Below are 129,288 nucleotides of genomic sequence, written 5' to 3' on the forward strand. Positions count from 1 at the left end.
ATTCCAGCATCTAAGAAGATGTAAAAGTTTAAACCTAGCTGTCATTTATTTCTGTAAATATAAAGCTCTGTTAATGCTTTCAGGTGAGATAGGCCAGGACTGTCATAAGTCATTTAAGTTAATGTACTCTTTATACTCCAAATCTTAGCCCTTGGTGTCCTCCCACCCCCCACCCTCAATTTGGAGGAAGAAGCTAAACCAGCCTTTGTTGCTAAACTACACTTCTACTTTGTATATAGTACCCATGGTAAATGTGACCATATACTGTAAGACCAGCAATTCCTATAATAATGGTGAGGATGATGATCATGATGATGGAGGTGATGATGGCTAATATTTATTGAGAGCTTACAATGTTACAAGCATTAAGTACTTTATGTGTATTAACTTATTTGAATGGCACAAATCATTATTATTCCCATTTTATAGATGAGAGGATTGAGGCCCAAGGAGGTTAAAAAACTTACCCCAAATCAATTAAGTCATAAGTAGGCTTCAAACTCAGGCAATCTGGTTCCAGGGCCAAACTTCTTTACCTGGTACTTTCTATAATCCTACCTTCCCAATGCCTCAACAAAATTTGGGATAATATTCCAAATGAAGAATCTAAGAAAGGGGCTTCCACTGGAGGTTATTTCCACCCGATCTGCATTCTCATTCTGGAAGTGGCAACACATTATTTATAAATTTAGTAATACAATTGGTTTAAACTAACTTGGGAACATTTGGTACCTCTTTCATTACAGTTTTCTCCTTAATTTTATTTTATTAATTTATTTAAAAAATTTTAATTTTTATTTATTTATTTTTGGCTGCATTGGGTCTTCGTTGCTGTGCATGGGCTTTCGCTAGTTGCAGCGTGCGGGGGCTACTCGTCGTAGTGGTGCGCGGGCTTCTCATTGTAGTGGCTCCTCTTGTTGCAGAGCACGGGCTCTAGGCGCACGGGCTTCAGTAGTTGTGGATCGTGGGCTCTGGAGCGCAGGCTCAGTAGTTGTGGTGCTCGGGCATAGTTGCTCCGTGGCATGTGGGATCTTCCCGGACCAGGGCTCGAACCTGTGTCCCCTGTGTTGGCAGGCAGATTCTTAACCACTGCGCCACCAGGGAAGCCCTTCCCCTTAATTTTAATGTGTTGTGATTTTCATAAGAACTGTCTTGTGATATACAGTATTTTAAGCCTGGGTCAGAATTTACATACAAAAACCCAAATAAGAGAGAATAACTATTGGCTTTCAAATGGAAAATAAGATATTTGATGAAATTGAAACCATGATCTGTTTATAAGGACCTTCCTTAGCAGGTACCTCATATTTAACCAAAAGAGTAACCTGTCCAGGACAGAAAGTCCTTTGGCAAGGGAAGTGGGTTAGATGTGGCAACCACAGACTTTACATGTAGAGACGATTCTCATTCCTAATTCTTCACTGCTTAGGGCTCTAGCATTGGTATTGCAATTTGTGGAGCAAAACCCAGCATCTGAAAAATGACAGTAATATGGGAAGTGTCTACGCAGAAAATATCTACAACAAAATACGTTTTTTGACACATTTACTCATGAAGAGGGAAATTTGCTGAAAGTGATGGGCTTCTGAGGGACAATGCAGAATTCTTTGGTGGGCTGGAGACTCACTGAAGGCATTCTCTTTGTTCCAGAGCCGGCAACAGAAGAGGTGAGGGCCTAGCTCCTCCCCTGGCAGCCAGACTAGACTATTTGGAAGAGCAGTGAGATGTCAATATATTTAATAATTCTAGATAAACTTCTTATAATTATAGATAAATCGAAATAACCTGAACTATTAGGCAGAACCGAGAAAATGAGATCTTCTTACCCACTGTGGTCAGCTAAGTAGACGCAATAGCGTGACTAGTGGTGATGGTGATTATGATGAAATCTGCAGTGACTTACATTTAAGATGTTTCATAATTTGGACACAAATGCCATTATGCAAGCATGGGGAAGCGTGAGAGTTTGTACTTTGTTTTTCTATGTCTAAGGATCAGAGGGTTTCAGATGGTGTACTTAAAATAAATAAGCGCTAAGGGGATTTTTTTTTTTTGAGACTTGACTCGTTTATACAAAGGTGGAAAAGCTAAATAAATCTATGAGGAAAATGAAATATTTCCCCAAGATGCACAGATACAACACAGAAATCATCACAGATCACTGAGAATAATAGATATTTTCGAGAAGAAATTTGATTAGAGGTGTAATACATTACAGGTAGTTCTGAAACCAGTGGAGCAACTGGAAAGCCATGCAATTCTCAAATTAATAATAATTAGTTTTGTTTGTATCTCTTAGTCAAATAAACCTAGACTGAATGACTCAGAGAGACAGAAAAAAATTCTAGAAATTCTTGGGAATCATAATTTTAGAGGAAGAAGGAACCATTGAAATTATTTAGTTTTTAAATCTCCTAATGTATAGACAATGAAACTGAAGATAAGTGGTTTGTTTGTTGTTACAGGTCAGCCTTAGAGTCAGAAAACAGCAGAGCCAGGACTTTGATGGCTCCAGGCAGGTCTCCTATCTCTACTGTTTCCTGTGTTTGTTACACTTGATGTCCTAACTGAAGCACATTATGTCTTAAAGCAGCTGTCCCCAACCTTTTTGGCACCAGGGACCGGTTTCGTGGAAGACAGTTTTTCCACAGACCAGGGGGTGGGGTGGGGTGGGGGGATGGTACAGGCGGTAACACAAGCGATGGGGAGCGACAGATGAAGCTTCTCTTGCCTGCCCGCCGCTCACCTCCTACTGTGTGGCCTGGCTCCTAACAGGCCGCGGGCTGGTAGCGGTCCGTGGCCCGGGGGTTGGGGACCCCTGTCTCAAAGGGTGTTTGCACTGAGTCTTCGTTGCTGTGCGCAGGCTTTCTCTAGTTGGGGCGAGCGGGGGCTACTCTTCATTGCGGTGCGCGGGCTCTAGGTGCGCGGGCTTCAGTAGTTGCGGCACGTGGGCTTCAGTAGTTGGGGCACACGGGCCCTAGCGCACAGGCTCAGTAGTGGCACACGGGCTTAGTGGCACACGGGCTTAGTTGCTCTGCAGCATGTGGGATCTTCCCGGACCAGAGATAGAACCCATGTCCCACGCATTGGCAGGCGGATTCTTAACCACTGAGCCACCAGGGAAGTCCCAAGGGTGCTTTCTGAATTTCATTTTTTGGTCTCAGGCTAGGGTTAGCTTGTAAGTGCTTAAAGATGTCAGCCAGTTACCTGGGGCTTTTTTTATGTGAATGGTCCAATGCCCCTCATCAAAGTTTTCCCAAGATATTATATGAGGGCATAGAATAGGCAAGATAATTGCCTTGGGGACTAATTTCACGACACATACCATTTTTATGAAACAAAAGCAGCTTGGTGGATTATTCATTTCTTCTGAGTGGTTTATTCAAAATTAAAAATAAGTTGGGAAGGGAAATCTTCATTTTAGCAATCTTTAATTACCATAGCCAATTCGGGGGGCAGACCTATGTAGGCAGGGTGAGAACACCGGTAGACAGCCATTTAATTATATGCGAACTCTGCTTAGTGCTCTTACCATTTGGTCTAAGTTAGTAACTCTTGTTAAAATGTGGTTGCTGGGACTTCCCTGGTGGCGCAGTGGTTGGGAATCCGCCTGCCAATGCAGGGGGCAAGGGTTCGAGCCCTGGTCCGGGAGGATCCCGCATGCCGCGGAGCAATTGAGCCCGTGAGACACAGCTGCTGAGCCTGCGCTCTAGAGCCTGCGAGCCACAAGTAGAGAAAGCCCGCACACAGCAACGAAGACCCAACACAGCCAAAAATAAATAAAATAAATTAAAAAAAAAATGTGGTTGTGATTTTGGAAGCTTTTTCTTGCTCATTATTATTTCTAATACTAATATTTCTAATATCTTTAAAAATAATTTACCCTACTATTAATTTCATGGTCATAGTCATGATACTTCTGTGAGGCAGAGTGAAAAGCTATCATTATCCATATTTACCAGTGCGGGGACTTCCCTGGTGGTCCAGTGGTTAAGACTCCACACTCCCAATGCAGGGGGCCCGGGTTCGATCCCTGGTCAGGAAACTAGATCCCTCATGCCACAACTAAGACCCCACATGCTGCAACTAAACATCCTGCATGCCACAACTAAGACCCAGCACAGCCAAAATAATAACAATGAGAAATTTAAGGCACAGAAAAGTTAAGCAGATTTCTCAAGTTCACAGCTATTTGGTGGAAAAGTCAGGATTAAAAGTTTGGGATTAAAATATACACACTAATATATATATACAGTAGATAACCAGCAAGGACCTACTATATAGCACAGGGAACTATACCCAGTATCTTGTAATAACCTATAATGGAAAAGAATGTAAAAAAAAAGAGTATATATATTCATATATATATATATATGTGTAACTGAGTCATTTTGCTGTACACCTGAAATGAACACAACATTGTAAATCAACTATATTTCAATTAAAAAAAAAAAGTCAGGACTAAAGTTCAGGTCTTTTGACTTCCAGCCAAGTTTTTTCTTCTGGATGCTTTCTTTTGATTTTAACATTAAGAAAAGGATCTTACTTGGTACTTGTAACACCTCACTCTCTGTTTTGTGTATACGTATGACTGTTTCTGTTTTTGATTATAAGCATCATTTACTCGTTACAGCATGCCCTGCCCCACAGTTCTTGAATAGAGCAAGCTCAGTAAATGTTTGTTTTTAAGAATCAAGTACGTGAAAATCATTTTTATAGGATGAATGTTATCTGTGGCAGGACAGTGAGGCATCGTATATAATTAATTCAATTCTTTTCCCCTTCATCACAGTTTAAGAGCTTCAGGTCTAATTAGCAGATACCGGTCAGAAGGCCTGCATCAAATTTAAGCTATCATCACTGAGCTATTAGCTTAAAACATGGGCCTCATTTTCTTCATTAAAAACATGAAGATGTAGTACTTTCAATATGAGAAAAATAGTTCCCATTTTCAGAATCACATTACATTTCTTGGATGGTAATTAATATTTCTTCAGTCTTACCATATGCAAAGCACAGTTCTGAGTTCTTCATTTAGGTAAGCTTTTATAACCTCCTAACTCAGAGTTGGTGCTATTATTATGCTGTTTACCCATGAGGAAACTGAGGCTTAGCAAGGTTAGGTAACTTGCCCAAGATCTGGTAGCGAATAAACGGCAGAGACAGCCGAAAATCTAGGTCTGTGTGACTCCAAAATCGAAGTGATTAATACTACACTATATTTCACCTATACCTTTACAACTCTGACACAGCTAAATTTTCCAGATGGCTAATATCCTCCCCATGGTAGACATTAAATTTCATGTAGTTACCCCAAATAGAGAACTGTGTTCTGTCAAGTCCTACTAAAATAAAAGTTCAGTCTAAGGAAACTCCTTTTCATAGACATTCCTTGTTCTAGACCTGAGATTGTATCTTTATGCGACTTTAGGTTGCAGTATGTTCCCAACACCCACTTTTTAAGTTTTTTGCTCAGCCACCTGTATGCTTTCTCTACACTTCTCCAAAGTGGAGGAAAGGAAAGAAAAATTTTTCTGAGATTAATAGAGGGCTCCAGATTTGGGGGATAATATGTTTGAATCAGCAGCCCATTGAGCAGGTTTGGCCTCTAATTGATTACAACTCCCTCTGAATCACTACTCCAAGAAGAATGAAGGTGCTTTTTTTTTTTTTTTTTTTGTGCGGTACGTGGGCTTCTTACTGTTGTGGCCTCTCCCGTTGCGGAGCACAGGCTCCGGACGCGCAGGCTCAGCGGCCATGGCTCACGGGCCCAGCTGCTCCGCGGCATGTGGGATCTTCCCGGACCGGGGCACGAGCCCGCGTTCCCTGTATTGGCAGGCGGACTCTCAACCACTGCGCCAGCAGGGAAGTCCAAGGTCCTGGCTTTTTGATTCTTCCTTCTATCCCTCATTCAGCTTGGTTGTTAGGATTATGTTAACCAAGCAAAGAAAGTTGGGCAGGAAGGAATTGAACCAATTAGTTCACCCACCTCCTTTTCAGAGAGATAACTAAGTTCCAGGAGAGTGATGTACTGAAGCTCATGTATATAAATCTGTGCTGTCTCATCACCCAAGACTCTACAGTAGTTATCAAGTAAATGGCACACCTGACAGCTGATGAAAATTTCTGGACTGGGTTTAAGTGTGAGGAAGAAGAGGGCCTAGCAATTAAGAAAAACTCTGAAGGCACATATCTTGGATCCCAGTCCTGTCTCTATTTATTATTAGCTGTGCTCTCTTGGGCAAGTTACTTCTCTGTGACTCAGTTTCTTTGGTTGAGGGTGGTAACAGTACCACCCTCATGTGGTTGGTGTGGGGATTAAATGATTTATTACACTTCTAACGCAGCCATTAAAGCATGCGGCTGAACTCTCATTAACCATTAGTTATTTCCACCAAAAATTTCACACGCTTAACTCCTTGGATTTTGAGCTCTTCTGATACTCTCCTCCAGCGTTCCTCCTCGTCTGAAATCTTCTCCACAAAGTCGACGCTTGCATTTTCAAGGAACTCAAATGGCTTATTTTCACGGGGTTTCGACAAATAGATGTGACATACACATAACACACACACCACCTCACACCGAAGGTACGTGGAAACAGCACAATGGAAGAGTCTGGGGGAGCTGGCGACTCAGGGGTGACGAGTTGCTGAAAGAGCCTTCGTTCTGAGGAAGACGGCAGAGGCCGGGCAGTTAAGGACACACACACACACACACACACACACACACACACACACACACGCGCGCGCGCCGCAGGCACAGGTGAGAACTGCCTCCCTCCCTGGGGCGGGCGCCATCGCGGCGTCGAACTGGACCGGTCGCAGCCCGCCAGGCCCAGGTGGGCTTGAGGGTGACCGAAAGGCACACACAGCCGGAACTGAACTCAAGTTTGCGCTTTTCCACAGCAATCCTTTAGACAAAGGGACTTCTTATCTAGGTCACTTTTTTGGTTTGTTGCCCTCCTCCTCCCGGCCCCCAGCTTTGTTCCCAATTTCCCCCAGCGTTGGCTCGACGGCGCCCCGCACGTCGCCCGTTCGTCTGGCAGCCAACCCGTTCCCCTTTGTCGTCCACCGCTCCTTCTAGAGAGAGGTGGGCTGGCCGCCGACCTCGGGCAGGGAGGAGGAATAAGGGGATGAGGAGGCGGAGATCCCCCCCGCTGGCACCGAAGAGCGATCCCCGCGAGCCGCCCGCCCACTGTGGCCAGACAGCCCCTAGTCCCCCGGGCCGGGGCCTGGGATGGAGGCGGGGCGCTGCCTGCGCCTTCTGATTGGCTGCGGGCGTCGGGGCGCCGCTCCGCGATTGGGCCGCGGGGCTGTCTGGCGCGAGGGCGCGCGAGGTGGGGAGGGGGCGGTTGGAAGCTGCTGGAAGTCAGGGGGCGGGGCGGGCGCGGGCGGTCGGGGGCGGGGGCGGGGACGCGGGACGGGGGGACGCGGGGGCGCGGGGGCGCGGTGGGGGCGTGGGGGCGCGGAAGGAGGGCCGAGCGGGTCACCGCCCCCGGCCCCTCCCCGGCCCCGCCCCGCGCGCTCCGACCGCGGGCGGCCAGGGGGCAGGCGCGCCGGTCGCTTCCCCGTCCTCGGCGTCGCCCGGCTCAGTCGCGGGCAAGCGGCGCGGGCGGCCGGAGCGCCAGGCAGGCCATGGCCACCACCAGCACCACGGGCTCCACCCTGCTGCAGCCCCTCAGCAACGCCGTGCAGCTGCCCATCGACCAGGTACCCGAGGCGGCCCCGCTGGCACCGCGCCCTCGCCGCCCCCTCCGCGGCCGTGTGCCATCCGCGCGGAAGCCGGGACCCGGGACCCGGGGCGCGGGCTGGGGCGGGGGCGAAGGGAGGAGGCGACCCGCTTGTTATTGTCCGCTCGCTGCCTGGCGCCCGCTGTCCCCCCGCCCCCAGCTGCCCACCCAGCCCCCACCCCGCCCGGGCAGCACGCGGGGGCTCCGGGCACCGACGTGCGCGCGTGCATGCTTGGCCCTGCTCCCTGCCACAGCAGCGGCCGACCCGGGGCGTGCGTGCACCGCGTAGTCGGCGATCGGAGTCCCGAAGCCGCTTCCAGTGCGTGTGGGCACGGGTGTAGACAGTGCGTGGAAAGGCTGTGCTTTGGGGGAGCCGGGGTGTCTGTGCCCTGCGCGCGTGGCACCCGATACTCCACGGGGAAAGGATGGACGTGCCTAGGTGGACGGTGCGCTGGACACGACGTGTGTGGCGTGGAGGAGGCCAGCTCCGGGGTCGGCGACCGGCTCTTTGGGACAGTTTGCGTGGAAGTGCGGCGTACTCAAGAGAGAGAGGCAACAGTTTGGGGCAAGGCAGGCAGGGGTTAGGAAGAAAAGGCAAACTGAGTTAATGATCCCAGGGTGTCTAGCGGAGAAAGTGGCAACCTTGTAGATGGAAACACCTCTTCCCCCGCCCCCCCCCCCCCAAAAAGCATTTGACACAGTGTAGGGAAGAGTGACATCTAATTCCTCACTTTGAGTTTGCATGAAGGGCCTAAGGGTTACTGAGATATAAACAGGATTGTGTGGGAAAAGCAGCGCCATTTTTATTCAGAAAAGAAAGTTTGGGAGTATTTGTCAGAGTGACATTTAGGGTAGTTGGTGGGGCAGAGATAATTGCTTTAGCCCCAGGCTAGAGGTAGTTCACTGAAAATTTTGCTTAAAATTATTTCAAGTGGACTTGATCTAGAAGTGTTTGCACTTTCCAAGGGATCCGGGTTCACTGTCCGCCCGAATGTGTTGCTGTCATTGATGTCATCAGGGATTTCATTTATAATACTGGATTCCTCTGTGTCCAGACTCCGTTTCATAGCAGCAAGGTGGGAAATGACCCCTGTGTCTAACGTTATGACACTAAGTGCTTTGTGCTTCAGTGTTTTAAAAAGTTAAATAGAAGTATGTTCAATGAGTATAAAAAAATTCTACCTCTGTTCAGATCTGAATTCCTTACTTATAGTTCAGTAATAGCTGTTGGTTCTTAGTAAATACCTATCCCCCATACATCTTGAACTACAGTTATAATGTGAATCTTGCTAATAGATTCAAGTGCCACTAGTGAAATTAATCGCATACTATAAGAAAGTAGTCTTCTCTGTTTATTAGTAAACTGATCAGAACTTACGGTTTTTCGTCTTCTCAGCCCTGTGGAGAATTCTCACTTTTCTGAAGTGAAGCACAGTGTATGGCCTTTTAGTGTATTACAACCCTCCTTGACTTAAGTAGGTTGCTGCCAAGGTATCAGCAAATGCAGGGTAGGTATCTGTTTAAAAATTGTTTTGCCAATGAGAGCAAGAGAGATAGGCCTATAGCTTTTCACTTATCTTAGGGAACAGGATTATGCTCTCTTTCTCCCTCTTCCTCTCTGTTTCATTTTCTCTCTCCCTATCACGATGAAATATTTTCTCTACTGCGCTCATGGCTTCTAATTTATATAATGCCTGTGACTTTAAAAGTGATTTAATATAATAAACTCATTTAAAAATCTCAGCAATCCAGAGCAGGTTCTTTTTAGTGCTGACATAAGCAGGAGAATCACGGGAAGGGGACAGGACTTAAAATTTTGACTTTCCTCCTTTATTATCTACAGGTTTTGATTTGGTACCTTGGACACCTTTGTTCTCTTGAGACCATTCTGAATTTGCATAGCCACTTGTATTTTGGGTTGTTTTCTCTTAGCAAGTCTTAAGAATATTGGATTAATACCACACAAGCCTTAACTTTTTATGGTAATAATAAACTGTTTCTCTGAAGCACCGAAGAATTGACTTTTTTGCTGATAAAGCACTTGGAATAACTGAAAAATCATTTAGTAAAATTGGATGAAAAAGTAGTCACTGAGCCAGTATTTTGAAGTTGAGCAAAATAGAAATTAACTTTGGTTACATGTAAATAACTGGGTCCCAGTTGAGAGAAAGCCTAAGAACTAGTTGTAATCAAATAGAGTGATTCAACAGGAAAAAGACAAATCAGGAGATGAAAAGTGTGAAAATATAACTTTTTAGTGTGTTAATTTGGTATACACTAATTAACAGTGTTTTGAAAATTTAGGAAATTATAAAAGCAGTTATTTGATGTCAGAGGAAGAAAAGGACCTTAGAGCCAGAAAATAGTTAAACTTTTTTACTAGAGTGAGTGTGGAATTTACAAAATGATAGAAAGTACTGGTATGTATGGAATAGAAGAATGCAGGTTGCAGGGTCAGGTAGGAGAGAAAGGAGGAAATATGTTGCAGTAAAGACCAGGCAAGGAACAGGGACAAAAGATCTTGCCTGCCTTAGGCTCCTGGATTCTTTCATCTTTTCTGAGAATTCCAGAGTGACCTTGAGGTAACCATAGTATTTGTTCAGTAGGTCTTATATTTAAATAAAAATATAAAATCTGGTATTGAGTGAGGTTCGATGATGCCTTAAGATGGGAAATATTTAGCATCTGATGTTTCCCCTTTCTAGGCCTTGCATTCCAGGCGACTTTATTTCTAGGGTGGTTAGTTATCATTAAAGGAATATCTGTGGGGATTTGGACTGAGGGAGAGACAAGGGCCAAACGTGCTATCGAGAAGACATCAGATGTCATTGAACAGAACCGTATTCTTTATTAGTTGGCTATGTGGTGAATTTTTTAAAAACCCCAACATGAATACCAAACAAGGGAGAATAATTGTGTCCAGATCAACCTATTTTTTTAAGAGGTTTTTTGTTTTTGTTTTTTAACCTGAACATATATGTTCTATTGCATTTGACTTACCTCACTTCTGAGTTATCAGACTGAGGGGCTCTCTAGCCCTCTCCTTCCTCCCTCTCTTTACCCTTCCTTTCCTTTCCTGTCAAACCATTTTTCTTTCCTTATTTCCCTTGACGCTGTAATTACTATGAAATTGGAGTAAGATTCCCTGGTGACATGATGTCCAGGATGGCATACTTGGCCGACAGCCAGTGAGGGATGAGACTGACCTCATCGAACAGTCCTGTTTGGGGACAGGGTCCTTGTTTTAGAGATGACGTGCTGAACTTTTTGGGGTGGGGAGAGGGGGCAAGAGGGAGACTTGAGATACTCGGAAAGGTTTGGAGGAGGGAGGAAGAAGGACCAGCTGTTGTAACCAATCCTGCCAAGTCAGGTAATAATTATCACGGGTCACATCTTACAGTTTTCAAATCTTTTTCACATGCGTTATATTATTTTCCTGCGTCCTCACAACACCTTATGAAGTCAGATAAAATTCAAGTCCTGAAGTGTTTTAGCTTCAGGTACGTATGTACATATGGTATTAAGCATTTGAGTAAAAGGTCCATTTTAATTTCTATTCTGAACACGTGGCAAATCATTTTGACAGATCCGTGTTTTAGATGCAGGTTGCCAGTGTATTTTTGGAGGACAGGGTGGAGAGGAAGAGCTTTCCCAACACTGGAGTGCTGGTGGTGATGGCTGGAGTGGGGAAAGCGATGTGTGTACAGAGGAAGAATCCTCGTTTCCTGCTTTTTGGCCATTTCGTTGATTGGCGGATTGCTGTATATTCTCCCCCGCCCCATGCCATGTAGACAACCAATGAAGTGAAATAATATATTAGGGAAAAGAATAGTTTAGAACATTAACTGCTTTAATCCTCTTACAATTCTGTGTTGTGATGAACCCTGTTGTATAGATGAAGAAATAAATGACGTTCTCAGTTTTGAGCCTTTTGAAGATAATGACTTTTAGGAGCAGAAGGTGAATGGCAACCAAACAAGAAAATCAAAGGTGTGTTTTATTTTAAAGTGGCCATTTGAATGCTTTAGGTTTTGGACACAAGTATCTAACTCACTTGTCGCACCTGTCTACTTTTACAGCCGTAGTGAGCCTCGGCCTTCATACTGAGAGCCCTGCCGTACTGAGGCAATCTGCTGTGGAAGATTCCTTTTCATCAGGAAGGCATATGGGCCTGAGAATCTTGAATCTGTATTTTGGGCCCTGTCAGTTAACTAATTTTAGAAATGTCACTTTACATAAATGAGTTTCCCCCTGTGTAAAATGTGTGTTGCACTTAGTTTTAAAATTCCATGATTCTGTGTTTGTTTCATCAAGCTGCCTCAAATTCTTTTTGGACCGAGTTGGAGGGAATATAAATATGAACTCAGGGGAGGAAAAGGGGCTAATAAATTTCGAAGTTGAAACTGCCTCTGTGGTTAATCTGAGGCAGTGAGGCAAAGGACCGCGTGCCCTAAACTGTAGTCCATGTCGGTTTCCCTGTGTCTGTTTCCCTTCATCGGTAGGAAGTAGTCATGCCGTGGTGATGACTGGCTTGGAACCAGATTCTGCCAGCCTTGTGCTCGTTGGCAAATTACTGTATATTTCTTTAAGGCCCAGTTTCCTCACCTATAAAATAAAGATAATAAATAGTAGCTATTTGTAGATTATTGTGGAGATTAAAATACATAATCTATGTAAAGTACCTGGCTCCTAGTATACATCTGCTGCACGTTCCTTTCTTCTTTACAAATTATGAAATATTTGGAACTTGTCTTCTGTTTTTCTTTTGGGAAGTTAACATCTGTTCACATATATTCCATTTTAAATCTCTAGGACTTCCTTTTTAGGAAGGGAGATATCAGGCTCAGGTTCAGTCCTATTCCCCACACAGTGATTAAAGTAGGATTAAAATCTCATTTTGAATTTGGAGTCAAAAGTGGTTTTTCTGCTTCCTCACTGTTCAAGAGGTCTTTGTCCCCTGCTTTAAAAGTGCTTCCTGTGTTATTACTGCCTCGATAGGTACAAATAACCCTAGTCTCTGTTTACTGTGGCCCATCAGGGCTGACTTTCCAGGGAAATAATCAAAACAGCTCACACACAGCTTTTGCCTGCAGTCGATTTAACAGGTGGGAGTCTACGATGATAGAACTTGGCAAGACTTCTTTAAAATAAAACAACCTGTAAACAGGACCCCCAGCAGAGCGATCATTTAATGATTTTACAAATGATGTGGGTCCTGCTTTGGTAAACGTGTAGGGTTTGGAAAAGGGGAGGGATAGCTGATATGTGGAAAGATAGAATTCGGATTCAGGAGATCTGAATAGGCAGCAATGATGTGCCCCCCTCCTTTGCTTATCAGAAGCCTCACTGTTCTTCCAAGCCCGCATCCAGTGCACCTTGCAGATGAATCTTTTCCTGAATCCCATCCGATGTGACTGCTGTTGTATTTGAACCACAGTAGCATTTTGGATTTGGCACTGTGCTGGCATTTACACTCTGCTTAATGTTGTATGTATCTGGCAGGGTTCTGGTAGGAGACAGATTGAACTAGGTAACCAAGGAGACTTTAAGAACCATTTACTAAGATATGGGCAGGTTTAGGGAAATCGGCAAGGAATAGGGTGGTCTCCCAGGACCAGCTCCTCTAGGCCTGGAGGGGCCAGAGGAAGGAAGGGCAGAGCCCTAAGGGGGTCAGAGCCCCACGAGGGGAGCTGTAGGGGCTCCTGTCAGGAGCAGCTGTGGCCCCCAACGAGGGACCCATCCAGCCTGCGGTAGCCTTGAGGGAGGGGGTGAGGGGAGATGAATACCCCACTCCCTCCCATCCTCTCTTTCCTGCTGGTGCCTCCTTCAGAGGGCAAGTTGATACTTTGGGGGCGCAGAGGACAGTGGAGAGTGGGTCTGGAGGCCGTGGAAATCCTGTGCAGGACGTTGTGATTACTGACATGTCCTTTACAGTGTTATTCATCTCTCTACGTGATGAACACAAATAAAACACCTTTTGTCAGGCCCTTAAGGCACATCCTTATTCTGTCTCTTTCTTCTCAGTCACACGTTTTGAAAGAACAGTTGCATCTTGCTAATCTCTGCTCGCTCTTACACCATCATAATCAGGCTTCTGCCTGCAACACTGGTAGCCACATCTAGCGCAAAGTGCGTAATACTGATTAGTTACTTCTTGCTTAAACCTCTTCCCAGCTTCCCTGCTGCCCTTTGCAGTGCTTTTTCAAGTGTGGCTGTGAGACCACTTGTATCAAAAATCATGTGGGATTGTTGTTATATATTCCCAGGCTCTGCCCAGAGCTACCCAGCGAGGGCCAGGGAACCTGCATTTTTAAGCAGGCTCATTCTTACCCACCTTCTCCTACCATCAGAGGTAGAGAGCTACCTGGCCACATTATTTTTTTTTTTTTTTTTTTTTTTTGTTGGTACGCGGGCCTCTCACCGCTGCAGCCTCTCCCGTTGCGGAGCACAGGCTCCGGACGCGCAGGCTCAGCGGCCATGGCTCACGGGCCCAGCCGCTCCGCGGCATGTGGGATCTTCCCGGACCGGGGCACGAACCCTCGTCCCCTACATCGGCAGGCGAACTCCCAACCACTGCGCCACCAGGGAAGCCCTGGCCACATTATTTTTAAGTTTCTCCATATTACTAAAAGGTTATCAAAGTGTGATGCATTTTTTAAATGTTTGCGTTTAACCGATTAACTTGTAATCTCCAAAAGGTCATGCAGTGTAATTGTGCTGTTGACAATATAGTCACAATATACGGGAAGAATAAAATTCGTAAGTGCACACTAGGCGGTGTGGCCCCCAGTTTTCAGCTGAATGACGTCCATGTCCCTTTCCAGTCCTGTCACTGGATCTCTAGTGACTGCCTGTGTAACCTCATGTGTAGAAAATGTCAGAAGTCTAACTTTGGGGTCCTTCTGGGCTGAGAGGCCTGCCCTGAGAGAGGCCCTGCCCCACGCATTCTCAGGCCTGCTTTATCTCTGGGAACCCCTGGCCCACAGGAGAGGCCTAGAACCTCCCGAATATGGCTGCCGGCTCCTTTTCTGTTATTTGGGCCCTGCCCCTACTTTGGCCACCCCTCACACACCCACACTCTCTCCCCAGAGGAGCAGGAAATTGCCAGAAGCCCCCATGCATGTGGCAGTGGCTGGGCTGGAAGTGCAGTCCTGGTCTGCTGCCCGAAGGATCTGCAGAACCAGTTAAGTTCCCCCAATATGTTTCCTTATCTTTTAACTCCATGCCTTTGATCAAACTATTTCCTCTGCCTGGAACCCCCTCCACACTCCTTTGGGTCGGCAAACCCGTATTTTGCAATACTCTGCTAAAGCTTATGCCTCCCGGATGAAGCTTTTAAAGATCTGGCCCGTCCTTTCCAGTGGCGCGTCACTCCCCAGGGGGCCACTTGTGCGCCTCTAATGCAGGCACCAGCGGTAGGTAAGTACATGCTGCTGCCTGAGGCTGTGGGCATCCCCGGCGGAGCCCCTTCGAGGAGCTGTTCCTCGAACCTCTGCCGCGGTTCTGCAGTGAGGCTGGCGCTGCAGAAGCAGCTCGAAGAGAAGATAGACAGGTAGCCGTCCTGCTCAACCTCTGTCGTTCGCTCTGGGCTCCCCCAGCCTCTCCTGTGTCTTCCAAGCAAAAGCCCAGCATCGCCTCGGTCTGGCTTTTTCAGGAGAGGGGTAAGGGGCACACGTTGGGGGTCTTTGCCCCTTTCCACAGCTGCCTGTCAAGGGTGTGTATCGTCCTCGCTCTCGGAAGTGGTGGTCCGAGAGCCCCCGCTGATTGGCGGTGATTTGGCTGCCCTTGCCCTTGTCAGTCGGGGCCTCGGGGGAGCTGCCTCGGCTTTCCCTGCTCTGATGGCACCTGCAGCACTTCATTTCTTTTGCTTACTTCGCGCGCCTCCCTGCCAGGGTGTAGACTCCTCAGGCACAGGGCCTCTTACCAGGTTTGCCTCTCTCGCGCTCAGCACCGCCGGGCACGGAGGGCGTCCGGAGAGAGCGGCTCGCGTGGCGGGAGCACCGACCAGCTAAAGTTCCGCTCATCACTGATTAGCGGGGCGGTCCAGGCACTGACTGCGCTTTCCTAAGCGGCAGGTTCCTGGTGTGTATCCCGGGGCGGGTGAGGGCCCCTCCCGCAGGGCTGAGGTTGGCATCAGGGGTCCTGCCGGCAGAGGGCCGAGCACACAGAGCTCAGTCTGTGCTGGGTGTCGCAGCTGCCGAGCTGCTTTTCCAGGGCTTGTGGAGGACACGGTGTGTACATCCCTCGGGTGCATCAGGGTGTGCAGTGCCCGTTTGCCGTGATGCATTTTGCAGGCATTGGAGGGTCCGGCGTGTGGCGACAGTGTGCTGGCCGTGCGGGATACAGAGGAGAAGGTGGCTGCAGCTTAATGCAGTGGTTCTCACACTTTTCAAGGCAGCAGCTACCAGAGGAGTTGGCCGGGCGGCCAGGCGGAGGCTCCCGGCTGGGGTGGTACCCGTGCCCAGCTTCTGAGCAGCCCTGCACCAGGGGCTCTCAGGGATCCTTTTCCCGGGGACACTTCACTTTTCCAGCGTCTTTCGTTGACACCCACACCCTCCCTGGCTGGAAGGCTGGTCGTGGGGTCAGGACAGCAGTGGCGTCCCCTCCCTGGATGGGGTGCTGCCTTGTCTCTGCAGCTCCTTCGGCTCCCCAGCTGGCCGAGCTCCGCAGATCGGGGTCAGGTCACTGTGACTCGGTCCCTCCGTGTGGGCACTGCTGTGCTTCCTCCTAGCTGCACAGCCGCGGGAGTTACGGGGTGCCTCTGATGTGAGTGTTTACGTAAAGGGCTGCACAGTACATCTCCGTGGGTTAGAAGGAAGCTGTGTAAACCTTTCTGGCTGACTTTTATTTTCCTCAGGAGGGTTACTTAAAAGGAGATGTGCAAAGCATTGAAGAATTTTGGAGGAATGTGACTGGGGATTCAAAGGAAAATGAAGATAACTGTGAGAGGTACCAGTTATCCCCAGCTAGACGATTACACTGTCATTACACTGTTGGGTGATAAGAGGTGACTGGAAAGAGAAGCTCTATCAGCATTGTTATCAAGCTATTCAGAAAAAAAGCCTTCAGAGTGCAGAACTGTCTTTCTCCAGAAAGAACAAAGGGCTGTCCTTACAGCCCTGTGGGCGGGGCCCTGCAAGAGGGCTCCTTGCTGATCCACCCCCTTGTCCCCCAGCCGGCCATTCCGGGGAAGCCTGGCTTTTGGCCGGCAGCAGGTGTCATCAGGGGATCCTCCCCGGGCGGCCTGTGTCCTTGTGGAGTGAGGAAGCCAGGGGCAGCCCAGTTGCCAACTAGAGGGACCTCCCTCTTCCGTGAACGTCTGGGCCTCTGACCAGCTCGCCTTGCTCCTGTCTTGGCATCGGACGGAGATGCCACATACTTTCTGTCTTAAGCCATAATCCCATAGAAACTTTTTTAGTTTTTAGAGGTTTTCTGTGCCAAACTAGATATCTGTGGAAGGTCAGAGTTGTAGACAATATATACTTTTAGACATATTTAAGTTACTCAGTTACATGTTATTTTAAAATAAATAGCTCCCAGCTTATACAGACAAAAAATTCTGAATCCTTTTAGTTTCTTTTTTAAGGTAGATTATAGGTAAAACTAAGCCTATGAAAGACATTCAGGTGATACTTACCTTGTTAAAACTGGAGAGAGAGGCTCTGCCTTTTGCAAAACCACTAGTTTCAAAACCGCTCGTCCTTTGGGTGCACAACGAATAGTGGTTGAGTTGAATGTATCTAATTTAACAATATCAAATTTCAAAGATAAATGTAAAGACTTGCGGTGAAGTTCTCGAAGTTAACTGTGTAGAAGGAGACTTGCCTGCGACCAGGTGAAGTTCTCGAAGTGAACCGTGTAGAAGGAGACTTGCCTGCGACCAGGTGAAGTTCTCGAAGTGAACCGTGTAGAAGGAGGCTTGCCTGCGACCAGGTGAAGTTCTCGAAGTGAACCGTGTAGAAGGAGGCTTGCCTGCGACCAGGTGAAGTTCTCGAAGTGAACCGTGTAGAAGGAGACTTGCCTGCGACCAGGTGAAGTTCTCGAAGTGAACCGTGTAGAAGGAGACTTGCCTGCGACCAGGTGAAGTTCTCGAAGTGAACCGTGTAGAAGGAGACTTGCCTGCGACCAGGTGAAGTTCTCGAAGTGAACCGTGTAGAAGGAGACTTGCCTGCGACCAGGTGAAGTTCTCGAAGTGAACCGTGTAGAAGGAGACTTGCCTGCGACCAGGTGAAGTTCTCGAAGTGAACCGTGTAGAAGGAGACTTGCCTGCGACCAGGTGAAGTTCTCGAAGTGAACCGTGTAGAAGGAGACTTGCCTGCGACCAGGTGAAGTTCTCGAAGTGAACCGTGTAGAAGGAGACTTGCCTGCGACCAGGTGAAGTTCTCGAAGTGAACCGTGTAGAAGGAGACTTGCCTGCGACCAGGTGAAGTTCTCGAAGTGAACCGTGTAGAAGGAGACTTGCCTGCGACCAGGTGAAGTTCTCGAAGTGAACCGTGTAGAAGGAGACTTGCCTGCGACCAGGTGAAGTTCTCGAAGTGAACCGTGTAGAAGGAGACTTGCCTGCGACCAGGTGAAGTTCTCGAAGTGAACCGTGTAGAAGGAGACTTGCCTGCGACCAGGTGAAGTTCTCGAAGTGAACCGTGTAGAAGGAGACTTGCCTGCGACCAGGTGAAGTTCTCGAAGTGAACCGTGTAGAAGGAGACTTGCCTGCGACCAGGATTAAATTTTATGAATAAATCATGGGAGTTTCTGTTTACTGTAAGATGTTGTTACCTGATGAGGTCATGGGTTAGGTGAAGTAGTTAATGCCAACATAAATTCCAAATTCACATGGCTAGAGGTTGCCGGGCAGGGAACATGAATGGATATGAATGTAGATGCGGCCATTTTCTGAGATATGGACAGCATGACCACGTGAAAATCCCATGCCCAGGCTAAAAGCAAAGCCCCCCTCACATTTGCTGGTGGTTACCAAAGCTGATTTTTCAAGGGAAGCTGGAATTCTGGAGTTTTTGGTGAAAATTTGTGATTTTTAAAATTTTGGCTGAAGTTTTCTTAAGTCTTCTGTTTTTTGAGCCCAAAAAACATAGCTAGGCCAGATTTAGCTTATTGGCCATCAGGAAGTAGGTAGCAGTTTCTATTATAGTTGGTGGTGGTCATTCCAATCTGAAGAACACTGTGCTCTTCTGAGATGTCGGAGGACCCGATTATAACCATAGCAGGACAGTCAGGGCTGCAGAAGGCTTGGGAGCCATGTCATGGGATTGTTGAAGATGTAATTCTTGTATTTCATCACTTAGTAATTTCGTCCTTAAACTGGCCAGCAGGATTTCAGGTTAAATTTTGTCTGACTAGTTCTAGTCATTTGGAGAGGGTCACACCTTAGAAATAATCTTGAAAGTTAATATCCCATTAAAGTGGGAAGGTTGGACTTTCACACCGCTATCATTTTGTTCTTTTTGCAGATCCAGTATTTCAGTTATTAACTGGCCTAAGTGGTCAAGGCTATCTTATGGGTGTGATGTTAAAAAAAAAATGTCTAGCTAATAGAGAATGAAGTCTCTTGGAAAGGTCTTGATTGCCCAATAAGCCCCTACCAATGTTTCAGGTTTTTAACGTGTACATTGAGTTCTGGACAGCATATTTTATCTTGTGATAACTATTCAGGCTTTGGAGTTTAACTTTAATCTACAGTGCGTTTCACTGCAGGTGTTAGGGTGCCTTTTCTAATATGGGACTGGCACAGCTGTTCATGTGAGCTGCTTACCAAGGATAGAAGTGACGAAGATTTTTGGTGTCTGCATAGAGCCGAGGGGACAAGGTAGAAGTACCCTTTGGCTGGTATTTAGTATCTCTGGGGATGGCTAAGTGTCCTCAGTCTAAGATTGTCATCCTTCTATGCGGTCCCTGTAGCTTTCCTGTAGTATGAGACTAGTTACGTCTTCTCCTTTTGTTCTTGGAAAATATTTTAAAAGCCACATAGTAAAGGAAAATCTTGGTATATTCGGCATCACAGCATTGAGCTTCAGCCTTCCGTTAGATTTGAATGGAAATTCTGATCAACTAGTCAAAATCAAAGAACAGAATTTTGGGGTATTGTCGGTATCGTTGGGTATTTGCTACACTTCTCCATATGGATTGGAAGGATTCGTTTCTAAAGAGTTAGCGTTCTCTTTTAAAGTATAGGGAATATAAATTAACGGGGAGCTAAGTGTGCTGTTCCAAGTAGGCTTTTGGCACAGGTTCAGTTTCAGCACATAGGGGACTATGAAATGATTGATGCAATAGCTTTGCTAGGAACGTGGCATTTGGTAGGAAACGTGTGAGTCGATTTAGAAAAAAATCCTGCTCGGAATATTAAAGACAAAAGGATGTTGGGACCATTTCAGCAAAGACAAAATAGATTAGAATCGTGCCAGAGGGCTGGTCGTGGATCGTTTTCCTTCTTACATTGATTTTATTGAAAGCAGGAACCTCTGGAAAATAATGGAAATATTAAATTGCTTTTGCCCATTTTGTCCCTAACTCCAGATTTGGTAAACGCACCTTTCAGCTGTTGTAAAATGAAGGCGAATGTCAGTACAGACCAGCTCCCTGGCTGGGCTAGTACTGTGGGTAGCAAGGAGATTAGCTATCTTTATGTTGGACAGTAAACAGTGAGCAGCAGGGCAAGGTTCAGCCAGGGAAAAGCAAGTGTGTATTAGTATAAGTTATATATCAGGGAAGATGGACTGGATCAAAATTAAGAGCCTCTCTCGCGCTGGGACCCAAGGAAACGAGGTAGTAGCAGTGCTGAAGACAGACTTTGACAAATGGACATCATTCTGAGAATCGTAGAGTAGGAAAGTTTTAGTCTATAGTGAGTGTTGTTACTTTTATAACATTTTTATAAAAGGAAGTTGCTGGCTTATTGGTATAATTTTAGAGATTACGAATTACCATTTTGGCAGTAAAGATGGAAAAGGGTAAGTAGGTATTGTTGTTCATCGAGCACCTGGTGTAGGCCAGGGGTTTTCTAGGCCCTGGAGGGATGCAAAGATGAGTGAGAGCTGGTCTGGCTCCTGAGCTTCTAGTCTAGAGGGAAGAGAAAGACTGATACATTTGCACAGCATGTAAAGGTGTGTCAGGTGGACTTAGCTTGGATAAAGCTGCTGCAGGGCGTCCCAACAATAAGTCAGGGCCTTTTTTTTTTTTTTGCGGTACACGGGCCTCTCACTGTTGTGGCCTCTCCCGTTGCGGAGCACAGGCTCCGGATGCGCAGGCTCAGCGGCCATGGCTCACGGGCCCAGCCGCTCCGCGGCATGTGGGATCTTCCTGGACCGGGGCACGAACCCGTGTCCCCTGCATCGGCAGGCGGACTCTCAACCACTGCGCCACCAGGGAAGCCCAGTCAGGGCCTTTAAAGGTAATAGACTACTTGTTTTCTCACATAAGTTTTGATGTAAATGGTCCAGATTGGTGGATAGTTCCACTTCACCTGGTCCTACAGAGACCAGTGTTCCTTCCAACACATTGTTCTGCTGCCTGGGGCCTTATCGCCTGATTGCAGTTGAGGCTGGTTTGTTGAGGGCAGTGGTCCTTAAACGTGAGTTTGCATGAGAATCCCCTGTAACACTGGTTAAAACACAGGTTGCTGGGCCCTATGATCAGAGTTTCTGATTCAGTTAAGTCCGAGTTTGCAAGTGTGACAGGTTCCCAGGTGATGTTACTGCTGCTGGTCTGGCAGCCAGACCTTGAGAACTTAGAAGGTTCCAGTCCTCCAGCAGACAAGGGGGGAAAGAACCCTTGTGGCTGCAGGTGTGGGCCAGAAGTGGCACATACGCGTTACTTTGACCGTGCTTCCTTTTGCCAGAGCTCTGTCACGTGGCCACAGGTCACAGCAAGGATACGGGTGGGGTGAGGGCTAGTAAATGTGGCTCGTCTGTGGGAGGGCAGGGCAGGCTCCACCATGCCGGCATCATCTAGGGAGAAACAGCCGTAACTCGGGCTTGGATTGGTCAGGGCAAGGTAACGTCTGAGCCAGAATCTCGAAGGATAAATTTTCCTGGCATCCCAGAGCAGAAGTGCGACTTGTAGTTAAGGAAGCAGGGAACGCGGGAAGCAGGGCAGGCTCGCCCTTTGAATAAGTATTGATTGATGGCCAGGCTTTTTGTGAGTCCTTGAGCTGCAGAGACTAGAGGGGAAATGGGCAGGGTCTGATGCAGCTGATTAAAAAGCACACGGGTTTCGTGTGTTAAGGGTCTAGCAGTGAAGACCATGGGTTCAGGAATCAGCTTAGATTTGAGCTGTGCTTCTGTATGAGCGGCCTGGACCTTGCTTCATCTGCACTGCTGAGCCTCGTGGGTAGGAAGCACTCTGTAAATGTCAGCGATCATGGTCATCGCACCTTTGGTGTGAACTGCTTGTGTGAAACGAAACCCTCACGGGAGTCTCTGGTGAATGGCCTTCTGGCTTCTGCGTGAACACATCTGTGCTGGAGAGCTTGCTCTCTTCGCTAGGGCAGCCAAGGCCATTTCTGGGTAGCTGTCATGGTTAGAAGGTTTGTCATCTTGGTGCTTACGGACTTTCTGGAACAATCCGGAAGTGGTCTGAGTAAGCCCACTTCTTCATGGTCACCTTTTGGATTGTTGGAGACATTCCGTCTGTCTTCACATGGTTGGCTTATGAACAAGCGCACTTTAGTAAATCAGGTATCGCTACCCCTAAATCTTCTGCTTTGGAATGCAGAGGCTCGTGAGTGAACGTTTCTAGCTGTCCTGGGATGGGTAGCCCTGCACCTGAAAGTCTGGTTTCCAAGGGTTGCCCTCTTTAGAGCATTGCATACTTGTTTGAAGATTTATTGCTTTTTGCCTCTATTATTTGCTAGTATGTACTAAAAATAAAAATAAAATTGCTGATTTGGTAATAGGCATGTTCTTTGAGACAAAGATATTTGAGACACTGATAGAAATCACTAGGCATACCCCGAATACCACTTCTTTAGGCTCAGTGGACTCCTGGTACTCATGGTTTATTGTGTTCAGGCGTGAGAAAAAGAGCATCACTGAAGAACGTGGATGAAATGCTGGAAATGTGTTATCTAAGGTTGCCTTTAAATAGGGGCCCATCGAATCACAATTTTGGTCAAATGTCTGATGGCTGAGTGTTAAAATCAATAGTGAGTTAAAGCTGAATATTATCCAGACAAATCTCAAAACTTTCTTTGTCTTCGACTCCTGAAAATGGTTGATGGTGTCCTGTAATCATTTCTGCAAACAGTTGTTTCTTTGTAGATTCAAAATAATAGGAATTCTCTTCTTAAAACATTCTTTTTTTTTCTTAACGTCTTTATTGGAGTATAATTGCTTTACAATGGTGTGTTTACAATGGTGTTTGCTTTATAACAAAGTGAATCAGCTATACATATACATATATCCCCATATCTCCTCCCTCTTGTCTCCCTCCCACCCTCCCTATCCCACCCCTCTAGGTGGTCACAAAGGACCCAGCTGATCTCCCTGTGCTACGCAGCTGCTTCCCACTAGCTATCTATTTTACATTTGGTAGTGTATATATAAGTCCATGCCACTCTCTCACTTCGTCCCAGCTTACCCTGCCCCCTCCCTGTGTCCTCAAGTCCATTCTCTACGTCTGCGTCTTTATTCCTGTCCTGCCCCTAGGTTCTTCATGACCATTTTTTTTCTTAGATTCCATATATATGTGTTAGCATACAGTATTTGTTTTTCTCTTTAAAACATTCTTATGAAGACTATTGATCTCAGGTTTAATTAGTGAGAATAAAACATGTTTTGGGAACCCCAATTCTCTTTAACACTTTCTTTTTTTTCCATACTCCTTATATATTTTTATTACATATGTATGATTCATTATGGATATTATTGTTTGTGAGTTTAGCATTCTTTCTCCTTGTGAAATTGAGATGGCAGAGCTAATTATTCTGCTTTTAATTCATTTGCATAAGATGTATAGAATTCCCAAATAGAGCTTTTTCATTAAAAAAGGTCATTTTTTTCATGATGTAAAACTAAATAACTAAAAATCGAATATGGTTCTTAAAGGTTACTTTGTTTTATGTTAGTACACTAAACAATTTTATAAGTATAATAGAATTATAAAATAATATCTCTTATTGACTTCTAAAAATTTTATAAAAATTTTCCTCAGTGAATATAATGTTCTTCCTAAAGCTGTCGTATAAATGAACCCTTTCTCAACTCTCACGTTAACTCATTTGCTTTCCTGTTAATAGTTTCATACTCATCAGTTATAACAGCATTTTACTCTCATGATAACAAGCACATATTCATATTTTAACTGATAGAATATTAATATATAGGCACACAAGGTGATTTCACACCAATTTAAATGTAGAATTCTTATTTATATATTTGAAAGTTAATATTCATTTATGAACAATAGATATGAATGACATGCACTGTTTATATTACTGGTGTTATTTTGCTGATCAGAAATGACAGTAGGATTAAAGACCTAAATGTAAGACAGGAAACCATTAAAATCCTAGATGAAAACATAAGCAGAGCACTCTTTGACATAAATCGTCATAATCTTTTTTTGGATCTGTCTCTGAAGGCAAAGTAAACAAATGCAAAAATAAACAAATGGGACCTAATTAAACTTAAAAGCTTTTGCACAGCAAAGGAAACTATTGCCAAAACAAAAAGGTAACCTACTGAATGGGAGAAAATATTTGCAAGTGATATGACAAATAAGGGATTAGTATCCAGAATATATAAACAGCTCATATAGCTCAATATTAAAAAACCAAACAACCCAATTAAAAAATGAGCAGAAGACCTGAATAGACATTTTTCCGAAGACAACATACAGATGGCCAACAGGCACATGAAAAGATGCTCAAGATTGCTAATCACCAGAGAAATGCAAGTCAAAACCACAGTGTTATCACCTCACACCTGTCAGAATGACCATCATCAAAAAGACCACAAATAACAGATGTTAGTGAGGATGTGGAGGAAGGGGAACCCTCCTGCGCTGTTGGTGGGAATGTAAATTGGTGCAGCCACTATGGAAAACAGTATGGAGGTTCCTTAAAAAACTAAAAATAGAACTACCATATGACTCAGCACTTGCACTCCTGGGTATATATCTGAAGAAAACAGAAGCACTAATTCGAAAAGATATGTGCACCCCAACGTTCATAGCAGCACTTTTACAGCAATGACGATATGGAAGCAACCTAAGTGTCCATCAACAGATGAATGAATAAAGAAGAGGATATGTGTGTGTGTGTGTGTGTGTGTGTGTGTGTGTGTGTGTGTGTGTTTGTGTGTGTATACAGGAATGAAAATTTGCCATTTGCAACGATATGGATAGACCTGGAGGGCATTATGCTTGGTGGAATAAGTCTAACAGAGAAAGACAAATGCTGTATGTTATCACCTATATGTGGAATCTGAAAAATGAAAGGAATGAATATAAAGAAATTTACAGATCTAGGGAACAGACTAGTGGTTACCAGTCTGGAGAGGGAAGCGGGGGAGGGGCAAGATAGGGATAGGGGATTAAGAGGTACAAACTACTATGTATAAAATGAATAATCTACAAGGATATATTGTACGGCATAGGGAATATAGCCCATATTTTATAATAACTTTAAATGGGGTATAATCTATAAAAATATTGAATCACTATGTTGTATACCTGAAAGTAATGTAATATTGTAAGTCAACTGTACTTCAATTAAAAAAAAAAAGAAATTAGTCTATCTCAAGTGATAAAATTGAGATAAGTGTGAAATTCAAGGATGCTAGAAATGACCAGGAAAACGGCATTAGGCCTTTTTGTCCTTTTACAGGCCAAGATGCAGAGCAAAGCAAAATCGTGGATTTGGGCTGAATAACAGGATGAAACCAAACTTTAGTTCATCTATAACTTGAAAAGTTGGCGAAATTAGGGTTTTTGTTTTGTTTTGTTTTTTGCTCATTAGGAGCTGATTCTTCTCTTATAACATGTAGATGTGTTTGACGTTTGTGCATTTCCAATTTCGTGTGTTTTCACTAATGTATTTTGTATCCTAATAGGGAACTGAATATAGTTTGTGTGTTTTCTATCTGATTTTAAAAGTAATATATATTCATTGTATAAAATTTATAAAACACAGAAAGGTGTAAGATGAAAATTTAGAAATCACTCATTGTTCTTCAACTTTTGCTACCTTTCTTTTTAGTGTGTGTATATTTAAACAAAATTACCTGCATACTGAATGTAAGATTTTTGTAACCTTTTGTTTTTACGTAACACTTTGAGAGTCACTTCCAATTTTATTAAATCGATTTTCAAAACCAATATAGTGTTCCATCATTTGGATATATCATAGTTAATTATTCCTCTGTTGTGTACAATTTTTTGCTATCATGATATTGCAGTAAATTTCTTTATATATTTGTTTGGTGCATATAGCTGTTTATTTCCTTAGGAAAAGAAGTTTCCTGAGTCTGAAACAATATGCAGAATCACTGGTTTTGAAACAATTATTAGAACTTTTGCTTTTGCTTTTAATTTATTACAGTTTGTTTTCTCCTTTAATATTTTAAGTTGTTTTCACTTTTTATTTCTTCATACTTGCACCCTTTAGAAGTTACATTGCCTTGTCCTTCAGTACTTGAATGTTTTGTGAGTCAGAAAGTTACCGGAACTCCCCAGCTTGGGTGGTGTCAGCTCTGGTCCAGTGGCTGTGCTTTCCCCACTGCCTTTACCAAGTGCTGAAAGGATGGAGATTATGCCTTAGAGGCGTGGCCTCCTTTTACCCCTTGCCTCCGGGCGTCTTCTGCTCTGTTTCTGTGTCTGTTTACTAGGTCATTTCCCCCACTAGATGGATCTTCCTTCTCTCCATTGCTGGTGCCCTCCCTCTGCAGGCGTTTGTCAGATGTTTGCATTGCATACAAGTTTGTGATGATTATATTTCTAATTTTTAGAAAAGTGACATTACATTCATTTTAAGACTCCCAACCACCTGGAAGTCTACCAGCAGGATTTATGCTCAACCTGTTCAGAGCATTTGCTCACCAGTTCTCCTTGCAGGCTTGGTTCCCATTCCAATTGGTTTAGTGTTGAGAGAGTTAGACACACCGTGAAGAGGAACCACACCACTGGCGGGTCGGCTGGTACGTTAGGGATGCTGGAGACTGGTGTCTGCTGCCGGCACACCTTGCTGGTGCCATCTGCCTGCCTCGTGCTCAGAGGTCCGGAGCCCCTGCCAGCGAGGGTCATGGTTAATAGAGCAGACATTCGCATTTTTCCTTCCTCCTTTTAGAAGCCCTACTTCATGTTCCTGAGAATAACAGGGAAAACTCCATTCTTTCTTGATTTCTCTACTTGTAGGTAAAGAAGAAACAAAAAATTATCACATAGCTTTAATCTTGTAAAGGAAGTGATGGTAGGCATTTAGTGCAAATCATGTGTCTTAGCCCTGCTCAGACCGCTGTGGGGAATCGTCTTCCCACTTGGAATGGACCCCCAGGTCCCGCCATGATTCGGCCCTGCTGACCTCTCTAATCTCATGTCCCACCATTTTTTTCTCCTCTACTTTGTCTCCACTGGCCTTCTCACAATTGCTTGAATACTGTGAGCACGTTCCCACCCGGGGCCTTTGCCCTGGTGTCCCTGCTGCCCAGATGTCTGTCCAGCTCAGTCCCTCACTTGCGGTAGCTCACTGCTCAAGGCCTTCTAAAGGAGGCCTTCTCTGATCTCCCCATCCCCAAAATAGAACCTCCTATCATTTTGCTCTTCGTCAGTCTTTTTTAAAATATCGACCTTACATTCTTTGTACCTTTTGACATTATCCATTTATTTGTTTATTGTCTGTTTCTCTCACACTAAAGTGTAATCTCCATGAGAGCAGGGACTTTGTTTTTTTTTTTCTTTCTTCCACTGTCTAGTCCCTGGAGCAGTGCCTGGCGCATAGTAGGTGCTCAACACGGTTGTGTCTATTATGTTAGGGAACTATCAATCTGATGATTATATGTGCTTTTTCGATTTTAATTTCTTAATGCTAACTGAATACAATTTACAGCAGCAAATGATAGAACAAATGACCTGTTTTAGCATTAACTGCTCTTTCCTTTTTGGAATTTCAGCTTAAGCTTAATGCAATACCAGTCTGGGAACTTATTTTTCTCTTGCTGTGAGGCAGCGGTTTCAAATGGCGGTATTGCCGCTTTTTAGGAAGGAAGCTTAACCTTTCTAGGCTGTAGAAGCCTCCATTCCCTCATATATAAAATAGAGTTAATGATCATGCTGACGTTTTCAGGTTCTAGTAATTAATAACCCTTTCTTGCCAAATTTAGCCCTGGCTGAGAGAGAGATAGATACACGAGTCAGACGTGGATCAAATTGTCGGCCTTACTGATGAAAGCTGAATTGGAGGGTGTGACTTAGGGGTCCTGCCACGTGGAGTTCCCAGTACTTTACTCCTGAGTTACTTGAACTCCTCCGACACAGGCAGAGCTGGGCGCCTGCAGGTTCCCCCGAAGGAGCAACTTCCCCAATTAACTTCCCACACAGTGAAGCAGGCTGAGGCTGGCAGGTGTAAAGGAAGCCCCAAAGGTTTAGTGAAGTCTTTCCTCCTCTGACGGGGAGGCGGGAGCATTGCACCAGAAGAAACAGGAGGCCCGGGGAGTGGAGGGTGCCCCAGTCAGGTAGTACCTATTGTGGGGAGGACTTCTGTCAGATATTTTCTCTGTAAAGAGTTTGGAACATAGCGAATGCTAATACCTATTAGCCATTACTATTATAACATTATAGCAGTTATCGTACTGGACTACAATAGGTGTTTGGTTTTTTTAAAAATATTTATTCACTAGGGTAGACTGGAAGCTCTTGGGGGAAGGAGCTCTTCATTATCTCTTGAATCTCCAATGCTAGACTAGCTAGTGTTGGCTTGTAGCAGTCAGTGAATGGATATTTGTTTGAGAAGAAGAATGGCTTACTGGAAGGAACGTGGGTTTTGGAGTCAGAAGAAGGGAATCTGCTTTAAATTCTTTTTAGACCAAGGAGGAGATAAGAAAGAGTGAATACCAAGAAAGGAAAGTGGACTAATATATATATATTTAAGATTTTTAACAATAGTAGTTGAAACAATTTCTGCTTCATCAAAGAAAGTAGCTAAACAAAAGAGCACACACCCAAAATGTTTCAGTTTATCTAGGTTTCACTAGGTTTCTTTTCTTCACATTCATAGGTGGTGGTAAAGAAGTTAGGCTCCTGCAGAGTGACGGATAGTTTACACATGTTAGGATGTGTTTCTAGTTAAAAAGTAAGGACAGGGACTTCCCTGGTGGCGTAGTGGTTAAGAATCCTCCTGCCAATGCAGGGGACACGGGTGTGAGCCCTGGTCTGGGAGGATCCCACATGCCGCAGAGCAACTAAGCCCGTGAGCCGCAACTGCTGAGCCCGTGAGCCACAACTACTGAGCCCGTGAGCCACAACTACTGAGCCCGTGAGCCACAGCTACTGAGCCCGTGCCCTAGAGCCCGTGCTCCGCAACAAGAGAATCCACTGCAATGAGAAGCGCACGCACCACAACGAAGAGTAGCCCCCGCTCACCGCAACTAGAAAAAGCCTGCGCAGCAACGAAGACCCAACGCAGCCAAAAATAAATTAATAAATAAATTTATTTTTAAAAAAAGTAAGGACAAAGTAGGAGAAATAATTATTGAAATACACAGTGAGGTCTTTTTTGATATATCCCAATATGAACAGTAAGTGAATGTTTTATGGGAAGGTGTGCATATGTTCACAGAGTTTAAGAAGAGGGCAGATGTCACTAGTAGACAGTCGTTAGCCCTTTCCTGTCTGCCTCCCCGCTCAGGTGTCCTTGAATCCAAGCTCCTTGTCGTCCTTAGCGATGCTTTAGCTTTAGCTGTTTCTGTGCCCTGACAGCATTGTCACATACTCTTCCGACGGCGCGTGGTGGCACGGTGAAGTCTGTAACGATGTTGGTGCTCCTTTTTCACTGTGGCGAATATTACCTGCATTAGCTCTGACAGAGACAGCCTTTCTCTTTCTTTACCCTGGGGCTTCCTTGGGCTTCTGCAGTCATGATTTCACTTGCAGATTAAAATGTCAAATGGCACATTCTCAAGACTAGGTTTGGTCTTCAACATCCGGGCAAGCGCGCCTCCCCATGGCTGCAGGGGGAATGGGTGCCACCCCTGCCTCCTCGGGATGTCCCTGGAGCACACCACCTGCGCGGGTCCTGGACACGCCAGGCGCTTTCAGCCCCGTAGTCAGAATTAGCGCTTGTGTATTGGAAAATAGTAGTTTTCGGAGCTCCTGTTTTTAAAATGGGGAGGAGAGCGACTATTTTCCAGGTCATTGGGAGTGTTATTTAGTTAATGGAGGATGTAAGATGCCTCGCACGTTCTAACTGCTCAACGAACGACGTTTCGGAATACGGGCAGATGGAGTGACATCACCGGCATGTGGTGAGCGCCCGCCTGTGCTGGCACGCGCTGTTCATTCTCATCGCTCCATCCACCCCACTGCTCCTCATGACCGCGCCCCGATGCTCTGGCTGCAGACAGACAGACGGCAGGGCCACAGCTGCCTGGTGCCTCCCCGGCCTCCTGGCTGGTGAGTTGGCAGGACTTGGAGTAGAACCCAGAGCTGGTGACACTTGTGCAGTGTGGCTTCCACTGCTATGTGCACACGGGCCAGTAAGTGCTTTTGATAGTCAGTTACTTCCGAAATGGGGGAGGGGGGATAAATTAGGAGGTTGGGATTAACACATACACACTCCTATATAAAACAGATAACCAGCAAGGACCTAATGTGTAACACAGGGAACTATACTCAACATTCTGTAATAACCTATGAGGGAAAAGAGTCTGACAAAGGATATCTAGCTATATATCTATATAAAACTGAATCACTGTGCTGTACACCTGAAACTAACGTGACATTGTAAATCAACTATACTTCAATAAAGTAAAAAAAAAGTATATCATGGAAAGGTTTTTTGTGTGTGTGTGGATTTACTATTGAGTGGATAACTTTTTTAGAATTATGGGTTTGTTTGGTAAATCACTTCTAGTAGGACACAGAATGGGACCCTTAAAAACTGATCATTTTTGTTGGCAGTTAAATGGGAAAGGAAACTATTTTCTTTGTTTTGTGGGCTGGGGAGCGTAAGATTTTAATGGTCATTGTTTCTCCTTTGGGAGGAAAAAAACTTCCAAAGACTTAGTTTTAGGCAGAGAAGCAGGCAAAGTTTAAAACTCTTTAAAGATAATTTTCTGTCATTTAAATTTGCTATTTAAAAGTTTTCTTTATATAAAAATTTTTTGTTATTAAAATTAACAATACTTGCCCGTTGTAGAAATTTGGAAGGTATATTATTAACATAAAATTTGGGGCTTCCCTGGTGGCGCAGTGGTTGAGAGTCCGCCTGCCGATGCAGGGGACACAGGTTCACGCCCCGGTCCGGGAAGGTCGCACATGCCGCGGAGCGGCTGGGCCCGTGAGCCATGGCCGCTGAGCCTGCGCGTCCGGAGCCTGTGCTCCGCAACGGGAGAGGCCACAACAGTGAGAGGCCCGCGTACCGCAAAAAAAAAAAAAAAAAAAAAAAAATTTGAATTCCACGCCCTTAGGGATAACATCTGCACTTCGAGAATTTATCTTTCTCCCCTTGGATAATGGTCTTCTGGAGCCTTTCACTGTCCATCTCAAATGTGGGGTGACTGCTCCCCTGGCCTACTGCACAGTTTGCATTCTTCAGCTTCCTTTTACTGTACCTATGAGCCAAACTCATTATTTCTGAATCCTTGCCTTCTTTCTTGGTTTAGACTTTTATTTTTGCTGAAGGGCATCTCCAAGTAACTTCCCAAGAAAGACTACATGGAAAGTAAGTTTTCTGCCTCTTTATATATTTGAAATTATCTTCATGCAACTTTAGGTTGAAAATATCTTTCCCTTATAACTTTCAAGATATCGTGCCATTATCTTTCAGCATGTAGTATTGTTGATGAGAAGTCTGATGCTAGTCTAATTCTCTTAACGAGTAGTTGACCTGATTTTCTTTCTTGAAGAGTAGTAGTAGGATCTTCCATGTTCCTTGATGTTCTTAAATTTCACATTGTGTCTGTGTGTCTGTGGGCCCCAGTCGTTGTGGTGCGTGGGCTCAGTAGTTGTGGTGCACAGGCCTAGTTGCTCTGTGGCACGTGGGATCTTCCTGGACCAGGGATCGGTCCCATGTCCCCTGCATTGGCAGGTGGACTCTCAACCACTGCACCGCCAGGGAAGCCCCTTTTAATTAACTTTTAATTTTAGAACTCTTTTAATTTACAGAGAGTTGTGAAGATAGACGGAAAGTTCCCATATAACCCACATTCACTTTTTCCTGTTGTTAATGTGTTACATTAGGATGGTCTTTTATCACAATTGTCCTTATCAGGGTGCCAGTGTGGTCAGCTTCTGGTGAGGCCTCTCTCCCTGGCTTGCAGATGGCTGCCTTTTTGCTGTGTGTTCATGTGGACTTTTTTTGGTGTGTGTGTGTGTCTGGGGAGGGAGAAGGGCAGGAGCTCCCTCTCTGGTGTCTGTTCTTATAAGGGCACTAATCCCATCCTGAGGGCCCTGCCCTTATGACCTGATTACATCTCAAAGGTTCCATCTCCAAATTCCATCACATTGGGGGTTAGGGCTTCAGTGTATGGATTGGGGGGATACAAATATTCAGTCCATAGCAAGGTCCTTCCTGTGACCCAGGACCCTGTGCAGGATATTCCCATTTACATTTAGTTGTCAATGTTTCTTGGGTTCCTCCGGACTGACAGTTTCTTAGACTTCCCTTGTTTTAGGTGACCTGATAGCTTTGAGAGTCATCAGGGATTTTGTAGAAAGCTCCTCAGGTGGGGTTTGTCCAAAGTTTTCCTCACGACTAGTCTGGCTGGTGGATGTCTGGGAAGCAGAGCACAGAGGTGCAGTGTCACTTCCGTCACGTCATAACCAGGGCATGTCTTTCAACCTGACCTAGCGCTGTTGATGTCAGCCTTGTCACCTGGCTGAGATGACGCTCGTCGGGGCTCTCCATGGATGCTGCTCTTTTCTACGCTGCCTCTCCACAGTGTCCTCCGGAAGAGGGCATCTGGGCAGCCCGCACGTGGGGGCAGGCCATCTGCCGAGCTGAACAGAGGAACGAGCTCATCTGGTTTCCTTTCGGCTTGTTAGTGCGTGGAGCGCTAGAGGAGAGCCAGGCAGAGCAGAATGTGGCGTGCGAGCAGCGGCTTTGCTCGGGGGCTCCTGGGGGAAGGGGCTGCCGTGACTTACTGGTGAGGGATGTATGTGAGGGAGAGGAGTCTGGGGCGACGCCTGTCCTGCGTGGTTGGCCTAAGCAGCAGGTCAACGATGGGGGCTCCGGGGGCGATGTGGCTTTTGGAGTGTGGGAAGGGAACGATAGAGAGTCTCCTTTGGCCGTGTTAAGCTTAGGGAGCCTGTTAGACTTGAAGAAGGAATGCTGAGTAGACCATTGACTGTGAGTCTGGAGTTCAGGATGGAGGGCAGGGCTCAGGACGCAATTCAATAATTCCATTGTGCTTTCAGACTAAGACTTTGGTTTGGTAGAATAAAGAGCCTGTGGTAGTTTGATCAGAATGATGAGAAAAATGAAAGTCAAACAAATGTCCTTTCTGAGCGCGTCATGAACAAAAAGAAGAAATGATGATTTGGGTCAGCATCAGTAGCCCTGTGTCCCAGCTTTTATGGCCAGTTGAGCAGTGGGAAATCCAGAATTTGATTCGGATGTCTTAGTTTTTTCCCCGAGGAACTGTGTGCATATATCTTGGGGGTCTGGGAGACAGCCAGTGTGCAGGGCATTACATCTCCTCCTCCTTAGAGGGAAGCCAGGCAGAAGTGGGAGGCCTCCCGCAAGCTGGACTTTGACGCGGCCACGGCTGTGTCTTTTGTCTTCTCTCAGGCAGAACGCCAGCCCTGTGGCCCCTTCTGGATCCCTCCTGCTTGCGTTCTCTCTCCTGTGACCAGTGCGGGTGACCGGCTTTCCTGTCTTGGTTCCTCTCCTGGTGATGATGAAGAGAGGAGACTGAGGGATTTATATTATTTGGCGCCATAATAGGACTTTCTAAAGGTCTTTGACAGTTACACATCAAATGACGTAACATTTGACCAGCGGTACTGATGGCTTAAGTGTTAAGTTGCCATATACGTAGAAGGTGGTCCATTATCACTTAGAAAATGGAGTAAATGAAGAATTTGGGGGAAGTTATAGTGCTTTCTTTTTTCCTTTTCTCCCCCAAAGCTCTTTACTTGTTTTTAGATCCCTTTTGTACCAGTACGTCTTCCCTTTTCTGGGGAGTATTTATAAAAATCAGATTTGCAGGAGATTGTGTACCAGTACCACGTGCTCTCAGAGGATGGTGAAACCCTCCCTCATGCTTCCAGCTTCAGGAGAACCTTTCCAACCTCCCTGGGTGCCCCTCTTAGGGTTCATCCAGGAGAGGAGTGATTTCCAGAGTTTGGGGTTTATCATTTCCTTGCTGTTCTTCATAGTGTTCACCACAAACGTGTGTATCTGTAACAGCATCCCGTTTAGTTTTGCTCAGTTTTGATTTTGACCTTTATGTAAATGATTCATACTGTGTGTTTTCTTCTGAGTCTTGCTTTTTCCATCAGGTTACGTTTATTTACATTGGTGGCTGTAGCTGTGCTTCGTACATTTTCACTCTGGACTAGTGTGAATATACTCTCACTTGTTTGTGTTCTCCTGTCCAAGGACGTTTGCATGGTTTCCGGTTTCTTACCGTATAAACAATGCTGCACTGGACGTTCTTGTTCATGTGTCCTTGTCACATGTGCAAGAGTTTCTCTAAGTTTTGTCTCCCTACTGGTGGCCTTATGGTCATGGAGATTGTATCTTTAACTTTACTAAACAATGGCAAAATGTTTTCCAGAGTGGTTATATCAGAATACAGTCCCACCGACCGTGTATTAAAAGTTCTTTTCTTCCTCATCCACACCAGCACCTGGCTCCTATTGTTACCAGGTTAAGAAATTTTGGCCAGTCTTGTGGGTATGAAAAGATCTTTTGTGATTTCCATTTTCATTTTTCCTGAACGAGTGAGGTTAGTGTGTTTTCATATAGCTCCTGGCCATTTGTATTTCCTCTTCTGTGAAATGCTTAGTCCTGTCTTTTGCCTGTTTTTAAATTGGGTAGTTTGTCTTTCTCATCTTGATTTTTACAGGTTCTCTCTGTTTTGGATTTGAATTATTTCTCCACTATATGTGTTGTAAAATATCTTTTCCCAGTTTGTAGCTTGATTTTCCATTTTCCTTACGGTGTCTTTCAATGAAGACATTCTCGATTATTTATTTATTTTAAAAAGTAATTTTAAAAATTAAAACATTGTGATAACATATATAAATATATAGAAGTTACCATCTTAACCACTTTTAACTGTACGATTCGGTAGCGTTAAGTATATTCACATCATTGTGTGACAGATCTCCAGAACTTTTTCATCTCGTGAAATGGGAACTGTATACCCATTAAACAACTCTCTGTTTCCCCTCTCCTCCAGCCCCCGGTAACCACTATTTTACTCTCTGTTTCTACGAGTGTGACTATTCTAGATACTTCCTGTAAGTGGAGCTCCCCTCATGGGGTCTGAACCAGCTGACCAGCTAGGCAGACCACGTCAGGTCAAGGATCAGAAGTATGTCTCATGTTTGTTTGGGGGGTTTTGGTATATTTCATAATCTAGAAGTGTAGATAGAGGGTATTCTTATTTTCATATTAAGAAGCTATTGCATAAAGAGGTAATGAATGCCAGAGACTACCTGGTCAGGGCCAGAGCAGGGATTTGTGTCTATGGTTTATTAGGTAGTTATGAGCCGCTTACTTTAGACCTGCAGCCATAGGCCTGCTGTGATGCGCTTGGTGCCGTTCACCGTGGTCCCGTTTCTGTGCTCTTTGATACGTGTAGTTCCCAGCAAACTAGTTGCATCTCGATTGCCTTTTCCTTTGAGGGGAAACTTTATTAAAGTCAGTCGTTCACAAACTTGACTACTTTAACTTTCATTAGTAATACGTACTTGTGACACATCTCAAGAGACTCCCCTCCTATAAGTCGAAATCGCTGCCTTTGATGAATTAATTATGTGACTTTATCAGCTCTGTGGTGCTGCTTAATATTCACCTTGGAGTTGGTGTAAATATTTGATAATCTGTGTTGTACAGATGGTCTGCCAGCTGTGGCTTCCCTCCTAGCCCGAGAGCAGAAACTTGTTAGCAGTTTGCTGGGGCAGTCAGTGTATCAGACTGGTGGAGTCTGGCCTTCCAGGACAGCCTATGTGGCAGGACCCAGGTGGATCTCTTGTGATTGACTTACCACATGACACTGCAGAGTTTGCAGGTCAAATTCTTACTGTGATTTAGATCCAAGAATTACTTTTTAGCTCCTGCTTAGTGTTCAAATAACATCAAGCAATAGGAAGAAGAGATGACACATAAATTTGGAATAATATGGAGATCAGAATAAGGTAAAACAAAATATGAGTTTGCAAGTGTTTAACACACATGTGTCACATGCTGGTCATATGTCAGAAACAGATGCTGAGGAATACAGTAAACGAAATAGACGAAAATCCCTGTTCTCATGAAATGTACATTCTAGTGATTATCTTAATGATTTACTATAGGATAATTCAAGCTACATGACATTAACAGGCATAATGATCAATTGTGATTTTCTGGGTAGCAGTGTCTGAAACCTTTAAAAGTTCTAAAAAAAAAAAAAGGAATTAAACATGCTTACATTGGCTCATTCAGATAATGTGTTGTTTAAATGCTTAATGGCTAAATATTCCAATGGCAAGGTGTTCAGACCCCAAGGTAATCATTAAAAGTTAATACTTTTTATGTTGACATGATTGTTATTGAAAGTGTACTATTTTTGATGGGAGGCAATGTAATTTCAAAATCAAGTCAACATATTTGTAAGTTGATATTGTATTGAACTGAAATCTGATGATAATGAGGTAACCCAGGAGAAAAGTGAGTCTTTTGCATCATTTGAAGCCTGTGTAATTAATAGGATAGCGAAAATTGACTTTTTTTTTTTTTTTTTAATAGGGTGGGTGCTTTTTACCCAGTAGCACCTAGGCCCCTGGATATGAATGCTTTCAAGTTAAGTCACTATTCTTATTTGGACTAAAGCTTCTAATAGTCATAGCAGAAATGAATGAACGAATGGGTATTAGAAATATAATAAATAAGTAAACAGATTTACAAGATACTTTGAGATAGTGATGAGTACTGTAAAGTCAGTAAAATGAGATATAGTAGATGTTAAAAAATGATTGGGATGCTGCTTTAGCTTGCAAGATACATGGACCTTTTGAAGACATGATGTTTGAGTTCTGATGTGAAGGGTGAAGTGTCTGCATTTTGTGCATTCCAGGTATGGGGGCCTGGGGAGGCTTGGGCCTTGAGGCGGAGGTGCGTGTGGTGTGTTAGGGAAGATCCCGCGTTGAAAGGTAGCCAGTGAGAGAAATAGTGGTAGATGAGGCTAGAAAGGGGGCCTGGCTCTTTGAGGGCAGAGTAAGGAGTTAAGATGTTATGTTGACCATGATGGGCAGTCTGCTGGATGGAGTGTTTTTTTAAAGAGGAGGACTGACATGGTCACATGACTGTAGTGTGGTGCCCAACTTGGAGAGGCAAGAGGGGACATAGGGAGCCCCTGTGGGCTTGGGCGTCCAGGCAAGAAGAGATGGCAGCAGTGGAGATGGAGACAGGGCATGCATGGCACATGCAATATGGAGACAGAGCTAAAAGGACTTAGGGACGGATTTGACGTGGAAGGTGTTAAGAGTGTGTGCTTGCTGGGTGTTCGGTTGAGCCACTGAATTTGTGCTGGTGCACTGGCTGAGATAGGTAGATTTGGGGGAGAAGTTGCCTGGATGACTAAGTACCCTTTTGACTGCAGCGAGTTTAGGATACTTATCATTGTTCAAGGAGGTGGCGAGTCTGAAGCTCCGTGGAGAGATCAAGATTAAAATTACAAAGTTAGGTGTCAGCAGTGTAGACATGAATTCCTGGGAGAGGATGGAATCTTCAGTTTCCTCCTTTAAGTTGAGGAAGTCGGACCGCATGGTCTTTCCTTCTTTCTGAAAATCAGACATTTATTGAGTCACAGAAGCTGTCTGTGAGAAACTTGAAGTGATGGGAATTTTCACTAAAATTCTTTTAGCTTTTTAAACCGTGAAAGTGACGAATGGGAAGGAAATACAGGCGTTTAAGTATTCCACATCTGTATTCCTTCCAAAATTGCTTGTCAATTGCTTGTCCACAAAGCAGGATATATAACTGAAATGAAATATCTTTCCAAAAGCAAAGGTAATCTCAATCACATTGTTAAGGTTTGCAGTTAAACCCAAATGATGGTCAATGTGGATTTATTTTTATTAAAAAATTTAAACAGCTTTATTGAGGTATAATTGACGTACAATAAAATGTGCCTTTTTAGAGTGTACAATTGAATGTTTTGACACATGCATCCATCCGTAAAACCACCACTGCAATAAAGATAACGCACGTCTCCATCACCCCAGAGTCTCCCTGTGTCCCCTAGTAATACCTGTCTCTTGCTTCTCCCTGCCCCGCATCCCCAGGCAACCGCGGATCTGCTTTTTGTCATTATGGATTAGTTTGCATTTTCTAGAAATTTGTACAAATAGAATTGCACTCTTCATTTTTCTGAATTCTTTTACTCAGTTTAATTATTTTGAGATTCATCTATGTTGTGAGTGTCACAAAAGTTCATTCCTTTTTCTTGCTAAGTAATATCCTCTCTGTGGATGTACTAGCATTTGTTTATTGCATCATTGTGAATTTAGACTCCTTTTCCTTTTTCCCTTTAGTAAGTCTTCTGATTTGCTAATATTATTTGTAACCACCTAAGAGATAAATATTGAGTCTCTCTCTTTCACCACAAATGCTCCTAATAAAAGGGGAGATGGTTCCTTGTTCTTATATTTATTTCCCCTTTATCCTTTTTAGGAATGAGCTCCTCAGTCATTTGTCGGAGTACGTTTGACAAGTGGTGTTGATGCGAAGCAGATCAGCCCTTGTTTTGTGTCTGTGCTCTGTGTGATATTTTGGGATGTGTGTATGGTGAGTTTATTTTATCTGGGTTCAGCTTATTTCCGCAGATTGCCTTTACTTGAGTTTCATAATCTAGCAGTTGTGGATGCAATGAATCTAGCACCTTTTAATTTTCCAAGCAGTTAGAAATAAATTCCTTCTTCGTTCATAGGAATCTTGTATAGATGGCAAGACTGAAATTAAATAACCTCTCATTAACCTCGTAGGTAAGAGGTGTGTCCTTTTAATCTCTGGTGTCTTGATTGAATCACTTGCTTTCTGCTTCTGTTTCGGTGCCTTTGAGAAAGCTTACTACTTTTTGGTTTCTGTGGATGATCTGAGAATACGCTTCAGGATCTGTCAGAGCCGGGAGTCTGGCTCTTTTTAACGTCGTCAAATTTAGCACAGAGTAGGAGGTTAGGGGATGTCTGGGCTCTCACTTTGCAGCTCTCTGTGCTGTTGTCTGGGAAGGAAGAGGAGGGAAAGTTGTATCTAAGGGCCGGCCCTGTCCTGGTGGACACGGGGCTTTGCGGGCTAAACCCAGTGTGCTTTGTTTATGTGGGATTCGGGTAGGCAGTTGCCATGTAATTCAGGAGGCAGGATGGAGCCCCAAGAGGCGTGCCCTCTGCCTCCCAACCTGCCTGGCAGCCACCGTTGTTATAGCTCGTTTGTGTGTCTTCTTGCCCACCTCTGAGTTTTATGAGTGCAGAATCTCCCATGTCTGTGCTTTCTTCTACCTAAATAGCGTTTACAGAATGTTGAGGAGAATGCATACTTACGCTTACATATTTATTTTTTATTTCTTGTTACGGAGTTTCTAATTGGAGCAATTATTATTAAGGCCTTAAGTCTCTAAGGAAGAAGATAAGGTATGAGCTGGTATATTCATAATACTCTATACTATTTAGGCAAACTCTTGAAGCATATTTTTTTCCTCCACTCTTTCAGTAAATTAAAAGCACAGATGGAGCCAGGCACTGCAGTCTGGGATGGGTAGGGATTCATAGATGAATAAAATTTGTTCCCAAGCCCTGAGAAGTTCACAGCCTAGAGGGAAAGTCAGACTAATAGTCCAGTAAGTGACAAGTGCTGTATAGAACTGATTTAAAAAGTGTTCTGGAAGCCCCAAAGTATGAGTACAGGTTCCATAGTTTCTATTCGAGGAGCGGGGTGATCCCGTTAACTAAGATACGGGTCCTTGGAGGAAACAAGCCAATTGGGTAGAATGGTAAGATAGACGAGGATGCAGTGAAGAATTCTGTTCATGTGTCCAATTTGAATTTTGTGCAGAATGTTATTCTTCTGGCGAATCTGTAGATTTCCATGGCAGTTTATAAAGACTTGTTTCCCAAAGTTTTGGTTGGGATTCACTTTTACTATTTATGGGGAGGTTGTGGTTGTTGAATTAAATGAGTTTAATTTACCAATGTTGCTTCTAGTAGGAGTGGAGTTTAATTTACCCTATGCTTGAAAGAGTTGTTTTTCTGTGGCAGTGGCCTAATCGTGTTTGAAAATGCTTATATGCTGTAGGACCTGGCTGCCGTTGTGTTAAATTTAGGAGGATGAAGCTAGCAATGCAGACTCAGTGTAGGGAGATGAGATAATTACAATCTTAAATCCTGGTGCTCAATTTTTGGTTTGGAAATTTGAAAAGAAGCATGAATTACTTTATTTATTTAAAGAATCAATTTTATTTATTTATTTTTGGCTGCATTGGGTCTTCGTTGCTGCGCGCGGGCTTTCTCTAGCTGCGGCGAGCGGGGGCTACTTTTCATTGCAGTGCGTGGGCTTCTCATTGCGGTGGCTTCTCTTGTTGCGGAGCATGGGCTCTAAGCGTGCGGGCTTCAGTAGCTGTGGCACGTGGGCTCAGTAGTTGGGGCCCGCGGGCTCTAGAGCGCAGGCTTAGTAGTTGTGGCACATGGGCTTAGTTGCTCTGCGGCATGTGGGATCTTTCCAGAGCAGGGATCGAACCCGTGTCCTCTGCTTTGGCAGACGGATTCCCAACCACTGCACCACCAGGGAAGTCCCAGCATGAATTACTTTTAAAACATTTATTTGGGGGTAGATAATACATGTCCATGGTGCAAAATAAAAAGCTGGACAGGGCTGTACGATGACAAATAAGTCTCCCTTTACCTCTGTCCTGTACCCTGAAGGGCAGCCACTGTTACCAATTACTGGGGTTTCCTTCCAGAGAATGGTGTGGTAGAGACTGCTAGCTCTTCCCCAGAAGTCAGTTTTTTTCCTGTCCTGGCACGTTTCCTGGTCAGCCTTGTAGGGGGGCGGGCTCTGTGACTAGCTCTGTGTGTGAGTATGAGAGACAATGATCCGCGTCCCATTTTCAGGCGAGGGCTCTTCAGAAACAAGTGTGCCTTTTCCATCCTCTCACATTTCCCTTCCGAAGGCCGGATGCAGCCATGATGAGGTTCTGGGTGATGGCATCACAAAACGGAGCCAGGACCCCGAAATCATCTGCGCAGGACGGCTGCCCACTGCCCAGGAATATCTGCTCTAGACTGTTACCTGAGCCTCAGTTTTGTTGGAGCCATTGCGTACTTTTTTGTGTGTCTGTTTATTACAGACACCTAATGTTACCACAGCTATTACATAAAGTTTAACAAAAAATTAAAAAGCCAATATCTCTGTAACCACCCTGGGCAAGAAACAGATGATCGCCTGCACACAAAAGCCCGCTGTATGCCTCTCACTGTGACCTCTTCCCTTCCTCCGTAGATTATCACTTTGCTGACTTCAGCGATATTCATTTCATGCTCTTTATAGTTTTACCACTCATGTGGGCATCCCCAAACAGTATGGTTTATTGCTTGTTTGGGGGAACTTTTTATAAACATATGTTTTTATGTTGTATGTGTTCCTCTGAGTTAAATTCAAGAGACGTATGGCTTCTTTCACACAGCGTTGTGTGTTGAGTTTAGTCCATATGCTGTAAGAAGCTGTAATTTTTCATTTTCATTGTTCTGTGTGTTGCCTGTTGTATGAATACACCACCATATATTTAGCCGTTTTACTGTTAATGGGCACTGGGTGTTTTCTAGCATATGGCTATTATGAACAGCACAGTTTTGAACATTCTTGAACATGTCTCCTGATCCCCATGTTATACCTCTAAGTCGTGGAGTGGCTGAGTCCTAGGGTGTAAATATCTTTAGTCCTGTAAGAAGGTGCTGAGCTGTTTGCCCAGGTGGTTGTGTTAGCGTGTGTGAGATCCCATTGCTCCACACCATGGTCTACTTGGTATTGTCAGACTTAAAAAGTTTGTCAGTCTGGTCGATACATAATGGTATCTTATATGGATTTAATTTATATTATTTCCTGAAGATACGAGTGGTTCTTTGCCTTGCCTTTGGGCCCCCTTGTATCTACTTGACTTTGAGGTTGGTTGATGAGGACACATTTCTCAAACATAAAGCACACGAGTTTTGCCTGCGGAATTAAAAAAAAGAATTCAAGGTTCTGTTTCAGACCAGGGGAATAAGAATTCTGGGGCTAGTATTCAAAACTCTATTTCTAATCAGCTATGCAGGTGGTTATTACACAGCTGGACTTACACTGGTGGATGCAAGCACAGTGCTGACGATGCTAAAGGTTGTATCTGTGGGGCCTTGAGAACCCCTAGGATCCTTGGCCACGGGCTGTGTGCCTCATTCCCCCAGCTCCGCCCATGCAGGGTCTCCCAGAGACTGCCTGTTTACCTTAGCAGCCACTGGCTAAGAATGTAAGTGTGCTACCCAAAAGCCATTTATACTGATAGAAAAGTAACATTAGATGTAATCTATGTTCCATTGATAGAGATATGGAGGCAGCAGCTGATTTGGGGGTACTTCTGTTAATTTGTTGAGAATTGCACTTCATCTTTTTAAAATTTTATTGAAGTATAGTTGATTTACAATGTTGTGTTAATTTCTGCTGTACAGCAAAGTGATTCAGTTATACATATATATATATACACATTCTTTTTCATATTCTTTTCCATTGTGGTTTAACACGAGGTATTGAATATAGTTCCTGTGCTGTACAGTAGGACATTGTTGTTTATCGATCCTATATATAACAGTTTGCATCTGCTAATCCCAAACTCCCCTCGCCCCCTTGGCAACCACACGTCTGTTTCGTAGATAAGTTCACTTGTCATATTTTAGATTCCACATATAAGTGATATCATATGGTATTTGTTCGTCTTGAGCTGCCTTGAAATTTAAGTTTTTTCACTCTCAACTTATTATAAGCCAGTTGTTGGCTTATTATAGAACGCTTGGCTCTGATGTGGCGGTAATGAACTGTCACATGGCATGTGTGGCAGTTTATACAGTTTTTCATAAGAGGTGTAGCTGTTGGTTTGGTATGTCCGTGGAAGGAGGTGAGCTGACAAGCCTCCGATGTCACTGTCGTGGACGCTTCCCTCCCTAAATGCTTTTGCAAATTTGTTTGGGGGTATTATTAATAATTTCTTTGAATATCCTTAAAAATAAGTGAATCTCGTTGCTGTTTCTTTGGAGTGGCATAAATTCCTGAGCAGCAGGCTTTCACCCTGCACGCCTGGACGCTGACTTAATTGTGAGGTTGAACCACGTCATTTGGTGTCGAAGAAAACTCTTCTCTCACCACCTCCTGTGGAACGTGCTCCTCAGAGGGCATCCTCTGGTTTGTCTACAACAGGTGCTTTCACAGGTACTTCTCTGTGCAACTTTTCACAAAAGTTAAATTTTTAATTAAAAAAATCTTAAATTAGCTAGATTTTATACCCTTGTTTCTTTCCGCTTCCTGCGCCCTGCCTCCCCTCCCACCCCCGCTCCCACATTTCTGGGGGCAGTTCTCTGAGGGTACATCAGGTCACTTGTATAGGTGTATTTTCAACAAAATGGTGTTGAAGAAAAGAACATAAAGCCTTTTGGGTCTGTATTTCTTTCCATTTGGAAGAAAGCTTGTACGAAGGGTTGACCTGTAACAAACCAAAACAAATGTACGCAAGCTCAACGCGGCTTCCCTTTTATTGTGCGTATTAGGTGTAGGAAGTAGCCGTTCGGCGGCCTTTTGTTAGCTAGGAGGGACACACTTTGCGGATTGCGAATTCTCTATATGGTCTTGTCTGTAGCAATCAGGTTGGACCTTCAGACCTCCTCTAGAAGTAGAGAGGCAGCCGTTGAACAGCCTAGACTCAGATCTGGGTTAGAGCCTGGGGTACTCACTTGTGTTGTAAGTGACCTTGAGCTGGCCGCGTAAACCCCGGGAAGTAGCACCTTGCTTCAAGGATTAAAGGCGGGAAGTCGTGGAAAGGGCCAGCCCGTGATGTGATGGATGTCCACGCCTCGTAGGTCTGTTAGTTCTCTCTTGCTCTATTTCCATCTGCAGTATGCATTTGCCTCCCCAGCCCTACCCCGCCCATGAAAGAATGACTAAGATATGGGAACGTTTTACCTTTAAGACCTTTCACAACAGCTGTTTGTACATCTGGGTGTGTGCCCATTCTGGTGTTTCCTATGTAAAGTAACAGTCTGCATTTCCCCACCTGCATATCCTACAGGTTTTTTTTCTTGATATGAATTGCTGCCCCCTCCTCCTCGAGTTGCCACCTTTGTCTGACTGGCCGGACCCTTCTTCTCCTTTGCAGCCCAGTCACAAGGCCCGGATTCCCGCTGTGCCTCTGGGTGCTCCCCCAGGCCAGGGTCTAAACTGCACCTGCTCCCGGGGCTCTCCCCCTGGCACTTCAGTTGTGCCCTAGCTCTGCGTGCTTTCAGGGCAGGGTCCCGCGTCATGCATCTTGCGTCTCCTGCGCAGCTGTCCTGGCCGCTAGTGGGTAACGTGTGAATTATTCGTAGGCAGTATTAATTTGGACGGGTTACCTAAACACTGGGACTCGGCTTCCTCATCTGTGAAATGTGGCTTTCTGCTCTGGACATGCTCTCGCCAAGCTCACTGATAAAGGTGCAGTTGCCAAGGTAGGTGGCTTGTCTTGGATCTTGTGCCCTGTGACCTGACCGTGACCGTGGCCTCTTGAGCCTCCTCTGGCCCCGCCCACACACAGTGTGCCCGTTCTTGCTGCTGTGACTTGGCCCGGCTGTGACTTGCCTGCTGTGGGGTTCTGCCCTGGGCCCCCTTGTCTGTCCACAGCTCTCCTTCCGCCGTGTCCATCACTCCCAGACTCGCATCTGCTCTGCTGGCTCCAGACACGCCTCGCAGATGTCGTCTGAGCGAGCATGCTTGCCCCCTGCACACTCTCAAACTGAGCGTGCTCGAGGTGGGGGGGAGTCTTTCTCCCCTAGGACCCACGCCTCCCCGCATTGGTTCATGTCATCATCCACTGATGACTCACGGCCTTTCCTCTTCCTTCAGGCCCTGGTCCAGTGGCCAGTCCCAATGGCTCTGTGGCCTGAGTGTCCTTCGAGCTGGCTCCTTCCTCTCTGTCTCCTTGCCACTTGAGGCCCTCCTTTCTCAAGGAGGCTGGGACAGCAGCGGCCCGCACCCTGTTGCCACACACTCCTTGTTCTCGTCCTTCTTTTGCGAAAGCAGAGCTTGGGTCACATGTTGTCGGTGTTTTTTGTTTTTTAAATTAATTAATTAATTAATTTTATTTTTGGCTGCATTGGGTCTTATTTGCTGGACGCGGGCTTTCTCTAGTTGCAGCGAGCTGGGGCTACTCTTGTTGCGGTGCTCGGGCTTCTCACTGTGGTGGCTTCTCTTGTTGCGGAGCACGGGCTCTAGGCGCATGGGCTTCAGTAGTTGTGGCACATGGGCTCAGTAGTTGTGGCTCGCGGGCTCTAGAGCGCAGGCTCAGTAGTTGCGGCGCACGGGCTTAGCTGCTCTGCGGCATGTAGGATCTTCCTGGACCAGGGCTGGAACCCGTGTCCCCTGAATTTGGCAGGCGGATTCTTAACCACTGCACTACCAGGGAAGTCCTTGTCGGTGTTTTTTCATCACTTATGGGCTCCGCAGGACATGCAGAGCCCCCCCTCTCTGAACCCACCCCCATCCTGACGTCATCTCCCGCTGTCCCCACTACACCCTGCTGCCTTGCATTTTCAAGCCGCAGTGCTTCCTTCACATTGGGGTTTTTTGTTTTCGTTTTGTTTTTGCTGAAAATGCCCTTTGTCTAATTTTGCGACACCGTGGTTCTCATACCTGGAGGATTACTGGGACCTGTGTTGTTCTTTTTGAATTATCGACTTCTGCGCCTGCCCCCAAAGATTTGGATTCAGTGTCTGGAGTGAGATCTGGTCTCACTTTCTGTAAGACGACAACGTTGAAATGGATGCTTACAAAGATACAAAATTCTGTATGTCAGTGGTTCTAGAATGCTTCTGTATTAGTTCACACTTTGTTTTATGTTAGCCAAATAGGAAAAGAGAGAGAGAGGAGGAGGGAGAGGGAGGGAGCGACTCCTTGGATGTTAGTGGAGATCAGCTGTCATTAGGTCTTATGTCCCCAACTTTGTGACAGTCAGCCCTTCATGCTGTTTCCTTTGGGGTGTCCTCAAAGCACTTTCTGTATAGTCTTTAATAACTGAGTTGAAGTTCCTGGTGCGTGTGTTTGCTTTTATTTTTATTTATTTATTTATTTTAACATCTTTATTGGAGTATAATTGCTTTACAGTGGTGTGTTAGTTTCTGCTTTATAACAAAGTGAATCAGTTATACATATACATATGCTCCCATATCTCTTCCCTCTTGCGTCTCCCTGCTTTTTTCATTAGATTCTAAAGCCATCCAGGGCTAGCGCAGGGCTTATGCGTCTTTTGGTTTCCCATGCTTTGCCCAGAGTAGATGCTCCGTACCTTTTTGTTTAGTTATGAGATATTTGAAAGTTTTTAAACTGTAAGAAGTTTTGTAGATGTGAGTAGTTATTAATGTCAATATTCATTTTTCTGGTATATCTACTTTTTGCTTAATTAAAAAAATATTGTTGGAACCCTTTAGGAGAGAAAAAGTGCTTAGAACCTGTTGGAATGACATTTTGCTTGTATTAAGTCTAGCTGTTTTGAAGAACAATGGTCTCTCAGACAATGTACAACAATGTTCAACTGTTCTTCTCCTTGTAATGCAAGAAAAAGCACATAGTTGTCTGTGTCTTTAGGCAGAGATATCTCTGTGGATCTGTGGCAGCATCGACATGTAGATGGTGTGATTTGTTCCTAATTTAGGTCCCTGCAACAGTGATCTTGTTGTTGTTAAATGTGTTTCTTACAAGTTCCGAATGTCAAACGTATTTTTCTTGTATTTGTAGATTCTAAGGCATGTGTACCTTAACGTTCTGTGAGAATCTACTTCATAAGAGATAGAAATGCAGGTTTTTCTTGAGTCTTTAAATACCACAGGAGAGTCTTATTTGTAGTTTTTTATTTTATCATTTTGCAAAGGCAATAGTAATGTTAAGGGAGAGAAAAGAGCGGCTGCACTATTACCAGCTTGTATGCATTCCTGAAAATTGAGAACGATGTCGTTCCTGGTGAGTTATGAGGACATTTAAGAACTTGCCTTGGCGGGCTTGGGGGTGAACGCTATCCCTCATGGCTTTCTCTTATTCACGTACTTGCCTCCTGGACCAATGCTTGAGGCCCCCAGAGCTGAGACGTTTGGTTCCTTTCAGTGGTGGTTTCAGACCAGCAGCGTCCCCTTGACCCCCTCGCCAGGGATGGTACGGAGCTCCAGATGGAAGAGGGTGCATTCTACAGACTCTCGGGGACCTTCACCAGATCCTCACCCACAGGAGTTTTGGAGAAACTCAGAGCTCTTCTTTTCCACCAGTTACAGGGTCACCCAAGTCATTAAAATAAGTTTCTCTTTCTCCCAAACCATAGGGTACCCCGTGCTTTCCATTTCTGTGTCTGCATCCCTGTGTCTTCCAGGGCCCCCCCACCCCGCAGGCCTCTCCCCACGCTGGGCGCCAGCGTCCCTGCCGAGTGTAGCACCCAGGTGTGCGTCAGCCCTTCACTTTGAACTTGAGGCTGTCATCTCTGGGAAGACGCCCCGATTTTTGTTTTGTTTCTTTAGTAAACTGGGAGATCTTAATTTTCTGTAACCTTGGTGTTTTTGTCCTGAGAATTTAAATGTAACATCAAATGAAAAATTCAAGTCTGTGTTGCTAATATGAAATTTTAATTTTTCTTTACAGGTCAACTTTGTAGTGTGCCAAGTCTTTGCCTTGCTAGCAGCCATTTGGTTTCGAACTTACCTACATTCAAGCAAAACTAGCTCTTTTATAAGACATGTCGTTGCTACCCTTTTGGGCCTTTATCTTGCACTTTTTTGCTTTGGATGGTAAGTAATTATTTTGATCATATTTAATGAAGACTTTGGACGTCTTTGTGAATTGAGTGTGTAGACGGATACATCATGTAGAGTTTTGTTCTTATAGTTACTAAAAAGTTTTATATTTTTATTTTTAATACAAAAAAAGAGTGGAGAGTGGGCTCTGTCCCTTCAGTTGGGGTTCAGAGGGCAATTTATTATTATTTATAACTTATGAAAAAGGACAGATGAAGAAAAAGGATATAAAGACATTTTATTCTGCCATGAGTAGCTCTTTCACCTGTTTTGCAGGTCTTTTATGCCAAGACAAATGAACCATTTAAAATAGCTTTTTTCTTTCTGTGCAAGTGGCTTTTAAGAGTCTGGTAAAGCCCATTGATAGAACTCTATTACCATTTTTTAGATTCTGCCATTAGCCAAAAGAGGTTTCTTGTTTGGTTGGTTTTGGCGGGGAAGAATTATTTAGCATGGAAAGCTGTTATTTATGGCCCTTCAGATGCTGTGTGTATGTGTGTTTCCTTCACTTAGCTCCCTTCTTAATCGTCAGGGCTGTGAAGCAGTACAGAAACGCTGTCACTTCCTGTTCGTCCCAGGTGACGGTGGTTGTATGTGACAGAGGGAATCAGGAGAAGCGCACGGTGTCTCCACGAAACAGCAGAGACGCTCAGTGGGAGGACCCTCTGCTCTATGACTTCTCCCGAATTTTCCCTCTTAAGTGAGAGCTTATGCCGCTTGCTCATTTGCTATGCTTACACAGTCCCAGAGAAGGCTTTCTAGGTCTGCTGTTGAGCAGACCGTTGCTGGACATGGAAATTCCCTGAGAGGATGGAAATGCGGTCACTTGAGGTTTAGCAGCTTCTGTCGTGGGGTGCAGGCTGTTGGACTTTGACAGTGCCTCTGCATTTGTCCTAGGAGGTTTCTTTTGATTCTTGGGAGGGTTGAAATGTACTGGTATTTCTGAATCTAGTTTTTGCCTCTGGCAATTGCACATGTGTCCTAGAAACTCACGAAAAATCCGAGATAATTTATTCAGTCTCTGCCATGTTGCCCTCTGACAGGCCCTGCCAGTGGTGGGTGTGTGCGGAATCCTTGGGGTCTCAGTGGGATCTCTTACATCAGATCTAGGCATGGTTTCTCCACTTCTTTCATAACATCAAATTTATGTCATCCAAGTTTTCTTAGGTTTCTCAGGTGATTCTATTTAAACTTCTTGTGAATCCTGTCATGGGGGTAGTGTGTGTGTGTGTGTGTGTGTGTGAGTGTGAGTGTGTGTGTGTGTGTGTGAGTGTGTGTGTGTGAGTGTGTGTGTGAGTGTGAGTGTGTGTGTGTGAGTGTGTGTGTGTGTGTGTGTGAGTGTGTGTGTGTGTGTGTGAGTGTGTGTGTGTTTGTATTTAGCTTTGTGTTATGGAGCTTTCGAATACAAAAGTACAGAAAATAATATACTGAGCCCTCCTATATCCATTGTCCAGCTTCAACGATTATTAAAATTCTACCGTTCTTCTTTTATTCTTTCCCCAACTTATTTTTCTGGAGTATTTTCAAGCAGATCCCAGTCTACACATTTCACCCGTACATACTTGGTGTTCAGTGTGTATTTCGGCAGCATATTTTGAGGAGAGGTCGGGGAAGGCTTGCCGTCCAGAGTGGCCAGCTCCGGGACACCCTTCACGTTGCAGTCTGTGGACACAGAGTAGAAGACTGAGATGTGAGCTGTGTTTCCTGGGGCCGTGTGACTCGGAGCACTGCCAGAGGGGAGGTCTTTACCGACGGGGTGCTTTCTTGCTGTGAAGGCTTCTCACATGCTTTATCACAGTGTCCTGAGGAGCCCACCTTAATGTCAGGTGGTCCTAAGTATTTCAAATTATATGTGATAGCCAGGATTTTTTTTTTTTTTTTTGCGGTACACGGGCCTGTCACTGCTGTGGCCTCTCCCGTCGCAGAGCACAGGCTCCAGACACGCAGGCTCAGCAGCCATGGCCCACGGGCCCAGCCACTCCGTGGCATGTGGGATCCTCCCGGACCGGGACACGAACCCGTGTCCCCTGCATCGGCAGGCAGACTCTCAACCACTGCGCTACCAGGGAAGCCCCGGATTTTTTTTTTTTTTTTTTTTTAAATAGAGTTCTCTATTCTTTTCTTGGAGGAGAAAATTTTTATATTCCTTTCGTTTGGAAGAGAGTTTGCTTGTGCCTCTGTGCCGGGTAAAAGGTAACTCCGCTAATCGGAATGAGCAGGGAAGTAGCGTATCCTTCTGATTTGCACTTTAGCACTTTGTTTTTTAGGCTCAAAGGTAGTCCTGTTTCCTGTTGATTGTGACTTCTCTTTTGGAAGACGTGCTAGTGAGTTGTCTAGATATAATTGGCTATTTTACCTACTCGTATTTGGCCTCAGCTTTTTTTTTTTTGAACCATCATTTATAAGTTTCTATGAACTGAGAATTACTTTATACTTTTATTTTCTTATTTAGCTATATGACAGCAGTGTAGAGTAACAGACTGGAGCTTAGACTCTGAATCCAGGCAGACCTGGGTTCTACTCTGTGTGCCTCGGCGGTAGCCGTGTGACTAAACATGTTATTCAGCCTCTTTAGCATCACTTTTCTCATCTGTGAAATGGAACCAGTGATGGTTGTGATGACTAAAAGATGTAATACTTCAGAAAGGGGCTCAGCACAGTAGCCAGCTCCTCGTGAGCAGGGAGGGTTACTCAGGGTCAAGACCGTTATTGTGACTGTGGTCTGTTGGTACCATTGTCCAGTCGGTGGTCCAGATTAGAAATGTTTATGTTTATCCAATCTCTTCCTCAGTTTATCATACAGTAGTAAAGTATGTCTTTCTCTCTAGACTGGAAGGTCTCTGAGGACAGAGACTGTATCCCCTGACTCTTTATTCCCAGTGGCCAGTACTGTGCCTTTCGGAAAATGGACATTCGTAAAGATCAGTGGAACAATCGAAGAGGTGTTTCTCAACCTTTTTAAAACTCTGTTTTTGCTAAAAATAAATTTTTTACCTGCCTTTTGTGTGATTTGAAATTCAACGTATGTAAAATGTGATATCTAAAAGCAAACTGAAGTTTGGGGATAAAGGATTGTTTTGTTTGAAAGATGGTGATACACAGTCCATGGGGTTCCACTCCAGCTCACCCTCTGAAGAATCAGCCAGTGGATCAGTTGCCCAGGAGGAAACAACTTGAGTCTCAGTGTCACTTAGGGTACTAACTGGGTATATGTTAGGGCTTTGTTTCCTCAACTCTAAAATGATGAGGGCTAGATTATAATAAACTTCTAAGATACCTTCTTGCTTGCATTTTTACCTCCCTAATAATATTTGAAAGCGTACTGTGTGCCACATAACCCAGCCAGCACTTTTCATGTGTTATCTTTTAATCCTGAACAGTGCTAGGTAGCTCCTGTGCACTTATTATGCTCATTTTTCTAATAAGGGCAAGTAGAGTAGCTGTGGATGGGAAATTACGAGGAAAGTCACCAGTGCTACGGCTGAGTGTACAGGCAACCTGCTGCTCGTTGTGGAGGCCAGTGAAATAGGGGGCAGTGCGGGTCCACTCTGTACAGATAGACTTACATTATCCCAGGGACAAAGGCTTGTACAACTGCCAGAGTGTCCTATTGCACTCCAGAAGATCGCCAAGCTTGTCATCTGAATGGCGATGCCCGGGGAGTGGGCGTCTCAAAGTGATAGAGGGAACCACTTCGCTATTTGAAACATAGAACTTTTAGCTTCTAAGTTGTCATATATCCCTCATGTTCCAAGGAAGTTTATTCAGTAGGAAAGGAAAGATACTTCCCCAAGAGTCTTCAGAATCTTTTTTCATTTAAGACATTTATCGTTGATGAGTTCTATTCTAATTAATAAAGCCCTTGCGGGTGTCCAGCAGGCCACTTCAGCATTTTCACATGAACTCCGTTAGTGCTGGCAATAAATAGGAGCTGGTAATTAATTTGAAAAGTGTGCGTTTTCATCATGTTTTCTTAGCTTCTTTCTGTTTCAGTTTATACACAAATATGTTTTTCTGCTGCCTCCTGGTCCTTTGGTTATATAGTAGCATTCCAGGCCAACATTGTTCCCGTGTGTGTGTGTGTGTGTGTGTGTGTGTGTGTGTGTGTGTGTGTGTGTGTGTTAGGCAGAGGAAGAGACAAGTAGACAGACTGACAGACGTTCTTTGTACAATGAGTAAAATAAGTTTTTTCTATGGGCCTGCCTTGGAGCCTACTTCTTATTTGTAATATTTCTATGGAAAATGAAAAAAAATTAAGTAGCTTTTCCACATTGGAGGTGCCTGTTATTCTATGATGATTAGGTTAGAAAGTAATTTTAATCATAGCTTAAGATACTTATTGATACTTTTAATTGTATACAATGATTTGAAAAATTTTTCATACATTATTCATGCCATCAAAGGGGAAAGAAAATGGAAATTTTGTGTTTGTGTGTGTGTGCGCACATGTATGCATAATCTCAGGGATAATTTGGGTGGATTTTAAAACCAGAGAACTGAGTCATGTTTTGCCTGAATTTTCTGACATGAATGGATAAGTTAGTTCTCTCATTTAATGGTAGATTTCTACGTTAGAACGTTAGAAGAAACTGTGTCATCTCAGTGAGAACGTTTTGTAGATAGATTACTGCACATTAAGGACTGACTGCATTTGTGTAAGGAAGCTTATTTGACTTGAACCATCATGTTTTCAGAATAAATAAATTAGGGTGTACCTGCTTTTAAGTGAATTCTAATGTTTAGTGTTTTTTGCTATTTTGTAAGTAATACTTGAAAAGATAACTGCAGATACAGAGCTGTATTGGCGGAGTTAGTTTGGGTAAGCCAAAAGCTGATGTTCTGTCGAGACTATTCTGAAATCCAGGTTTCTTACTCCTTTTCATCCCTGTTCCTGAGTTACAGAAAAAGCTGTAAACCTTGAGCCTCAGGACCCCATAGAGCTTTCAGGTAGCTGGTAAACGTGGAATGCTAGGACCCCAAGTGTGGCTTTATGGGGTTTTGTCTTATTTTTCCAGCTCTTGTGGGGCTTGTGGGATGGGACTCCCTCTCTGGGGTATCCACAGAATTTTAGGCTTTGGAGGTTTGCTGCCTCTTTTTTATCTGGCAGTGTTGTGTGTTATATATAAGCACTTTTTAGCCTAAATTATTTCAGTTTGATGTTTGTGCGTGGGCTCTTCTAACAGTGTGCTTACTTTTCACAGGTATGCCTTACATTTTCTTGTACAAAGTGGAATTTCCTACTGTATCATGATCATAATAGGAGTGGAGAACATGCACAAGTAAGTGTTCGCTTTATTCACATATAATACGTATTCCAGCATAATGGAATTGGGTCAAGTAGAATTTTATTACATTAAAATTATTATTTTTAATAATAATTGTTAAAAATTATTGTAAATTGTGATCACTTTTTCAAGAACTGTCATAAATACAAAAATAAAACCCTTGGTGTGCAGCACTCTTCTGCTTACTTAGAGCAGGGTCTCTCAATCTCAGCGCTATTGACAGTTTAGGCTGGATCATTCTTGGGTGCGTGGGACTGGCCTGTGCACTGTAGGATGTTGAGCGGCTTCCCTGGCCCCCGCCCACTAGATGCCAGTAGTACCTCCTCCCCAAGTTGTGACAACCATGGATGCTTCTAGATATTTTCACAGGTCCCTCGGGGGCATAGCCACCTCCAGGTAAGGACCTACTGGCTTAGTCTAGGAGTGGCAGCAGTGGAGCGTTGGAGTGAGTCTGACACATTGGAGGGAGATTTAGAAGGTACATTCGGAAGGATTTAGTGATTGATGGGAAAAAGGATATCAGGAGGACTCCAGGTTCCTGGTGTGAACGGTCAGGTAGATGGAAGCACTGTTTTCTGAGTGTAGAGAACCCTGGAGGTGGGGAGCATGTCTAGGGGATAAGCGTTTCAAACAGGTATATAGTCACCTAAAACGGTGCTTCATATGTAGTAAACACTCTGGGTATTTGCTGAATAAGTGCCTGTTGACTTTAGGGTGTCCGTGAGGCAGTTCATCGATGCTGGGGAGGTGGTGTGGAGGTCTGGGCCAGAGATGTTCACTGGAAAGTAGACGTGTGCAGCGCTTACTTGGTTGAACACCAGGGGCCGGGTCCCCGCAGATCTTGCTGGCCAATCCCGCTGGGGGTGTTCCGTGATATCGGTGGTGCACTGTCTCTGAATTCTGACGTACATGTGGCTCCAAGAGTTCTGTACAAGGAATGATGGACTTGTTCATCATTGGACTGTACAAGGAATGTACAAGAGTTCTGTACAAGGAATGATGGACTTGTACAAGGAATCGATTAGCTTTTTTCCAAATCTCATGCTATTTTGCATCTTCCGTGTTTGACTCATGGGTCACCCACTCTGTTTTGACCCAGTGTCTTCCCTCAGTTTCCACTGGTGCCACCTGTGTTGATTTCCCCCTCCCTTCTGTACTGCAGTACTCCAGGTTCTTGGTGTTTTGATTTTAATTTTTATAAGAGGAGTAAAATATTTTGATGGTGTATCAAAAAAATATTTTGATGGTATATCAAAAAAAAGCAATTTTTATACCATCATGACCCTATTTATAAAATCTCATACAGATGACAGGTTCAAAGCGATACTGTCTTTAATATCTGAACAAAGGAGCTGTATGTTTTGAATCTGGAAAAAGAAGGAAAATCTGATTAGATTACTGAAAACAGGTAACTTGTGTATCCCTGCGTAAACAAAAGTCTTTTAAATCGAAAGGCTAGTAGATTCATATTTGGTCAAAGGAAATTGTTTCTTTTTCTGAAAGGCAACGGCAGTCTGTGAAGTTAACTTTTAAGGCTTCAGACCCTGTCCAGTATGGCGCCCTTAGCCACATGTGGCCTGTAGATTGAAATTAATTGACATCTAAAGCTCAGTTGTCCAGCCACACTGGCCACATGGCACGTGCTCGATAGCCACAGGTGGCTGGTGGCTACTGTACTGGGCAGTGCAGACAGAGAAGATTTCTGTGGTCATAGAAAATTCTGTTGGAAGGTGCAGCCTTAGAGACACACAGTTGGATACAGTTGATTTTGTTGCTCTTTTACAGTCAGTGATCAGGAGGAAAGTGCTACTTGCATATATGTTGCCCGTGTTTAGAATCTGACACCATCCACGGAGCAGGCTATTATAAATGGGTTTGCCATGTTAGTTGCTAGTGTTGGCAATAAGGAGTAGGTGAGTAATTCAGTTAGAAAGTGTGTATTTTAATCTCTTTTAGCTCCCTTCAATTTCAGTTTATACCTATGTGTTTTTCTGTTTGACTTTACTTTTTCCTTTTTGTTTTTTTTCTTGTTATCCGTACATGCTTTTTCCCCCCTTTTCACTTAGGCCTTTACATTAATTTAAAATGTTTAATGGGTCCAGACTTCAGAATTTCATTCAAATATACTGGATGGGGCTTGTAGCATTACTCTGTTGTCTGAAGTATTGTTTACGTATAATACAGTTCTGTTTATTTCTTTCAGTCTAGTTTTACATGGTATGTGTAATATGTTTCTTTGAACAACAAGGGTTTAAATCTTTTTAAGTGAAGGATTTGGACTCCCTGAGTATTTAACAGTTTAAAAATTCTTGGATCTCTTTGTTTTATATACTTTGTAAGCTGTTCATAGTGTAGTTTTTGCACTCTCTGTAACAAATCCATTTGTAAATTAAAATATTTTAATATAAACTTTATTTTTGTAGCTCCCTTTATTTCACACTTATATGTATGCTGTTTTATTCTGATCCATAATTAGATAACTTACCATTAAAATTTAATTTATTCTAGAATTCAGTGCTTTTTAATTTACCCGTAAAATTTATTCTAGAATTCAAAGCTTATTTTCATATAAGCTTTGAAGTTTTTGAGGAAAAAAAATTGAAAACCTTAAGTGTTAGAGGCAAGAAGAAAAAGAGTATTTAGGGGTAGAAGGTCCTATATCTTAGGATATTGATTCTCCTTAATTAGTCTGGGGAGGATTTAACTTTCACAGATTTGACCAGCGTTTCTGAGAGCAAGGGTTGGCAAACTGTCTGTAAAGGACCAGATAGCAAGTATTTTAGACTCTGCAGGACACACAGCCTCTGTCACGGCTCTTCTCAGTTCTGTCGTTGTGCACAAAGCCAGTATGTGAACAACGAACTTGACCTGTGCTTCCATCAGACTTCCTTTACCAAAAAAGCGGGTGGACCATATACTAAGCACACTCCTGCCACAGGGATTTGAAAAAAGAGAGGCAGGCGGACACACACTCTTCTGCTAGTTTCAAAACTATGAAATAGGGGCTTCCCTGGTGGCGCAGTGGTTGGGAGTCCACCTGCCGATGCAGGGGACACGGGTTCGTGCCCCGGTCCGGGAAGATCCCACATGCCGCGGAGCGGCTGGGCCCGTGAGCCATGGCCGCTGAGCCTGCGCGTCCGGAGCCTGTGCTCCGCAGCGGGAGAGGCCACGACAGTGAGAGGCCCGCGTAGCGCAAAAAAAACAAAACAAAACAAAAAAAACTATGAAATAAGGTTTGCCAAGTGGTAATTTTAAACTTGCTATAGCACAAAAAATGGAATAATGGACTTTATTAATGATTCACTTTGGATTATTGTTCTGAAGCAGATGGTTTCTAAAAAGCTGGTTGAAATGTTCGCCTTCTTGGCATAGCTCTTGCTTGAAAGGGAAGTGAAATAATGCAGGACTCAGGACTTGATGTTTAACACTTAGCACGATAATGAAAAATATCTTATTCAAAAAATTATAAAGGGAATAGTAAAATCACAGTATATAAGAGCGATACACAAACATTCTTTTTATTTCTACATATTGAAATAGCCCAAAAGTGAAATTTGTTAAAAGTTCATTCACAGGAGCATTGAAAAGGATAATATGCTTAGGAATAAATTTATTGAAAGAAATGCAAGACCACTAAACTGAAAATAAAAATCTTTGCTGACAGAAATGAAAGAAGACCTAAAGCATGGAGAGAGACACCACATTCATGGATGGGCAGACTCAGTATTGTTAAGACGGCAGTTCTCTCACAGTTGATCCATAGAGTCAATGCAGTGCCTGTCAAAATTCCAGCAGGCTTTTGGTTGCAAAACTGCCTGTATAAATTCACTAAAATTCATTGAATTGTACACTTAAATTAGGTGAGTTGATGGCACGTAAATTTTACTTCAATAAAGCTATTAAAAAGATTTAAAAAATTGCAAAGGGAGGTGCAAGAAGGCGGATCAGTCTTAAAGTAGCGTGCTTTCTGAGAGTTGGTTCAAGAGTTTTGTATATTTTCTCACTTAGGCAAATTTATAGATGTTCAGATGCATCCACGTTTTCTTGAGTTTAGTTATAAGAATGAAGGGTTAAAAGGAACGTTGAAAACCTGCAGTGCCCTCGAAGGAAGGAAATCTAGGTGTTGAAGGGGGACGTGAAGCTGTCTTCAGATGCTTAAAGGGAGTATATGTGCTGTTCGTAGGAATTCTGAGATGGAATTGGTACCGCTAGGTGAAGTATGAAGATGCACATTTTTGACCCAAGGAAGGATGGCCTCAGTTACAGTGAGATGCTTAGGGGAGTAATGTCTTTTGCCTTCATGCGCCACAAATTCAGTGACGGCAGTCATGTCTTACCGGTTTGGTTTTCTGAATGTAGTACACCACCTTGGAGGTTGTATGCTCCCACTAGGTGTCTGCTGAATGAATGAGTGAATGATAACCTGACTTCTGCATGACAGCAAGCCCTTCCAAGTAGCCTCCTAGAGCTCTTGCTTCTGGGTCACGGTCTCTGCCTCCTTCAAAATCCCTGTGCACCATCTCAGGGCTGCCCTGTGAGAATTTTGTGAACAAGCATTGTAGCAGCCCTGATTCTCAGAACCGAGCATCTCCTGAGCTTTGCTTGGATCTCTGTTCCCAGGGAGAGTGGAGTGTAGGGGAGAGACAGAAGGGATGGGAATGGGGGAATGGGTGGAGGGAGAGCCTTTCTCACTTGGTTAGAAGAGGAAGGAGGATAGCGATGCGTTTCAGGTGCTCCCAGCTGGGGCTGGGAGGCATTTTCCCTGGAGAAGGTAGCGCAGTGTGGCTGCGTCCCGTGGTGTTCTGATGGGCTTAATAGGCTTCTGTGGATGGGCGTGAGAACCTAAGTGCCCTTCATGTTAGTTTTGCGTTTTTTGTTTTTTAACTTTTCTATGGGGAAGCTTGTTTCGAGTTCCGAAAAACAGTCCCAGATTTTGGAACATGGCACAAGGCAACTGCCCTTGTTTAAATATAAACAGCAGAAATGTGGGATAGTTAACATGGGAAGCACAGGAGAGCCTGATAACCTTGAGAAGTTAAGCAGAAGTATTTTCTTTATAACCTGGCAAGTAATTTTCACCAAAACAAATGACCTAAAGAAAACATGAAAAAGAGGTAGATACACAGAGGAAAACTGCATCTGTGAACGGGTTGCCAAGCTTTGTATGGGATGATATTGTACAAGCTGTAAGAAGGTGATTTTAACCCCACCGTCCCATGGCTCAGCTACCCGCCAGTTTGAACAAACACCTTGTGTGCCACAGTGTTTCCAGAAACTCAGAGACAGCGGAGATGTGGTCCTTACCCTCTGATAGGCACCGCTGAGTTGGAGATGTTAAGACAGTCAGTCATGCAACAAGTATTTGTTACGTGATGCTGGGACCCAGTGATGGATAAAAAGACACGCTCCGTCTCTGCAAGACACTTGCTGTCAAACTACCGATCACACTGTGCTTACTGTTACAAAAGATGATGCCCTCAGGGCTGAGGAAGCATAAAGGAGTGACCAGCTTGGAAGGTAGTAAAAAGAAGAAAGTGTATCTACACCAGCCATTTACTATGTGCTCAGCAGAATGAAACAGTTGGAAACAGAATACAGACGTTTGGTGTTAAACAGACTTATGCTAAAATATATTTTTAAATATTGGGAAATATTAAACACCACGTTCCTCAGAATCCTCTTGTATTGGCATAAAATTGAACAGCAGGCCTAGGGCATGAGAGAAGATCAGCTTCCAACTCTGAATTCCCCCCAGGTGGCCTTAGTGGTTCACTGGATGAGTAATGGGGGCAGATATGTATGGGTTTGAATTTAGGTTCTGCTACATTTCATTAGCTCTGGGACCTTAGCCAAGTCACCTTACCTTTCTGAGTCTAAATTGCATTAAACCGGTGACTCAGCTGAGGAGCATGTGGGTGCCCAGGTGAGCCCAGGTAAGCTTTTGTCTGCATACAGGGTTCGGTTGCCAAGAAGAGGGTTCACATTCTGGGGGAAATGCTTTCAGAGGCCGTTCCTGGTCACCGAGTGTTTCGCTGGGTTTTGCTGCCTCTGGCGATGTCACGTCAGAGGTTGCTGTCAGGATTCACGCAGTCGCTGTAATTCATTTTTTCTCCTCCCAGACTGTGAACTCCTCGGCAGGGATGCTTTCCTCATTTTATGCTACCATTGTTGAGCGTGTGGATGACAGAAGCTCAGGAAGAGAGGTTCTCTGTTCTGTTCTGTTCCGTTGAATGAACGTTTGTAGGCTTTTTTTGCACCTCCTTTTGGTTGGGTGTTTCCGAGCAGATTATATTCATCCGTGCGGCAGGCCTCGAATGGCAAGCTTGATGGGTTGAGTGGCAGTCGGTGGTGGTTCCCGCTCCCTACCTGATTTTCTGCCCCTGATGCTGGCTGTAGAGCAGCGGGCCTGGGCATGGGGGTGAAGTTAGGGAAGGACCAGGCAGTTTTAGCTGCTGTGCTTTTGTCTCAGTCGTCCGTGACCCTGAAGAGCAGGTAGTCCAGGGATCCGTTTTCACCTGTCATCTGCCAGTACCACCGAGACTCCTGCAATATGGATATCTGGAAAGAAATAGCGTGAAGAACTGCTTGAAGTCTACTAGGAAGGAATGAAGATCTCGGAAATGCCGTCTGGCGGGCAGAAGCCTCAAGTCACTTGAAGATTTGTCCTCATGAAGTTAATGAGCAGTAGTTAGTGGCATGGCAGGAACTCTGTGGGGAGAATATTAACTTCACCAAGGACAACCCCATAATCCCATGAGAGGGAATAAAATGTGGCAAGAAGGAAACTGGACTCTTAGACTTTTTCTTTTCCACTCTCGGTGGACCATACTCAAAAGCCTTTCGGGCTTCCCTGGTGGCGCAGTGGTTGAGAGTCCGCCTGCCGATGCAGGGGACGCGGGTTCGTGCCCCGGTCCGGGAAGATCCCACATGCCGCGGAGCGGCTGGGTCCGTGAGCCATGGCCGCTGAGCCTGTGCGTCCGGAGCCTGTGCTCCGCAACGGGAGAGGCCACAGCAGTGAGAGGCCCGCGTACCGCAAAAAAAAAAAAAGCCTTTCAGTGGCTTGGAATGAAGGTACAGGCCCTTTGGGTATTGCTGTGCTATCCTGAGCTAAGAGCTGGATTTCAACTGGAAAACCGTAAGTAATTCTAAAATTGATTTTTTACATTATCTTATCCTTACAACAGTTGCTGTTTCAGTAATTATTCGTATCCATCACTGTGCAGAGCACATGGATTGACAGCTAATCCTAGCAGCAGCCCTGGAGGTGGGTGCAGTAGATCTGTTTCCCCAGAAGCAGGTTAGTAGGAGGTAAATCTGGGATTAGAGCTGGGTGTGTCTGATTGCACCCAGTACCCAAGCTTTTTGCTTCTGCACTTTATTACTTCTAAGCATTAAGCTTTTTTTTTTTTTAAGCCTTATGATTAGGAGAATGCATCATTAAATAGAAGTACCCTGAATTGATTGAGGAGAGGTAATGGGAGCCAACAGGGTCCTGAACAAAGGCAGGGATTTGTATGTGTTGGTTACGCTTCCTTAGAGCAAAGATGCAGATACTTGTATCCAAAAGGATGCAGTGGCCTTTTGGCATATTGTGCTCGGGAGCTGAGGTTTTTCAATATTCTCAATTCCCATGGGAAGGAAAACCCATTACTTGGTGAGAGGTAGTAGGATGTCCAGACCGTGTTGGATCCTGAAGAATCTTTAGGACATACCATCATACCATCAAATCCTGCACTCGGGAAGGGGTCTGATTCAGATTCCTTTACACCATTAAGGCACTATAGTATCTCTTTGGGAGGTATTTGAATTCTAAGTTGTGTTTCCAGTTGTAAACTGGATCTCTGTTAAGGATGCAGTCATTCTTGAGCCAGGAAGGGAAGCTTTTTTTCTCCTTGGATTAAGGGTTTCTATATGAAGTAGGAGGATTACGGTAATGTGGGGTTGCTGACAACAGGAGCACCCATCCCTTGGTAAATAACGCTGTTACTTTGGGTGTTGCTGTTATATCTGAATATGTTAGCGTAGGAAGAGGTTTGCACAGGTGGGTCATGTAATGGGGCCCTGCCAGGTCAGGTTTGTCTAAAATGCCAGTTTGATAGCTCATTCTCCAAATTAATCAATTAAAAAACAAAAGGGAGTTTTGAAGATATTATCCAATTAGATGACATATCTTTCTTGTTTTGAAAATAACAATTCATATATTAATAAACATAACCAGATAGTTGTAATAATTAAAAATAAGAATATGGGGCGAGAGAGAGTCATGGACATATATATACTAACAAACGTAAGGTAGATAGCTAGTGGGAAGCAGCTGCATGGCACAGGGATATCGGCTCGGTGCTTTGTGACCGCCTGGAGGGGTGGGATAGGGAGGGTGGGAGGGAGGGAGACGCAAGAGGGAAGAGATATGGGAACATATATATATGTATAACTGATTCACTTTGTTATAAAGCAGAAACTAACACACCATTGTAAAGCAATTATACCCCAATAAAGATGTTAAAAAAAAAAAAAGAATATGTACTTCTCATTGGCAAAGTACAAGGACTCACCTTTTCATCTTGGGTACCTCTGGAAACTAATCTTTTACAACAAGATCCTAATCCTTGGGCTTCCCTGGTGGTGCAGTGGTTGGGAGTCTGCCTGCTGATGCAGGGGACACGGGTTCGTGCCCCAGTCCGGGAGGATCCCACGTGCTGCGGAGCGGCTGGGCCCGTGAGCCATGGCCGCTGAGCCTGCGCTTCCGGAGCCTGTGCTCCGCAACGGGAGAGGCCACAGCAGTGAGAGGCCCGCGTACCGCAAAAAAAAAAAAAAAATGAAAAGATCCTAATCCTTGATAGGATGTTGAAGGAAAAATTAAAACCCATGTAACCGTCTGTTAAAATGATGAACAGAATCATTCATCTATGTGTCATAACACCATGCTATTTACCTAAAATATGTGGTCCGTGTTGAAGTTTTGTGAGAGAAAAAGCTTGCATGAATGGTCTCTCTTTTTTTTTTTTTTTTTTTTTTACTTTTAGGTAAGAAATGAGGAAATTGTTTTGGAAAATTCGGGCTTGCTGAATGCTGAGTCTGCTTGTGGTGTATTGTTATGGTACATTTATAGACTTGACATGGGCAGGTTTTGTCTTCACTGTGTTAGAAACAGTGTGATTTAATAGGGTGCTTGGACTTGGACTTTGGAGCTTGAATGGTGGAGTGACTTCCATGTTCAGTCACTTTGTTGAGTGCTCTGTATAAATATTCCATTTAACTGTGCCTACAGTCCCGTGTAGGGGTGTCATTATCCACTGTACAGAGAAGGAAACTGTAGTTCCAATATGTGAGGTCACTAGAACCAGTAACAAAACCGGTAACGGTCAGCCCTGGAAGTCTGTGAAGTTAATTTCTGTTGTTAGATTATTGATTTACTGAGATTCTTTTAAAGTTTTTTTGTTTCTTTGTTTTTTTTTTTTAAGTTGGAGAAACAAAAAGAGATTCTCGCCTGCTTACCAGATAGCATAAACAGCCTGGTTTATTTTCTGAAAAATAGCAAGAATGGAGACATTGTATTGGGACTGGCTTTTCCTTGGTCTTCACTAGAATGTGGTGTTGGGATCTTTTTAAAAGGCTTTACCCTTTAGAGAAATATTTGGATACTAGTGATTTTATTCTCTAAATAATCTTCCTCTGTTGAAAATTGTTCAGATTTTTACAAGCTCCATGCTTGAGGTTGATATTATTTCAAATACATAATAAATACAGACTTTTAAAAAATTTTTATGAGAGTTGATTTATGATGTTGTAAATACTACTATAAAATAGTGCTTTAGTGACTTCCTTGGTGGCTCAGTGGTTAAGACTTTGTGCTCCCAGTGTAGGGGGCCTGGGTTCAATTCCTGGTCAGGGAACTAGATCCCACATGCATGCTGCAACTAAGAGTTCACCTGCCACAACTAAGGAGCTGGCGAGCCACACGTAAGGAGCCCACGTGTTGCAACTGAGGAGCACGCCTGCCTCAACTAAGACCCAAGAGCAACAAATAAATAAATAAATATTTTTTAAAAATAGTACTTTAAAATACTATTTTAATGTCAGTTGACTAAAAAGAGAATTTTAAAATTCTTTCTGATAAATTAATTTGTGTAGGGGAAAGATAACTGACCTTGTCCCACCTGCTGCCGCTGGCTTATTAAACAGAGTCCGTATTTAGAGTAGTTATGGAGAGAGAGACAAAGAGTAACAGGGGAAATATCTGATGACCTGAAAAATGGCCGGGCATTTTGGTGAAAGGATGTTACAGCAAGTGAGCCTGGGCATCTGTTTCTCACAGTGAAAACTGAGCTGTGGCTTAAACTTAGCGAGGCCCAGAAAAGAGATGGGATTGCTCATCTTTTCCTGGCCTGGAAATTAACCTTGGGGTAGTACAGAGTATGTGCCTTACCAAGACTTGCCTTGGGAAGAAGATAACATTTCAGGAAGGGCTTGGCACTATTTGCCTTTCAAAGTTTTAAAAAATCTTGTCTAGAACTCATTTTGTTGGAGCATAGTTTCATTTCAAAACATGAGTGAATTTAGAGCTATTACTTAGAATAGTATGCAAAGCATTTTTCCTTAGACACGACAGCTTTAAAATGTATAGAGAGTGGACTTAAAGACTTGAAAGTAAAATCCAACGAAGAAAATGATAAAAGTTAAGAAATGAATAAGATGAAACCCCTAAAGGACAATGGACAACTTTAATTGCAAATAAGTTACTCTTATTTTTTTATTTTTTGCGATACGTGGGCCTCTCACTGTTGTGGCCTCTCCCATTGTGGAGCACAGGCTCCGGACGCACAGGCTCAGCGGCCATGGCTCATGGGCCCAGCCGCTCTGCGGCATGTGGGATCTTCCCGGACCGGGGCACGAACCTGTGTCCCCTGCATCGGCAGACGGACTCTCAACCACTGCGCCACCAGGGAAGCCCGCAGATAAGTTACTCTTAATAGCTAAACTGCCAGTAATAGCTGACGTTTATTAAACACAAATCCTATGTCAGATACATGTTAAATGCTGAGGTGCATTCCCATGCAATCCTTACAGCTGCCTGTACTGTAATAATTGTATCTCAGCTTTATAGTCGGTCATACAGAGTGAAGTAAGTGAGAAAGACAAAAACTAATACCGTATGCTAACACATATATATGGAATCTGAAAAAAAAAAAAAAGTGGTTCTGAAGAACCTAGGGGCAGGACAGGAATAAAGGCGCAGACATAGAGAATGGACTTGAGGACACGGGGAGGGGGAAGGGTAAGCTGGGACGAAGTGAGAGAGTGACATGGACATATATACACTACCAAATGTAAAATAGATAGCTAGTGGGATGCAGCCGCATAGCACAGGGAGATCAGCTCGGTGCTCTGTGACCACCTAGAGGGGTGAGATAGGGAGGGTGGGAGGGAGATGCAAGAGGGAGGGGATATGGGAACATATGTATATGTATAGCTGATTCACTTTTTTGTAAAGCAGAAACTAACACACCATTGTAAAGCAATAATACTCCAATAAAGATGTTAAAAAAAAAAAAGCCCCATGCAGCCACTAAAATTGGCTCTTCCCCAACATTATCAACGTGTGCATTTTCCGTGGGAAATATTCAGTGTCCCATCCATTTTATTTTGGGGGTGTTTTCCCTCACTGCTAATTGGTGTGTATGCAAGTGGTATAAATTATTCTTAGTGTGAATGCTGAATTGGAAAGCTAAAGTTCTTAATTCTAATTCTTGTGTTAGTTTCTTAATTTATCTAGGCTTCATTTGACGACTCCTGTTAAATCTAAGAGCCATAAGTTGATCAGTGATTTTTAACCATTTTTCTCGCCCCCAGTACACCCAACAGAGCATACTTTTTATCAGGAATAGTATTTTCTATAGCAGTAATTCTCACCTCTTTGGGATAAAGAATGGGATAGTGATTCTGATTTATGACCCACTCCATCCATCCCTCCCCCAGACAAACAGAAACAAAAGGTGCTGGCCAAATTTGGTATCTGATTTAAGGTTTGTGCCTGCTAACATGTCAGATGGAAGTTCTCTTGCCTTCCCACGACTTCTTTCCCAATCTTGGGGCTTATCTGGCCGCTCTGGTGTTTGTTCCTCCAAAGTGCTGTCATCTACCCTTCTCTAGGTTAGCAGTTTGCAAAGTATGGTCCAGAGACCCCAGGAGTCCATGCAATCCTTTTAGGAGGCTGTCAAGTCAAAACGGTTTTCATAATAATATTTAGATATGATTTGCTTTTTTCACTTTCTTTCCCCCCTGCATGTACAGTGGGGCTTTCCCGAGGCTACATGATGTGTGATACTGCAGCGGAAACATTTGCGAATTCAGCTGTCTTCTTATTAAGTCAGATGTTAAAAAGATTTGCAAAAGCATAAATATAGTGCTGCCCTTCTCAGTAATTTCTTTTTTTTTGGTTTTGGGAAACATACTTATTTCTCATAAAAACATTGTTTCATGAAAACCTAGCATTGTAGGTTTATTGTCGTTATTCTTGAATTAACAAATATTTTTAAAATTCTCAGTTTTGTTCTCATATGGTGAATATCAGTGGCCGTTATTTAAGTGGGTTATGCTTCTTTGGTTTTGTCAGTAATTTTGAAGAGTGTAGAGGACCCTGGGGCCAAAAAGCTTGAGGACAGCTGGTCTAGAATTCTCTCATGCCTCTTGTAACCTGGCCCTGTCATCGGAACCATCTGGGCTCTTACAGTTCCTTGTGTTCGTGCCCTTGCCGTCTACTTCTTTGCCTGCTGCCGCTCTGCCTCTGAAATCTGCCAGCTGAGACCACAGATTCTGTACCCAAGCTTCCTCACTCCCTTCCTCCACGATTGGACGAGCTCCTGGAGGTGCAGTGAAACGACAGAGACGGGTTGAGAGCGTACACACCGTGCTAGAGGGGATGCTGGTTCCAGGTGTTCTCCTGACCTCACCTTCCTGCTGTACGTCGTCTCTGCCACCCTTGCTCCCATGTCACTCTGTACACCAGGCAGATGTCCAGTCTGGGGTGGACACAGATCCCTATCGTATTTGGGCAGCAGAGTGTTGGAGAGAGACCCATGTGATGGTTCTGGGCTGCTACAGATTCATGATTTATTCCTTCACTTAAGCCTTCAGTTCTCTTGAAAATTAGTTGAATTGACACTTTTCAGTTCCCTTTCCCATTCTTTTCAAAGGTTAGTGTAAATCTTAGCCACCTTTATATCTACTCACCTTATCCACTCACGCTTAGCAGATAACATGAATTTATAAGTAAAAGTTGAAGATAAAGATACTTTGTGGGAGATGATCCTTAAAGATGCAAGGTAAGGCGTTTAGAAGTAACAGAAACGGAGACAAAGGAGGAGGGGAAATGTCCCTGGCAGGAGGAGACGGGAGTCAGTGGCCCGCAGGTGTTCCTTCCCTGCAGGATGGTGCTGCCGGCTCTCTGGTCCTGCCCGTCTCCACTGCGGCCCGAGTGATGAACACCCAGAGAGCATCTTGGGCCCCAGCTCTCTCCTGCCTTGCTTGCACCCTCTTCGGGCAGCTGAGCAGCGAAGCCAGGCCATTGGGTTAAATCCTTACTTCTCCTGCATGTTAGCCATCACTGAGAACAACCTTGCTTCAGTTTCCTCTTGGGTTGTTTTGAGGCTTAGACATCTGAAAACCACGCCTGGCGTGGTCAGCCTGCAGTCGGTGGTGGTGCCCGTCAGCTGTAATTATTTCCCTCCTGACCCCTCCAGTCCGCTGTTGCTCTGCAGCTCCAGCCGCTTCATTAGATCACATCACACAGCTGGACTTTCATCGTCTTCCTTGCTGCCCTTGCTTTGAAGATCTTCACAGAATTAATTGAATCACCTCTTTCCTTTTCTCCTTTTCCACCTAAGTATTTTTCACCCCGAAGTATAAGAGAAGAAAGATGAGTGACCTTTCATGCAAGTGGGGAGGGAGCTCAGGACCCTTTCTTTGTTACAGTGCAGCCCTGAAGAACAGAGAGTGACAGGTTCCTGGCCTTCCAGTTGGGAGGGGCCCAGGATCTCTGACTTGGGGTGGTAGGGGTGACATGAAGCCTTTTCCAAACTTTTTTTTCACGGTCCTGGTTTTAGTAGCAACTAGAATAGGCTGAAATCTGGATGCATTTTTGTGGGTAATTATCTTTCTCAGTTCAAGATTCTGTCATTACATTGTCTGCCAGACATCGTTTTCGATGTTTTTAAAAACTTTAAATTTTCATTTCTGTGTATTTATTGACTTAAGGACTATTTCATCAGATGATATTTTGAGCTACAATTCAGAGATCTTAAATCTTGATGTAAACTATAGAAGTCTTTGCTTTTTTTTTTTTTTTTTTTTTTTTTCCGGCCATGCCGCGCTGCCTGTGGAATCTTAGTTCCCCAGCCAGGGATTGGACCCGAGCCACGGCAGTGGAAGCGCTGAGTACTAACCACTGGACCGCAGGGAAGTCCCATAGAAGTCTTTGCATTTTGAACGATAAAATAATCTTGCTTAATACCAACAGCCAATACCCAATTTTATTTGTGTATCTGAATCAACTTTGGAAATTTTCTTTATAAAACACAATTAAGTGACTTCATTATGTTATAGAGCCAGGTGTGGGAACAGAGTTAGATTTCTTAAAAGAGCTGAACAGGAGCCAGGCGGTTCGGGTCATTTCTGTCATCCATAAACAAAGTGAGGACAGGAAAGAATCGAGTGGCTTCATGTATCCATGTCACTGTTTGTGTCTGGTGTAGTGAATACAGCTAAGCTCCTTTCCTTTTTTTCATGAATAAGGCTTTGTAAAAGAACAAACACAGTGCCTCACGACTTGTATTGTATTTGTAACCTGTGGAGACCTCATGGTTCCAGGTGAGAGGGCACCTGGGCAGAGCGCCAGGGTAGGGAACCCAGCAGGCCCTGCCTTCCGAGCCACAGAAGTTTTATTGTGGAACAGAGATTACCTGCAGGTCTCTAGGAAGAAATCAAGAGTGTGTGCTGGTCCCTGGACTCCAGAACCTGGTGTCTCTATATCCAGGGAAAAGCCTAAAATGGGGATCCTGGGGAGGTGGTTACTGACCCCACAGAGGACAGTGGCACATTAGTGACTGGGAACAAAAGGGGGGCCTCTGAATCTTTATGAAGACGGCATGGCTGGCTTTTGCTGGTAGAGCAGCTGGTTCTTTAAAGTGTTTTAAAATTCCTCTGTTAGAGTCACAAATACAGAGCCGATTTCCTAGTAACAGAGCTCAGCTGACTCTCCCATTGAGGGCTGGCAAACTCTTCTTGCCACCAGGACTTTTCTAGGTGTGGATATGTTTCTGATTTTCTGGATCTATTTTAGAACTTGAATTTACCCCCCACAGAAATAATATTTCCATGCTAGCCTACCAAATCCTATTTTAATTGACAGAAGTTCCAGCTATTGAGGAATGAGAAGGTCCGCAAATTTTCTCCCTCCAAAACAGCGATAAAACTGGATCAACTGGTCAAAACCATTTTAAGGCTCTGGAAATTGACCAAAAGTAAACAACAATTTGAGATGCATTTATTTAAGAGAAAATAGGTGACCTTTGAGTGAGAACAGTGGGAATTGTGGTGTTCTTGCCTGGGCTTACCTCCATTCTTCATTCCCTGGCAGAGTAGTTCGCCTGGGGCAGGGATGGCCACAAAAACAGCAGCTTTGATTGACTTGATTTAGAGTGGAAGGCAGAAAACCCATGCAGTGGTTCACAGAGAATGCCTTCAGCTCTCCTGTCCTGAGGATGAGAGATCCTGGCAGCGAGAGAGCTATAAAGGGACTAGAGAAAATCTCAGCACAACCCTGGCTGACTGGAGACTGCATCCACGCCAGGGGAGGTCTGGGAAGGCCTGAGGGACAGGGAAAGCTGGGGCGGACTTGAGAACTGCTGGACCATAGAATGAACTCTCAAACCCACACGTAGATCCCTCGGCGGAGGGCAGAAGCCTTACTGGCTGCAGGTGTTTGAACACAAGCCCTGACCAACCCTTGGCTGACCACTGAGATTACAGACAGGGGTGACTCCTCGAGTGAGGCTGAAAAATAAAACCAAGAATTTAAAAAACTGAGTGGAGATGTCAGCTGCTGTGTGCCACGGGTGAGAGAGAGTCAACACAAAGTAGCACAACAATGCTCAAGAAAAAAGACCAAGTTCAGTTACTATATTATTTTAACGTGTCCCTTTTTTTTTTTTTTTTTTTTTTTGCGGTATGCGGGCCTCTCACTTTTGTGGCCTCTCCCGTTGCGGAGCACAGGCTCCAGACGCACAGGCTCAGTGGCCATGGCTCACGGGCCAAGCCGCTCCGCGGCACGTGGGATCTTCCTGGACCGGGGCACGAACCCGTGCCCGCTGCATCGACAGGTGGACTCTCAACCACTGCACCACCAGGGAAGCCCAACTTGTTTTTTTTAAATCAATTTTTATTGGCGTATAGTTGATTTACGATGTTGCATTAGTTTCTGCTGTACAGCAAAGCAAATCAGTTATACATATACATATATCCAGTCTCTTTTAGATTCCTTTCCCATATAGGTCATTACAGAGTACTGAGTAGAGTTCCCTGTGCTATACAGTAGGTCCTTACTAGTTATCTAAGTAGCGTGTATATGTCAATCCCGATCTCCCAATTTGTTCCTCCCCCCACTTTCCCCCTTGGTAACCATAAATTTGTTTTCTACATCTGTAACTCTGTTTCTGTTTTGTAACAGATTGTAGTTTTAAGTGCAGTGGGAGCCCACCAGGGAATTCTAAGTAGTGTCACAACATTGTTCCCACTGATCTGTGTGGATAGGATTGTTAGAGGGTGGGCGTGGTGGAAGGACCACCAGTCAGAGACAGCGGGCAAGTCAGATGGGAGACAGGAGGGTAGCAGTGGAGATGGGGAGGGGTGGGTAGATACGGGCTCGGTTTCAGAGGTAGAACTAGTGGGATTGGATTGCAGATTGGTTGTGGGGTGTGACGACAAGGGAGGAATCGACTTTTTCTGGCCTCAGCGGCCGGGTGGACTGTGTTAGGTGGGAATGGGGGGGATGGAGGGAGAAGCCGCTTACTGGGCAGGAGGGCTTTCTCTGCCAGGTTAAGTCTGAGAGGCCTCATTAGATATTCGTGTCGGGACAGCAGGCAGACAAGCCTGGTGTTAGGCTTTCAAGGCTTAGAATTCAATGAAATCATCTAAGAAAAAATGTACATGGAAAAGAGGAGAGGACTGAGGCTTCATTGAACAGCTTGGCTGGAGTCACCAGCTGGGAAGAGATCAAGCCAGCTTTCCAGCCGGGCCAGTCTTCACTCCAGAATCGACTTCTGTGTTCTCCTGATACACCCTAATTTACAAACCTGACTTTTTCTTCTTAGTTTCTGTAGCCAGTATGTTACGAGATATTTTTTAGTTCCTCCTAGGAAATCCTTAGCATTTGCTGTCCCATCCCCTGTCTTAGCTCGGAACTTATTTCCTCCTGCTGTGTAAGTGCTCTTCTGACTCCCAGCCTTCTGTCTTACCATCCATCATATATATGGGTTAGTCTTTATTATTTGCCTAAAAACTATTTCATCGTATTGCTCTTTGTTCAAAAATCTTTGGACGCCTGTGGGAGAATAGCCTCAATACTCAGTCGAGAAACTCACGGCCCTTCAGAAAACTCTGAATCCATTTTACCCACTAAGCTCATTTCCTGTTGTTTCTCCCAGTTTTCACTAGGTAGGCGTCAGGCTGACCAGTCTTGGCCCTGGGCACTCAGCCTGACTGGGCGGTGTCATCTTTTCTGTGCCTGTCCTGCTCCGTGTTTGCAGCTACGTCGATGTTGTTGCTGTCCTCTCGAGGGGAGCCTTCACTTGCTTCCCTGGCCTGCGATGATCTTTTCACGCTGCTTCTGTTCTGCCTCTTCACAGAACGCCTTCTCTTTGTCAGGCACCACGCCAGGCTCAGACACGCAGATGTCTGAAGTCTTCAAGGAGTGCGGTCTAGTGAAGGATACGGACATCTAAGAGAGCAGTTTTCACAAAATGCGATTAAGACGCTCTAAATAGACATAGTGAGACGGGTGACTGGCATTTTGATGGCTGATCCCGGGAAACCCAGCACTGCAGTCACGATCGGCTGCCAGACATTGTGACCGTTGTTCCTGGCTCGATGTCAGGTTCTTGAGATGGAGAAGCCATATCTTATTGTTCCTTCTAGAAAAGGCAAGTGTGTGGAGTCAAAGGGACATCTTTAACAAACCAACTCTGGGAAGAGATGAGACACGTGATCTAAAAATGTGAAGAATGGCTACTGTGTATCTTTAAGAGGGTGTGTTTATAAATGTGGTGATAGTGGAAGGAGGCTTTCAACTTGGTTCTTAAAGACATCATGTGGTTAGATAGTTGATAGTCACCTATTGGTTACCTGAGGATAAACTTAACCTTTGGTTCTAATACTTTAGCAGAAATAATGTATTTTTTAAAAAAATATTTATTTATTTGGTTGCACCAGGTCTTAGTTGTGGCAGGCGGGCTCCTTAGTTGCAGCTCACTGGCTCCTTAGTTGTGGCATGCAAGCTCTTAGTTGCAGCATGCACGTGGGATCTAGTTCCCTGACCAGGGATCGAACCCAGGCCCCCTGCATTGGGAGCATGGAGTCTTATCCACTGCGCCACCAGGAAGTCCCAAAAATAATATATCTTAGAATGTGTTATTGTACACAAAGTAAAAAGAACAAGAAACGTTAAGGATCACATTTATTAAAATTCCATTAAATTTATGACTGGCCTATTAGAATAAAATGCAGATACTATCAAAAAGATTTTAGAAAACTGATGTTTTGATGATGGTTATAAAACTAAGTTTTGAGACTTGCAGTTAATTGTAGCAGATTAAACACACACATTTATCTGAAACTCCACTTAAATGGTAGTGAAACATCAAAGAGGTGTAAACTACAAGACGGGGGCTGGAGATGGCATAAGAAGCCGAAACCGAAGTGCCTGCGAGGATGGTGCTGTTGAGGACCAGCTAGTCTGTCCTGCCAAGTCCAGGGCTGGATCCGGGAACTGGCCTGGCAGCCTCTGGAGAGCAGAGCCTGCATGTGGGGTGTAGGGCTGTGGAAGGCTCTGTCCTGGTGACCGGTGTCAGACCCTTCGACTTTGAAATGGTGCATGTGTTACTTTCATAAAAGTAGAGGTGAAGGAAAAGCCGAGCGCACTCCGGGATGCTGGTTTTAGAATAACAGCCTCATATTTAGGCCACCTCCGAATGCCACCCCGTAGAAAAATAACTCTTCAGGTTGCCTTGCACATAATAGCCACTAAATGAAAGCGAACAGACTTGATTCCTCATAAATTTTTACATAGGAAACTTGAACAGTTTTTAAGCAGTCATCTTTCCAGGTCTCTGCTGACTTTATCAGGCTTAAGATCCTGTTTTGAAATATACCCAGAAATAGAACACTCACCTTTGCTTTACGTCATTCGCCCGTAGGTCAGCAAACTCTCATTATGTCTAATAATTGTGTTTGTATTCACATGACTGTTGTATTTTTAGTGCAAAAATTTTTACCTGTGTACATATTTAGCATTTTAGCCAGTTGTCTCTCTGGCTAGTTAATGTGAGTATTGTACAGTTTTCTGGTTACTTGTTACCAAAGCCTATTTCTAAGATCCTGTAAATCATTTATTAAGTACTTTGCAAACTCTGTTTCTCACTAGTGCCATCTTTGGAGTTAAATCTAGTGTCCACCCCCTGCCAATATTTACTGCTTTTTTGTATCAACAGTTCTTGGCTTACATTTATTGCTATTTGTATAGATTAAAATGTAGAAATAACTAGATTAAGTGAATTATAGTTTTGATTATTTAATTTGAAATGGTGTATTCTAGAAATGGAAATATGTAATTGTGGATAGTAATTTTGGAATAGATTTTGAAACGAACGGAGTGTAGGTTTGGAGAAGTATTTACTTAGAGGTGTTTGCTTTTTAAACTGAATGGAGTCTCTCTTCAAAATTACATAATAACCTATGATATGCAGGGTTATATGCCAGTAAGTAGAGGTAAGGTTTGGAGATACCAACTGGAAGAAAATTTGACCCCTGACTTAAAGGCTGTTGTGACCCCCTAGCAGTTTTAACCTGAGTTTACCTTCTGTCAGCTTTACAGTTTTCACTTAGCAGGGCCATCGAGACAGAGGGAGGGGAATCAAATAAGACTCAGGACAGTTTAGCAAGAAACAATGATAAAAGAACACAGTTAACTTTAAAGTGAAATGGAGCCCTGTTTCAGCAAATCGTGACCAACCTGAGACAACACTGATGGTGACTAACTTATCCTCCCTCAAATTGCTGGAATTCCAGTGATCACCTGTGTGCATGTGTGATGGGTGATCTCAGTGTTGCCAGGCTTCTCTAAGCTTCAGTAATATTCTAGTTTCATCTGTCTTAAATAATTCTTTATTTCTTAAGTTATCAAAATAGAAGCCTCTGTAAATGTGTTTCATTCATCCAGTAGAACCAAAGAAAGAACTCTTTTTTTTTTAAGTTAGATTCCGGGGCAACAAAAGTTCGTGAAGAAATTTGGATTTTTTTCTAAGTGTGGTGGGTGGCTGCTGGCAAGTCCTGAACATTCTGGATGCTGTGTGTATAACAGACTTGGGAGGGCGTGGGAGCAGGGGGCTAGTCAGGATGCTCGTACAGTGGTCCAGGCCTGGACCTGCTTCCAGTGGGAATTACTCAGTCCAGGATAGATTTTGATGATAGATTTGAAAATGGATGTGGGTCATACATGATGTGAACTATGAAGATAGATATGAAGATTCGGATATGGGATGTGAGTATAGAGATACATCAAAAATGCCTTTAGTTTTTTGGGCAAAGCAACTGGGTGAAAGATGATGCCATTCATCAAGACAGAGAAGACTAGGGAGAGGAATTGTTTTGGTGAGGTCAGAATTTCTATTTTGAACATGATAAATTTGAGATGCTTGTTAGGCAACCAAATAGAGATGTTAAGTAGCTTGTTGATTGTTTGAGCTTGGAGGTTAGGAGACACGTCTAATCTAGAGATATAAAATCTGGGTGCTGTTGGTATACAGCAGTAGGTAAACACCTACACAGCTTAAAATCATGGAACTGGAAATCCTTTTGGAAATAGGTGCAAATGGAGAAGAGGACTGAACCCTGGAGCCCCAGGTTGAGAAGGAATCTGCAATGGAGATTGTAAAATTTTCTTCCAAATAATTTTTTTTTTTTTTTTTTTTTTTTTTGCGGTACGCGGGCCTCTCACTATTGTGGCCTCTCCCGTTGCGGAGCACAGGCTCCGGACGCGCAGGCTCAGCGGCCATGGCTCACGGGCCCAGCCGCTCCGCGGCATGTGGGATCTTCCCGGACCGGGGCACAAACCCATGTCCCCTGCATCGGCAGGCGGACTCCCAACCACTGTGCCACCAGGGAAGCCCTCAAATAATTTTTAAATCAACTTTATTTAGATAAAATTTACCTAAAACAAAATAGAACCACCAGTTCCGTGAGTTTGGACCAATGTATAGACCTGTGTAACTACCATCCAAATCCAGATACAGGACACCTCACTCATCCCCCAAAGTTCCTTCATTCCCCTTGTAATCATTCTAGCCCAGTCCCCTGCCACCAGCTATCTGCTTTCTATCACCATAGATTAGTTTGCCTGTTTTAGAAGTTCATATAAGTTGAAGTATATAGTAAGTAATCTTCTGTGTCTGGCTTTTTAAACTCAGCTTAATGTTTTAAAATTTATTCATGTCACTGTGTTGATCAACAGTATGTTCCTTTTATTACTGAGTACCCTTCCAATGTGTGAATATACCACCATTTACATATCCTTTCACCTGTCTATTAATGGTCATTTGGATTATTTCAAAATTTGGGGGACTTCCCTGGCGCTCCAGTGGTTAGGACTTTGCCTTCCAAAGCAGGGGGTGCGGGTTCAACCCCTGGTCAGGTAGCTAAGATCCCACATGCCTTGCAGCCAAAAAACCAAAACATAAAAACCAGAAGCAATATTGTAACAAATTCAATAAAAACTTAAAAAAAAAAAACTGACCACATCAAAAAAAATCTTAAAAAACATTGTATGTATTTAAAAAAAAACCCCAAATTTGGGTTATTAGGAATAAAAGTTCTAAAACATTCTTGTACAAGTCTTTGTATGGATATATGTCTTCATTTCTTTTACGTAAATACCTAGGGAGGATTTGCTGGGACATAGGGTAAGAGTATGTTTAATCATATAAGAAACTGCCAGACTTCCCCAAAGTGGTTTTACCATTTCACACTCCTACAGGCAATGTGTGAGAGCACCAGTCGTTTACCTTCTCATCAATGCTTGGTTTTATCTGTCTTTTCAATGTTAGTCATTCTAATGTGTGTACAGTGGAATTTCACTATGATTTTAATTTAGATTTCTCCTGACTGATGATGTCAAGCATCTTTTCTTGCCTTTTTGACCAATTGTACATCTTCTTTTGGGACACGTTTATTCGAACCTTCTGACTTGAATTTTATTACTATCTTATAATTCATTCTTTCTGTTTTCTGGTTGTAAGTCTTTTGCAGGTATGTGGATATATTCTCCCAACCTGTGACTTGCCTTTTCGTCTTCTTGGTGGTGACTTTTGACAAATAGAACTTTTAAGTTTTGATGAAGTCAATTTAACAATTTTTTATTTGATACTTTAGAGCTTTCTGTGTCTTTTCTAAGATGTCTTTGCCTGCCTAAGGTTATAAATATTTTCTTCTAGATTTATGGTTTTAGTTTTTATGCTTATGTCAGTGATCCAGTCTGAGTTAATTTTTTTGTGTGTGCTATGAGGCAAGGGTTGAAATTAGTTTTCTTCCGTGTGTGTATCCATTTGTCCCAGCACTATTTGTCCACATACCGTCTTTTCTGTTTTGAATTGCAATTCACCATATATGTGTGACTTTATCTCTAGACTGTTTGTTCTGTTCATTGATCCGCGTGTCTAACGTGCACAGCACTTGTAACATCTGAATACTAACTTTACTTTCTCCTTAATTATTTTTTAAAGTTCCATTGTATAATTTTTTTTAATGTACTTACTTTATTTATTTATTTTTGGCTGCGTTGGGTCTTTGTTGCTGTGTGCAGGCCCCCTCCATTTGCAGCGAGCGGGGGCCACTCCTTGCTGCGGTGTGAGGGCCTCTCATTGCGGTGGTGTCTCTTGTTGCAGAGCACGGGCTCTAGGCACGAGGGCTCAGAGCACTGTAGTTGTGGCTCGCAGGCTCTAGAGCGCAGGCTCAGCAACTGTGGCACACGGGCTTAATTGCTCCGCGGCATGTGGGATCTTCCCGGACCAGGGCTCGAACCCAGGTCCGCTGAACTGGCAGGCGGATTCTTAACCGCTGCGCCACCAGGGAGGCCTGTCTCCTTAATTGTTTTTCTCTGTTTGCTTACATACTTTTTGTTTTACAGTGTTCCTTGTATTTTTAAAGTGGCTTCAAAAATTACTTAGAAATGCAAAGACTGCAGAATGTTTTGAAAGAGAAGAGTAAAGTTTGAGGACTTAGGCTACCTGATTTCAAGATTTCAAAGAGAGCCTTGGAGAGTATAGACAGTGGGGAAGGCAAAATAAGGAGAAAATGCAGTTAGTACTCAGCTATGCAGGCCTTTCCTGAATCTGGGCAGCACCCAAAGCCGTCTGAGCTCAGGCACCTTGGAAAGTGAACAGTTTAATTTGATTTCAGCACATTAAAACAGCTCCTCATTTATTAGTTTTTGTCTTTATTCCCATCAAGATTTTGAACCTTTTGTTGATGTTGCCTGTTTTCCTCATTTGGGGAGAAATTCTTTCTCAGTTCACAGCATTGCTAGCCCATTAGTTTCCATAGTCCCTGAGCACTTTGTTTTTCCCTAAACATTTTCCAATTTGTATCTAATATCTAGAGAATGGGTATTTTAGATGTGGTTTCTGTTTTTAAAATGGGGCAGTCATTCAACATTCATATTTTAATGAGTAATAAAAGGTTCTTTCTGGAACTCTTCAAATCTTGTTGATTTAATTTTGTTATGAGTGATGATAATATCAGGGTGCTTTGAAAAACTGCAAAGAGCAGAAATCCCAGCTCATAGTGGTATAATGGTGTAACAGTACAGGAAGATTTACCTCCTGAAGCAAGAAGTCCTGAGGCAAGGCAGTTCTTGTTGGTTAACTCAGCAACTCAGTTTTAATGAGGGCATCAAAAAGTTCTATTTTTTGTTCTATATAGCTTTTCTGCTTCGCCATGTCAGCATATTGTCTGTAGGCTCGCTCCTTTTATAAGCTGGGCTTATCAACATGACAGTAGCAAGTGTCCTACTTCAAGGAGAAAGCCTTTCCAAAAGCTCTGTGTCATGTTTCATTGACCGTACTTAAGTTTTATGCCCACATGTAAACTGGTCCGTTGCAAGGAGGGCGAGACCACAGTGATTCAGTTAGCATAGTCAGGCTCCCTCCCTGTGTGTCTGCCTTTTATAAGGGAGAGAACTACGGTTCAGAAGTAAAGAAACTTTCTTAAGATCACACAGATAGGAAGAGTAAAAAGTGATGGGGCCATTATTTAAATCTAGATCATGTCTGTCTGGATTTTATTTGCATGCATATTTTTCTGTTGGAAGACATTCAGTGAAACCCATGCAGTGACCATAGCACTTATAAGAATATCGTGCCCGTATGTATTGGCTTATATGTCTGCTTTCCTCTGCTGTTGTGTGCACTTGAAAAATCAGGGGCTTTCCCCATCACCCTTTCCTGCAGCCTATCTCAGAAGAAAAGATAACAACAAAAGTTTGGTGTGCTTTGGTATCAGTTAGGAATACATTTCAGTTGCAGAAAAAAACCACCACCTGAGATTTTTTTCTGGACTTAGGTTATTCAGAGCCAGTGTAGCTGCTCAGCAGTGTTTATTAAAGGAGCAGGTTTCTTGTTCTGCGGTGCTGTCCTTCGCCTGTTAGGTCGCTGCTTCATGGATGCAAGATGCTTGCTGCAGCAGCAGTCAGATCCGTATTCTGGGCAGAAGGAATTCACACCACACCAGCTGCGTGTATCCCCTCTTGTTCTTTGATTCTCACAGAATGCTTTCATTGGCTTTTGACAAACTCATAACTAACCTATGGTTGCAATTCAACCATGATTTGACAGAATTAGACTACAGATTTTTCTCCAGTTCAGTAAAGAAGTTCCTCACATCACGGGCAAACAAGTGTTGTTCCGTTATGAATGTCGGTTGATATTTTTGTTTACATTAATGAGTAAATTGAAAGTGAAGCGATAAAGATATATGTGAGCACTTCACTCTCCTTGTCCGTAATGTGAGTAAGAGCAACTTCTTTGCTGAATTGAATAACAGTTTTTAAATACTGGAAGAATAAGATTTCCTCCTTTTTTTTGGCTGTTCACAGTGTAGTGGCTACAGGTCATGACACACTTTTACAAGTTTAACGTGCATTGTTGGCGTTCTCTTCATTACTTCTAATTCGGCTCAGCCAGCTTCTTCCGTAAAGGGCCAGATAGTAAATATTTTAGGCTTTGAGGGCCTTGCAGTTGCTGGTGCAACTATTCAGCTTAGCTCTTCTAAGGCAAAAGCAGGCATAGACAATATGTATGTAAACGGGCATAGGTGTGGTCAGATAAATTTCATTTATGTAACAGCAAGGAGGGGGCGGGATTTGTCCTACAGGCTTCAGTTTGATGATCCCGGCTTTAAACATTCTATAGTGTTTGCCAGTTTTCAAGGTGTAAATACTTCCACCACGGTGGATTTAAAGCTACTCACTTGATGCCCCTGAATGTGGAATTGGGAAGAAATGCTCAGTAGCTCACAATTACATACTGTTTCTACCGCACAGATACAGGAGATGGAAGTCACCTCAAGAGCAGAGAAAATAGCAAAAGTCAAGAAGTGATGGAGGAGTGATGAGTTTGAACATTTAATACCTTTGAAAGATAATTTCTTTCATCTTATGTTTGTATCATTTAGTTTTTAGTCTATATATATAAGTATTTTTATTTTTTAGGATAGACTTCTTGCAGTGAAATTGGCGGTTCAAAGAGTATGTACAAATTCTGAGGTATGCTGCAAAATCACTACCGAAAAAAGATGTTTAAAATTTCATCCCTACCAGCTATGTTTGCGAATGTCTGTTTTTCCCTCCCAAACTGGATATTATCTACTTTTAAACTTTTGCCAGTCTTACTAGTCTTTTTTTTTTGGCTGCTCTGTGCATGGCATGTGGGATCTTAGTTCCCCAGCCAGGGATCAAACCCGTGCTCCCTGCAGTGGAAGCGCGGAGGCTTAACCACTGGACTGCCAGGGAAGTCCCTACTTTTAAACTTTTGCCAGTCTTAAAGTATTATCTACTTTTAAACTTTTTATATTGGATAAGTATTATAATTCTAATATGCATTTCTGAATTATTATTATTATTTTCTGGTCATTCTTTATCATGAATCTAATTTATTTTTCTAAATGGACTGGCCGTTATGATTTTTTTATTCTATAATTTGATCATTCACATTCTCATCCATTTTTTCACTTGAATTCTTAATTTCTTTCTTTGTTGACTTGTAGAATTTCATCATTAGGGATATTAACCAACATGTATTAGATAATTTCTGTTACTTATTTAATTTTCTGTCATCTCTCATACAGAAATTTCCAATAATCTCTATATAATAAATATTGTCACATTTTGTCTTTGTGGCATTTATGATTTTTGTCATGCTTATGGAGGTTTCCCCAGTTCCAGAAATTTGAGGATATTCTTTTGTGTTTTATTCTAGACTTTTTACTGTCTTATTTTTTTTCACAGTCTGACTGGATTTTTGTATGTGTGTGAACTCGAAAACTATTTTTATTTCTGAAAGGAGAGCTAACATTTTACACTTCATTTGCCTCATTCATCTTTTTCCCACTAATTTCATATGCCAGCTTTATAATTACCAAAACTTTCAGTTGTACAGTGAGTCTTTTTTTTGAACCTTCTTCTCTGTAAGGTTAATCTTTTGGCCTGTTTCTGCATCAATACTGCATTATGAATCACCGTGACGTATTCTTTTATCTGGTAGGAGAGGGCAAGTCCTCCTCGTCATATGTTTGTTTAGTTTTCCAGAAGACCTTGCAAGTCAACTAATCAGGTTCCACTAAAAGTATTGTTGGGGGCTTCCCTGGTGGCGCAGCGGTTGAGAGTCCACCTGCCGATGCAGGGGACACGGGTTCGTGCCCCAGTCAAAAAAAAAAAAAAAAAAAAGTATTGTTGGGATTTTGCTTGGGATTATGATGCTAAATTTAGAGATTTGAGGGGAGTGGACTCTAATGTTATTTGAATTTTCAAAATAAGTCTAAAAGTAAGTTATTTTACACTAACACATATACCTCTTCTTTCCCACTTCACAAACTTTCATGTGCTTTCCCCCATGAATTACTAGCGTTTCAGGGCCAACAAAGTACTGAATATTTTGAGAGATCTTTTTAATGTTAAGAAAGCATCCTCTTCCCTTAGTTTACTGAGTTCTATTTGTTTTGTGGAGACATAATAGAATTTTATTAAATGCCTTTCTATGTATCTGTTATAACTATTTTTCCCCTTTGACTCACCACTATGATGATACATATTACTAGTCTTCCTTTACTGAATCGTTCTTGCATTTATCCAATAAGCCCTGCCTGGTCGAGGTATCTTATTTTAAATTACAATTCGTTTTAGTGTGCTAAACTCTTTTTTTTTTTTGGTGGTACGCGGGCCTCTCACTGTTGTGGCCTCTCCCGTTGCGGAGCACAGGCTCCGGACGCGCAGGCTCAGCGGCCATGGCTCACGGGCCTAGCCGTTCCGCGGCATGTGGGATCTTCCTGGATCAGGGCACGAACCCGCGTCCCCTGCATCGGCAGGCGGACTCTCAACCACTGCGCTACCAGGGAAGCCTGAGCTAAACTCTTTTTAAGGAATTATTTCAGTTATCTAGTGCAGCAGGACAAATCACCCCAAGTTTAGTGTCTTAGCAGTGATCTATCATTATTTTTCATGGTTTTCTGTTTTGAGTAGACCCAGCTGAACAATTTTTGCCTAGGGTCCCATGTGGTTGTTATTAAATATTGGCTGGAACTGCAGTTATTTGAAAGCATGACTGCTTGACATCAAGAAGGTTTCCTGCTAAGGCTGGCAGTTGATGTTGGCTGCTGGCTGGGAGATCAGCTGGGATGATTGACTGGAGCACCTGCATGTTACCTCTCCATGTGGGCTTGAGCTGCTCACAGGTAATGGCTGGGCTCAGAGACAGTGTGCCAAGGACAAGCATTCCAAGAAACCTAGGAGGAAGCAGCAAGACTTCCTATGACCTAGCCTTGACGTTGCAGGAAGTCATTTCCATTGTATTCTGTTGGTAAACCAAGTTATTTCGACCAGATTCGAGGTGAGGAGAATTATATTCCAGCTCTTGAGGTGCAGAGCTACATGTGCAACAGGGAGGGTTGTTACTGGGGGCAGCAACCTTAGGAGCCCTTCTGTCCTCTGGCTCCCAAAGTTCACAGTCATCCCACATGAAAAATGCTCTTACTTGGCTCCCAGGATCCCCCAGAGTCTCCTCTCATTATGGCATCGAGCTCGAGATCTTTGTCTCGTCATCTCAGTCAGGTCTAGTACGGATGAGGCTTCTTGGCTGTGGTTCTTCTCCATGTGAGGACCAGTAAACTAAAGGGGCCCCTGGGCGACCCAGTATACGGTGGTGAGCAGTGATAGGATAGCTGTAGTAGACCTTTTTGTTCAAATAGGAGGGGAAGGCAGGTCACTTAGCAATCCCCGGTCCGTAACAATTGTGAACTCCAGACAGACACCTGTTATCACTTCCTTGATTAGGGCCCAGACCTAGTCCCTGCAAGTGGTTCTCTGTGGCTCTTGGATTCACCCTCTAGACTCTTGACTCCACACCCTGAGCTCTCCTTCCTTTTTCATAAGAAATAGCCAGATTTTGCAGTTGAATAGTTTTCTTAGCCTACTACCCAACAGTAGATAGTTGGGCACCCAAAGATCTGTTTTCATTTTGAGCTGTCTCTCCCTTTCAGTCCAATCTCATGTAACTCCCTTAAAAATGATGTGGGCTTCCTGTGTATCTAATTATAACCCCCTGCATTAGACAAAAGCTGCACCCGCAGATCTCTTTTTGATAGTCTCCTTTTTAATTTGGTCTGAAAGTGCTGTGGGACAACATCCTTAAGGTTCCTAAAAGTGTTCTTGCCTCGTAGAGAGTCTAAGAGGTATATACCCTTAAGATTCTTAGAAACTCTTTTTTTAAATCTAAGAGGTTCTATAAAGTTGTCCTTAAATCTTTCTGAGGTGTCATCAAGAGACCCTTGACTTCATCTTTACCCTGATTACTTTAAGAATATTTTGCTGACAAGAAAGACTATCCTGAGCCCTTTCTATTTTTCCTAAGTTCTGCTCAAACCCTGCACATTTTCTTTTTTAGTTCATCTCTCTCTACCCTTACCTTGTTGTATGCATCTAAGAGAAACCTTTCAGCACTTTTATTGGGTATTTTTCTTATCTTCCACGTTACAGCAGGCAGCAGTGTTCCCCAGTCACTGTATAACCTGGGGTGCCTGGGGTGCCTTTTCTCTGCTTCCAGTTAGAATTTCCCTCCTGCTCTTTAGGTCTTCGGTAGCAATCTCCTCGAGACCTTTCCTGCTGCCACCTGCTCCCTGTCCTACAGCCAGTGTGTGTTAGGTTTTTCCTATGGTAGCACCCTGTTTTCACTTACCAATTTCTGTTCTGATTACGTCACTACCTCAAAATGCAGTGGCTTAAAATAAAGTGCTTACTGTTCTGTGGGTCAGGAATTCGGGAAAGGTTCGGCCGAATCGAGCCCTCGTTTTCACCTGACATCAGCTTCTTCACGTAACATGTCTGAAGACTTAGTGCTCTCTGGCACCTCACTCTCTGACACTCCCTCCTCCAGAGCCTGTACATATGTTGGTCTTGGGACAGTCATGCTTTTCTCCTGACGAACAACTTCCAAAAGGCAGGAAGGAGAAACTGCCAGGCTAATTATGGGCTGCGCCTGAGCTAGCAAAGTGTTCCTTCTACCATAGTCTACTGGTCAGTGCAGTTAGAGGGCCAATGGAGATTCAAAGTGGGTAGAGAAAGAGACTCCGTCTCCTGATGAGGGGACAGAGGGGCAGGTTGTAGAAGAGCATGTGAAATGGGGCCCTCTTTGGAAAATGCGATCTGCCACATGATATTCAGAAGTTATGTTAGGTTTGATTTCTCAGCGTTTTGTGTGTGGGTATGCACATGTGCCATTTTATCAGATATAGCTATCAGGAATACAGTAACTCTGTAAATCATTTGAATAGGAAGCTTTCCCCCCTTTTTCTTTGCTCAGGAATAATCCAAGTAGCTCGGAATTACCTCCTGGTATAAAGTTTGAAAGGACCTTTTCATAAAAGCTCCTGAATTGCCAACCTGAGAAGTTTAAGGTTTTAACTTAGCCAAATACGTTGGTCTTTTTCCGTTGATTTCTTCATTATATATGTTTAGAAAGTCCTTCGCCAATTTGAGAATGTTTGAATATTTATCCACAGCCCCTTTGTGATTTGGTTTTATGTTGTATTCATAATTCTTTAATCCATCTAGAATTGTTTAGATGAAGATACAACTCCCTTCCCCCAGCCACGTGGTTAACTAATTAGGTGGTAATCAATCCATTCCTGCTAATTTGCATTGCAGCCTTCATTTTATGCAATGTTATATATCCTAGAGCCTGTGGATTTCTGTTCTATTGATATGTAAATTCTTTTTCCCATACTGTGTGTTTAATTATTGTAACTCTCTCCTATACATCTTAAGACTGAAAATTACTAAACGTTCATGTTTTAAAATGTGAGTATATACCACCTGACCCACACTGTTTATGATTTTAGACACTTGAGGACAAGTTTTAAAAATCCTATTAAGAATTTGTTTAATGTATATTTCAGCCAAATATTTTCATACTAGATTTTGTTTTCTAGAAGAAGGAGGAATAAATAGAACAGATATCAATATTCAACATATTCAGTTTCATGCTGTAAGCATGACTTTCAGATACATAATTTGGTGTACAGAGTTTTTTCAGAAGGAAAAAATGTATAAAGGTAGGAACTAAATGCACTTACCATTGAAGATGGTACAAAGTTCAAGTAAACTGAAGCAGACACTAGTAAAGATTTTTAAAACTTGTTGAAGAAAGCTATTTGTGGAGTAGATCTAGTAATGTTTAATTTTTTGAACTGTATCATATAGTTAATAAATTAGTTAAAAATGTATTCTTTAACAAAATGAATCTTTTTATTTCACTAATCTAGCTTATTTTTGTTTTCCAGATATTGTTTTGTGTTTGCTTTGGGTTACCTCACAGTATGCCAAATTACTAGAGTCTATATCTTTGATTATGGACAATATTCTGCGGATTTTTCAGGGTAAGCCTGTTTATCTATTCTAACATGTTGGTTAAAGGACAAAATATAGTTGCATTTAGTAGTTCAAATGAAAAACTCTGTTAGTTGAAAATTCTTTTATGAATTTAGCATTTTTCTTCTTGTAAAGTGGTCTTTTATAGTGCTACATAAGTCACAAAAATAACCTGGTTTTAAAAATTGACTTATACAAAATTGCTAAATATACGGCAATTAAATTTGTTGTACAGCATTCTGATATTGAAAGCATTTTCTAATTCTGTTAGAAATTTCTGCAATCACTTATAACTAATGAAAATCAGCCCCTTTGAGCCTGCATCCTTGCTACCTTCCCTCCTTCACGCCCCCGCTTCCCTCCGTCCTTTCCTTCCTTCTTCCTTTCTCTGGAGTCCCTTTTATACAGTCGTTTCACATCTGATTGCTTGTTCTTGCTTCTCAGCACACTGTGGGACTTTCTTTGGACCAGAGGTCCTCGGACTAGCTTTGTCATTCTGAATTTCCAAGAGAGGGCACTTGAGCGTGTATTTTACTTCTATGCATTGCACTCCTATGGAATGTTTTACATTCTTATATTCAGTATTCTACTGAGTGGTAGAAATAACTTCTGGCTTTTATTCCTTCAAAGGAGATTGAGTCCCTCCTTGGTACTGGAGAGGTCTTTTCCCTGTAACAAAACTGATGGAGTGTCTATTATGAGATAAATGCAGTCCAAGTCCTTACAAATGAACTTGCTTACCATCTTTATAAAGGGACACCTGCTAACACCTAGGTACCAGGTGGGGAAGTTGAAGATAAAACTCTATAGTCTTTATGTCAAACCTGACAGATTTCTCTGTTGAACAAGATACAGAAGACCTGCTTTTAAGTCAGTCTTGAGTCATCTGGACAGGATAAAAAATGACCAGTAGGGCTTCCCTGGTGGCGCAGTGGTTGGGAGTCTGCCTGCCGATGCAGGGGACACGGGTTCGTGCCCTGGTCCGGGAAGATCCCACATGCCGCGGAGCGGTTGGGCCCGTGAGCCATGGCCGCTGAGCCTGCGTGTCCGGAGCCTGTGCTCCACAACGGGAGAGGCCACAACAGTGAGAGGCCCGTGCACTGCAAAAAAAAAAGAAAAAAAAAAATGACCAGTAAATCCAACTTAAGGATAAGTAAGTGGAAAAAATAAAACAAATCATGACATCTATGAAAAAAACTGTTCAACAATAGAAAAGGCCCAAAGTTGTATGAGCTTAGAGAAAAATCACTGTTATAAAACAAGAGAATTTCAGAAGATGAAATATCTTTTTCTCCTTAATGAGATCAAAGTGGATTTTACTTTTATTAAACAGATTTTTAAAACAGGCTTGGATGAAAGGAGACTGCATCCAAAAGAACAAACACAACCAAGACAAAACAAAATTGATTAAATACACTGAAACACTAGTTAGTCAACTTAGCAACATATTGAATAGAATTGAGAAATACACCTGGCATTCAGAAGAAGTGAATAGGTGCTGGCCATCTAGCTTATAAACAATAGGAATTCTTGAAGAAAAGAGCTACTGAGCAGAGTCAATAAATGTATTGGGCCACCATGAAAATCTTGGTGAACCCGAAGAGGTAACCCAGGTCCCGCGTTGTCATCCTAGTATAACGAAAGTAGGAACTAGCTGCTTATATTTTTAAACCGCCAGATTTAATAAGTAGTTTAACGTAGCTGACTTGAGTTTATTAGTATGGATTGGTACAAGTACAAATTCATGAGGCCCAGTATTTGCTGGATCCTTGTAACCCCTCCTTCGTTTCAATCTTAGTCATTACCTTTTTTATTTACTTTATCTGCTGTTCTAAACTCATGTCACTCTCTAGCTAGGGGTAGGCTGTCAGAACAGCAACATCATTTCGGTGGCTTTACATAATGAAGGTTTATTTCCCATTCACAGTCCAGTCCAGTGAGGAGGGGGCCTCTGCTCTGCACAGTCATTCAGGGAACCAGGCTCCTGCTTTCTTGTGGCCCTGCCTCCTTCAGGGTCTCTGGAATCCTCTTGATTACGTAGATGGAGGGGGCGTGTCCAGCAGTGAGTCGAGCAAAGAGAGAACATGCCATGCTTTCTCCCATTCTGTTGGAAAAGGCTAGTTCCATGACCCCACAATTTAGAGGATAGTTTACGTTAAGAACAAAATGCGCGTGACATGGCTTTAAGTATTTTAATGAAATTAAAATGTTCATTTAAATGTTTAAGTATAATTTAAAATATTGAAGTATGTCAAAGAGAAATAACATAGCATTTTAAAGGTGGACAACCTGATATAAAACTCCCAGTTTAATGTGTGATTTTTATCCATTAGGAGAAAATATCTGACCATTATCAGTGAACTGATAAAGATTAGACAGAGACACATCAGCTCAAGGAGAGCATCGAGGCTGAACTAAGTTAAAGGACTCTCTTTTATTTTAATGGGCACAGAAGAGAAAAGAAGCATTTAGAAGCCTTGAGTGTGTTACAACACATGAGCAGAAAAGATCCTGACTTGACCCTAATTAGGATAGATATGGTAGCCATCCAAAATGCTGGCTGTCTGAAGAAGGTAGAACTGAATAAAGGGAACCATTCTTTGTGCTAAGCTGTCCCGTTGCCCTGAAGTTGGAAAAGGGAAGCCAAGCTCTTGCTGAGGACTAGCAGGGGAACTGTTTTGTACAGGGCAGTGTTACTTGCAGAGGTGTGGAACACTGATTTTGTGTGTGTGTGTGTGTGCGCACGTGTGTATGTGTGTGCAATGAGAGAGAGAGAAATAGGTTGAATATACATTTAAAATGTTGATTAGATAAAAGGGACTCACCTCTTAATAGAAGCTTCTTTTTGCAGAAAGGTTGAAAAGATAAGTTGTTAGCTTTCACGTTGGCCTCAGAAAATAGGTACAAGAGAAGTATAAAACTGAAATAGCTTTTCTTTATATCAGCAATAACCGGTTAGAAAATATAATGGAAAAAGGATCCTAGTTTCAAAAGCAGTAAAAACTATGAAATATTTAAGAATACATGTAAAAAGAAATGCCGGGACCTCTGTATAGAAAACTATGAAACTTTACTATAGGATATAAAAGAAGACTGACTGGAGAAACATCTTGTTTATTCAGAGTAACAGTCAGTATTGTAAAGACGGTCCTTTTTCTCTAGTTAATCTGTAAATGTTATGCAATTTAAGTTGAGGTTTGGAGGGAAATTAGACACATTGAAAAGTTTCTCTAGAAGTGTTTGAGAGTAGCAAATTCAATATAAAAACATACTCTGCTTGTAAAGCAGCTTTCATTTCAATATTGTAGGACTGACATAGGAGTAGCCAAATCCAAGAAGCCAGCATAGAGAAACAGACCCGTGGATCTGGGAAATAAGTGTACAGAATGAAAATGCTGGGATTATAGGTCAGTGAGGAAAGCCCCTCTCGATATTCAGTAAATGGTATTGAGACAGAAAAGGAAATGTAAATACTTGCCTCCTTGTAGATGGAAGCAGAAAAGGAGATTTTGGGGGCAGGAAGAGAATGAGTTCTGATTGGAATATGTCGATTTTGTGGAGCTGAAGGGCTGGTTAAGCATCCACCAAAAAAAAGATATGCGTGACATATTTTCCATTGAAGTCAAGAATATATTTTAGAGCTAACCGGATAGTATCAGATGCTCAGGAAGTGTCTTATTACCGGCTGCCCACGTGTGTTCATTCAGCTAAGATTTATTGAGCATGTGCTATACGTTTCGCTGGGTGCTAAGTACTTTTGCAGGTGACAGTCGTGTCAAGCAGAAGAAGGGAGAGACCACTTGGCCTAAAAGCTCCGTGCCGTCCCTCTGTACTCACTGAGCTGAGTCCTGGAAGATTCCTGCTGCTCTTCACCGTCCTCCGCTCTGCTGTGCCCCGTACCTGTGTTGTAAATAGGGTTGATGTAAATTATTCAGCCCATAAACCGCATGTTCCATTTATCCTGTTTCATCCTGTGGGAGCGTCTCCCGACACCTTGACCTACATTTGGTTAGGGAAAGCATTCCGCCCAGCTGCCACTGATGTAGTTCAAGGTACCAGGAGTAAACAGGCACGGGTCTGTTATATGGTTTCGTATGTCTGTTCCCCGCCCTACCTGAGCCTTTCCCCCGATTTTATGTTTGTTCACAAAGCAGTGTGGTATCACGGTATTTACCAGAAATCTGCAGTGTTCTCTTAAGACTCTAAAGAGTGGATCACTGGCCTTCAAAGCCCCCACTGTGTGTGCCCAGCCTCACCTCTCAGCCTGTCTCGTCTGATGCTGCAGTCACTTTCATGTCCTCACACTTTACTGCCCGTCAGATTCTTTCCGCCAGGAGCACCCTTCCCAACCCTACCTGCATATCCAGACCTCCCTGCTCTTAAAGGCCCAGATGAAATGACTCCTGTTCGAGGTGTTTCCCCCTCAGTTTGCTTAGTTTGAAGTTATCTCTCATTTCTCTGCACATTTCTTCAAATATCTCATTTAGCACTTAACACTTTTATATGCAGCTCTTCATGTACCGGTTTAGCTCCTAATTTAGTGAGAAAGCTCCTTCGGAGACAGCACTTTACAGTTAGTATTGCAGCCCTCCAGTGCCCTCTGCTGAGTAGCAGTTCCAATATTTATTGAACGAAGATTTTATCAAACATCTGCTGTGCCTCAGATACTGTTCATGGTATTTGTCCTATTGCCGTTTAATCTAATCCACACAGTGGCTTTATTATCCCCATTTTATGGATAATAATTTTGAGGGTGGGGCAGTTAAATAGCTCCCCCGTCTCCACAATTGATAAGTACTGGAGTCGGGACGTGAGCTGTTTTCTGACTCATGGGTCCACCTGTCTGTTCCCCACGTCTCCGCCCGGTTGTCCAATGAGCATCTCACACTGAACTTGCCTAACACAGAATTCCCAATTTCCCTTCCTGTTCCTCCTGCACTCCTTCTCAGCCAGCCCTATCCTTCTGTTTCTTGCTGTGGTCAAAAACCTTGGTGGCTTCAGGTCTCAAACCCTGTATCTGGTCCATCGTCAAATCTTCATCAAATCTCACTGTCTTTACCGTCAGAAGGTGGCTGGAATCCATTTCACAAGGCCTGTGCCGTCACCCTGGTCTGGGCTGCCGTTCTCGCCTGTCTCTTAGTCCCATCCCAGCACCCCAAAGTCCTTTCCACCCAGAGCTGGAATATACCCATTTAGAACCAAGTTAGTTCTCTCCTGTCACCCTCCACAGTTCCCAATGTGTCTTGGGTCACAGCCTGTGTCCTCACAGCGCCCTGCAGAAGCCTCCTAGATCTGATCCCTGCCCCCTGTCTGTCTTCACCATCTGTTCCTGTCCTTACTTGCCTCCTCCAGTCACATCAGTGTCCTTACCAGCCTTCCAGCAGGCCAGTCACACCCACCTGGGGGCTGGTGAACTTGCCTCACCAGGGCTTGCTCCCTGACTCAAGTTCTCTGTGAAACATCACCCCCGGGTGAGGCCAGTCCTCACCTGCATCCTGGCACTCCCTCTCCCCCACCCCGATGAGCAGAACAACAGCTGGCATATGATATATTGACCTGTAAGTTCATCTGTTATCCATCCCTCCCCAGTACAAGAACGAGAACCCTGTCTCATTCACGGCTGTGTCTCCAGCACCTGGTGCCTTGTAGGTGCTCATGAGATACTTGTTTTCAGAATGACGGAGTAAAGGGGATGGATGGATGGCTCAGAATCCTTTTCCATCCTCTCTCACTGCACATTCCTTTGGTGTTAGGTCCGTGGGGTTTGTCGGTTGCAGTGGGTTTTGCTGTTTTGGAGGAGAGAACACCTGTGTATCAGACATGCCTGAGAGTGGAGAAGTAAGTTTGGTTCTGTTGTTAGGTCCCTTGTACCCTGGTGACAAACTGACCTTTACCTAGCAGGTGCTCGTAGTTGCTTTGTGGCAGCATTGTTAGAGTTCAGCAGTCTCCTAGAGATCATGGAACAATCCAGAAAGTGATTGTTCTTTTTTCGTATTCATTCTCTGATAATGTTTAACTACAGTTTGAGTTTCACTGTGTGATAGAAGTAAATCTCATTACTCTCCTTCTTTGTAGAGGAAAAAAAAAGCATGTCAATGTTTTAGTTAAAAAGCAAAGTTAATTTGTACGCTTTTAAAAAAATTATAAGAAGTCTAGAGCTTGTTAGTTCTTGACGTCTTATCTTATGTTACCCGAAGCTCTTTCATCGGTTGAGGTATTTGTTTTGAATAGCTAGGTGGCACATTTTTCCATGTCCCTGGCAGAGTGCCGGGGAGAAAGTGTGTGTAGTTCCACCTGAATCTAGCGATGTCGTGGTGCAGAACGTGCAGGCGGCTCCATCCAGGCCCGGACCTCACTCCATGGAGGCCCGGAAGCCGACTGCCTGCCCTCCCCACTCCACCTCGCAGCCTCCGCCCCAGGGAAGCAGGAGAGTCTGATTCACGTCGCGTTATCTCAGACGTCCAAGGACCTGGGAAGCGATTAGATATTGGAGGCAAACAGGTAGTTAAAATGTCAATAAAGGTGTAAGTGAAAATTGCCTGAGTCACTCTAACTGTCGCCATTCAGGTATTTGTGAACAAAGTGCACGGCTCGGAAAACCACTGCAGCTCATCTCTTTGTCAACCCTGGGAGCGTTTCCACTTAGAAGCGTCCTCTGTGCACGCACGCCACCCCTGCCTCCGTCACTCTGCTCTGTCTCCCGGCCAGGCTCCTGCCTGTGTGGGACTCATCGGTCTGCCTTCCCCTCTGGTTTACTCTTCTGAGCTCTCGTTAGTCTATTCCTCCCATGCTGAGCTTCCCCCTAGTCCTTTTTTGCTTTCATTCATAAAGTGCTCCTTCATAGTCACTCTGTAATGATTTTGTCTTCTGTCATGTTCCTGTCACATTAGCCACCCCCTGACCCCTGCCTGGGGCAGGTTGGACCAGAGGCTGTGGAATGGCCACCCCTTTAAAACCAAAGGAAATGTTCCGGGGTAACAATCGTCGGTTAAGGAAACAGAGAAGCGATGAGAGACATTTTTACAAGCCGGTCAGAACTTTGAGCCCGAGTATATAGCAGGTGCCGAGGGTACAGAGGTGAACAGGGCAGGGTTCCTGCTGCTAAGTAGTCCATGGGTTTTGTGGTGACAGGAAAATAACCCAATAATTACAGAACAGTCTGGTGCCTTTTTTCAAGCACAGAGGAGAGCGGACAGGAGGGAAGGAATATAATCAACCTCCGGAAGGAGTGATGGGTCTTGACACTCAGAAGATTCAGTTGATGCGGTATTTTAGAAATATTTATTCAGCACACATCCTGTGCCAGGCACTGTGCTCGGCACTGGCGGGTCCGTGGTGAGAAAGACTGTTAGCTCCATATAGCAGGGACCTTCTAAAGAGGGAAGAGAGATTTTAAAACACAGCCATCACTGGATAAATGAAACACCCATGAATGTGAAGAATTCTTTGAAGGAAATAAACAGGACGCTGAGATGAAGTGAAGGGCGTGTGTTGCATTTGGGCAGAGGTGGCTGCTGGGGAGGAGCTGCGCACGGGCCTCTTGTACGAAGGGACTGTTAGCCTGAGACCTGAAGCAGGGGACGGGGATCTCCTTGCAAAGCAGCTCCAGGAGGAAGCAGCATCTGGGGAGAGTCTGGAGCACGTGGGTCTGCTCCCCGCCTTCTTCCCACCTCTGTTAGGGAGCGTGCTCCTTGGAACCACTCTGTCCCCCGACGCAGCTCACTTGCATGAGAGCCTGCGTCCCGCACACCTGACAGAGTAGAAGTTGCTTGGGGCTGCCAGTAGGCGCAGTAAGGGCATGCACTCAAGAAGCACATATTTGCCTTTGGGGAACATCTGACGTATATGGACCTAACAACTTAGTACGGCACTGAGTTGATAGTATAAATTTAATAATTATTTTATCAGGTGTTTTTATGACGTTTTAAGGTGATGCGAGAATTAAAATTTAGAACCGAAGAGTATTTTCTCATCCATTTTTAAACTAAACTATGAAGAGAATTAGGAAGGTGAGAAAAATGATTCTTTTCCCCCAGGGAAATGGGAGTTACAAGGTATTTTTATAATCCTCAAAGGCATGTAAAATATCTTGCAAAGTTAAAAAAAAAATGGCAACTGGGTGTTGAAAGCAAGCAGCCTGGGGGATAGGTTAGCCGAGGAATCATTTCCTGAGAGTGAGCGATGTATATGTAGGAACTGACCTTTAAGGGAACTCAAGAGGAATCCTCTCCGTTAGTACTTTGAGTTTAAGAGCAATCGTCATCTGACAGGTTTTTCGTGAGATCTTGCCTGTTAGGTGAGGACAGTGGGCTGTAAGTTCTCGGGGGGCCCAGGTCTGTGCATCTCATGCCAGCGGTCGGACCATTTACAACAAACCCTTGATGACGTTGCTGACACGGTGAGAAATCACCTCCTTTCTTTACATGTTTCAAGATGCTGGTTGTTTTGGTGAAAGTGGCAGTCTGTGCTCTGAGCGGTGGGCACGGGGAGGGGTGGGGGTGGGAGGGTAGGGGGGAAGCTCAGGGTCTTCGTGGTGCCGCTCCCCGGCTGCGATGGGCCTTCCATGATTTCCTCCTGGTTTTATTGAGATTCCAAAACTATAAACAGGTAACTTAGGGTTAATTGTTCTTTAATACTCATGTCTGTAAGCTAACGTAAAGGATGAAAATGTAGCCTGGTGGGTTTTCTTACGTGGATTTTGGTTTTCTTCGCAAGTTATCCATTCAATTAGAGATTAGGAAATACGGGAAAACGGTTGCCATTTTCTCACTTGTGGCACACACTTAAAGTCCTCTTTCTGTGGAGTGTAACCTGGTTTGTGTGCGTTCAGTACTGCTCCAGGGCGTTTTTAACAGCTGCTCCCCCGCCTTGCCTGGCTCCTGGAATAGCGACATAGATGTCGTCCTTTCTCTTTTTGCCCATTTCCCTCTTTCTGCTTTGCTCCACATTTCTTACCCAAACTCCTTTAATTTTCTACCTATTCGCCTTTTCCCAGGCGACTTACTTTCCGTCTTTAAATTCAGCCCTGAGGCAAAAGGCAGCAGAGTATTGAAAAGTACTGAGTGAGAGTGGGGTGATGGGGTCCCCTCTGGTGGCTGTGTGGTCCTCAGCTCTGGCCTCAGGTTACAGGCAGGAAGTAAGGAGGTGGGGCTGCATCTCTGCTCACACGGGTTTCCTTTAGAGGATGAGCCTTTTCTTAGAGCAAGGGAGAGAACCCAGATCCCCTGTCTTCTGTCGCTTCCCCAAACATAACAGCCCTGGAGTTCTCTTTGAAATTCATTGGGGTCTTGTTTCTATTTAAAAATTTCAGGGTTTTGTAGTCATAAGCAGAATAAAAACTCTTTCATATATCATAAGTATTATTTTAAATTTCTTCTTGTAAAATATTTATTTTCTGTTTTGTCATAGCCCAATGATGATAATTACCCAGAAGATCACTAGTTTGGCTTGCGAAATTCATGATGGTAAGAATTTGGAAATTAATTTTTCATCACCGAAAAGGTTATATTCCAACCATCCTTTGTTTGAGAGATTATGATAACTTTCTGTTAGAGGAAAGAAAGGGATGGCGGTAAGATAGGGAAAATATTGAACTCTGCTTAAGGCTACTAACGTGTGCTTGTTTTCTTTCACTGTTTATTCTTAATTTTGCATTCAGTTCAGTGACAGAAACAAAGTAAAATAGTGTGAGTCAGGCCCGTGACCCACATCAGTGGCACTTTAAAATACGAAGGAAATAGACATTTGGTCTAAATCAAGTTTTATTAATCCCTGCTTCATCTCTGTGTTACATTTGTATTAAAATCTGCATGTTTTCCCCCTGCCCCACTCCCTTATACACATGAACACACGCACACTTACGTATCCTTTTAGTACAAATACGTACATATTCATATTCTGTATCCTCAGTGAATGGACACCTTGCCATGGCAAATGCTGGCAGTCAGGACTCTGAGTCCTAAGAGTTAGACTCTGGTTTCTTCAGAGATTGAAGGAGGATTCTCTATAGGACAATCATTTATATGTAGCCTGGATGGATTTGCAGCCTCCTAGTATCCATCACCCATCCTGTGCCACCTGCTCGGGAAGACCCACAAGAATTTTCGAAGTGTGTTGTTGCTTCTTAGACCTCCTCTGGCCTTTAAACTGGGTTTAAGATTTAGCAAGCTGAGGACTTCCCTGGTGGCGCAGTGGTTGAGAGTCCGCCTGCCGATGCAGGGGACACGGGTTCGTGCCCCGGTCCGGGAAGATCCCACATGCCGCGGAGTGGCTGGGCCCGTGAGCCATGGCCGCTGAGCCTGTGCGTCCGGAGTCTGTGCTCTGCAACGGGAGAGGCCACAACAGTGAGAGGCCCGCGTACCGAAAAAAAAAAAAAAAGATTTAGTAAGTTGATGTGTAATCATAGGTAACATTCTCCTGTTTGGAGGAAAGGTAAAGAAGTGGTTGAAGATGGTATACTGAGTTCAGTTTCATTCACTAGAGTCACGTAGGAGTGAGGAAATCCTTCCTTGCTTTATACTGTCCATACCATTGAGGTTAGTCATTGGAATTGTCCAATAATAGAAACATTTTCATGCCTCCTTTTGAAAAGTACTATTAAATATGCTAGCATTGGGGAACTTTTAAATGTAATAATACTTTCCTTTAGAAAAGAGTCAAATTAGTTCCCTGACATGTGTTATTTATTTTGCCCAGAGCTGGACGTGTTTGGTTATATGATGGTCCTTTCACATGACTGAGCCTGTGTTGTAATGAGAAAGAAAGGGACTAGTTATACCAAATAGTTAGGCCAAAATTGGGATTATAACCTGAATTTCGAAGGAGGAAAGTAATGCAAGTGTGAATGGGAAGAAATACCATTCTTTTCTTGGGAGAAATCATAATTGATAAATTGCCTATTTTTATTTCTCAGGGATGTTTCGAAAGGATGAAGAACTGACTCCGTCACAGAGAGGCTTAGCGGTAAGGTATGTGCCTTTAAATCGTCTCCTGCTGAGGTTCACGCTGTCCCTGCTGGGGACACACACTTACTCATGGCCAAGGCTAACTTGTCCTCCTAGAAGCTCTTAGTTCATGAAAACCAAACGATCCTCCGTCTGCACGCCTCCCGCCACAAAATCCGGCTGGGCTGGGCCTCCCTTCTAAGACTCCCACAGCACCTTGAGTATTTCATCATACAGCAGCACCTCCTGTGCACCACAAGGCAGCTACGAAGTCTTCTGTCTCTTCTGCGAGGCTCTGAGTTCCCTGAAGACAGGAAGGTTGTTTGGTCTTCATGTAGTAATTATGAGTCATAATCACAGCTACCATTTATAGACCAATGACCTGATGGCAGGTGCTGGGCTTAGATGTGTTAATATAGCACAGAGACGCCATGTTTGGAAATAATGAAGAACCAGCAGGATATTCTCATTGGTACTTGAGGAATTCACTGTGGGAGAACCTGCTCCTTGTTTACTGTGCGTCCTCTGTGGACTCAGCTGAGGAATAGCTTAAGTTCTTGGCAGGGCCTATCTTAATCTAATATAATTAGACGTCAGATACTCAATTTACCTAAAGAAGAACTTCCCACAAGCACCTCGTTTCCTGTAAATCTGGAACTAATAGTATATTCTTGGCTGTCAGAAGAATGAAATGGTTTGTGTAGTAGGAAGGCCCTACCCTCAGTGCTCACCTTTGATCCCAGCTAGTACGTCTTGAGGATCTTCTTATATTTTCCCCATCTTTAAAATGATTCTATTTTGATATTCACTCTAGCCAGTCTTTATATATCAGCGAATATGCACTTGAATTTATTTAGCTGCTAAGAGGTTAGTTTGACCTGGGCTCTGTGACCTGTATGAGTCCTGGGTCCATCCCAGGAACCGCTCGTCAGGAGCCACTCAGCCCTGGTCCCCCCTTTCCCTCCCACACGGCCACCTGGCAAGACCCCAAACCCGGTTACATTCAACTCTCTGCCTGCCCGAACAGCAGAAGAAGGCAGAGTGGAAAAACGTTGTCTTGCTGATTGGAGTGTTTCGGATTTGTTACCCCAGGTTTAAAACTACGGAGCTCAGTATTAACCACAGTTCCCCTGCCTCCTCCCCGCCAGCCACTCACTTTCCACCTGCTGCAGTACTGGGAACAGCGTCCTCCTTTCTCCCCCACTCCCAGCACCCCGTCCCCGACACGCACGTGGGATGGTGTTTGCTTTTTGGAGAAAATAAGGCAACTCTGCTTCATTCTGCGACCGCCGAACCTACCAGCCTGCCTGTGTCTGTAACAGAATACTCTCCTTTCCTTCCCAGTGCCACGTATACACCGTCCGCAGTCCAGCCCAAGGCCAACTTTTCACGTCAGCGCTGAGTCCAGTTGCTTCTTGAGTACAAAACTCAAGGATTTTGCTTCTTCGGTTATCCCATCTTGTGCCTTGTCGCTCATCAGTTTTTCCCCCTCTGTGGGCTCATTCCCACCAACTTAAAGGGAGAAGACTCCTTGACCTCACAGCCCCTTCCAGCTTCCACCCATGACTCTCCACTCCTTTAGAGCAAGACTCCTTGAAGGATTTCTCTATTCTTACTTCCTCATCTCCTTTTTTCTCCCCAACCCACTGCAGTCAGGTTTCTGTCCTCGATGCTTGTCTGCCACCATTCTTTCAAGGTTGCTCTTCACCTTGGCAGATTTAATGGTCCGCCTCGGTCTGTAGGCCGCTCGACCTCTCAGCACCGCGTGACCCGTTGGCTCGCTCAGTCCGTGAAACACCTTCGCCGCTTACCATCCGGGCCACCACGTGCGTCTCACCGTCCTCTTGCCTCACCGGCTGCTTCTCTTGGTCTCCTCTGCTGAATCCCTCTGCCTCACTGCGAAGTGTTCCTGTGCTGCTGGGCACATCCTTGGACTTTTCCATCTTCTCCGGGCGATTGCTTGCCTTCCATTGGCTTTAATACCGTCCACGCATTTGAAGTCTCCTACGTTTATATCCCCATCCAGCCTCTCTCCTGGGCCCCGGCCTCGTATGTCCACCTGCCATTGCAGCATCCAGGTGTGGAGGGTAAACAGTGTCTCAGATGGAACCTGTTTGGAACAACTTCTGATTTCTGTGTCCCTTGTCCCGCACCCCAACCCCATCTGTTCTTCCACCGTTACTTCCCTCCCAGCTGCCTCGCTCTCTACCTGGTCCACTGACATCACCGCGGCCTAACCTCGCTCTCCACCTGGTCCACTGTCCGAGCTTTTCTGGCTGCTCTCCATTTTCTCTCCTGCCCACCCGGCAGCCAGAGATTCTTTTACTACGTATTGGATTATATTATCACCCTCTCCTGATGAAAACCCTCCCGTGGCTCCTCATGCCATCGAGAATAAACTAACAAAGGTCTGACGGCCGCCTGGCAGGCCCCACAGGAGCCGTAGCCTCCTTTCCTCCCTACTCAGCCCACCCGTCACTGCACAGCCCTCCCCTCCCGCACCCTGTAGCCCTTGGCACTGCTTTACTTTCCTTCATCGTATGTATCACTGTCTGATGTTTTATAATATATTTATGGGGATTGTCCCTCTCCCTGGCCCCCACTTGTCAGCTCCAGGAGGACAGACCTTCGTCTTCCTTATCATTACATTCCCATCTCCTCAACGGCAGTTTGCCCTGGGGTGCTTGTGGGCCCCAGGAGACATTTGCCAATGCCAGGGACATTTTTGGTTGTCACTGAAGGAGAGGGGCGGTGCTACTGACTTCTGCCGGGTCAAGGCCGGGGATGTGGCTAACGTCCTACAGTGCACAGGACGGTCCCCTTCAACAAAGAAATATTGTCCCTAAATGTCAGTAACGCTGAGCCTGAGAAGCCCTAACCTGGGATGACGCACAGTTAATATCAAATAAGTATTTATGGAATGAAGAACGAATCTCCCACTTGATGTCATAAATAGAGTATTACGGTTATACTTAGTTCTCGTTTCATAGCACGTAGTATAGTTATCTGCCTCTTTCCTAACATGACTTGTCATTTGTACGTCAGCAAGTTTCATGGTTCAGAATCATCTGTCCTTGAAAATTGTGATACATATTTGGACATGGTAAGATTGAGATGCGCCTTGACAACCTGGCATTGTTTTGGTCTTGAAATAAGTGGTGTTGAAATGGGGCTCTGTTGCCTGAGCACAGGGGCTCTTCGGCAGCTTTGTGACGACGGGGCACTCGTCCAGGTGTGCGAGGTGGTGAGAAGACCCTCTGTTACATGGAAAGAAGTACAAGAGAAAATCTGCCAAAACATTTTGCTCCCAATCACTTGTGAGCCCTCAAGAAAAATTACTTAACGTTCCAAAAACTTTTAAATGTAGAAAAGTAATTCAGGAAGAAATTTTTAAGGAGTTTTGGCTAAGGGGTGACCTAGCTGAGTGTCAGTTGGGCCAGAAGCACTGTCTTCTCTTTGTTTTATTTAATAAAAATATACGTGAGGGGGTTCCATCGACTCCTCTCGGCCATAGAAACTGTGCTTTTTTAGGAGATCGCCTGTCATATTAGAGAGGAAGACAGGGCTGTAACACGTTCAAGAGCCTACTTACTCTCCCCGGGTGTAGTTGTGCTTTTATTTGTGGTAGTTTATAGCTGTCAGTGGATGGCAGACTTCACAGATGGAGCTGGTTTTAAAAAATGAAAAAAAATACACTTCTGATGCATTTACATGATAATATACATGGTCTGCATAATCTCCTGCGTTATTAACTGGTTTTCTCCCGGTTACCTGCATTGAGAACTGGAATACTTCGTACACTTTAGGTACTGTGTACCATTTGGACTGACCTGAGAGCAGTTGAATTAAAAATGTTGCAGTAGGGCTTCCCTGGTGGTGCAGTGGTTGGGAGTCTGCCTGCCAATGCAGGGGACGTGGGTTCGAGCCCTGGTCCGGGAAGATCCCACATGCTGCGGAGCAACTAAGCCCGTGTGCCGCAACTACTGAGCTCACGTGCCACAACTACTGAAGCCTGCACACCTAGAGCCCATGCTCCACAACAAGAGAAGCCACCGAAATGAGAAGCCCGCGCACTGCAATGAAGAGCAGCCCCCGCTCGCCGCAACTAGAGAAAGCCCGCGCGCAGCAACGAAGACCCGACGCAGCCAAAAATTAATTAAAAAAAAAAATGTTGCACAACATCCTTGATTCCCTTCTCCCTTATGCCGCACATCCGGTCCATCAGCAGACCCCAGGGCTGTCCTGCCAGAATGCAGGCAGACGCTGCTGCTCCGCGGCGCCAGCCCCGTCACCTCCCCCTGGAGGTCAGCGGCCTCCTCACTGGTCTTCCCCGTCCACCCTTCTCTGTCCACACCCAGGGGCTAGAGGGATTCTTTCAGAACATAGGTATTTTAAAAGCCGACCGTAGTTTTTCAGCACATTCAGAATAAAATCCAAGGTTCCCTCCGCGCCTTGCAAGGCAGGCCCCTCAACTCGGCTCGCTGACTCCCTTCCTGCCTCTCTGCCTGGCTCAGCCCGCCCAGCCACACCGGGCTCCCTGCTGCTGGCCCTGCCCCCGGCTCAGGGCTTTTGCCCTCATCGTTCCCTCTGCCTGGAGCCCTTGTCTGGGACATTCACACGACTCGCACGTCTCCTGATCAGAGAGGCCTCTTCTGACTTATTAATATAACAAAATGCCCCCTTCTCCTTGCACGTAGCATCTCTGAAGTTACGTTATGTATTTTTTTATTGTTTATTTTCTGCAGCTGTTCCCTAAGCTCTATGAATGCAGCGTTCCCCTGTTTGATTTACTGCAGTATCTCTAGACCCTGGAGCGTGTGTGTAGTAGTCGGTGCACACGTAGATTTGTTAAATGAGTGAACGATTGACTAGTAAGAGATGATTCTTCCTGCCGTATCTTGTCCTCCTTGGGTTTGTTTCATCATGAGGAGTTAGGCGGAGACCCTTCGTAGTTGCTCATAAAGACCTGTATGGAAGCTCTTTTATCCAGAAATACTGTTGCGCATTCCTTCATCCTGAACTTTTAAATTCTCATTGTTTGGATGCAAATGAAAATCAGAGCTAGTTTTATTTTGGAAATGCTAAGAGAAGTGAGGATGGAGAAGATCATTCCTGTCACATTTTCTGGAAGCGAACGTTCCCTCTCACATGTTGCATGTCTTTTCGTTGCAGACGCATGCCGAGCCTTCTGGAGTATTTAAGTTACAACTGTAACTTCATGGGAATCCTGGCAGGCCCACTCTGCTCTTACAAAGACTACATCACTTTCATCGAAGGCAGATCGTACCATGTGACACAATCAGGTGAACACGGAAAAGAAGAGATACAGTATGAAAAGACAGAGCCATCTCCAAATGTAAGGTCATGAGGTTCACCTGCAGCCTCTCTAACATGTATTGATTAGCCTTGTTTATTTCAAGATACTAATGTTTTCAAGTTTTGAGTTTACCCATCTTTTTCTTTAAAAACATTTTTCGAGGTAAATGACACTTCACACAGTACCTAGTGGTGATGCCTGGTAGAAGTACAATCATGACTGAAGAACAAAAATAAGGTTACTTTAAAAGCTGTGCTGCGTTCCTTAGTGAGGATAATGCTTTGTAGTCATGGAGTATTTTACAGAAAAGCCCGTCTCGTGGATCTGGCCGAGCCTCATTTTCCAGGCTTTTTCCTTAGCTGTACCTTACATCTCTCCTCATGCTGACCATTGCCAGTTGAAATCTTACGCCTCTTTAAAGGCCTACTTCAGATATCACCTTTTCCATAAAACCTTGTCTAGTTTTCACAATACAGAAGATAATAATAGTGAACACTTTCCCAGCACTTTCAGCCCCAGGACAGTCTTGCGAGGCAGACGCTTTATTCTCACGACTTCACGTATGAGGAGGCTGAGACTCAGAGGCTAAGTAATTTGACCAGGGTTTCCAGGGTGGCAGTGGGAGAACCGGAATCCAAGCCCAGGCTGTCTGAGCCTCACACCCGAATGTCATCTTTATTCCTTGGAACAACTGATACGTCTTGTCCGGGGAGCCCGTGCGGCTCTGTGCAGGCCAAGTTCTGCTGGATTTGATCTGGTAGAATCTAAAGGTCCATGAGAAATAGGCCAGTCAACAAGTCTGTGAGACAAGAAGGTGGGGCTAGGGCTTCCCTGGTGGCGCAGTGGTTGAGAGTCCGCCTGCCGATGCAGGGGACACGGGTTCGTGCCCCGGTCCGGGAAGATCCCACATGCCGTGGAGCGGCTGGGCCCGTGAGTCATGGCCACTGAGCCTGCGCGTCTGGAGCCTGTGCTCCGCAACAAGAGAGGCCGCGATAGTGAGAGGCCCACGCACCGCAATGAAGAGTGGCCCCCGCTCGCCGCAACTAGAAAAAGCCCTCGCACAGAAACGAAGACCCAACACAACCATAACTAAATTAATTAATTAATTAAAAAAAAAAAGGTGGGGCTAGTATGCTTTCTCTGAATGTGGGGTTTGGAGCAGAGGACCAGCTCCTTGCTAAGTTATTATGAAACAAAGAGTGAATGAAGACGTGCACTCATTTGCAAAATCTCTCGTATTTTCTCTTTCGTGCCATGCAACTCATTGTGTTTTACACCAAAAAGATGCTCTCGTCTTCACAGTTTCCGTTAACTGGCCAAGTGTTAATTGATGAATGCCAGCTCAAACTGGGACGAGAAACTGGGTATATTCAGATCTCTTCGCTGACTGTTTTGTGTCAGGCTGACCACTTAACCCTTCAGAGGCCTCACTGCCGTAGGAGGAGCTCAAGGTACTTATAGACAGCTTCTATATCCCAGAGGTTTATTCTAGAATACTGAGAAGGGAATGAAATTAGGAATTTAGGAAATTCCTAGTAAGGAATTTAGGAATTCCTAACTAGGAAATTAGGAATTAAAATGCTAGACTTAATTTTGTAAAATGCTGGAAAAATATCAAGTGCAACAAACATATAAGTAGTGGTAAATCAAACCCAACAAAAAACAGTGCAAAGTTGTGTATTACTTCTGTCACCTCACTCTGAATTTTTATGAGATTTGCTCTTAGAAAACATCACTTTCCTCCTTCAGGTCATGGACATCATAAATAAGAGATTGTTGACAATAGCAAATACTCTTCATATATTATCTCACTGTTTTAGTATATTTTAAATTTAAATTCCATATGTACATAGTTCACACAAACAGTGGTAGTTATTTACAGATCACTTAAAGGCACTTAGAAACTCTTTGTGTTGTGAGTGGGGTGTGTAGACTCTTTGAATCCAAAGTGGGTCAGTCAGGTACCCAGAGGCCCCTTTGTTGGGGGCCTCCCAATTGTCTTTATCTGCGTTAGTTAAGATACAGGTTTGGCTGCTGAACCAAGGACCAAAATAACAGGAGGTTAAACAAGGTGGAAGTTTATTCTTCTCTTACAGGACAGCTCAAGTGTCAGCGGTCCATGGGTAATATGGCCGCTCCACGGGCGGGGGATCCAAGCTCCCGTTTTGGCCATCCTTAGGGCGTTTCCCTCATCCTCATGGTCTGAGGATGGTTCGCCACAGAAGTTGTCCATGTTACTTGTGACCACATAGCTACACTCAACTGCAAAGGAGGCTGTGACGTGTGGTCTTTAGCTAGACTTCACCGTGCGCAAATAGAAAATCCATTGCTATGTAAGAAGGGGGGCACGTCTCCTGGGGAACACCTGTCAGTCTCTGCTGTGATGCCGGTAGGTCTTTTCTCTGAGGCTGTTTGGTTTCTTGAGTGCGGGCTTCTCCCGTCTTCTGCCCCGGGTGTTCAGACTTGACTGCTGTTCTCTGGAGCTGGGAGGGAGGGGCTGCGGACATCGCCTCTTGGGATGCATCCACCACAGGCTCGATTCATTCCAGCCCCACTCTGGACCCGTGTCCTGAAGCCTGGCTCTTTTCTGGTTAGGCTTCCCTGAGAGTTAACTTCTGGCTTCCTGCCAGTATGGGGGAGAGGAGGCTGAGGGAACTGGGGTTACACCTGGCTTCCCAGCTTCAGGCCCCCTCACCCCTGCCTTTCAGAGTTCCTGATCCCGCATTGACTTAGCTTTTTTGGGGACTCTCGTTGGTGTGTGTGCCAGCTGGTAGTTGAGATCAGGTATATGTTACTTTAACTTGTTTTAAACTGAGACCTGGAAACTAGTGTGTACAGTCTAATGGCCACAGTACTTCTCATTATGTTACTCAAGTGATGTATCCGATTTTTAGGTTCACATATGAGGTCATTCGGTTCATCTCACTTCATTTACAATTATAATTTTTCCCTAATTACCTGTTGCAAATTCAGATGTGTAGGTTAGATATTTTGGAGGTAGGAGTGAAGAAAAGGTAGCCTTACTTTACTGGAGGAAGCTTTGAAAGACGACCAGGAAAATGAGAATAAGAACAGTTGCAGGGAAGAGCCCTTGACCTTCCAGCGCCTCCTGACAATACGTAAAGACTTCGAAAGTGCAGGAATCAGGCATGTGCTCTGACTCTCGCCTTTGAGCCTTTCTTTTTGGCCCCATTACAGAAAGTGTTAAATACGGGTGTTCATCTGCAAATAACTGTAGTTAATTGGAATATTATTTGATTACTGTGCAGCACACTAAATCCGAGTATTTTGTTACATTCTTTCTTCTGGATCCAGCCTTTTCTTTCCTGTTTCTTTACCTCTGTGGCCTGTATAATCTCCTTTATATTGAATCAGATTGAAATAGTCTAGCCTACTGAAAACATAAAAACACCATGAGTTGGTGTTTGTCAAGGTAATTGAACCTTACCAGAATAAAGCTTATCCCTTTCTTTCCATCAGAATCTTTATGCAGATCTTTTTGTTTTCTTGGGTGTGGCTCTTTTGGTTTTATCATTTGAACAAAATTGCTTTAAAGAACTTTCAGGTTTAAAGAAACGTGAAAGTTGTTTATTGTAAAAATAGTTTTCCATGAAATACCTAGAATTTGGAAAGTAGGGAAAAAGCACAATGGAAAAAATAAGCCGTGTGTGTGTGTGTGTGTGTGTGTGTGTGTGTGTGTGTGTGTGTGTAGTCACGTAAAATCCACTACCAAAACTTACTAATGTTAACATTTTTACGTAGTCACCCTATACACCTGTGTTTGCTTTTAGTTTTTCTAAGTTTACTGAAAGTCCTGAAAATACACATTGGGGTTTCTAGTGTGATTTGAGCCATAACCCAGAGGCAGTCATTAGACATAAGGCTTCATGTGTTTATACTGAGACGGTGGCGGCTTTAAATGCTGAGCACGCCTGAGTTCAGGATTTTGGATGGAGTTACAGGGTTAATACTGCCTTCAGGAGGAGTTATGTGGCAATAATACGTAAATACGTATCGATTAAGTTTATGAAGAGTCTCGTCTTGCTTTCAGGTGGCAGTTATTCAGAAGCTCTTAGTCTGTGGACTTTCCTTGTTATTTCACTTGACCGTCTCTAAGACATTACCTGTGGAGTATAACATTGATGAGCATTTTCTAGCTACAGCTTCATGGCCGACCAAGGTTATCTATCTGTACGTCTCTCTTTTGGCTGCCAGACCGAAGTACTATTTCGCATGGACGTTAGGTAAGTGACACGTGAATAAACCTTCGTGTCAACGTGTGGAAGTATAAATCTTACCCTGGTGATAGCCGGGAGAGTACCCTGTTGAGAATATATAGTTCAAGACCAATGAGAAAAACTAGGGTCATCTATTCAGGAGAAGCAAACCTTATAGTTCATGTCCTACATATAAGGATAGAGCCTAAAAACTGTTAGGAGAGCCTGAAAACTGGATCAAGGCCCATTTTATTATAATATCATATAAAAATGAGAATGAATCTACTTTGACTGTTTAAGAATTAAAGATGATAGTATATGATAACGTACATCTTCTGGGAGAACACAGTAGTTTGTTACATAGGTTTGTAATAGTTTCTTTTCCTTTGTGTATTACAGCTGACGCTATCAATAATGCGGCAGGCTTTGGATTCAGAGGATATGACAAAAATGGAGCAGCTCGTTGGGACTTAATTTCCAATCTGAGAATTCAGCAAATAGAGGTTAGTAAATCATTAAGAAGTTGGTTACCATATGACACTTTAAGTAGCATAATTTGCCTTCATAGGTTATGATGTGATGTCCCAACAGTGGTACTGAAAGATTTGTAATAATAATACTCATTCTTTCAATCAGCCAATATTTATTGGTCATCAACCATGTGCCCCAGGCCCTGGGAATAAGATCAGTACAATCTGGGCCCTCCTGGAGCTTTAATCTAGTGGGGGTTCCAGGGATACAGAAAGATTGGCTGTGATCAGAGAGGTATAGGGCGTTTCTAAGATAGGAGGCCAGCTTAGACTAGTGAGGTGATTGAGTGTGTGTGTGTGTGTGTGTGTGTGTGTGTGTGTTAGGAGGATGGGGCTATGTCAGGCAGAAGGCGTCGCCCTCCTGAGACAGTGACCTATTAGGAGGGTGCTGTGTAGGCCCAGCATGATGGTGGCCTCAACCAGGGTAGTGGCAGTGGGGCTGGAAAGACGTAAACACACTGGACGCTGTTTAAGAGACTCAGCAGAACTTGGTGATACACTGGAATCAGCAAGAGAGAACGAGTTATGAATCATGCCCAGAGGTCTGGTTTAGACCGCTGTGTTCACCGTGGTACCTTTCACTGGGGTAAGGAGCAAGGAGAAGGCTCAGGTATGAAGGGAAAGGTGGTGTGTTCAAATGTCAGACTTACCCGAGTGGTCCAGCAGGCCAGTGAACGCTGAGGCATGGGCTGAGATTGTAATTTGGCAACTATCGCACTTCAGGTTTTGGGAGGAACCACGAGAGTAGCCATGAGGGACACTGAGGGGGTGGGAAGAGACGAGAGCCCCCAAAGGAGCCCCCATCTTACAGGCCAGGCAAAGGAAGGCATGCGGGACGGGGTAGCTGCAGAGAAGAGAGGAAAACCAAAAGCATGCATTGCTCTGCAAGCCTGTGTAAGGGGCTGCTCCCGATGGGAGAAGTTACCAGAACTTTGGGTGAGAGGCTGACTGGGAACGAATAGTGAGTGGAGCAGCTGGACCCACTGCTGGACCTTGGCACCTGCAGTTGTGGGACCACAGGAAATACAGGCCTGATCAGGTCTCTAGATCCTTCTGCTGTTAGAAGGGACCCAGAAGATAGAGAAGTAAGTTAGACACCAGGGCCAGAAGCGGGGAGTGCCATAGGACCAGTGACCCGATTTCCCGCACAAATGCATGGCATGGGAGAAGTGGGGGGCAGAGAGGGGCTGTTACACATTAGAAGAGACATCAGCCAGACGTGCCATATGTTTGGATCCTGACTGACCCCACCAACTGGAAAACCATGTTTTTAAACTGTCCAGGGGTATTTGAATACAAAATGGATATTGGATGATATTAAGGAATTATTGTTAATTTGGTTAGACCTGGTCATAGTTTTTTTTTTTTTTTTTATTTTGGTCATAGTTTTTAAAATTTATTTATTTATTTTTTTGTAACATTATTTTTTTAAATTATTCTTATTCTTTTTAAAAAAATATTTATTTGGCTGGGCCGGTGTTAGTCGCGGCCTGTGGGCTCCTTAGTTGCGGCATACAAACTCTTAGTTGTGGCACATGGGATCCAGTTCCCTGACCAGGGATTGAACCTAAGCCCCCTGTGGTGGGAGCGCGGAGTCTCAACCACTGGACCACCAAGGAAGTCCCTGATCATAGTTTTTTTTTGAAGGTCCCTATTTATTGGACATAAATTCTGACCTATTTACAGGTGAAATAAGATGTCTGGTATTTGCTTTGAAATGCTCTTAACAGTGTCAGTAATAAAATGAGGAAGGACAGGCGAAAATGGATAATTGTGGAAATTGGGTGATGAATATATGGTCCTGTTTTAACGTTTTGTTCATTATTGCCAACTAAGGAGCTTTTGAGACTTTTTTTTTTTCCTAATCAGGCCCCATGAAATTTTAATAGCACAGATATATTGTATATCTCTTTATATCCTATATGTATATATGTGCCTTATTCATGAAAGAGTAAGATTTTTTGCCTCTTAAGAAGTTTTCATCCTCAGAGTTTGATGAGAGCAGTAAATAACGGACCAGAGAATCTAAAGTGGTGAGAGGTGCGGAGCCAAGGAGGGATGGTTACACAGGGAAGGAGTAGCGGCCAGGAGACCAGAGCTTCTCTCTGAGATCGGAGGGTGGCATTAGTGGGGGAAGCTTGAGTGAGGCACTGGAAAGGTAGGAAGATGTGCAGACCACTCCTCCAGGGGAAGCAGGTCCTGGGAGGCCAAGACTCCCAGCAGCTGGGGAGGGGGGCACTGAAGGAAGTGAGGCTGCACCTGATGGGGCGTCCAGTCTGGCCCCCAGTGAACGGCCGCTGAAAGGTCATTCACCTGCTCCATCAGGAGTGTCTTTGGGATAATTCCATGGCAACCCCTGTAAGTGTTAACACACAGGAGAAAATGGTGAGAATCCATTTACCTCACAGATGTTCCCTCCATTAACTCCTTTTATAGAATGATGTTACTCTATTAGAAAAAACGGTGTTAAGGAAAGAGATCGTACACTACCATCATTGTCAAGTAATGTACTCTTAGCACAGTAAGATGTTACTTACCTTTAAAGCTTCATTATTTTGTCGGCCAAAGAAGAAAGTTCCTTTGTTTTTCAGATGTCAACAAGTTTCAAGATGTTTCTTGATAATTGGAATATTCAGACAGCTCTTTGGCTCAAAAGGTAAGCTCCCTCCAGAACCACCATCAGCTGAGCGTTGGCCTCTAGTTCCTTTTTTTTTTTTTTTTGACCTCTAGTTCTTGAGGCTGAGCTTCACTGGCTTCACATTCTTAACTAAATTAAATTAACTCTGTGACCTTGTGTTAACCGGGAAGCAGAGTTAAGCAGGGTGCTACCAAGTCAGAGAACTATTTAGGCGTGAGTCATGAATGTAGCCACCACTGACCTCGTAGCCTGCCTTGAAAGGTGCCCACCAAGGTTTGAGATCACCAGTATGTCCCTCATTCATGGGAGATTTGGCCAAACAAAAATGCCTACACAGCCACCATACGTATGCCCTAGATTTTGCACAACGCTTCCAGTTTTAAAATATTTCAGGACAACAGACCTTTATATGTTGGGCACAGGATGCAGAGACCCAGCCTCTGCAGTGGGAGGTCACCATCTTGGTACAAACTCGGCAGTCATCTCTATGCAATGCCCCCTGTCGTGAGGATGATGAGGGAGTGAGTGGGAAGCATGCGAGAATGAGGGGCAAAGAGGCGCCTGTGCTGAGAATTATGAGGGCTTGTCACGTGCACACGGGGAAGGCAGAGGACCGATTACAAAAGACGGAGTTAGGACACCGCGCAGAAGCTCCCAGTCGTCCTTTCTCCTTGTTCTTGATGGGACACACTGCCCGATCTTGAGTTTATTTCATAAAAGACTGCTCCTGTGATGGGAGGGCTCTAAGCACCGTTCTGTGTAAAGAAGCCTTCTGTTGTCATGTCCTTTACTCATGACGAGTTCAATCCCTTTACCTCTTGAAATATCCAAAGCACATTATCATTGCTTCCTGGTGCCTTGCAGTCTCCCCAATGGGTGCAGATTTGCCGAACTAACCTGTTGTGTTATTTTTTGTTGTTATATTTTAAATTTGATACCTTACGAAAATCTTATTTTCATCTGAGTTCTCTACCTGTGACAGGAAAACTTTACACTGAGCACAGCCTACTTCCCAGAAGACTGTCGTTAGATCAGTTGAAAGTTCTAAATGTTACTAAAGAAAATAATAAAATAATGTAAAATAAAAATAACTTTTATATTTGTTAAAGTTCTTCTGTACATAGCATGGACTCCCAAACACTAGAAATGATCATTTTGGCCATTACGTGTACCCGTGAAAAGATGGAAATGAAATTTCTTTTCATACATCTGATCCCTAATAGCTACAACCTCCATTTTCCTAGCTCCTGACCAGGAATAAGAGTGATCGTTGTGGACTTGATAAGCTCTAATCACTCATGTTTCCATGGTTTCCAGGGTGTGTTACGAGCGCGCCTCCTCGAGTCCAACCATCCAGACGTTCATCCTCTCTGCCATTTGGCATGGGGTGTACCCGGGCTACTACCTGACTTTTCTCACGGGAGTGGTGATGACGCTGGCAGCGCGAGCTGTGAGTATGAGTTCCTTCTCATCCTGCAGTGCTGGTCACGTGACCTGGTGTCAAAGGCCCAGTGAGCCTCTTACCTACCGGGCAGCCTTGCTCCTTTGGCCAGGTCAGTGCTGCAGGCTGGCTGGGAGGTGCGCCTGGCAGGTGTGTTGAGTGTGCCTCGCGGGCTGCGCGCTCGGCTCATCTGGGAGGAAGGCCCGGCCCACAGAGGCCTCCACACCGTGTTCCTCGTTGTCACAGAATCTTCGGAAGGATTGCTGAAAACTGGGTGAAATGGAGATGACCAGACGCGTAGGTTTATTTTAGAGATGTTTCCTGAAAACTCCAGCCTTTGAGTCCTCTTTTAGATGAAGAGGGGACCGTGGCCAGGCCTAGATAACGTGGACGGGCCATTCCCCATGGCGGACACCAGTGCGAAGCAGGCCGCAGGTCTGTAGGGTATTTGAGACCTAGTGTATTATCTGGGAAACAGTTGAGGAATTAGGTTGGCGACATGGGAAAGCAGGGGGGCAGTTTAGTGTAAGTCCTTGGAAGTCAATCGGAGGCAAGTGACGTGACAAAAACAGTGTTTGAACAAGCTTCTTATGTCACTTACAGGTGAGGTGGCTTCACTTAACAAACTAGCAGATGTTTATTGTATTCAGTTTTAAGGTACCTTGGAGATATATGAGGTAAATGTCAAGAAGTATTAACTAAAGGCTATTCTTCTGTGGTTTGTAGTCTAGGGGCGTAAGGTGTATGTATGTATGTGTGTAGGTATCTGTCTGTATGTGGGGGTACATATACCACAAGGCATATATGATAGATTCCATCGCTTTTATGGATGGTAAGTACCATAGGTGTCTAGAGGGAAGGAAATCCTTTTTGGTTGGGTTGACTAGAGGTGGCCCCAGTAGGAAAGTGTGCTTGGATTTGGGCTTTGAATGATGAGTTATTTCAATAGTGACTGAAGCGTAATGGGGGAAGAAAATGCCTTTCTAGGTGTAGAAATGACATTGGCAAAACCAAGTTAGGAAGTGTGTGGTGTATTTGGGAATGACGAGCAAATCTGGTTGAAGCAGAGCCTTCATGTATGTCTAAAGGGTGGATGATTCTGGAAAGGAAGAGGGCAGGGGCGGGGTGGGGCTGGAGAGAGAGGAAGAGGCCAATAATAGAAGAACTTGAACAGCAAACTGGGGAAGAGCCTAATCCTCATTCTGTCCCACATCAGGGAGTCAGGGAAGGTGGGTGAGGGTGGAGATGGTATGCTGAGAGCCATGCCTTGGGAAATGGATTTGCCCCGGTGGACAGAAGGGGAGAGAGTGCAGGTAGCTTTTGCCGCCTTCAGCAAGGCAGAAAACCTGGGTAGCATCCTGCCACTACGAGTGCTGGTGTGTGTGGAAGAGCCACTAACCTCAGACTGCATCCCCTCTGAAGAACTCGCGTGGCATCTCAGAGCAGGGCCACGCTTCACCTATAACCATATTAGGCGAAAAAAGCGGGGACACAAGAGAAAAAAAATAGTGTTCGGTTAAGTTTGCACATTTCAAAATTGAAATGTTTTGACTGTTTTAGAAGCTAAAAAGTATTAAAATAGTGGTTATTAGAAAGCACTTTTTTCCTGAGAAGCCCTTCCCACTTTCCCCTAATGAATGATGTGTGTAATTGCCGTTGATTTTAATAAGCGCTCTTTGACCTAAGCTCAGTGTATAATAGCTGTCTTTCACAAATGCAGAGGTTAAAGAATAGGAAGGATGTCTCCTTTCATTGTAGTAGAAAAACTGATCACGGAGTGAACCTTATTTACGTATAGGCAGACATTGCAGATTCGGTTCCAGACCACGGCAATAAAGTGAATATTGCAGTAAAGGGAGTCACACGAATTTTTCTGGTTTCCCAGTTCACATAAAAGTTATGTTTACACTATTGTGTAGTCTAAGGGTGCAATAACATTATGTCTAAGTATACGTACCTTAATTAAAAAATACGTTATTGCTAAAAAATGCTAACCATCACCTAAGCCTTCAGCAAGTCATAGTCATAACATCAGAGGTCGTTGATCACACAACACCATTACAAATATAATAATAATGAAAATGTTTGAAGTATTACAAGAATTACCAAAATGTGACACAGAGTCAAGAAGTGAGCAAATGCTGTTGGAAGAATGGCTCCAGTAGACTCGCTCGACACAGGGCTGCCACACACCTTCAGTTTGTAAAAACCGCAGTATCTGCGAAGCATGATAAAGTGAAGCACGATAAAATGAGGTGTGCCTGTACTATAGTTTACAAAATATGATTTAAGGAGCTCTAGGAAGTGTAATTTTTAACTTTGGGGGGGGAACTTTTAATTTTAATACCACTTCAAATCTACAGAAAAATTGCCAAGAACTCCTATACGCACGCCCTTTACCCAGATTCACACATTTTGCTCATGTGCTTCCCCATGCACTCTCCATATTTTTTATACATACGTGTATTAGTTTTTTCTGAACCAGATCCAGCTTTTCGCATAGTAACAGTATCATTTTAGATGCCCACCAGCAACGTATGGGAGTTTCGCTTATTCCACATCCTTGAAACAGTTGATATAGTCAGTGTAATTTTATAAGCAATGTTAAAGGTAAATATTTTTGTTTATTTCAGGTGAGAAATAACTTTAGGCATCATTTCATCGAACCTCCCCAACTTAAATTATTGTATGATGTCATAACATGGATAGCAACTCAGATAGCAATAAGTTACACAGTTGTGCCATTCGTTCTTCTTTCTGTAAAACCATCATTTATGTTTTACAGGTAAGTGTTACTCTTAAAAATATGCCATCGGAAATTTTTTAAAAATTTTTAATTGAAATATAGTTGATTTACAATGTTGTGTTAGTTTCAGGTGCGTAGCAAAGTGATTCAGTTATTTACATATGTATGTATGTATGTGTGTGTGTGTGTGTGTATATATATTCTTTTTTAGATTCTTTTCCATTGTAGGTTATTACAAGATACTGAGTACAGTTCCCTGTGCTATACAGTAGGTCTTTGTTGTTTACCTGTTTTATACATAGTAGTGTATATATTTTAATCCCAAACTCCTAATTTATCCCTCTCCCACCCTTTCTCCTTAGGTAACCATAGGTTTGTTTTCTGTGTATGTGAGTCTATTTCTGTTTTGTGAATAAGTTCCTTTGTATCATTTTATTTTATTTTATTTATTTTTCATTTTAATTTATTTTTAAAAGAAAGCTTCTTGCTCTTGGGTAGAATAGAAAAATAGTACCCTAGCTTGCTTTCTGCAGTTAAATGCATTGTCAGTTACTTTAAAATCTTAAACCAAGCAGTCACAAGTTTATTTATGGAATGATTAACACCACTCAGACCTCAGATGAGAGTGTGATTTACAGCAAGGAGTATCAGCTGGGTAACCTTTGCTTCAGATCTCAAAGGTTACACTGGGCAGTAGAGCTCTTTTTCCTACACTTGGATGTGAACTAGATGATTGTGGTGGTCACTTCACGATATATACATATACCGAATCATTATGTTGCACATCTGAAACTAGTAATGTTATATGTCAGTTATATCTCAATTAAAAAAAGAGAGAGACTTCAGACTAGCTTTGGCCCACAAGCTGTAGTTTGCTCACCCCTGCTCGAGAGCCAAGGTTTAAGAGTTTATTTGTTAAAGCGGAGGCTTAAGAGTCACTGGGGATATTTTAGGGACGGAAGTAAAATATATCCTCTGATAGTCACCAGTAACGGTTGGTAAAGTCCGTGGAACATGAGTTCAGCGATAAGACTGCTAACTCCCAAAGGAAAGGAAAACTTAAAAAAGATGAACAATAATGAATATGATGAAGCAGTTAAAAAACAGCACAGCTTGTTCTTTATAACGAATTATTAATTCTCTTCATTTCTTCAGTCAAAAGATAATAAATTACTTGCATTTCATTTATTGGTTCCCTTTTCACTCTTTTATATTTCATTGGTACTTTTTCATCTCTACATAATAGAAATTATTGTTTTTGTTTTTTTTTTTTTTGGCGGTACGCGGGCCTCTCACTGTTGTGGCCTCTCCCGTTGCGGAGCACAGGCTCCGGACGCGCAGGCTCAGCGGCCATGGCTCACGGACGCAGCCGCTCCGCGGCATGTGGGATCCTCCCGGACCGGGGCACGAACCCGTGTCCCCTGCATCAGCAGGCGGACTCCCAATGACTGCGCCACCAGGGAAGCCCCAGAAATTATTGTTTTGAATTCCGTATTTTGTTTATCTGTTTATCTTCTCTCCCTCTCCCACCAAATTCCATTCCCCCCATAGTAGATAGTGGTATCTTTGAGATCAAAAACTATTTTCCATTACCCTAGCATTTAGAATGACAGCACAGAGTCATAATAATCATACAGGAAGACATAAGTAACTCCTACTAAAGTGTCCTTTTGAACAGAATTATTACATATGTCTAAATGTGACTGAGCTATTGGTTGGATTTTCTGTCTCAGGATTTTCTGTCTCACGTACTTTGTTCACAGGCACTGGCACTTACAGCTATAGAACCAGGAGGTCACATTTGGTTTATATTTAATTTGAGGCATGATACTTCTAATAATATCTTTAATAATGTGACCTTTATTTTGTGACCTTTATTTTGTAACCATCAAGAAGCAATATTGCTTATCTATTACTCACATCACTGGAATATTTGTAACTTAATTAGGGACAGTAAATAGCAGGCAAGGCTATTACTGTCCCTTTACTACCTCCATACTTTGCTCAATATTTGATTCTATGGATTTGAGAGTTTTTTTTTCAGATCTCTGCAGCTATTAATAAGTACATTTTGGTTTTTGTTCTACTTAGTCCTGGCCTTATGACCTTTACAAAGGAATGCAATATGATATCTAGTATGAGTGCTTTATAAATACCCACTGGCGTACATGGTTAGAGTTTCATCTAAGGGGGATGGGTAAAAGACTAGTGTAGGGCTTCCCCGGTGGCGCAGTGGTTGGGAATCCACCTGCCAATGCAGGGTACATGGGTTCGAGCCCTGGTCCGGGTAGATCTCACATGCCACGGAGCACCTAAGCCCATGCACCACAACTACTGAGCCTGCTCTCTAGAGCCCGCGAGCCACAACTACTGAGCCCACACGCCACAGCTGCTGAAGCCCGCACGCCTAGAGCCCATGCTCCACAACAAGAGAAGCCCCTGCAACGAGAAGCCCGTCGATACAACTGGAGAAAGCCCGCGTGCAGCAACGAAGACCCAGTGCAGCCAAAAATAAATAAATTAAAAAAAAAAAAGAATAGTGTAGTAAATATAGACATCCTAGGTGGGGCTTGTGACATTTTGACAAATGTCAAATTAAGTCTTGTTAATTATCAGAATATAATAAAGTAAAGTTTTCCCTTTTTTTTTTAGCTCCTGGTATTACAGCCTTCACTCTGCTGGTATCTTAGTGTTATTGTTGTTACCGGTGAAAAAAACTCAAAGAGGAAAGAATACACATGAAAACGTTCAGCTGTCACGATCCAAAAAGTTTGATGAAAGAGGAAATTCTTTGGGACAGAACAGTTTTTCCACAACAAACAATGTTTGCAATCAGAATCAAGAAAGAGCCTCTAGACATCCATCATTAAAGCAATGATGGGGAAAGCACTCTGATGGCTACTTTTTGTCTGTTAACAGAAACCAATCTTAGCACCTTTCAAGGGGTTTGTGTCTGTTGGGAAAGAGATCACGTGGGGGGAAATCGGACAGTTTTAGGTAGGGAATGCCCTGTATACCAGCTTGAAAATGGAGTGAAAGACCCCTCCCATGCCATGTCCCTGTGGGCCATGCCTTATCAAAAATGTTTCCATTATTTCAATGGGCACTCAGGACCTCAGCATATGTCCGTAGGGTCATAAGTGTGCCCTGCTGCTGAATGTATGTTGTGTATCCCAAGGCACTGAAGAGATGGAAAAATAATTGTGTCAATCTAGATGATTGAGAAAAATTAACTTTTCCAAATGAATGTCTTGCCTTAAACTGTCTATTTCCTAAAATATTGTTTCCTAAATGGTATTTTCAAGTGTAGTATTGTGAGAACACTATTTCAATATTAGATGTTGTATGCTGCACAGGAATTCCGGAGGAATTTGAACAGGATATTTAAGACTGTGGATACTTTAAAATGCAATAAACATCTCAGTATTTGAAGGGTTTTCTTAAAGTATCTCAAATGACTACAGTATGTTGTGAAACTGTAAAGTGATGGATGCCAATTTCCTGGAGAGTTTAATTACCCTGTGTCAGGCAGAGAGCCCTTCAAGGAGGGATTTCTTAAACATAATTAAAGGTTGGTAATGTGATATTTTAAGCTATTTTTCTTAAAAAAAAAAACAAAAAACAAACAAAAAAAAAAACAAGGGAGAGAGAGAGAAGATGACAAAGGAAAGAAGGAAGACGTGAATGAAGAAAGCACTGCGGGGGCCGGAGCCTGAGCCAGTGGCAGCTGGGACCAGCGCACACAGGTGTGCAGGGCAGGTGACCGATGCTCTGCAGACGTGTGCTCTTCATCCCTATTTATCTGAGTTCTTTGTGATTCTGTAAGACATAAAAGTTTAATAACTTTTTATTACGTTGACTTTTAAAAGAAATGTATCAAGCATAAATTATATAGAATGATAAAAGGATTGTGAAAATAATAGTGGGAGATTGCTTGAAGGTTTTGAAAGAGAAAAATCACTGAGTGAAATTACTCTCTAGCTAATCACTTTTTATCCTTGACAGTTTAATTCGTATTTGGGAAAGTTTTAGGAAAATGAAAACTTAAAGTCATTGGGTCTGAACCACCTCTGTAGAGAATAATATAAATTAGTTTCCAAACTCTTAACTTCTCACATAAAAGTTTTGCCACTAACTCTTGTTAATGAGTTTCAGGTTATTTAAGTAGAAAAATGTGCTTTTATCTTATGGGCTGATTTTACCATAATTAATTTCACCTGAATTGCTGGGTGTCTCCTTTAACCCCACAGTCTTGTGATGCTGCAGTAGCTGAAAGCAGAGGAGTGGGGTGTGATGCCAGTCTGGCATCAGGGCCACGGCCGGAGATGATGAATCACGGGCGGAAAGGGAGAAGGATGGGCAGGGCCTTCTGAGTTCACTTTTCTGTGACCCATCTTTTGTGGAATTTATTTTCTTTTTTGCCTTAAATTTTTAAATGAAATGCAAATTGTCTATCTATGATGAGTCTCTCTTTTTTTTGTCATTAATAAATTTGCAAATGAAGTTAAGGACAGAACAACTCTCTGGCTTAAGCTGTGTAGTATTTCAATTAAAGATGAAAGGAAAAGCAAATGTACTTGGAACTTTTGAGGTCTAATCAGCAAAAATATCAGTGTACCTTCCCAGAACTTTAGAAATAGCTTCCTCTTTGTTTATATGAAATGTTTTTATTTTTCTAAAGGTAATTTTTTTTTTTCTCCACCTGATGATGTTAGCCATGCCCTGTTACCTCCTGGGAAAAGATGGTTTGCTAAATAAATTTTCTGTTTTCCCATGCATTGAATTTAAGCAAACTGTGGAATGTGAGAGACTAGAAAAGATTAATCATGGAAAGTATCTGCCCCCCACAATGTCTCCTCCATTTAATTAATGCTGCAGAGAATCTGATCACTATTAAGAAAAAGTAAACAAATGTAGAGGTTAAAAGACAAGTCTAGGCATGTCATAAGTGAAAATAAGAAAGTGCGTTAAAAACTTTCTTTTTGTTCAGCCTACCTAGCCATTAACAAATAATCATGATTTAGTTCTATTACCTGACTATTTTTTATTCCTCAGCCTATAAACCTAATATCACTGTTATCTGTTTTTTGCTCAATGAAGGTAATCATAGCACTGCCAACTAGAAAGCAAGATGATTGATGAATTTTCCAATTACTTTGAAGATAATACCTTATATATACAATTTGACTGATTTCCATCCCCCTGGATTATCCAGGTTTTTTGTTTTTTGTATGAAATGGGTTTTGAATAGCTTTTATTTAATTTTGGAGAAATTATAATCACAGGTATACAATCTAGGAGAAAAACTAAAGAAAGAATTCTCATTCTCAGCTTGACCTTCCTCCTCAAGAAGAGACTTTTTGTGCTCTATAAACTGAATATATCTACTTGGAGTGTTGTAAGGATTAATACTTTACTTCTAATTATAATAGAAGAATTGAAGACTGGTATATCTCTACTATGTTAAACTTAAAGGGATTCGTTGTAACATGTGCTTCTTTTTAAATCAACAGAATAGGATTCAGGGCATATTTATATTATTTCTCCACTCTTCAGTTGCCATGAAACCACTCCAGAGATGATCAATCAGCATCATATTTATATCAATATTTTTGGTTATTATTATACTACTCAGGGAAAAAAATGGACAAAATACTTATTTTTCCCACAATTTTATTTTTTTGAAACAATAGCAGTTAATTTATTTTGATGTATCTCAGCTGTCACCATTTTACAACCCGCTTATTCTTGGTTTTTAAAATAAGCATTTATAATTGGAACTCAGGGTAATTGAAGAAATTTACTTAGCTTCTAAAATACCCAGCATAATAGAGAAGGTTTATTTGGCTTCCAAAATGTCCAGCCACCACTTATGCCTCCACCATACTTTTGCTTAAAAAGTATTTTTGTTACTGATTCCCACCATGTGTGATGTTCACATACAGGATTTCCACAGATACCAGTTTGGAGAAAAATTTTCCAGTAAAAAGAATGGTTTTAAAAAGTAGAGGTAACCCACATTGAAGCACTAATTGTCCTGGGAGGAGACCTGGGTATTCATCTGGCTCAGACATTAGTGAGCCTTGGGACTTGGACGAGTGACCTGTCCTCCGGCCGAAAGTTCCTTAATGAGCCCAAAGGGTTAGTTCCAAGAGTTTGTGACCAGTTGTGTTTGTAATGAATGGAAACCATTAGCAAGATCTGTAAGAGTCACGAACCGGGGCAGATTCACCATCAAGATTATCTTCATGGTCCCTTATTTTTACTACTTGAGCTCAAAGCCCTGACTTTTCAAGTTTTTTGAGGCAATCAGAAGGCGTGCAGCATACCATTTCTACTGAATACAGCCCTTGAAATGAATCTTTCATAACGAAATAGTCTCCACTGAAGGAAAATATTTTCTTTTTGATTTCTCTGCTTTCTGTTTGTGCTGTGTACAACTGAGGAATATATATGCTAAAAACTATGTTATATGAATTATCAATTTTACTGGACAGGGTTTACCACCATATAACTTCTCAAATATTATTTCATTCAAAGATATTTAAAGAATATTTAATTTAGTTATACCTTATTTTAAACTACAGAAAAAATTACTTTAAAATGTTGACATTAAAATAATTATAAAATTTGTACTTTTATTCGAGGACTAGATTACACTTGGGACAAAAATCTTTCCTATTTAAAATGTATACCTTGTAAATTTTCATTTGTAAGTTCATGAACAACTCTGGACATTTGTGCTTTTTTGTTTCCTTATTTTAAATTGTCCAAAGTTATCAGTTTATTGATTTGAAGAGTTCTGCATTTTAGTCGAAAGAAAAAATTACTTGAGAGAATAATTGTTTCAGAATGGTGCCTATTATTGCTGTGTCAGCGAAGCATTTGTCCAGAGGTTTAGATATGAACCAGTATTTCGTAGAGTTTTATTCAGCCACTAATAGTCCATCCTGGCTGACACTGAATACATCATATTTACCAGAGGTGCAGAATTCTAAGTAACACTGTGAAATGTAATCTTAACTGCCCTCCAGGACTTTATAAAAACTACAGGTAACCCAGGGTACATTTAATGAGTAGCTGATCGTTTAGATGCTTAAATTAGATGCTGAAAGTTCTGCTTTCTACAGCCCTTCCTTGTAAAAGTGTGTTTGTATCAGTGCACACTCCTTATGCTGAAGAAAAAGATGTGCTTTAAAAAAAGAAATTTCACTCTGAAATATGGATTTGAAAGACTAGGATGCAGAGGGTCTGTTAGGATGCAGAGGGTCTCTACCGTGTTTTCCTGCAGCACCATAGTCAAATCTATTTATAGTAACTCATTACAGAAGACAATTTTAAATGAAATTTTCCATGTTGGCATTTTGTAGGACTGCTCTTAGAATCAACAACTAAGCTGCTTTCTGAGCTCTTGTACAGAGGATGCAGCCAATTACATTTTACTTGGTGGGCTGCTTAATAAAGTTTTATATATGTTTTCAAATAATATTTATTTTAATAGGTTTTTAAACGTTATGCAAACCCCAGTAAAGAACTGACAAGCTTCTAGAGGTCATTGATTGGGAAGACTTTCTGCAATAGAGCCTAAAGACACATTTTTATGCCAACTAATTTGTCTTGCCTTTAAAGCTGATTATAACTGTCTTCTTTCAGTACACCTTTTATAAAGCAACAAAACAAAACAAAAGAAACCCCAGGACTGTATGATCTATAGATAAGAGTATAAGGATCCATGCAAAACCCCTGTCTAACTTCCTCAGTGATGATAGCCATCTCTCCAGTCACATTTTATCAAGTTTTGCTACTATAGAAAGAAATGGAAATGTAATGAAAAACCAGAAGTTACAGGGCAACATCAGTAGAAGGACTAACCATTTTCTTAATACCATGTTTGAAATGGAAAAAGTGACTGGCTGCCTTTTACTGGAGTCGTAAGTGACTGTATCCTGCCCAGTCTCTATTTTGGGTTAACTTTGAGAAGTTGATTTGTCAATATTTCTCTTTGTTTTTCCTATTAAAGGGCAAACACGTGTAAAGGGTTGGACAGAACTTTCAAATATGCTTCTTTTCCGATGTTAAGTATTTTTGGTTCTGTATCTACGGATTCGTCAACAAAGTACGTTTGCTCCTGACTTTAATCGCAGGAGAGAGGAATCAAACCAGCACACATGCTCCGTCTTCTGTCACTCGTCCGCACCTGCCTCCCCGAGCCCCAAGGGGCACGATGGAAAGCAGTAGGAATGAGAGTGAAAATAATTCCGGCGGAACAAGAGAAACCCTCCTCCATGCAGAGTGACAACGTGGGATTTCCTTCCTGCCTTCCTTTAAAGCTTGCATCTTGATCTCTGCGTAGGAGTAGTTGGACACTGTTACCCCAACACAAGGGGGGGCCCGAGCTCCAGCAGCCAGTATTCACAGCCCTTCATTTGCCTTCGCTGGGGGAGAATAGAACGTGGTGTCTGTGCTTTTTGTTTTTATGATTCTAAAATATTTTTTTAAAGATGTGTTATTTTTCGACAGATCCATAAAGTAGTTCCTGTTGTATGGTAAATTAAAATTACCACTGTGTCAGTTACACTGTGATGTGATAATTTCATAACCACTTGTTTCTAGTCTGTGTGTCCTCAGAGCTGCACTGGTGGCTTATTGCTGGGTTTTAAAGATGTTTTTAACTGAACACATAAATGTTTTTTTTCTAATTTGTGTGTCTTTAAAACTGATTAAACAGTAGTTTAAAAATATATGTGTGTGTTTGCTGATTTCAGAGGCTTTAAATTCCATCTCTAGAACTGAATATCAGGCTTGTCTTGAGAAGCAATGGTCTTTTTGCATTGAAGGATTCTTTAGTTCAATAGTAATACTCTCAGGAGTCATTGACTTTTTAACTGGTTAAAAATTATTTAAAAGAAACTATTGTCATGTTATAAACATTTTGGGAGGCAATTAAAAGAACCTTAGGTTAGTATATAGTATCTTGTATTCTCTCTTAAAACAGACTTATAGGGCTTCCCAGGTGGTGCAGTGGTTGAGAGTCCGCCTGCCGATGCAGGGGACGCGGGTTCGTGCCCCGGTCCGGGAGGATCCCACATGCCGCGGAGCGGCTGGGCCCGTGAGCCGTGGCCGCTGAGCCTGCGCGTCCGGAGCCTGTGCTCCGCAACGAGAGCGGCCGCAACAGTGAGAGGCCCGCGTACCGCACAAAAAGCAAACAAAAAAACCAGACTTATAAAGTGAAGAGGATGCTGACTGTCCTCAGTTACGAAGAAAAAGAGGTGGCTTTCCCAGTTCTGCTGTTGGCACTCTCACTGGCCTTGTATATGGATCTGGTCTTTGCTTTTGAGAAGCAGAGCACTGGGAGGACCGCTCGGTTTCTGTACCACGATTACAGGCTTAAGGGAACTTTGGGGTGCACTCCCAGGCTCTTCTAGATGCTGTCGTGAACAGCCATGGGGAAAACGTCTTCTATTAACTTGTACTGTTGTACAAAGATGCTGGATGAACACGTATGAGTAAGTGCAGTTGTGGTGCTTTCTCACTGGAAGGCCTTAGACTTTATGGCAGATTGAAATGACCCCGTTTTGAGATTCATGATAGCCACGACCGGGAGAAGCACGGACCCAGGAGCCGCCTGCCAGCACGGCACTTCCATGTGCTGGTCCCGACAGGCGTGACGGCGAAGGGAACGTGATTAGCTGCTCGGTAAGGAAGGCCAGGAGGCCAGGAGATAACAGGACTCCTGCTGTACATAGATGAACATTTGTAAGGTGTTTCGTATTTTACGAAAGTCATTAAATGACTTCCAACCGGACGTGCTGGGTAACTAAACAAATCACGGCTCTTGCCTTTGAGGAGCTAATAGTCACCATATAATATGGTAAGTGCTTTATTAGAGGCAAGTACAAGGGTCTTGGGGCAATTAGAGGGGTGGGGAGCTCAGGAAGAGGCTCGGGTAGCTGCACAGAGGAGTTGGCACTTGGGTTTGTGGGAAAGCGTTTTGCTGCGCCGACAAAAAGGTGGGAGGTGAGTTAATTAGAGGAAGAAAGAAAAGCGTATGTCAACGATTTTATAGCGTTTACACAAGTAGAGTAAAAGCAACAGGAGTTATGCAAGTTTTGATCTACTGTGTGCCGACTATCTGTTTAACAATAACTTATCTTCCCCCAAATAGAAAAAGGAATAATAGGAAAACATTGAGTTTAGCCAATGTTTAAAAAATGAGACTTTACAAACTCTTTCAAGCGTATGGTTCAGTACAGAGCAATAAAACAGACTCTAGTGCCCACCGCTCAGATCGAACAGCTCTTTCTGCTTTGCCACGTTAGGTTTAAAGTTTGTCTTTTTTTCATAGAAAGAATGTTGCACATGAGGCCATATACCTGCCCAACCTTTGCCTTCCCCCTCCCTCCTTAGAAGTCACAACTGCATCAATGTGAGCCTTTTTTGGTAAGCTTTTCATTTGGTCGCCTTTCTTACAAGCTTAGCTATGTGATTTAAAAAATAATTTTGTGCTCTGTTTACTATAGATTTCTAGGTGTTTATAGCAAGATGGCTCAGTCTGCTGGTTGCTGGAATCAGATGTCAGCTCACATTCTTAATGTCATTAAAAGATGGCATTTCCCTTTACTGGTAAAACCCTTTCTATTACGATGGATTTTTATTTTTCAGGTACGCTTTGTTTTGTGCTTGTGTCTTCTTTTTTTGTCACATCATCCCAAGTGATACCCATGGTGTCCGTTAGCACAGCCTGAGACTCCCGCCAGCGGAAGGGCAGGTCTGGATCCGCCAGCCAGGGCAGGGCTGGACGCACTGTGCCCAGGAGACGGATGCCGCTCACCGGTTGCCGTCCCTTTTTGCAGGGTGAGCGTGAGCACAGCCTTATAAAAACAGGCCTAGGATCTGAGCTTAGCCGCCAGCTGCTTACAGCCGTCAGTAGGGAAGTTGGCTGCCCGGCACCCGGAGACCCAGGGCCCCGTGAGAAGGGGAGGCCCTGCAGGGGGGCCGCCAGTCCCACGGAAAGCTGAGTTCCTGTTTCCCTTTCCACGCTTTTTTAATGCACGAATCATCAGCCTCAAGAAGAGGCTAAAGAAGAAATTCGCAAGTACTGAAGTCCATCCTACAGTCCTGAACCTTTACTATAAATCTTCTGCAAAGAGCAGTCAGCGCAGCAGCCCGCTTCCTTAATTGTCTCCTACACTCTGCAAGGGTCATTTTTTGCCCGTTGCTGAATGTGATGCTTAGTTTTCCATCTTTGCGTCACTCAATCTCTGCAGCATTTGGCTATGTTGACCACTCTCTTCTTGAGATGTTTTTCTCCATGTCTGTGAAACTGTCCTTCCTCGCTTCTCCTTCCTGCCTCTGGATGATCTAAGTCAGCCGAGCCCCCTCATCCTGGCCCCAGTTCACACACTTGTCTGTTCTCATAGGTCCTCTGTGCTGGCCGTACCTTCAGCACTGACCTCTGTCTCCTAACTTCCCCCCCACCAGCTCCAGCTAAAGATCTGCACCCGGAAATCACAAGCAAACTCAGAACATCCCAGACTGTGCAAAACGTGAGATTCCTCTTGTAGTGCTCATGCCATGAAATGTCTGGAGTGTTTCCCTCGTTACCCAGTCAGGAGCCTGTGCATCCCCCACACTCTTCTCACTCTTTCTTCCTTACCCACCAGCACGTGTTGCCAGCCGCCGTGTGTCCCGTCTCCCAGACAACTGACTCCATCTCACCGGCCTTCCCTCCCCATGCCTCACCTAGTTCATGGCAGGGACCTCCCAATGGGTCCTGCATCCTCCAGGCATGTCATTCTGTGACATGCAGCCTCGAGTCATCTCTCTAAAGTCAACAAATTGGGTTTTTATTTCCCTGCTTCAAAAAGGAAACTGTTAACCAAAGCCTTTGTGATAAATTCAAACTCTTAAGTATGGTGGAAAAAAACTTTCCATGATCTAAGCCCTGCTTACCCTTCATCATGCTTCTCTCTCCTGATTTACACCCCTCCCAGTACACATATGCTGCCATAGATTGAATCTGTCCCCCTAAAATTCATGTTGAAATCCTAACTGCGAGGTGATGGTATTTGGAGATGGGGTTTTGTGGGTGTGATAGGTCATGAGGGGAGGCCCTCATGAATGGGATTTAGTGCCCTTATAAAAGACAGATCGTTTCAAACGGTCTGAAAAAGAATATATATAGATATAGAGATATATATCTATATATCACTTTGCTGTATACCTGAAACTAACACAACATTGTAAATCAACTCTACTTCAATCAAAAATAAAATTCAATTTAAAAAAGACCCCTGAGGGCTTCCCTGCTGGCACAGTGGTTAAGAATCAGCTTGCCAATGCGGGGGACATGGACGGGTTCGAGCCCTGGTCCGGGAAGATCCCACATGACGCAGAGCAACTAAGCCCATGCACCACAACTACTGAGCCTGCACTCTAGAGCCTGTGAGCCACAACACTGAGCCCACGAGCCACAACTACTGAAGCCCGTGTGCCTAGAGCCTGTGCTCCGCAATAAGAGAAGCCACCGCAATGAAAAGCCTGCGCACCGCAACGAAGACCCAACACAGCCAAAAATAAATAAATAAAATAAAGTTATTTTTAAAAAAATGAAAAAGACCCCTGAGAGCTCCCTTGTCCCTTCTACCACGTGAAGATACAGCTAAACGTTTGCAGTCTGCACCCTGGAAGAGGTCTCTCACCAGAATTTGACCATGCTGTCACCTTGGTCTCCAGCTCCAAGCCTCGAGAACTGTGAGGGATAAGTTTCTGCTGCTCAGAAGCTGCGCGGTCTCTCGTACTCTGTTACAGCGTCTGAACAGACTAAGGCAGCTTATGCTCAAGCCACGCTGGGTAATCATACTTCCTCCCGTCCCTCTCCCTTGACTCCTACCTGCTGCTCCTTTTACCCAGAATTACCATCTACACCACATCCCCCCCACCTCTCTCCTCCAGGTAACGCCTGCTTCATCACTGGGATGCAGCCTGATCGTCACAGCCAGAAATGTTCAGTGAGCTTGTGCTATATGCCAGGTACTAAGATGAAAGCTAAGCGTCAAACAGATGCTTTTCTCTAGGCAGCTCTTCCTGACCCTTCCAGTCGCAGGTTCTCTATTCTCATATGTACCTTACACTCACCACACAGTGCTGTAGTTGTTAATATATATTTGTTCAGAGTTGCACAACCAAAGAAGGAAGTAGAGTGATGAATGCAGAACAATATGTAAATTCATAATTATCTGATATTTACCCCAGACTCATAAACTAATTCCTTTAGCTGCAGGACCTCCATTTCCAAGAACCCTCATTACCATCAACTTGTGGCTGATGTAGGAATAGATTCCCAAAGTCTCCACATTGTGTGGTAGAGACACAAACTAAGATGCTTAAGTCCTTGAGGCCACATTTAAGGCACGAGGACCACGTACGTCTCAGGTATGGGTATAAACAGAATCATTTAGAAAATCAGTCATCGTTATGCATTTGCTAAACTGAAGCAACCTATACTACTTGATGCTAATAAATTGCCTTTCACACAAAGCAACAAGGTTTTGTGGAATTTGATTAATTTTAGAAAATCTTCAGTATGGCCAAAAATAAAAACCTTAACATTAAGACCGAAGGTGTTTTGTAGGCAAGATTAAATGTTTTCTATCCAGACCTTCAGATTAGGAATTATTTCATCGGTTCCTCCACACCCATACTAACTGATTATCCCCCCCCCCCTTTATATTAGGCACATCGTAGCTCGTAAATGTATTCAAATAAGTCAAACAAACACCCATCATTCTGTCACTGATAACCGATTTTAATATTCTGGGGTTATTTCTAGTCTTTTTTCCTGTTGCTAGATAAACGTGTGTGTTTGCAAAATAATTTTGTAACCTTCATTTTTCACTTATATTTTGTACCTCTCTTTCCTTATTTCACCTATTACGTTTACTTAGAGGGGCAATAGCAAGAAGAAAAGAGAGAAATGAAGGATGTAGTTAATATGCACGTTAAATAAACCACATGTTCATTGAACCCTACTCCAACCCATAAAAACAGAAGATCAGTTGTTCTGGTTCATTTATAAATGAATTTGAAGCAGGAAGAGAATCAGTCACATCTGCTTCTCCCCCTTTATACTGGTGCATAGTATTTTCCTGGAAGTACTTTTCTTTCAGGGGCACGTTAGGCCATATACAGATAAAATCATTTAAAACTCTTATAAACTTTCATCAAGAACAGAAAAGTGGATAATGGAATGATTCACGATAGATCCAATATAAGCAAACAGCCCAGATGACTGTCACCTGACCTTCTGAATCAGTTTGCTCAGGGAGAGACTGACTAATAATGAAGAACTAAGGAATTTTATGCCAATAATCATGTGCTCCTGACGTTTTATTCCATTAGAAATACGGACCCATAAACCACAATGTGAGTAGCTATTTTTAGTATATGATGGTGCAACTTCCTGTGTGAATGGCTAAACAATTTGAACTTCATGCTGCCACAGTGAGTACATCGAAGTGTCGTTTATGTCTGGAGTCACAGCATTTCAACATGTTTATGTTTGCCAAGTCATCTCCATTTTCATCACTATTGAAAATAGAAAGCTTGCTATCCCCCTGCAGCTCTGTACACCCATCTTGCACTCCCCTCCCCAACTCCCCCAAACCTGCCACTCTCCTGGGACACATGGCACGTTGTTAGTAAAATCTCTCCTATTTCCTCTAGCTCTTTCCTCCACCTTTTGCTCTAATGAAAACCCACGTCTCTCCCAGGACGGGACATCCCTTGCTGACCTCACAAGTAGTAACTGGTTTCCCTCGCTCATCACTGGGCCTGGAGGTGGGGCAGGTGCCCTCCCTCCTACTCACTGTCACACGCAGACAGCGGTCCCTGCTCACCTCCTAAAATACTGGAGTTTAGAAGCGCGTATCATCCCTCTTTCCTGCCTCCATCTCCAGACTTCCCTGGGTAACTCCCCACTAGAAAAGATTAGAGCCTGATTGCTGTCAGTCTCCAACACAAGGCCCTTGATGATGTCAATATCCTTAGAGAAGAGCCTGCCAACACTGGCCTCCCAGCTCCCTGACCTGCCCCCCGACCTTGTTATCACCAATGGTCTCCATTTCCAGCACTCCACTCCCAACCCCCTCCAACTTGCCATCTCACTTCCTCTAGTAGACAGACTCCATCAACTCTTTGACGCCACCATGTGTGCTTACATTCCAGTGATTTTAGCCCGTGTCCTTACTCCTCCCTGCCCTGCTTAAGCTCTCTGCTCTGTAGTCAGTTTGTAGTAATGCTACTGCTACAGCCCTGTAGACTGCTACAGCCTTCAGTCCTAAAAGCACGGGGATTCTGATGAATTCTATATTGTGTGATTCAGCAAAAAAGAAGAATGAAGTAAGTGCCGAATCATTGTAAAAAAAATACTTATATTCTGAAATAAAAAGTTTATTTTAGGGCTTCCCTGGTGGCGCAGTGATTGAGAGTCCGCCTGCCAATGCAGGGGACGCGGGTTCGTGCCCTGGTCTGGGAAGATCCCACACGCTGCGGAGCAGCTAGGCCCGTGAGCCATGGCCTCTGAGCCTGCGCGTCCGGAGCCTGTGCTCCGCAACAGGAGAGGCCACAACAGTGAGAGGCCCGCGTACCGCAAAAAAAAAAAAAAAAGTTTATTTTATGTATGTATATAAAATAGTTTAGACACATAATAAACTTTTAATTTTAGGATAGTCTTAGATTTACAGAAAATGTGGTGAAGATAGTACAGAGTTTCCACATATCCCCACACAGTGTTTCCCAATCGTTAGCATCTTACGTTAGTGTGTACGTTCGCCACAGCTAATAAACCAATTCTGAACAAGGGCCACACTTTATTCAGATTTCCTTAGCCTTAGTTTTTTCCTAACGCCCTTTTCTGTCCCCAGATGGCTTGCAGGACACATTAGTGGTCATGTCCCCTTAGGCTCCTCTTGACTGTGACAATTGCTCAGACTGTTCTTGTTTTTGATGACTTTGACAGCTCTGAGGACTGCTGGTCAGGTATTTAGCAGAATGTCTCTCCATTGGGAATTTGCCTGAATTTTTTCCTGAAACATATTCTGACAGGAGAGAACATCCTTTTTGAGAAGGTGTAGATCTGCTTACAATTGTACCTGCCTAGTGTTAGAAGTAACGTTTATAGACTAGCTTCTGGCTCCGTCTGTTACAGACCTTGTCTTCCATCTTCCAGATGCTTCAGTGCTGGGTATCCCAGGACATCTTGTTCCAAATACACCTAGAACCTGACTTTCTTTCCTTCCACTACTAGGTGCCCCTGTTCAAGCTGTCACCCTTCACTTGTGTTACTACAAATGCCTCCTAAATGGTCTCCTATGTCCCTCCCTTGTTACCCCTGAAGGTCCATTTTTCACACAGTAGGTAGAATGAGTTTTCTGAAACAGCTCAGTTGTGTTCCTTCTCTGTCAAAACCCTATTTTCACCTGCAGTAAAATTCACCTTTGTTGTCGCAGAAGAGGCCCTGCCCACCCTGGCCTCTAGGGCCTCACCTCCTCCTTTCCCGTCTCTCTCATGC

General features: G+C 43.6%; 1 protein-coding gene and 1 long non-coding RNA gene across 3 annotated transcripts; both read left to right on the top strand.

Moving 5' to 3' along the window:
- The first annotated feature begins 7,474 nt into the window (after window positions 1-7,474).
- On the top strand, window positions 7,475-117,176 carry MBOAT2 (membrane bound glycerophospholipid O-acyltransferase 2). Of its 2 annotated transcripts, none has more exons than XM_019943320.2 (13): window positions 7,475-7,709; window positions 47,991-48,136; window positions 53,344-53,421; window positions 84,799-84,894; window positions 94,295-94,350; window positions 95,799-95,853; window positions 101,002-101,185; window positions 105,198-105,390; window positions 105,763-105,866; window positions 108,485-108,549; window positions 109,849-109,981; window positions 112,606-112,757; window positions 115,371-117,176. In XM_019943320.2, exons 1-13 carry the CDS (start codon window positions 7,635-7,637, stop codon window positions 115,594-115,596), a joined length of 1,563 nt encoding a protein of 520 aa, XP_019798879.1. In that variant the 5' UTR covers window positions 7,475-7,634; the 3' UTR covers window positions 115,597-117,176. The 2 variants fall into 2 exon arrangements, with proteins under 2 accessions (XP_019798879.1, XP_073647702.1); XM_073791601.1 differs by lacking the exon at window positions 7,475-7,709 and adding an exon at window positions 43,446-43,553.
- Window positions 7,743-15,910, top strand: LOC109551216 (uncharacterized). The gene is made up of 3 exons (XR_002177953.3): window positions 7,743-9,237; window positions 11,625-11,719; window positions 11,809-15,910. It is a non-coding gene; the product is annotated as an uncharacterized lncRNA (long non-coding RNA).
- Window positions 117,177-129,288: the final 12,112 nt, after the last annotated feature.

This window comes from Tursiops truncatus, chromosome 14 (genome assembly GCF_011762595.2).
Source record: "Tursiops truncatus isolate mTurTru1 chromosome 14, mTurTru1.mat.Y, whole genome shotgun sequence".
NCBI lineage: Eukaryota > Metazoa > Chordata > Mammalia > Artiodactyla > Delphinidae > Tursiops > Tursiops truncatus.

Bases quoted from the DNA above. Each gene is read 5' to 3' on its own strand.
- MBOAT2 (XM_019943320.2), top strand. From the start codon at position 7,635: ATGGCCACCACCAGCACCACGGGCTCCACCCTGCTGCAGCCCCTCAGC. The intron at 48,137-53,343 runs GTAAGTAATTAT...TACTTTTCACAG, and splicing joins GCACTTTTTTGCTTTGGATG to GTATGCCTTACATTTTCTTG. The intron at 95,854-101,001 runs GTATGTGCCTTT...TTTTCGTTGCAG, and splicing joins CAGAGAGGCTTAGCGGTAAG to ACGCATGCCGAGCCTTCTGG.